Below are 133,343 nucleotides of genomic sequence, written 5' to 3'. Positions count from 1 at the left end.
CACCACCACGCCCAGCTAATTTTTTTGTATTTTCAGTAGAGACAGGGTTTCACAGTGTTAGCCAGGATGGTCTTGATCTCCTGACCTTGTGATCCGCCCGCCTTGGCCTCCCAAAGTGCTGGGATTACAGGCGTGAGCCACCGCGCCCGGCCTCCTCTTTCTTATGAAAATTAATCTAACCCACAGATGAAGTATCCTTTCACCCAAGTCTTGACAATTTTCTCAGCTTCAAGCTTCAGAGGAAATTCCCAGGCGCATCTTAACAGGGCTGCTTTGCATTGAGGGGCTGTGTGGTTTGAGCGTGACAAGCCTGGATAGCTTTCTGCACTATGCTGATTTTGTTCCCTTCAATGGTATGGATTTGGCAGCAATTGTTTCCAGGTGATCTTTGCCCAAAGAACCACTTATTTCCCCCACTGTCACCTCAGTCTGTATGATAGCAGGGCTCTCATGGCCCAGGGATGTGAAAGTGAGACACCTTCAATTGCTAAGCGCTGCTGGAAATGTGCACTACAGGAAGTTGAGGGGGCTGGAGGGGAGGGAGCAGCACCTGCAGGAGCCATGCTTCAGTGGGTCTCAAGAAAAGCAGAAGGCTGGAATCTCAGGGCTGAGGCCCCTTGATAACTAGGACAGATGGGGTAAAAAAAAAAGGGGGGGGGTGTTTATAGAGACATAGGCTACCTCTTCTGGTTTGATGCCAAGCTAGAAAATGCTGAAATGAACACACATTTATGAGATAGGAGTAATGTATTTAAGAACACAGTCTTACATAGAGATAACTGTTTTCCCAAAACATCCAAGGTAAATTTATATATCTTTATGGATGAGGTTGGGTCTTTTCAGGGAAAGTTGGGGAGATGGAAGGGAAATTACTTATGATCAGGCTTCATGATTCATGGATTCCATATCTCTACATTCACCTACTCATTTAAATCTATTTGCAACCCCAGAATCAATATTCACAGCACCTTTGCAGTCATTTGTGACACGCACAAAGCAGTGAAAAATTTGAGGTCACCCAATACATATGCTTAGGTTGCACAAAGTGACACTCTGCTTTCTTGTTTTAGCTCTTATAAACACATTTTCTTTTTTCTTGGCCCATTTAGTCCATGGTTTTTGCATTTTTGTGCTTTTTGGGGGTGATTTTGCTATTTAAAATGGCCCCAAGAACAGTGCTTAAAGTACTTACTGTCTGGTGTCTCTAAGTACAAGAAGGCTGTGATGTGCTTTACAGAGAAAATACATGTGTTAGGGAAGCTACTTTCAGGCATGAGTTATTGTGCTATTGACCATGAGTTCAAGGTTAATGAATCAACAATATATATGAAATAAATATCTTTAAATAGAAATACATATAAAACAAGGTTCTGTATTGAGTGACAAAAATGTTGTAACCAGAGGATCAAAAGAACCTAAGCCTGTATTTCCCTAGGAGCAACTGTTCAGGATTTGAAATTCAGCCTTCATGGTGACTTTACAGAGCATGACTACTGTGAAGAACAAGGAGCAACTGTATTTTGCTTCATGCATCAGATGGAAAGAGAATAGAACCAGAAGTAGTGATATTGATGAAATGGAGAGAGGAGAAAGAAGAGAAAGAAATGACACTATGAAGATTTATTAGTTAAAATGTTACTAGTGATAATAAATTAATCAGAACTTTGGCCTCTGCCTTTGATCCTGGTTCCCGTAATCTCTAAGTGCCAGGCTCAGATAATGTGGCCCTTGCAGGGTTTGGGCAGCTAGTCCTCTAACCATTTCTATAGGTAAACGCGGCCATGAAGGAAGCCAGGCTGAGGCAGGCAGCTTCCGGGAGCATACACTGGGCTCAGCTCCTTCCTTCCTAACCTCTCTTCTAGCCCCACATACCTCTTCAATACCAGAAAGTCTTCTTCTGACTCTGCCAGAGCCCAGCTCCTAGAACCTAGCTCATTCACTCACCAGCCTTTTTTGTCAACAATTCATTCAAATATTTATTTCTTTAAATATCTATTAAGCACTGTTGCTTCTCTTGCCCAACTCCATTGCACATGCTATATCAGTTATCTGTTGCTACATAACAGATCACTCTAAACTTAGTAGTTTAAAACAACAATAATTACTTATTATTGATCATAATTTCTGTGGGCCAAGCATTTGAGATAGCTGGGAAGGCTCAAGCCCTCTGTAGGGTTGCAGTCAGGTGTGTGGGCCAGGGCTACAGTCTCACCTGAAGGCTTGATAGAGGCTGGAGGATCCTCTTCCGAGGTGGCTGCTCGTACGGCGGGTCACTTAGTGCTGGCTATTGGCTAGAGGCCTCAGTTCCTTACCACATGAGCCTCCCCAAAGAGCTACTTGAGCATCTTTCCAACAAGGCATCTGGTTTCCCCAGAGTGAGCAATCCAAAAGCTGAGGAAAAGTGTTAAGTGCTCTCGTGAGCTAGCTTCAGAGACCCAACATTGTCACTCTGCAATCAGCCACTCTGTGTGCAAGGGGTGGGTGTACCAGGAAGTGAGGATCGCTGGGCACCATCTTGGAGGCTGCCTACCGTGTGTACATTTTAACTCTCCAACAGAATTTGAAGGCTGAAGACCCATACTTAAAGTAGCCTCTGTTCTAGGCAATAGGGAACAAAATGGTAAACGTACTTACACTAATGGAGTGTCTATTCTAGTGGCTTTGAGGAACGTAGACCAAAAAAAAAAACAGAACTAAAACTCCAAGGTGGGACAGGTAGCTGGGAGGGTTAGTGTCAGGTAGGCCTGTAGAGCTCAGCCCCTCTTCATCATGCTGGCTGTTCCTCTGTAGGGGATGAAATTTTCCTCTGCCAGAGCAATGGCCTCTGGACAACTTGTTCAGCTGCTTGCCCAGGTGTGATCGTCTGTGCCTAATCTTCCAGTCAGACTGCCCCTAGAAACGTGACTTCTTAATTAGCTCAAAGGATATCTGAAACATTGTACTTACGGTGGCAAGCATGGATCTGTTGCTCTTCATCTATAAAGTTGCTGCCTGATAAGGTAGAACTACACAAATGATAGTTTCCCAACTAAATGCATTTTAAAGGGCAAAGGTTGTATAGTCAGCCTTAGTCCTGGCATAGGGGAAATGGACTACGGAAGTCTAGTTGGAAGAGAAGATTGAAACATGCCAGCAAGTGCAAAAGGATACAGTGTAATTTAAATAAAACACATGGAAGACATGAGGAGACTAGCGGGATATCATGGGCTCATCCATTTCTGCATGTTCCAGGAGGGTGGCTGGCAGGGCTCCTTGAGTGTGGAGCAGAAAGAATCAAAGCCTGTAGAATAAATCTGACTCTGTTCTAGATTTAACTCCTCACGATGTATCACATGCAGGGTGAAGCCTGACTGGCACTAGGGAGGATTTTGAGGTAAGGAAGCATTTTTTTGGTTCAGTCCAACCCCTCATTGACTTTCCACCATCCTCAAGTGGGGGTGGGCATGTCTGTCTCCCGACCTCTTGCACACACATGTGTGCACACACATGCACACACATACACACCCTTCTTATGAAGTGTGGGGCTGCCTGTGCTTTTCTCTTTTCTTCATCTCACCATGACTTATCCTCTTCTCTATTCAGAGTTCCCACTTGAGAGGGTCCAGTTACCCTGGGCACCCCTCCACACTCCCCACTTATGACTTCAATTAGTTACAGTGGCTTTGGTATACTGTCATTCCCTTTCACCAGTGAGGAATTCTGGTGCTATGGTGCCCAGGTCACACAAAGCTGGGCTGAGTCACCGGCCTTCCCTCATTCTCACCTCTGTACCCTTGGGTTCCCTGCTCTCTGGCCCAGGGGAACCACCTCCATGGGGTTCCATTCCTTTCCAGCCCTCCTTGTCCTTTGTTCATTGGCAATGATGTTAACAAATCATATAGGGGAATATTTGTTCATCTAATTTATTGGTAAAAAGGCTGGAACAAACTTGTCCAACCCGTGGCCCACTGGCCACATGTGGTCCAGGATAGCTATGAATGTGGCCCAACTAAAATTTGTAAGCTTTCTTAAAACATTGTGAGATTTCTTTCCCTTGTTTTTTGTAGTTCATCAGCTATCGTTAGTATTAGTATATTTTACATGTGGCCCAAGACAATCCTTCTTTTACCAGTGTGGCCCAGGCAAGCCAAAAGATTGGATACCACTGGGCTAGAGCAATAGAAGGGGCACATTAGATTTGTGTCCACAACAGCTAACACAGTGGTTTCCAGGCAGGGGTAAGTTACCCTTACGGAACACTTGGCAATATCTGGAGATGATGTTTGGCTGTCATGATTGGGGAATGGGGTGGGGAGAGGCCAGGGATGCTGCTTAACAGTCTGTACTGGACAAGACAGTCCCCGACCCTACACACATAACAGAGAAGGATCCAGTCCAAATGTCAGGAGTGCCAAGGTTGAGTAACCCCGAGCAAATATGATGAATGGTGCCAGATGGAAATGGGTGGAACCATCATAAGGAGTGGGAGTAGGATAAAGGCAACTGTCTTAATCTGTAAATCGAGGGTGGGGGATGTGTTTTGACCACATGCTTTTAAGGGAAGCTTTTCATTGTCCAGAAGCCCAGCGGGGATCCTGGATGGCTGGGGCCGCCCACAGCTGCATTTGTGGACAGCTGGACACAGGCTCAGGAGATCTTGGCAGCATCACTGGGGTCAGTGCACTTTTAAGAGGGGCTTGAGTGATGTGAAATTGTTTGGACAAAATGAGCAGGACAGTGAGAGGTCTTGAAATAATGTCAAGGCAGGAAGAATGCATTGCCTTGGAGTGACTGCCAAGAGCGAGCATTTGCAGGTTGTTTGGGGGAAGCAGAACTGGCTGTGTTCTGTTTGTCCTGTGGGCAGGCGGAAGATGGGAAATGGAGGAGGAGAGATGGGGAAGGAGAGATGGGGAATCAGATAAGAAAGTGTTTTCCGGCTGGGCACCGTGGCTCACGCCTGGAATCCCAGCACTTTGGGAGGCCACGGTGGGCAGATCACAAGGTCAGGAGATCGAGACCATCCTGGCTAACACAGTGAAACCCCATCTCTACTAAAAATACAAAAAATTAGCCGGGCGAGGTGGCGGGCACCTGTAGTCCCAGCTACTCGGGAGGCTGAGGCAGGAGAATGGCGTGAACCCAGGAGGCAGAGCTTACAGTGAGCCCAGATCCCGCCACTGCACTCCAGCCTGGGCGACAGAGCGAGACTCCGTCTCAAAAAAAAAAAAAAAAAAAAAACGAAACAAAGAAAGTGTTTTCCAACAGAAGCATCAGGCACACATTGGAGTGAGTTCCCTTCCCTGAAGAGGCCAGGAGCTCATGCAGGAACCAAGCTCCATCTGAGGCAGCCACAGGGCGGGGGCATCTAGAAGATTAGTTTCTGGGGCTCTCTGACTCTGGCCCTGTTAGCCGCCATCTGGACACACAGCAATTGCATGTTTAGCATTTTTGTTACAAAAGCAACATACGGTTGACCCTTGAATATTATAGGTTTGAACTGTGTGGGTTCACTTATATGCGGATTTTTTTTTCAGTAAAAATATTGGAAAATTTTTTGAAGGTTTTTGACAATTTTAAAAAACTTGCAGTTTAACTCCATAGCCCAGAAATATAAAAACTGTTAAGAAAAAGTTAAGTATATATTGAATGCACAAAATATATGTAGTCTATTTTTTCATTTACTACCGTAACATATATACAAATCTATTATTAAAATTAAAATCTATCAAAACTTACACACAAACACTTATAGACCATATATGGTGCCATTCACAGTCAAGGAAAAGGTAAATGAATATAAAGATGCAGTATTAAATCATAACTGCATAAAATTAACTGCAGTACACACTGTACTGCTGTAATCATTTCATAGCCACTTCCTGTTGCTATTGTGATGAGCTTGAGAGTTGCAAGTGCTCGCCTAAATCACTGTATGGTGCTCATCATCTCTGCATGAGCAGTTCATCTCTCCAGTAAATTGCATATTGCAGTAAAAAGTGATCTTTAATAAGTGATCTCTTGCTGTTCTCAAGTATTTTTCATGTCTAGTGCAATACCGTACAACTTGAATAACGCCATGGGTCCCCTATAAAGGGTCACAGTGAGGCTGGAAGTGCTCTCAAGAAATCATGACATTATAAGAAAAAGCTGAATTGCATGATGAGGCTTGCAGGTGGAGGACTGTAGCCACAGTTGCCTGCCATTCCAGATGGATGAGTTGTCTTGTAAACAGATGACAATAAATGTATGGCACTGATAATACAGTACAGTATTGTAAATATATATCCTATTCCTTATGATTTTCTTAATGACATTTTTTTCTCTAGCTTACCTCACTATAAGAATATCGTATATGATACATATAATATGCAAAATATGTGTTAATCAATTATTTATGTTACAAGTAAGCCTTCTGGTCAACAGTAGACTATTAGTTAAGTTTTGGGGGAGTCAAAAGTTATACAGGAATTTTTACTACATGGGGGGGTGGTCAGCATCCCCACATTGTTCAAGGGTCAGTTGTATATTCCTTGTGGAAACCCTAAAAAGCAAAGAGCAGCATGTTTCCACTGAGCAGGATTTTGCCAGCCTCTGGTTACACCCTGAAGCCTGAGCAAGGCAGTGAAATCTCCAGACCTTTGGTGCTCACATTTTAGGGCAAGGGCAGTTTTGTGTTATTGCTACAAAGGTAATAGATGCTTTTGAGAAGTTAACTATGTGTGGGGGTGGCCGAGGTAGGCCGAAGCAGCACCTGAGACTGGATCATCATGATGCAACTCTTTCAGTACAGGCCTGAGAAGGAGGAAGCCAAGCAGGAGGCAGGAGAGGCCTCCACCCGGAGGCAGAAGCACAGTGTGGTGGAGATAGTGAGCAAGGTGAGGCTGCAGGTCTCGGGCCTGCTCAAGGAGAGCCTTGTGGAAGAGGGATGAAGATTTGCGATGTGATGGAGAGGTCCCTTGGGAGCCTCACTCCACCTTCAGGGGTAGGGAATGGTCAGCAAGGAAAGGAAGGACCAGGTGAGACTTCCATTACCTGAGAGATGGTGGTGGCTTTCATAAGGACAGCATCAGGGGCTATAGGGACACACGATGGCTTGGGAATAAATTTTAAAGAAAAGCTACTGAGAGGACCCTGGAGACCAGCTCATCTAACCTGCTTCGAGATTCTCCATCCCTGTGACTGCATCAGATGGAGCTCAGCTCCTGCGCAAGCTCATGGCTTCCCTGCATCAGTGTGAGTGGCCGATGCTTCTGGTAGAAAGCCCGTTCCTTTCTGACTTGGTGAGAGGGGAGACTCCTGAAAGCCGCTAGGGTCTCATCCTCAGCAACTGTGGTGCTCAGTGTCACTTCCTCAATTAGGAGAGACTGAGGAAGGAATAGGTTTGCTGAGGGAGTGACATGAGGAGTCAAAAGCCTCATGTGGAGTATGTGGAGGTCAACTTGTCTGCTACACGTCCAAGGGGGATGTCAGATAAGCAGATATGCAGATCAGGAGCTCAGTGAAGAGAAACAAATACCCGTTAACCAACAAATATTTTTGATGAGTTCTGCACCGGGAGCTGTTCCAGGCATGGTGATATGGCAGTGAACAAGGTCATCCTATTCTCGCCTCCAGAGCTGGCCGTCTGGTGGGAAGAATAAGACAATACTCAAACTCAACAGTGAATCATGATTTAGAGGACTGCTGCCTTATGGAGATATGCTGCGGAGAAAAATTAGGCAGGGAAGGGAGGTATGCGGCCCAGGACATTACAAAAGATTATTTCATGTCAAAAAACACCTTTCTACTACTAAGTGCACATTTAACTTGTGTCACAGAAAAGGTCTTAAAAGAGCAAGGGATTTGCAGTGTTTTCAGCTCACCTGACACCTGAAAACCCTCCTTGCTGAACTGCTACCTGCCCAGGTGTGCATTGACGTGCCAGACCCAGCAGGCTGAGGGGTACAGGTGGAGTTAAGGAGGAGCCAAAGGGCCTGGTTTGTTTCGCAGTTTTGTGCTTTGGAATGAAGTAGTTTCACATGTGGAAAAAAAAATAACTGGGAATGTTGAATTAAGAAAAGCTGGGGAGCAAGTTCTAAACACTATTGAGAAGAAGATGATCCCTGGGAATGCTAAAGAGAATTTGAGTGGTGGGCTGTTCCTGCAGTCAGAGTTAAGCATTGTGAGTTGGCAGAAGCATCAGGCGGGAAGGGCTGAGTCTGTGTGTGCAGGAGGAATGCGTACAAGGGGAAGTCGCAGGCTCTGTCCCTGTCTCAGTTGGTGGGAGTGGCAGAGATGCCACAGCTGTGGACAAGACTACGGCTGGGTGAAAAGTGAGACTCTCTGGATTTGCCATACTGACTGAGAGCTGGTATCTGAAAAGTGGAGCTGAGAACAGCAGCCTGGGCCACTGTGGGCAGTGGCTGGAATGGAGATGGCCAACTCCTGCCAAGGTGGCCTGAGAAAGAGGAGGTTGGAGACCAGGACAAGGCCCCGGGTGGGTGCCGGCGGGTGTCAGTCCTGAGAAGATAGGCACAGGAACACCATGGACACTGTTTATTCCCCCAATTAAATAGCCCAAAAATGTGCCATAAGCTGTCCTTGCAGTGAAGCAGTGATTCTGCCCAAACCATCACCACCAACACGCCCAGGTCAACTCCAGCACAGGAAGTCACATGGCCAGAAAAGGGCCATCAGCCACATCGGTGCTGACACAGTGTAGCACATTCTTCTGCCGCCTGCTTGGGAATGTACCTGCAATGCACCATCAGAGCCACACAGTGTCCCTGGCATGTGCCTGGAGGTTGCTCCGGGTCTGCAGATGCTCCCCGAGACCTGGCCACAGCCTGTCTCACTTCCTTTCCATTCACTTCTATATGGGATTCATGCCAAAGTGCCAGCACCCATGTAATGATTAGTGACAAGCCAATGAATTTTAAAAATAGTAGCTATGTTAAGATTTATATAAGTTAAAAAGTATTTGCTCACATTTTATTTAAAATTTTGTTCTTACAAAATTACTGTCTCAGTTGGAGCTGATGGTGCAGTCTGCTGTTCTGCAACTACATAAAAAGTAACCTGGGCCCTGCAGAGGGGACACAAGCATCAGGGCCAGGTACACAGCAACAGGGGTATTTGAGCTGGGTCTGCAAGGATGACCTAGATGGCCAGGAGGAAGAGCTGTGTGCGTCAGCAGAAAGCACATGTGGTGAGGACAAGAAGGGGAAGCCACAGCATCCCAGTGCTGTCCAGTGTGGTCTGTGGACTGGGCATGTTGGAAGAGGCAGGGAGGGCTGATGTGTGCTTTGAGGGAGGACCAGGCAGCTGGAGAGGGAGGCATCAGGAAGCTGGAGGGCAGAAGGTGAGGGGTGAAGGGCAGCAGTGGAAAGGACAGGGTTAAGCCAGGCAGGGGTCATGGATACAGGCAGTAAGGAGCATGCACCAGGGGCGCTTGGAAAATGAACCTTAGAGAATGCAAGGCCTGCGGAGGACTCCTGGGTTCCTGGCTGGGGCACTGCCTGGGCAGGGAAGGCAGAGAAAATGGAGAGCCTGGTCTCAGATGGTGTCAGAACCTGGCATCCGCATCATCAGGATTGCAGGAACAGCAGCGTCCCAGTCCCTGGGTGTATCAGAGCCCCCAGACCACGTGGAAGTGTGAGACCTGCTGGGCTGCAGGGGAAACAATGGATATGGGGTTGGAGGCCTGAGAAGACCCACTGCAGGAAAAGGGAGGAGCGCGAGAAAGGCAGGCTGGGGGCAGCGACTGACCTTCAACCAAAGCATTGTAGAAAGGGGAAAGCAGTCGAAAGAGAAGTATTTCTTCCAAGAGACTCATCGGCACACTGTGTTTCCAGAGGCGTCTTTCTGTTAACAGCCTTCTTAGACTCCAAAGTAATGTAGATATACTTTAAAAAACAAAAACACCTTGCTAAGACATGAAATTTTAGAAACTTGCTGGGCAAAGAAAAGTCACTGATAGTCAACTGCTGTGAGAGGCAAGCCAGGAAATGATGATGAATACCCTCAAATTATAATAAAACCCATGCCTCATTAGGGGCTCGCCCAGGAGTACTGACTTGAGGACACCATCTGGGGAGAACTCTGTTGCCTGTGTCAGGCTGACGCTCTTACCTGTTGCAGCCCCTCATAGGATAGTGCATGTTGAGAAGAAGCCACTTCACATCATCGTGGTGCGGGGTCTGTGGTGTGGTGTGCTTCACGTGTGAGTTTTGTGTGTGTAGTGTGTACTATGGTGTGTGTGTGGCATGCATGTAGTTTGTGTGTGGTGTGTGCGCAGTGTGTGTGATGTGTATAGTGTGCATGTAGTGGTGTGGTGTGGTTTGTGTGTGTTTTCTGTGTGTAGTGTGTATGTAGTGTTTTGTGTGTTGCATGTAGTGTTTTGTGTGTAGTATGTATGTAGTTTGTATGTGGTGTGTGTGTGGTGTGTGTAGTGTGTTACCTGTGAAATGTGTGTGTAGTGTGTTGTGTGTAGTGTGTGTAGTTTGTGTGTGGCGTGTGTGCAGTGTGTGTGAGATACGTGTAATGTGTTGCGTGTGTAGTATGTATGTGGATTTATTATTATTGGTATGTGTGCAGTGTATTGCTTTATTATTGTGTGAGTGTGTAGTTTGTGTGTGTATTATTGGTGGTGTGTGACATGTGTAGTGTGCATGTAGTTGTGTGGTGTGTTTTGTGTGTGTTTTGTATGTGTAGTGTGTAGTGTAGCATGTGTTGTGTATATTATTATGAGGTGTGTGGGTGTGTATGTAGTTTGTGATATGTGTGTAGTATGTGTGATGTGTGTAGTGTGTGGTGTGCATGTAGTTTGTGTGTGTTGTGTGTGTGGTGTGTATGTAATTTGTGTGTGTTGTGTGTGCAGTGTGTGATGTGTGTAGTGTATGTGATATGTGTATTGTGCATGTAGTGGTGTGTGTTTCATGTATGCTTTGTGTGTGTAGTGTGTATGTAGTGTAGTGTGTGATGTGTGTAGTGTGTTTTGTGTGTGTGGTGTGTGCAGTTTGTGTGTTTGGTGTGTGATGCATATAGTGTGCGTGTAGGGCATGGTGTGTGTGTAGTGCAGGTGTGGTATGTGTTCGTAGTGTGTGTGGCATGCATGTGGTATGCATGTGGTATGGGGTGTGTGTGTGTGTGTGTGTGGACCATGAGGGGCATGCACTTTGTTCCCTGGATGAATGGATGGAGTCATCTAGATAATTTTCCATTCATGACGAGCCCCTTTTGGTTAAAATGTGCCTTGTTGGATACTTTTGGGGCTGGCAATATGTATCCTTCTCATTTACAACTATGATTGAGAGGAAATACTCTCCATATTAAATATGCATTGGCCGCCTTCCTTTTTGCTTCTGAAATGTATTTATTTACTGCAAGCAGTGTCTCTCCTATGTCAGATGTCCTCGTGGCCTGGGAACAGGCACTATCTCTTTAACATGAGCCCTGCAGATGGGAAGTGGAGTTGCCCAGGAAGTGGTCTGGAGAAGTGGGGAGAGGACAGACTATGGGCCCCAGGCCTCGGGAGCTGGGAGGGTGTCACTCTTCATGTCTCAGGCAGTGGCTTGTTGCTGTCATAGCCCTGGGCTGAAGGTGGGAAGGCCTTGTGGTGACCACAAGTCACAGTTCCGTGTGGGCCCTCAACGTGGCCTCACTTCACCTCTGGGGCTCAGCACCAGCGTGTGACTGACTGCTCCAGGCAGAGTCTGGCAGCCCAGGTGGGTGAGGCGGTGGTAGCATCCTCCTTGGACACTGTGATGAGGAGCGGGACTTCTCTAACGTTGTCTGGACTCAGCAGGAGCAGGTGGTTTGTGCTTATGTAGACTCTGCCTCCTGTGTGCGCGCTGGGACCCTTAGGGTCAGCCCAAAAGTCCTGTTTTGCAATAGCCCTTCTGTTTGCTTCTCTTTGTGGCATGTTTATTTTTAGAATTCTTTGTCCTTCCCCACCCCGCCAACAAAAAAATTATTATTTAATTTGGTCACTTCCATCAAATACTCTGATTTTAGCTTAGTTAGAAGGCATGCTGGAAACTGTAATGATGTGAACAGAAAGACAACTGTGTGTTGGGAGGGCCAAAGAAGGAAGTGTCTGTTCAGAGCTGGAAGGGTTTGTCTCCACTTTGAAAGAGTTTGAGTGGTTTTAGCAAATGTTCCCTGCCACGTGGGTTCCTCACCAAAGTTCTCTGTCTCTGTCTTGCCCAGGTGGACACCTGCGTAGGCGTGTGCCCTCCGGCCTCTGAAGCATGGCGAGCAGCGGCATGGCTGACAACGCCAACCACCTGCCCTTCTTTTTCGGCAACATCACCCGGGAGGAGGCAGAAGATTACCTGGTCCAGGGGGGCATGAGCGATGGGCTCTATTTGCTGCGCCAGAGCCGCAACTACCTGGGCGGCTTCGCCCTGTCCGTGGCGCACGGGAGGAAGGCACACCACTACACCATCGAGCGGGAGCTGAACGGCACCTACGCCATCGCTGGCGGCAGGACCCACGCCAGCCCCGCCGACCTCTGCCACTACCACTCGCAGGAGTCTGATGGCCTGGTCTGCCTCCTGAAGAAGCCCTTCAACCGGCCCCAGGGGGTGCAGCCCAAGACTGGGCCCTTTGAGGACTTGAAGGAAAACCTCATCAGGGAATATGTGAAGCAGACGTGGAACCTGCAGGTGCGCCACAGCTGGTCCTGCTCCCTGGACCCAGGGGGCCCTGTGACCCCACACAGACTTCCTGGCTACATGCAACACCTATGCCTATGTACCCTGTGTGCCCAAATAACACAACCACCTCCTGAAGTATCAACTTTGGCCAAAAAGTGCCTCTCTCTAATACGAGTCTTTCCCCTTTCACAACCACAGCTGAGAGGGTGGGCCCCTTTGTGCCAGCAATGTGAGTTTCTCCACCACAGGGAACCACCGTTACCCAGTGCATGGAGGGCCTTTTCAGAGAGGCATTGATAGGTGTTGATTGGTTTCTATTTATCTGACAAGGTCCTACTAGACACACTGATAGGCACTTGATTTTATGGCTTCCTAATATCTCTTGCAGAACTTTCTGTGTCAACACTCATGAAGCTGCATCACCTGTTCTTTGGCTATCTGGTGTCACCTGCTATGCACCGTAATTTATTTAATTAGTACCTATTGATAAACACATTTGCTATTTATGAATAAATGCTGCTAACAACATTGCTTTAGACCTATCGTATACTATGCTCATATGCAATGTCTGCAGGATAAACTTTGAAAGGGTTGGGATTGCCACAGCAAAGGATATGTATGGTTTTTTTTAATTTTATTTTTTATTTTTTGAGACAGAGTCTTGCTCTGTCACCCAGGCTGGAGTGCAGTGGCATGATCTCAGCTCAGTGCAACCTCTGCCTCCCAGGTTCAAGCAATTCTCCTGCCTCAGCCTCTCAAGTAGCTGGGATTACAGGCATGTGCCACCACACCTGGCTAATTTTTGTATTTTTAGTAGAGATGGAGTTTCACCATGCTGGCCAGGCTGGTCTCGAACTCCTGACCTCAAGTGATCCACCCACCTTGGCCTCCCAAAATGCTGGCATTACAAGTGTGAACCACCGTGCCCAGCCATGTTCTTTTTATTTATACACTTGAAAGTACTTAAGTAATGTGTAAAGATCTTTCTGGTTTTATTTACTGCATGAATGAGTGAATAAGGTTTGATCCTGTTTTACCATGCCAGGACTCGAGACAGACTGGAAATGCCTTCTGCATCATTTTCATTTTTCCTCGGTGTGGTTTACTCTGCTCTGCTCTCCACGTGGCAGGGTCAGGCTCTGGAGCAGGCCATCATCAGCCAGAAGCCTCAGCTGGAGAAGCTGATCGCCACCACAGCCCATGAAAAAATGCCTTGGTTCCATGGAAAAATCTCTCGAGAAGAGTCTGAGCAAATTGTCCTGATAGGATCAAAGACAAACGGAAAGTTCCTGTGAGTATTGTGCCTTCCCCCTCACCTCCTGCCACCAGGCCTGTGGGGACAATTGGGAATAATTCAGCTTCCCTGTGACTGGCCTCACATGACCCTGGGAAAAGGCCATACATTGTCGTTTGACAACATGCATGCTGGCCTGTCCTAAAGACATTTCTAACTAAAGCTATCACCCGTGACCCAGTGTTTATTTTGCCCAGTCTAACTCTAAAATGAACACTCTTTTTGGGCACCGAGGGACACAACGTTTAAAGAAAATGTGATTCAGCCCCATATTCTCCTTTTAATGGCAAATTATAGGATGCATAGCAAATTCTGTGGTTATCCAACTGAAATTAAAATACTGCAGTTTTTTTCACTCAAACTACCCCCTTGATCTCAGACTTTACTTCTATTTTTACATGAAACAAGATGCTAACACGAAAGATGTTCAGGAAAGTTTCCTGGGAGTAATGTCCATGAGTGGTGAGTGCGGGTTTGTGGGCTTCAGCCTTAGGCCCACAATCATTAGAGGGTCTGTCTGAATCTTGGGTTCTGTTTGTTATCCTCACTGGTTCAATGTAAATCTAAATTGTAGAAGGTTCTGAGATACAGGCCAACGTGGTCAGTCAGTTGTCCAGAGAAGGTAAAGAACTGTCTTTGGGAGATGTCAACCTTGTTCCTTCGAGGGTGCCTGGTCAAGGTGGCTCAGTGGGGCGGTTGTCTCTGGGGGAAATGATCCCCTGGTCACCTCTCAGTGTCCTTACAGAGGTGCTTACCTTGGAAGCATAACCAGAACCAGCGATGCAGCCTCATGGTTTGGCAATTGGCGAATCCCCAGCGGACTTTGTAAACTTTTCCTGGATTTAGAAGTGTTTTCTCTGCATGTCCATCTAGTCAAAGGAATTTCCTCAGACTTGACTGTCATACCTTGTATTTCAAAAATGATCTTAGCTGAGTGCAGTGGCACGCACCTGTAGTCCCAGCTACTCCTGGCAAGAGGATCACTTGATCCTCACTGTGATCTCACTATGGTTTGAGGCTGGTTTGAGACCAGCCTGGGCAACATAGTGAGACCCTGTCTCAAAAGAAGGAAAAAAGAAAAGAAATTGACCACAATACTATTAAAAAAAAAAAAAGAAGAAGAAGGAAGAGTGGCCCAGGTTGCCACGCGGCGGTGCCTACAGCGATAGTCTTTATTGGGATGCAGCCCCATGCAGCAGCAGAACACTGTGGGGAGGGAAGACATTGGCCCTCACTGGAGGCACCTATGGCTGTTTTTGCTGAGGTTTGGCCTCTTACCATCTTCTCAGCAATAATTTCCAACATGAATGTCATGGAGCCATGCACATAGCATCTTGGCATATGAAGTCAGCCCAAAATAGCATAATCCGCACGATGAGGTTGGCCAGCTTCCTGCTGGTTAAGAAGCCTGCTCATAACCTCTTCAGCCACGAAGCCATTTCTTTATTCAGCGTTGTCTGTTCCTGAAAACAGTAGTTGCACCCTTCATGGCCATGACTTCTGCTCTCTCCTTCCTTTCCAGTGGACGTGTATAAACCCCATGCGGAAGGCTGGGAGGTAAAGCTCTTATTTGCCGAACATACCTTGTTCTCTATCTGCCCTGTGCAGACCGACATCTCATGTGTCCTCACAGCACATGCACCTGACACTGGGGCTTATGGTTTATGCAAGGGAGTCTCAAACTTGCTGTGCTTCCTATTCAGCTGGAGTCAGAGCTAACCAGGCATGGGCCTGTGGGAAAGGAGTCTGGGCTTCTGCATTTTCACCAAGCGCCCCCTCCTTAGCTGTCCTCTTCTCCTGGGTTCCTATTCTACCTTATATTGCAGTTGCCCAGTTATCACCCCATAATCGCCAACCTCCCAGATAATAGCTTCCAAGGCTTTCTCCCTTGTGTTGTCCACAGCTCAGTCCCCCACCTTCTTGTGCTCCCTTCACACCTGCAGGGCTCACCTGTGGACTGGCGGTGCATAGCACCCCATGCCCAGGCCTGGCATCAGGAAGGGTATTAGTGAGAGCGAAGAGTAGAGCTAAACCTGAGCAGCAAGACCCAGCTTCAGAACCCATGTTCCCATGACGGTTGAAGAACCTTAGGCCAAGGGGAACTTTCCCCAGGCTCTGCTGCGCTGGGTCTGTGACTGTCTTGAGGATTCAGTGAAAACGCACACCATGTACACAGCACAGTACGTGTGGTCATCACCGGTGTAGCTTTTCTTCTCTCTTCAATGCTCTTTCTCCATCATGAGGACCAGGAAAGTCTCCTTGTCAGGGTATCTTATGGTGTTTTTAACAGAGAAAATGTGAGGAAACATCCTGGAAGGCTTTACCACCTGGCAATTTCACCTCGTGGCAACCTTTCGTCTCCTACAGGACCTGGCTGGGGTTCTTAGCTATTGCCAAGTGTGTAAACCTTCCTTGTTGCAGTGTAGGGGGTGTGTTATCCTGTGAGTGTTTGAATATGGTTGTGTATGCTTGTGGAGAGCATGGAGAATTTGCCACTGTACTGAATACAGTCCAAATCTACCATGCTTCCAGCATGGGGCACAGTGTGCATCCCTGAATGCAATGTCTCCCAAGTCCAGGTTGCCTAGATGTTGGTCCAGATTCTTTCATCTTTGGAAGTGTTTCTTTGTGTGTTTCTTTCATGGGAAATAGAGCTAAAAGCCTCCAGGGAACTCTTGTGAACCATCACCAGATGCTGTGGCTGCCCTTTCGGTGTGAGTGCGTCAGCTCCTGATCCACTGCGGGAGTCTGTCCTTTACTCCCCTGTGGGGTCAGGCCAACGCTGCAGGAAGTCCCAGACCTGGTTTTGAATCATCCAAATCTGCCCTACTTGCAGACAGTTTTATAAAAGTCCATTATTTGCAACGAATAGCCACAGCACAAGGTCTTTGGAGTGAGAACTAGATTCCAGTCACTGCTGGATGTCCTCACTGAGCCAGCGGCTGTTTTTTTCCCACCGTTCTTCTTGGGCCCTCATTTAAATTCTCCTAAAGAATGTGCCCATGTCTACTTTCCAACCATCATGTCAGCTAATCCATCCATGGACCAACGTTACTGGAGTCTGTAGTTGCTTGAAGCACTAAGTGCCAGGCACCATTCTGGACTTTGGGAAGGGAGAAGTCAATCAGCAAGCCCCTGCCCTCATGGAGCCTGCATTTCAGTGGGAGAAAGGACACTGAACAATGGGAAAGACTGCATTTAAGTAAGGGTGTAGAGCGTACTGGGGTCGGGATGCTGGGGCTTGTTTCTGCTGCGTGGAGAGGATGGGCCTTGCTGTGAGGGAGGCCACTGAGAAGAGGCCTGAAGGCAGCGAGGAAACATCCCTGCCCAGGGAATGGCAAATTCAAATGCCCTGTGGAAGGAGTGTGCCTGGGGACCTGGGCACCCACAGAGGCCAGTGTCACTGGCACAGAGTGAATGGAGAAGGGTGGAGTTGGGGGCCAGGTTGCAGAGCACTCACGGCACTGGGAGGACCCTACTTTGGGCGAGTTGGGGGGCTGTCTTTAGGAAGCAAAGGGCCAGGTTCAGCTGACATTCGGTGGGCTCTGCCTGTCTACACCGGTTTGCTGTAGGGAGGTGTGCGTGTTCATGTATTTGCAAACCAAATGTGTTGATTTCTTCATCGTGATTTCAGGGCCTTCACTTTCTCATGCCTGAGCATCAGTCAGTTTGTCTCCGTTCTGATCTCCTGTCCACCCCACCCACTGTGCTTTGACCTGGGTCCTGTACAGGCCTGTGGGCTGGCCCTTAGGAGGTGTTCAATGAATGCCTGTCGCCTAAATCAATGAATTGTTTGGACCCATTCTCCATCTCCCTGCTCGTTTTTGCTTTCCACTTCCTGACACGTAGTAATACCACTGCAGTTCTGTGTGGGGACAGCCCCACACCTGTCTGTGTTGGGGAAGGAATGGGGATTCTTGCACCTTTCTACCTCCTCTTAAATCATTACTGATGGACAGATGCAGGGACACAGCAATAGATATAGAAATATAAAAACATGACACTGTGCACTCCATGGTTTGTAAGATTTGCTTTCTCTGGGTAGGAGGCCGGGTGGACTGTTAACAACATATCGTTCAGGTTGCCTGGCCCCAAATGCTGGCTCCACCGTATCACCAGCTATGGGACCTTGAGCAACTTACTCAGTGATCTGTCTCCTTCATTTCTTTGTCTGTAAAATAGCTTTATTGTCTGTAAAATAGCTTTAATGTCATCTCTGACTCTCAGAGTCATTCAGGGTTATAGAGTATCATAAACTGAAGGCCCTCTGCATGGTGCTTGGCACTGAATGAAGCAACTTCATCTCCCTCCCGCTACAGTGACCTGGAGTACACTTGGATGCATCAGTAACATACACTGAATGTCAGGTCCTCCATGCAAACTCTTCCCATCCCTGCATCACAGGTGTACCGTGGCCTCTGCAGGTGAGTCATTCTTCTGCAGGTGGGAAAACCAGGCAGGTCTCCCTTATCCTTCCCTTCTGTTCTTCAGTCTGCCGTAGGTATTTGTTTCCACTCTGTGGCTGTGAATATATACAGTGAGAGCCACTGTCTGGCCATAAAAGGATTCACACTAAGCTTTTGCTTTTATGAAGTGACAGACTTAAATAAAGAATAATTATTTCTGCCAGGCACGGTGGCTTACGCCTGTAATCCCAGCACTTTGGGAGGCGGAGGCGGGCGATCACACGGTCAAGATATCGAGACCATCCTGACTAACATGGTGAAACCCCATCTCTACTAACAATACAAGAATTAGCTGGATGTAGTGACGCGTGCCTGTAGTCCCAGCTACTCAGGAGGCTGAGGCAGGAGAATTGCTTGAACCCAGGAGGCGGAGGTTGCAGTGAGCCGAGATCACACCACTGCACTCCAGCCTGGGCAACAGAGCAAGACTCTATCTCAAAAAAAAAATTATTATTATTATTTCACAGAGGGGGTTGGAAGTTTATTTTTGCATTGCAAGTCATAAACTAACAGGATTTTACTAGTTTGGTGGATAATACGGGTAAACAAAATCCCAGCAATTACTCTTCACACTTCCATCGTGAGTACCAATATGCGGTCTCCACCATTCAGATGCCAGCATTTCAGCCTGAGAATCGCTTTATGTGGAAAGCGGCATTAGTAAGAATTGTACTAAAAGGTGAAAAAAACAAAAGAATTCCTGAAACACATGCACCCTCCATGGCCATCGCAAAATGCCTTTGCTCCAACAGACCTTGAAAACACTGAGGGTAAGGCAACCTATTTCGGAGAGCTAGATCAGATTATAAATCCTCGGTAATGCAGTTCAAAATGCAGATGATAGAAGCAGATTACGTCTGGGAGATGCCGTCCAACTCGGCTCCCAGTTTTCTCTCCTCAGGAACTATACGTGAAATCCACTTACAGTGACAGTACACCTGAGCCAGAGGGCATTTACCACTTACGGGGGTGAAATTTCTTGTTTTTCAAAGAAGAACTCAGCTGTGGAGGAGCTTGTCCAAGGCTGGAAGGCAAAACCAGGTCCCTGATGTTGTCTGCGGCTAAACAGAAACAGCAGTCAGCGACCAAATCCATCTCCAGAGACTCCACAACCATGGGCCCTTCCCTATTCCCCGTGCAAGGTGCAGCACCCGGGGATGTCCGTGTGAAATCTCAGAACACACAGAGGTGTCCATCAGCTTTCCCCTCTCCCCTCTCTTGTGTCCTGTCCACACAGCTCACCCACACCTTTCAGGAGTGACTCTGAGAAGGTAGTTACAGGGCCTTTGCACATGTGCTTGAAGAATCACGAATATAGACAGAGGCTGTTCATGGAGGGGTTGGGCAGTACGGGCCAGTGGTTGTCCGTCGCAGTCGCCTGTGGCGTTTCTGGAGGTGATGTTCATCACCTGGCCTTTGCCATAGCGGCCCTGCCCTCGTCTGGGGTCTAGCTGGCTAGAAGCGAGCACTAGAGGGGGAGTCCTCCAGCCCACATTCGGTGGGTGAGGGTCAGAGTGCTGCCTCGTTGGTGACATCAGGGACCAAGTCTAGGGAGAGGGGCTGAGTGGGGAGGGAGATCCCCTGCCCCTAGAGGCCTTGTATGACAGCACAGGTTGCTATTTTGAGAAGCTAGTCACAGCTGTCTGTGAAAAATGAATTTGTTAGAAAAAGGAAACAAAGGTTACTTTCCAAAAATTATATATCCCTTCCCCAAAAGGGAGGATCCAGGATTGAGGGGTCCGAAGCATACACAATTTGAAGACCCTCTTATTTTTGAAAAAATATAAAATTAGGCATACAATAGAGCATATTTTCTAGACTAAGAAAAAAATTCAATAAATTAGAATTTTTTAAAGGCTAGTAAATACTACAAGCGTACAAAATTTAGAAAAGATAATGTCATATTTTACTTAATTGCCTGACACGTCTCTATAACACCTTTTATTTCCTCCATGTCCTTGATTTCACTGTGTTTGACTGCGTCTTAGTTCAACAATAATTTATTAATATATTTGTCTATATATAGAAAAAGAGACTTTTCACTCCTTCCTCTAGGTTCACACTTCATTATTAGTAATAGCATGTACATTTTTAGAATCCTTGTCATATTTGGGAGGGGAGGTTAAAGTAGAACAGAGTGATCTTCCCTGGCTGTGACTAAAATATATTTTACAATCTGTGCAAAACCTACGGCCATGCAGTCACATTGCTGGGCTCCTCTTGGTCTGGAGGAGGCTGTGATCAACTCATCTCTGACCCTCATCCACTTGGTTCACACAATGTGGTTTGTTGCCATTGTGCACAGCCAATTCTCCCACACACGTTACTCTGCTAAAATGTAATGGGATGTGTCCTTCATTTCATCTTATAAATGATCTTAGGATGGAAATGCTCTGAAGAGTCCATGCTGGGCAAAATTTTAAAGATGGAAGTGTCGTTTTCTTTGCGTTTAGTATCCAGGTAAATATTTTATTGTTTTTGGCTAAGAGTCCTTGTAAATCTTACAAAGCCAAGAATAAGTTCAAGGTGACCTTTAAGACACGTAAGTGGCTGCTCTCCAAATAGCTGAGTTAATGTTAAAAATAAAAGGTAGTATTTCAGATCTGTGGACAGAGTCGTCCAACCAGTAGGTCACCAATTCCATTTTAACTACAGTTTCTACCTTCTGACTTTAGAAATGTACTGTGTAAAAAAAAAAAAAAAAAAAAAAGTTAAAAAATAGTCATTCATTCAACAAAATAGACATGTTTTCAACCAGACATGCAGCAGGCATTGTGATAGGACTTGGATACTGTGGGGACTAAGTCAGACCTTATTCCCTGCCCTCACCGGACTTTGACTGCAGGGGGAAGATGATAAATGCAAGCTGACGGGCTGCAGAGTCTGCAGTGCTTGGCAATAGGTCCTCTCCACCACGACACTGTGCCTACCCAGCATGATCTTTATTTTGTTTTCATTTACTTGGTTATTGTCCCCACTCCCACTTGCTCTGGATGCACAAGGGCAGAGATTGGGCTGCTGCCTTCACAAGTGCAACCCAGCACCTAGAACATCGTCTTGGTGGGAAAAATTTCTCTGGGTAAAGGAACATTCTGGCTGCTAACTTGAACGGGGGCCACTACTTGGATAGGAGGACGGACAGCATGGGTCATCGGGCCTGTCTCAGGTGCCCAGGCTGGATGATCATCTTGTGTGTCGCCAACTGTAGGAACTGGGAAGTGGCCGTCAGAGCAAGTGGGCTGACTTGGTTTGGCAGAGCTTGACACCTCACCAGGCAGAGGCAACAAAAGCAGGGCCGCAAGAGATTCAGGGGTAGCATGGGTGTGGAGGCCAGGGCAGGCCTGGATGCCTGCGGGAGAGGGAGGGAAGTGAAGCAGTGGATGCCGAGTGGGCGTTCAGGAGCCCGGACATCTCCAGAGCCCCAGTCAGAGCCCCAGGAGACAGCATCATGTCATGGTCACAGTCACGTGGTGCCCTGAGACCATTCTGGTGCCCTGAGATTCTATGGATGGTGGCAGAGTTTTCCTGGATGGAGGCAGACTGGCCGGGTGGTGGAGGGAGTGGCACGTGGCTGCCCCAGGCCACACCATGGGGTGTTAAGAGAGACCCTGACTGCTCGGCTGCCCTGAGTATGCAGCATGAAACAGGGCAGCTGCTCTGAGGGCTCACAGCAGGAGAGGCACCTGGAGAGCAGGGCTGTGATCAGGCCCAGTAGTTTGCAGATGTCTGGAGAGAAACTGAGTCGGAGAGGAAGCCCAGGAGGTTGTGAGCCTCAGCGATCTGAGAGACACGCATGTTGAAGAGTGAGTGAGGAGGGTGGGAAGCCTACAGGCTTGGTGGGTCCTAAAGTTGCAAGAACATCACTGTCCCCTGCAGCTAAGTGGGCCTGATGTACTCTACTCAGGCCACAGTTGCTGTACATGATCTCTTGGGACCCTAGAAGTGCTCCTCTCCATGATAGCTCTTCAATACATTAGTTAAAACAATCACCAGGAAGCCCTTGTTCCAAGTGTGCAGGACAGGATAAAAAGATAGCGCAGAAAGCCCTCAGAGCACAGACCAACTGCGAGTGCAATTTGCCCTCAGAGGCCTTGGTAGCCACCCGTTCCCGGCCCCCATGCCACCATCGAATCCCTGTGTGGCTTGTTATGTGCTCTGCAGCTGAAATTCGTGTGGCCTCCTGACCTTCTTTCCCCTGTCCCTTTTGAGAAGAAATAAACAGTGTAATCTTTGAGTCATCCCTTTTGTACTAGCCAAGTTCCAGGTGCAGTAAGACACACTCGTTGTCTCCACCTCTCTTCTCCCCTTCCTTTCCCTAACGTCTGCACACATTCCCATCCTCTCACTTCTTCCCCCTCCACGCTGCCATCTCTCTCTCTGTCTCTCTCTCTCTCTCTCTCACACACACACACACACACACACACACTCTTACTTGAGAACCACAGCTGCATATCGTCTCCTGTGGACCTGTGCACAACCTGTGGAGCCCAACTTAAAGTACTGCATCCATTTCCCATGCTTTATCCTAATTTAGGGTTGTTTCCTGGTCATATAGAATACTAAAGTGTATGTCCTTAGGAACTGTCTCAATTTCTCAGAGAAATGGGATATACGTGAATAAATTTTTTATGACTCCCTTATGCTGAGTCCCACTTGCACTGCAAAGGATTAATGACACCTATTTCCAAAGCAAGGCGTCACCTGCCATGCAAGCCACATGCTGGGGTGGGGAGGTGAAGGGTATGGACATTGGTGAGAGGTGTTGTTCTGATGTTCAAGGTGACAAGTATGTTATCTGGTGTCCCCAAGCTGGGTCCCACCCAGGGCCTGCTCCTGGATGAGGGCTGTATGGCTCTGATTTGCACACCCCTGATTCTGATGGACACAACCCTTTTTCTTAGAGAGCCAGAATCACTGCATCTTCTAGTCCTCAACTGCATAAAAAATGGGGTACAAACTTCTCTGGACTATCTATTCTTATTGTTCATTTGTTTATCCTGCAGGGTCACCCATGGAGCCCGTAATCAAATGAGCTAGTGAGTGAATGTGTGTGTGTGTGTGTGTGTGTGTGTGTGTGAAAGAGAGAGAGAGAGAACCATCTGGAGGGCCGGCAAAAGCACAGATTTCTGCCTCCCATCCCCTGAGTTTTTAATTCACAGGTCTGCATAAGGACTCAGCCATTTGCATTCCTACCAAGTTCTCAAATGATGCTGATGCTGCTGGTCTGGGGATATGGTGTGAGCCTGTTTGAGATACCTGTTACCTACCTGGGCTAGGTTAACAACTATGATCATTTGAGATTTTCATAGTTCATTGGAGGGTCTATAACTACATTTGCAGTTGCAATTCCTGCAAAATGCCCAAATACTATATTATTGGACTGGTTCCAATAAATTTAACTTTGAAAATGCCTCTATTTGTAGAAACTTTTACATTTTTTAGAAAATTTCTAGCAGTTCTATTTGTTTGTTTGTTGTTTGTTTTTCAAATATTTCTGGGGTATTTTTAGAGTATTTTGTTGGTTGCTAATTTCCATAGTTCCATTTTTTATTTTGTTAAACATTTCATAGTTTATATTCTATATCTGATTATTCTACTACTGAAAGTTTTGGAGGATGTAAATCTCTATCTTTTCCTCTCTCTTTCCCTCCCTACCCCTTTTCTCGTAACTCACGCTTCCTTATATTTTCAGTGATCTTTCTGAGCTTGTGCCTGGTTAATATTCATCTGTGGGAATCTTGAGTATCCAATGCCGGGAACGCTTTCCTCCAGAGTTGAGGGGGATTTCCTCTTCACAGGCCCTTGCTTTAAGGTGGGAATCCCACATCCAGGTGCTCACTGTGCTGCTGGCCTGAGATTCTGTCCCTGTCCACTGCCATGCTGAGACTAGCATTGGCCCTTTGGCCAAACCCACTTTAATTGCTCTTATTTGCCACTTACTTTTGGCTGTTCAAGTTTCAGCTCACTTTTTGTCCTATACTTCAATTTCAAAAGTGAATTTGCAGCTTAGGAAAAACCTTCTCCTTGTTCATTGATGAATGAGACTGTTTGGCTGTCACGAGCCTCCTTTGCCACAACAAAAATTCCGCTCCAGCAGTGCTCTCATATGCTGCCGTAACTGATCAAAGTATGACATTTTATTTGACACACGTGGTTTTGCAGACCTAGGTCATCATAAAGAGTCATGACCTGTCTGAAGTTAAAAGTTCAAAGAGAGTTGTGATCTGATGTCAATATCACATCATTGATGCTGATTAAAGTCTCCTTTGAGAGAAAAAGGAGAAAAAACAAACAAAGGGCAGGGGAAAATGAGAACACCTAGTGGGCTGGAATGGGCCTGGTTTTTCTATTCTGTCTACAGCAGATACAGGCAGTGTCCCCAGTAGCCCCGGGGAGGCCGCCTTGAGTGTCTCACTACTTCTTGGATCCTTACTTTCCCCTTGGTGCCCGGGCATCACCTCTGTCTATTCTCTGTCCCCCCAGGAGAGTGCAGGAGAGTAGAGGAGTCCGGCCCTTCCAGGCCATGCCCCAGCAGAGTCAACACGCCTCCCTTTGCATAGTGTTCTAATACCTGTGAGGCACAAGGCCTGCTCACCCCAGAGGCCAACTCTGCCCACCCTGGGAAAGCAGCCGTGCCGCAGGTCAAGGACTGTCTCAAAACCAGTTAGGACAGCTTCTCAGCATCATCTCGAGCTCCAGCCCTGGAAATCTCAGGCTTTGCAATAGCAAAACACAAATCTGTTCAAGACAATTACTGGGAAAAAATATTAAAGGCTTCTGTGAACAGCCTGAGGCCAGTTGACCTTGAAGGTGGAAGGCGACAAACCAGACAGGAGCCGGGAGCCCTGCCTGTGTGCACGCCTGCTCTGGGTGTCTGTGGAGCTATAAGCCTGGCTGGGTGTGCTGATGCCACCACCAGGGCAAAGCTCTCAGTAACAGGACACAGCCAAGAGGAGGAGCAAGGCTTCCAAATCAGTTTGTCTCCTATGTTAAATTAAAAATAGCCTGGTCCAGGATCTGCCTGCAGCCAGCAGATACTTCACAGTTGCTGGTGGTTAATGTCACGAGCCTTCTGGTCTTTGCCACCTACAGATGCTGGGCCTGTGGGTTTCCTTTCCCTGCTCTTGTTTCTTGCCACCTGCCACAGGGGGCTACTCAGGCTGCGTGTCCATGGTCAGTCCCTGTACCTTCCAGTTACCTGTTGCCGGGAGCTGGCCGGGACTGCTTGGTGGAGCACAGGAAGAGAGGGGATCGCCTGCAGAACCTGGCCTCTTGAGGAGCCTCAAGGAAGTGGGGCCTTTGCAGAAACTCCTGGTTTAAAAGCAAAGAGCACTCTCTGTTTCCTCTGGGTTGCTCTCTGTTTCCTCCTGGTACCAGCTCTCTTTTTATACTGCTTTTATTGTGAAATATAAAACACAGAAGAGTGCATAACTAAATAGGTACAACTTAATGAATGATTATCAAGCAAACACAACCCAGTCAAGAAATGAAATGCACCCGGCATTGCCGGAGCCCCTCCGCCCTCACGCACTCACACCCGTCTGCCTGGCTGGCCTCCTGGGAGGCACCACCTCCTGAACTCTTGTGTTCATCACGCCCTTGCTTTTTTTGTTGTTATTTTTCATGTGTTTGTTTTTTTAGTTTTACCACCTAGGTGTACCTCACTAAATAAAACAGGTGGCTTTTGTCTGTTTGGGGACTTTGTGTATATGGAAGCATGAAGTGTGTTTTATGTTTGTGAGACTTATCTGTGCTTTGTATAGCTACCATTTGCTCATTTTCTTGCTTTATAATATTGTATTGTGTGAATTCCTACAATTTACTTGCTCTGTAGTCAGTGAACACTTAGGTTATGTGCAGTTTTTGATAAGCACAGATGAAGCTGCTGTAAGTAGCCCTGTAGTGTATGGTGCACACATTTCGTACACCTAGGGGTGGAATTGCTCATTCACGAGGGCTGTGAATGAATAGGTTCAGTTTCAGGAGACCGTCCCAAATTGTTTTCCAAAGTGGGTAAGCCATTTATGTTCCCACAAACAACGTAGGAGGGGCCTTGCTGCTCCCCACTCTCAGTAGCACTTAGAACGATCTTTCTAACTTCCACCAGTCTGAAGAGCGTGGAATGGTACTTTCCTGTGGTCTTCATTCTTATTTGCCCGATGCCTAATGAGGTTGATGGCATCATCTCTCAGGGCAATCTGTGCTTGTCTGTCTCAGTTTTTAACAAGAAAATGTCAATCAAGACATAGGGCAAGATGGAGTACAGCAGATTGGACATGGATTCAGAAACCGGAGTTCAGATCCCATTTGTTACTACTATCTTTTTTTTGTAGATATGGAGTCTCACTCTGTTGCCCAGGCTGGAGTGCCATGGTGCAGTCTTGGCTCACTGCAGCTTTGACCTCCTGGGCTCAAGTAATCCTCCTGCCTTGGCCTCCCAAAGTGCTAGGATTACAGGTGTGTGCCACTGCACCTGGTTCAGATCCCATGTATTATCTCCATGACCTTGAGGTCACAGACGTAAAAGATTAAATGATAGGAAATCCTTTGGAGTGGCATATTGCCACCATTCTTTCAAGGCCAACTTTTATAGGTATATGCATCCACTCTTACTGCTGCGGTATTTGGATAGCTCTTTACACCTTCAAACTATAAGCCACGGATGTGTATCGAATAAACATAAATAGTCTCGCTTTATAAGATACTCTCCCTATAAAACAGACTCAGTTCTCTCTTTATATAAAAAGATGACAGTATGGTTTTTTGTTTGTTGTATTGTGTTGTGTTGTATTTAACCATCACTAACTGCTGGCTGTAATCAGCCATGTGGCTGTGAAAAGGGAGCTCACACCTTGGGTGCTGACGACTTGGTTGGTTTGGGAGGAAGAGGCTGTTCTCACAGTGAGAAGGTTTCAGCACAGCCACCTGCTGAGACCACAGAGAACCTGGATGTGTGTCCTGCACCCTGGCCAGCGGCCCTGAGCTGTGGGGCACTGTGCACAGCCAAGCACCGCTAGAAAAGACACTTATTCTGAAATTCACTCCTCCCATGCCGTCGTTCAGCTTTCAAGCCTTGGGTTAGCTTTTTGAGATGAGTCTCCATGGCAAGGGACAGGAAAGCGTGGCCATGTCCAGTTCTGAAGGCCATCTCAACTCTCCCTGTGGCCATGTATCTGACCTCTTGCAACCAGGAGGAGGCATCAGAAATTTCCCCAGTACCCAGATGTCCCAAGGCAGCTGGGCACCCTTGAACTCTGCCCCAAGTACAGTGCATTTGGGCATGCGGCTTAACAATTTTGGACCTCAGCTTCCTCATTTTAGAAAATGCAGAGGCCAAAGGGGCTTCCTAGGCCTTCATGACTCACCCTCAGAACCTAGGATCTCATGATCCAAAGGGCTGCAGCTGTGGAGAGGGGAGAATGGGACTGTGGGTGTCACTACGAAGCTAAACTGGGGGATTCGCACCCATTTCATGCCTTTCCAGCCTCCACCGGGACCTCAAACTCCCCAAGTCCTACAGGTCTTCCAGGGGTCCTCCAGTCGTGAGCCTCGCGTCGCATGCACTGCACTGGGAGTGTTGCTCCCTGCCTGGCATCAGACTCCCGTGTCTCTGTTCACCAGGACCCAGGGCAGGGGGTGGTACTGAGGGTCGCCCAGCATGACCGTGAAGACAGAGCCTTGGCTGCTCAGCACGGCCAGCACAGCTCTGGTTTCAGCTCTGTCTCTTCACCCCACAGTGGATGTCATTTTCTTCTTCTGGGGGTGTTACCCGACAATATCATCCTTTGAAAGTGTTTGAAGTCCAGCCCTGCCTCCCTTGCCTGCAGTGGGAGTGTGGGAGGGAGTGAGGAAGGCCCAGGGGATGGAAGCTTCCATATCCTTCCATCTCTGGTCCAGAAGATGGCTGGTTAAAATGCCCACCAGACACCCCCGCCCACACCCCAAGCCGGGTAGTGGAGCTGTCCGTCTTGGATCTGACCCAAATGCAGGCCCTGGTGAAGAAAGGTGAGTCCATTGGGCTCCACAGTAATCAGGGCCCATGGAGCGCCCGTGCTCATTGCCCTGAGCAGCATCACTGCTACCAAGCACCAGGCTCTCCTGATCACTGCCCAGAGCTCCTGGGCCCTGCTAGAGCTTAGCCATGGTCCATTCATCACCAACCTGCTAACATTTCCTTGTTGCAAGCTCGCCCACTGGCATCATCCCTGAGTGGTAAACGGGGCCTTCCTGGGTTGGGCAAAGCCCTTGACCTGGAGGCTCCAGACTCTGCCCTCCGGCTGCCTTGCCGGGTGACAGGCCCCAGGGAGCGGCTGCTGACCACTCAGGCCAGGGTGCTTCCTCCCAGGTCCCACCTGGGGACTGGCAGGCCTGGGGATGATGCAGCTCCATCCTGTCTTCTAGGATCCGAGCCAGAGACAACAACGGCTCCTACGCCCTGTGCCTGCTGCACGAAGGGAAGGTGCTGCACTATCGCATTGACAAAGACAAGACAGGGAAGCTCTCCATCCCCGAGGGAAAGAAGTTCGACACGCTCTGGCAGGTACCCGGCCTCTTCTTCCCACCTTGTGGGTAGAGTACAGGGCATGTGGGGCTTCTTGTCCCATGGACTCTGAGACACAAGAGGAACCGAACCACCCACTCCCCACGGTGTGGTCCCCAGGCCAGCAGCAGCCCTGGAGCTCATGAGAAACGCACACCTGGATCCACACCTGGGCCCCTGCCCCACACCTGGGCCCCTGTCCCACCTGCCCATCAGACCCCACTTTCAGCCTCCAGGTGGCTTCTGTGTTTGAAAAGCACTGGTCCAGAGGCTGTCATGTGAGGTGAGCGAAGGTTCCATGGCTTGTTCAGGGCCGCTCAGTCCTCGGTGCCACAAGGTGATGTACGTGCAGGTCTGTGTTCAGAGTTTAACAAGACATCCTCTTTTGGAGAGCTAGAAAATATTTCTTCCTAGGATATTCTAACTACAGCCCAAAACAGCCTTTCAGACAAAGACACACAAAATAGAGGAATGGATGCCCGGGGAAGGAGGCCTGGGAAGAGCTAAGCAGGCCTTTGTTGGTGGTGTGAGAGGCTGAATTAGACAGCAAATGTCAGGTGTTCTCCTCATTGTAAATCGAGTCTCCCTCTGTGGAAACTAAGGCGGTGTAGGAAGCACATCCTAAATTTAGAAAGCATACTCCCCGGGCTCCAGGCTGCTGCTCATACTGATTGCCACAGCCCTGGTCTAAAAAGTGCATATTCCTGACCCAGCTACTAGCAAACCCTGAAACAACTCACAATTTGGAAGTTCCTTAGGCACTAATAAGCACTAAAATAATGCTCAGCGCTGCTTTCCCTGAATCGCAGTGAGCACAGATTGCTTGTCTTAATTTTGCATCACAGCTACACTGGCTGATAATGAAGGAAATAAAAGTAACAGTACTTCACACATCATCTTAGCAGAGCATCCTGTAAACTGTAGTAGGTTCAGAGACACAGAGAAAGCCAACTGACTGCCACTACCCCACCACCCCAGAGCACCAGCTACCTCGAACATGTATGGGTGAGGGGCATAATCAAGGCACATTCGGATGTCCTCACCCAAGCCCAGCTGGGGCCACACATGCAGTCAATATTGAGGAAAGGACTCAACTCAAAATCCTGTCTTTTCAAAAACTGAGACTACAGAGCCTTAGCCCCTTTAAAGCACTTAAAGTTACTACTTCCAAATGTGATTTGGTTTCTAGTGCTGTAATTGGGGAAAAAAAATACTCCTTTTTTGAATGTGAATATGATCATATTAAAAAATGTTAGTCACAACATTTACATTGTCTTTTGATTTTGTGGCTCATTGCCATGTCTCATCATTGACCACAGGCTTCTTTCTTTTAATGCTATTGATTCGAAACAGTATTTAACCTTTCTACCCTCAATGCCCCAAAGCGTATCAGGGAGGTGAGCAGGGAATGTGGCCTTCTGGAATGCAAGGACACCTGGAGTCCTCTATGCCAGCTTAATGCTCCAAGGTCCCAGGCCCCATCACTTATAAACAGCTATTCATTCACCTTCTCCGGAAAGGGCATCTTGTGTGTGTGGCGTTCTCTCACAGTTTCAAAGGCTGAGCGCTCACCATGGTGTTAAGCATCTCTAATTATGGAGAATGTCCTTCCCAAGACTCTTTACTGTTTTTATTGATTCCCCTGGTAGATCATAGCATTCATCTCTAATTATATATTCCTCATTGTATATTTTCTAGGGACTGTGTTTAGGAAACTACCTCAAAAATGCCAGCAATACATTCCAATTTCCCATGCATGATTTCATTGATTTTTCTTGACAGCATTGTAAGGTACTTCTGTACCCTACCCCAACTGCAGGGCCCCAGTGCCATTTCACAGAGAATTGGTGATTGCTATACTACCCTATTTCAATATTCTTTACTGTAGACCAGGGATCTGCAAACCCACAGACCAAATCTGGCTCTCAGCTTGTTTCTGTGTAGTCCTTGAAGAGAATGGTTTTTATGCTTTTAAAGATGTTGTTTTGGATAAATAAATAAGTAAACAAAGGACACAGATATGGTATGAGGCCCACAAAAACCAAAAATACCACTTTCTGTTTACAAAAAAAATTTGCTGCCCCTAGCCCAAGAGGGAGGATGCCTAGCTGTGGGCCCACTTCCCCAGCCACCCTTGTGGAGTGGACTTATGCACATCAAAGCATTTACGCGTCTTGGGGCCACTTTGAAAGCCCAACAGTCAGCAGCTCTCAGTCACTATTTCTCTGTTTCCTGACCTTGTTATTTACCGCACTTTCTTACTTTTTTCTCTTTCAGCTCGTCGAGCATTATTCTTATAAAGCAGATGGTTTGTTAAGAGTTCTTACTGTCCCGTGTCAAAAAATCGGCACACAGGGTGAGTTCCCGAGACACCGGAGTCTCACTGTTTGAGGTATCAGTGACAATCAGCCTCGTTTTCGACTTAGCTGATTGCAGTTTCGGATTGGATGAGGACTTCTTCTTACGGATTGATTAATAACGTTATCAGAGCACTCCAATTTTGTAGATCATGAATCAAAATTTAGCTGGTTGCTTTAACTTTTAAAAAAATTGTAATTATTTGTCTTAATTGCATGCGGGAAAAAGTAAAAGAGGGTCAGAAGTACCTGCAGAAAACGTGCTCACTTCTCAAGCAGCAGCACATCCTGATCTCATTGACCGATCTGCAGGGGGTGGGGGGAAAGGAAGTGGTTTCCACAGATAGAGTAGTAATGGTCCATATTCTCTCAACCAGGAAATGTTAATTTTGGAGGTCGTCCGCAACTTCCAGGTTCCCATCCTGCGGTAAGTGTCACTAGGAATACCACTGAATGAGAAGCTGTTGCATATTTCACAAATGAAAAGCATGTTTTAGCTAACAGGAGTGGTGGTCACTGATATTTTGATTGCCCTTCAAAACATTTTCCTTAATGAGCTGGAATTTCTAGTGAGTGTTAGGCACAATCAGCCTACTGTTAGTGATAAACTAGCCACATTTTCTTTTCTTTCTTTCTTTCTTTTTTTTTTTTTTTTTTTTTTGGAGGCAGAGTCTTACTCTGTCACCCTGACTAGAGTGCAGTGGTGCAATCACGGCTCACTGCAACCTCTGCCTTCTGGGTTCACGCCATTCTCATGCCCTAGCCTCCCGAGTAGCTGGGATTACAGGTGCCTGCCACACCTGGCTACTTTTTGTATTTTTTAGTAGAGACGGGGTTTTGCCATGTTGGTCAGGCTGTTCACAAATTCCTGGCCTCAAGTTATTCTCCTACTTCAGCCTCCCAAAGTGCTGGGATTACACGCATGAGCCACCACACCCTGCCTAGTCACATTTTCTTAACTTCTTGTCTAGGTGAAATTCTCTTCATTTTTGGAGAATATACACAATGCGAATGAAACCCAATATTAAATCAGAAGTAGGCCTCTTGCAATATTTGAGAAATGGGAACATATTTTTTAACTTCATCCTTGAACCGTCTATGTTAACACACGTATAATCCACAGGACCCCAGCTCTCTCCTCCCTCCAGCCTGTTAGGAGGTCAGGTACAGATTTATGCTCTAAGTAGGAATTCTTTTCCTGATCTTTTCTTGGGGACTTCATATGGACTTTTTTTTTCTTTCTTTCTTTTTTTTTTTTTTTGATATGGAGTCTAGCTCTGTCTCCCAGGGTGGAGTGTGGTGGCACAATCTCTGCTCACTGCAAGCTCTGCCTCCCGGGTTCACGCCATTCTCCTGCCTCAGCCTCCCAAGTAGCTGGGACTACAGGCACCCGCCACCATGCCTGGCTAATTTTTTTGTATTTTTAGTAGAGACGGGGTTTCACCATGTTAGCCAAGATGGTCTCGATCTCCTGACCTCGTGATCTGCCCACCTCGGCCTCCCAAAATGCTGGGATTACAGGCGTGAGCCACCATATAGGCGTGAGCCCAGCCTATATGGACTTTTTATGCCCTTTAATGCCATCTGTGAAGTGTGCCCTCTGCACCTCACTTTTTGCCTGGTAACCCTTGAAAAACAAAATCTGCAGAAAGCCAAATACACATCCTGCCTCCAGTAGGGACAATTGGCTGCCCAGGAGCTGAGCCCAGGTTGAAACAGGGGAGGCCATCCAGAGGCAGCACTTATTATCAAATGCAGGGAACATGAATTTGCTAAAATACCAGTGAACTTTGGGATCAAAATGTAATGCCTTTATGGAGGTGTGACTTTATTTTGCCCTTTACAGGGCTCTCCGGCCTGGCAACTCTACCTTAATATTATAGGCTCCATAAGACAGATCCGTATACCCTTCAGATGGATGAGGGCTTAGGGCTGAGAACTCTTAAAATAATGTCAAGCCCTGTGTTTAGCCATCATCACCCAATGGCTACAAGAAGTTAAATATTTTGGAATAACTTTTTAATTGACTGGTAAAATACGTACGGAGAAAAAATGCAGAGGTCCTACATGTACAACTCAATTAATTTCCACAAAAATTTTCCACCATGGAACCAGCACCCACCATGAAGAAGCAACACAACTGAGCACTCAGATCTACTTGTGGTTTCTTTCGGGTGGTTTGTCTTGAGTTTGTGACTTAATAATTCCACATGAAGCATGAGCTAGTAAATGTAACAGCTCTAATTTTGTAGCCTTCAGTGGAACATATTTCCCAAATATATTTCTAGATCCTTCTCCCCAAGTGGCAGGCCCTTCCAGAAGCCTTCCCAATGATCAGGTGTTGCCCGTGGTAGATCTCATTGGCGGGGGCAGGAGGGGGTTAGTGGTGCGATTACAGAAGCAAGTTTAAGTAGCATGTCATGGAAGGGATCCTGTATTTGTCTTCTGAAACATTTACTGTTCCTCTTTGCCGTTGTGGTTTCTAGACTTGGTCAGCGGGTGGAATAATCTCAAGAATCAAATCATACTCCTTCCCAAAGCCTGGCCACAGAAAGGTGCTAAAGCATCCCCTGCTTGCTGTCCAACTAAGTGGTAGGACCAACCCGCACTCAGCTCCCGCCCGCCCAGCCTGCCCTGCGTGTGCACTGCCCCCCACCTCTTGCCACTCTGCTTCCAGGCCTCTTTGCCCTTGCTCACACCTGCCATTCCTGGGCAGCCGCACCCCAGGTACATCATGTGCTTTTTGTGTGGGTCCTCCGTCCGTCAGCTGGAAGTCCATCAGTGTGAGCATGCTTTCTGTGCTCAAGTGTCTTTTTAAAGTCGTTTCAGTTGGCGTCATCTGTCATAGCTAATTATCATGTCGGAAAATCTTTTCCAAGATGGCCCACTTACTTTTTGGTGGCCAGACTCCGGTGTTGCAGTGTTCTGGTAATTGATTATGTAAGTTACGTTGTGATGGAGGGAACGCCCGGGTTTTGTGAGGTGCGCTGCACAGTGAGGTCAGGCAGTGCATGGTGACTTCCTTATGGCTTAAACGTCTAACACAGAACTGCAAATGTGAGATGTAAAGAAGAGGTGTAATCTGAGGACTAGAAAAAACAGTTTTCTTTTTGAGGCAGTAATGTTGACATCTCATTGATTTCCATGTTTTGTTCTATTATTGGATTTTGAGGGAAAATAAAAATAAGTTCTTTTTAATGACTTTTATTTATAATGACTCATTTATTCCTTCCCCCAAAATATGTATATATGATGTGCTTGAATTGCTTTTTTTCCATTCTACTTTTATTATCAGTGGGGTAAAATTGATTCTTTTTATCAGAAATTCTTTTTGTTTTCATATTAATTGGTGTTTTTACCGATATTTTAGCATATAATTGAGCATCCACTCATGAAGTAGATTGCCTAAAGTATTTATTAGAAACAGCAGAAATAAAAGACATAAAACCCGTGAGGTTTTATTTAGTAATAATTTTCCAAGTTTACTCATACTCAAGAAGTTCTCAATCATGTTGACCATAGAACAGAACGATTTAATGCAGTGTTTGAGAGGAAGAAAAGGTGTATTTTACACCTGAATAAAATAACTATGTCTGTTTTTCATGTTTACCCAAGGCAAACCACGCCCACAGATTACCCACAGTGGCTAACGAAATACCTAGAAAATAAGTTTTAGTGCATCTTTAGACTACAGGAGAACATGTCAGAAAAAAATTGAAGAAAATATCAGTTACCACCTAAAAATAAAGAAATATGTGTGTAGATAAGAACTATAACATCATCAAAAGAGAAATGAGAAACTGGGAGTAAGTAGCACTAATGCTGACACATAGATTAATAGCTTTAATATACAAAGAGATTCTACAAATCATTAAGAAAAATATTAACTGTCTACTAGGATAATGGACAGGGAATATCAGTAGTAGTTTATAGTAAAGCAAATATAAATAGTTCTTTTTTGTTTTTTGTTGTTGTTGTTGTTTTGTTTTGTTTTTTGAGACGGCTGTCGCCCAGGCTAGAGTGCAGTGGCGCCATCTCGGCTCACTGCAAGCTCCGCCTCCCAGGTTCATGCCATTCTCCTGCCTCAGTCTCCCGAGTAGCTGGGACTGTAGGCACCCGCCACCATACCTGGCTAATTTTTTGTGTTTTTTAGTAGAGACGGGGTTTCACCGTGTTAGCCAGGATGGTCTCGATCTCCTGACCTCGGGATCCACCTGCCTCAGCCTCCCAAAGTGCTGAGATTACAGGCGTGAGCCACCGCACCCGGCCATAAATAGTTTTTAAACATATGAAATGTTGTTTAACTTCATGAGAAGAGAAATGCAAGTTAAAACTATGGTGCTTAGCTGTGTCCACCTATGAAACGGATCCACATTTTAAAAGCTTGGTAACTCTGTAGTAAAGGCGTGGTAGATTAGCACTCCTACTCTTCCTTGGGGAAGTCTGAAATGATGCAATCTGTAAGAAAGGCTCTGCAATTGTATTTCTAAGTATGTACAGATATTCTTGCATTTATGTGAAATCATGTACATGTGAAGGTGTTTTTTCCAAAACTGTATAATTGACAAAGTCTGATAATAATTTAAATGCTTATCAATGGAAGACAAATGAAATTAGTTACAGTAAAATTGCTACCGTGGGAGACAACTGAGATCTAGAATTGTTTTCAAAATATAATGGTAACTGTAAAAGACAATGTCATGTACACACACACACACACACACACATATATACAGAATGTGTTGATATCATATAGAGTATCCTAGAAAAATACAGAAAATACTGGCAATGCTGGTTGCCTCTGGAGTAAGAGATGGGAATGTTAAGAAATTCCACTTTTCATTGTAAATTCTGTTGTATCTTTTTAAATTTGAGCCTGTTAAAACATTTTAATCAATTTTTTAAAACAAAATTAAATAGTAGAGAGTAATTAATCTTATTACTATTGTGAAAATACCTTTCTGGCAAAAAAAAAAAAAGTTTGGTTTCTATTTAAGTTTATAAGAACATTAAAGTATACATTGAATTTTTTATAGAAGTAAGAAACTGGGAATAAGTATTACTAATGATGACACATATATAGTGCCAAAAATATCAAGAGATAATTTTTAAAAGATCAAGGTTGTGTGGTTTAAGCTATAGACTAAAAATATTTTAATTGCTTATCAGAAATATTTTAGAGCTAATATGTATATTTTCACAAACACACGGGGAACTTTCCATTATGTAATCAGTCATGAGAAAAGAATTGTGAGAATAATGTCAAATGTCCCATCATGTTAGCTAAGAGATAAATAACTTTCTTGAACTTGTTAATTTTCTCAGCATAAATAGTTGTTTTAATAATTCAGGCACAAAAAATATATATATGTCAGAACTTGAATTATCTATAGCATCTAGATAGTTGATGAAAAGTATGTGTTGATTTGAAGATGATTATCAATCAGATAATTGAAATGTTTCATAAAATTACTAACAGGCTGATGCATTTTAAACTTGTCTTTAGAAATTAGTATCATATTTCCAAGCACAGTGGCTCACGCCTGTAATCCCAGCCCTTTGGGAGGCCGAGGCAGGTGGATCACTTGAGGTCAAGACGAGCCTGGCCAATATGGTGAAAACTCGTGGTGGCACACACGTATACTCCCAGCTACTCAGGAGGCTGAAGCAGGAAAATCACTTAAGCCTGGGAGGCGGAGATTGCAGAGATCGTGCCACTGCACTCCAGCCTGGGCAACAGAGCAAGACTCTGAGAAAGAAAAGAGAAGAGAAAAGAAAAGAAAGTAGTAACATGCTTATACAATATAAACAAAATTAACTAAAGAATACAACTAGTAGTCTTTAAATGAATTAAACCCCTCCCAGTATTAGTCCTGGAATTTCTTTCTCTGCTGCTTTAAGCACAGAACCTTATCCTTCTTTTATGGAAAATAGGTGGAAATTGAAGAGCAGCATCCCTAAAGACTTCCAGGGAACTTTTCAGCTTTGCATTTCAAAGGCACATCCCCTAAGAGGATTAAACTGAAATATGTCCCAGAATTTCCAATTAAAACCCATTTTTCATGTTTTATTCCAACACATACATTGGTGATTATAATATTTTAAAACTTACATTTAAGTACAGGGCTCAGTGGGAAGAGAAAAAAGAAAGAAACATCCTCAAGTCATACTCTTTTGCTTGGTAATGCCTTAGTAGACTAGACCCTTGAGAAAATGTGTTTTCATATAATTAGAAAGGAACAGACTTTAGATCTTCGCTGTAAGAGAAGAGTAATTGCAGAGATCAGTGTTATTTTCATGGATATCGGAGCAAGGCTGATGGTAGCCTATTTCCTGGCCAACAGTCCACCCTCGCCTGTGGGGGGTCTACTGAACCAGGGTAATTCCTCCAAAAAAAGGAAACCACACCTAGTTTATTGCAGCCAATATTCTAAAGCCAACTGGCTCTTTTGTCACTATCATTGTGATGACTGATGACTATATTGTCATCTACATTACTGCTATTGCCTAATTTGAAAATGGCCCAAGAATCTGGGAGTAAAAATTAAGATCTAGTAAATGGATGTTAGGACCTGATACTCTGGAATCAGGAAACTCTGCATGGGCCTGTCAGTTCCATAGACCAATAATTTTTTCCTCTTTTGTTCACTTTTGGATCTCCAGCTTTTAAACATAGGCACTCAAAGAATACTTGTGAAGTACATTTTCTATTTGCAGTTAAACCTTACCAATAGGAAATCAGGGATAATAATTTATAACTGGACTTATTATTGCAGAGTGATGTCATTACCTGAATTCATAAAATTTAAGGAAAAATCACCAGTTGTTCTTTCGGAAGGTAGAAAGCTAAGGTGGCTCATGCCATCTAGTGGTGGACTGCGGGTTTGAGCCTGTTCTGAGTATTGGCGAAAATGAAGAGAATGGAATGGTCAGCATTTCATTTACACCTTGTTGCTCACCGTGCAGAACAGATGACACTTACTGATTAGGACAGAATGGATCTCTCAAATACAAACATAAAGAATAAAAGGCTAATAATAATGTAGACTGGAAATACATTTTTTATTAAAATTAAATGTCATTACTTTTTTAAAATAATATTTTTACAACTTATCGTTATGCCACTGTGCTCATTCTTTACAAACTCCTCAGATTTTTCTTTTTTCTTTTTCTTTTTGAAACGGAGTCTCGCTGTGTCTCCCAGGCTGGAGTGCAGTGGTGTGATCTCGGCTCACTGCAAGCTCCACCTCCCGGGTTCATGCCATTCTCCTGCCTCAGCCTCCCAAGTAGCTGGGACTACAGACGCCCGTCACCATGCCTGGCTAATTTTTTGTATTTTTAGTAGAGACAGGGTTTCACCATGTTAGCCAGGATGGTCTCGATCTCCTGACCTTGTGATCCACCCACCTCGGCCTCCCAAAGTGCTGGGATTATAGGCGTGAGCCACTGCACCCGGCCTAAATTTTTCTTTTTAACTGAGCATTTTCTTTTAGAGGTTGTTTTAGTTATTCTACTAAGTGGCATATTCACCAAGTGCTTTGGGAAAGATGAAACGTGGATTTTGCGTCATCTTTATCATAAAATAACTACTGTTCTTTTAACTGACTCAATAGGAAACCTCCCATTTCTTCCACATTCTTCCAACTGTGGCATCATTCTTTGCTCCAGTCCCATTAGTCACCAGAAAGCGATTAGGGGCAGGGAGCCCAGGGATCTGGGTAGGAGAGAGTTGATGTGGGGTTATTGAGAGCCGTGAGAGTTCTTTGTGGCTTGGCTTAAAAGGCTCATCATCACATAGTGGTCTGTGCTGGGCAGCATGGAAATGAAGCCCCAAGCTTCCTTGGCTATAAACATGGAGTTCTAACTTTCAAGGAAGATCTCCCATCTGTTTCCCGATCCATAAGCCAAGATAGACTAGGGCTGAACAACACACTGCTAGTAAGGGTATAAATTATTCATGCCCAGGGGGTTAGATTCTCTGTGTCCATCGCTACTAATTCTTACTCATTCCTGACACCCTAGTATCCCTTTCAGCATATTTTGACAACCCCATCTCTGTTTTAAAATTCTTCCCTACGGGATTCGTATGTCAGGGAATTACATTCTGGTTTAATTGGAACAAGCCATTTGGAAGTCCTCCTGGTCTGGAGAACATTCTGTGAGTGTAGAGAGGCTGCAACCCCAGGATAATGCCCTCAGTGGGAGGGACAGGAGGTCTTACGTCAAGAAGGGGTGATGCTCCCTCTCATCGCCTGTGATGGCTAGTCCGAGGACATCCTTTAATGCCATGTCTGTTCAAGTTTCGTCTTTGGATCTCAGAATGTGCCTACCTGCAAGGAAAATCAAAGGAGTTGAAATGACAGTAAATGTTAACACTTAAAGAGGCTTAAAAAAAAAAGAAAAAACAACAACAACCTATTTTCAGCCTAGAATTGGTTGCAGGAGGGAGAGAACTGGGAAAAAAAGAAGGATGGAAAGCCTAGGGAATCACCCAGTTTCTGTCACCCAGTTTGCACCCTGGGCTGCAGAAAAAGGTGAGACTTGCTTTCATTCAAGGACATTCACAGAGCGAAGCGCGTGGTCACTTGTAAGTTTGTAGAGTTGGTTCCCGAATCCACCCCACATCTGTAATTTCAATGCAGCCACAGTTAGCCATGGAGACACTCACATCTAGTGGCAGGCAGCAGGCACCACGTGCCCATGAGTGGCGGTGGTGCTATTGAATGAAATGGTCTTTCCTACCTGCCTCACTCAGCTTTCCAGAGGCAGGGTAATTGTATTACAAATCAGAAGTGAAACCACAGCACAGTCCTGTAATCATATGTAAATGTTTAAAAGAAATAGACTGTTGTTTGGAATTATTCATTCTTATTTCTCTTCATTAGCATAAAGGCTTGAGAGAGAGCTAATTTTTAAAGCACATTAGTTTATACTTCATTCACATCTTCTAGTTTTTAGAAGTTATTTTCATTCATTCGCCCATCCATTCATTCATATGTTTGTTCAACACATTTTTATTGAGCGTCCTTGTGGATGTGGCACAGTCCCCAGTGCGGTGAATAAATGTCTCCCCCACCTTGCACTTATATTCTATTTTTATTCTGATGTATCATAGTTACTTCTGTTAATCAGTTCAGTAAGAATGCTGAGATAGTCTGTGAGAAAAATGGATCCCGTCGACATCATTGTTACAGATAAGACCCGATGTCCTTTAGCCTCGTCAACGGGCTTGGGCCATGGTGAGCAATGCCTGCCTCTGAAGTACTCAGCAGACCGCGTGAAAGAAGAAAGTCTGGGTGTTTGGAAACAATGGCTGAGTGGTGGTAGTGGTGCATTGTGACCTCATTATTCTGCTTTTGGTTTCTGGCCTTGTAATATTAATAAGGCACATGAGGATTTAGTGTGTACCATAAGATAAGTGACTGTCATGTTAAGCTTTATGTCTCTGTTTCTTTAACTTTCTCCAAAATCTGGCAGTATCTCATTTCTTCGTGGCCAGTGTTAGGGCACTAAAGAGGTCAATCGATACATAGAATTGTGACTCAACTCACACTGAAAAAAAAAAAAAAAAATCTGAATCATGGTTCTCCTGTGAATTAAATTTAGTAGCAAGAATCTTGTTTTAATTTGGAAGAAAGGGTGGGTCAGGAAAACTCAAGACAGAGACTTTCAAAAGGGAAAGTCCTTAGGATAATGAGTAGATTTCCCTCCACCCAGTTGTTTCATGATATAAACTGATGTGGATCAAATAATAGGGAAGGTTGCTGTTAACAGGCTGCATAACTTTGTCTCAGATATGCCTCTATTACCTGCTGTGGGCGTCAGGAAGAATTGCCTTCCTTTAGCTGCACAAAGAGGAGCCCCCGTCTCACAGGGGTACTGATTTCCAGCAGCAGCCATGGCAGCAAGAGCATTGCTGGCCTAGGTGGCAGCGACTGGCCTTCCCTTGGGACCTGTAGTCACTGACCAGTGCCACCCTCTGCCATCCACCCCAATGCTGCTGCATCTCCACTGAAGATAAAGACTTGGGTGGAGACTAGGAAAACATACGTGCTTTGGAGCTGGGAAGTAGATGGGAGCAGCTGATGAGGACAAATTTTCCTCTTTAAATAATGTCCTTGTAATATGAAATTGAAGAGCACGAGTTAAAGGAGGAAAATGCATCCAAGGCGAACATGCACATCGTCAGTGACCTTTGGTAGGTGGGAATAGGATGTGCCAGGGGGTGAGTGGGCAAGCAGCTCTATCCAGGCCAGTGGAGTTGACTCTCACCACACCCTCTGAACACCTCGCAGGATCCCTTGAGTTGTAGCAGCACAAGCTTGCTTTAGCCTTTGCAAGATCCAAATAATTGCCCGAAGAATGAGATCAGCCTTATTTTCCTCCCTGTTCTTTCCTTTGTCTTTTCTGCAAAAGTTAAACTGTGATTATTGGAAAATAAAAATAAGTATGCAGATCAATTTAACAGTTGTATGGATGAAGAAAAATAACCTGTTGTCCTTTATGTACTTTAGCCCTCCCCTGCCCAAGGGAACCGGCCAGAGAGTACTGTGTCATTCAATCCGTATGAGCCAGAAGTTGCACCCTGGGCTGCAGAAAAAGGTGAGACTTGCTTTCATTCAAGGGACATTCACAGAGCGAAGCACGTGGTCACTTGTAAGTTTGTAGAGTTGGTTCACGAATCCACCCCACGTCCGTGATTTCGATACAGCCACAGTTAGCCACGGAGACACTCACATCTGGTGGCAGGTAGCAGGCACCACATGCCCATGAGCGGTGGTGGTGCTATTGAATGAAATGGTCTTTCCCACCTCCCTCACCCAGCGACGTTGGAAACGTCCCTGCCGCTCTTCAGAATTTCTCATCCCTTGCAACACTGATGCTACTCTGAGTTCACACTCCCATGAAAATCATGTTCTTGGAATGATGAATCCTGATGTGGGGTCCAGCTCCGGGTTGTATGTTTCTTGACTGCCTTGCAGGCCCCCAGAGAGAAGCCCTACCCATGGACACAGAGGTGTATGAGAGCCCCTATGCGGACCCTGAGGAGATCAGGCCCAAGGAGGTTTACCTGGACCGAAAGCTGCTGACGCTGGAAGACAAAGAACTGGGCTCTGGTAATTTTGGAACTGTGAAAAAGGGCTACTACCAAATGAAAAAGTAAGTCACAATGCTCCACCGGTCTCACCCTCATGTGAGCTCAGGTTCTAGACACGACTGAGAATAACAAAATGTAACCTGGCATGACTAAACCCTTTTTTTTATTAATGCTATCTTTCTCGTTCATTTCTGGTACTATTATAATGAAAGCCTTTAATGGCGAAAACTGCAATTACTTTTGCACCGACCTAAAAGAACATGCACCTTATGGAAAATTAGGAAATAGAAACAAGCAGAAACATAAGAAAATAAAAGCATCAATCTCTGGTGTGGTGGCTCATGCCTGTAATCTTAGCAATTTGGGAGGCTGGGGTAGGAGGATTGTTTGAGACCCAGAGTTTGAGACCAGCCTGGGAAACATAGCAAGACCCTGTCTCTACAAACACACACACACACACACACACACACACACACACACATTAAAAGATTAGCCAGGCATGGTAGTGCACACCTATAGTTCCAGCTGCTCAAGAGGCCAAGAGGTCAAGGCTGCAGTGAGCCATGATTGCATCACTGCACTACAGCCTCAGTAACAAAGCAAGGCCCTGTCTCAAAAACAAAGAGAAAAGAAAAGAAGAAAAACATCATATTTGTATAATACCATCCCAACACTACTACTGTTAACTAAACACTACTGTTAATTAACCTTATAGTATATATTTTTAGATCTTTAGTTGTACACACACATATTACTTAATTAAAATAAAATCATTCCATTATAACAATACAGTGTTTACATTTATTTTCTTTAATTTTATAGTTATGTCTCGTTTTCCTTACTGTGAAAATTGTTGATTCCAAATATGATTAGTATAATTATTTATTGGCTTTATCCTATGATTTCAAATAACAATACATATTATACAACAGTTAAAATTGCTAAATTTCTAAAATATCTTTGTATTTTTTTTTTTTGGTCTTTAGAAAGTATCCAACATGGAATGTACAAGTAAAAATACTGGTTTCTAAAGTCCTTTGAAACACACCCTCTCTTTGAATTGGTATGATACTAATATGAATGTGGTTGGATTTAGTAGCTTCATGGTATTTCAAATTTAAGGAATTTTTGTAAAAAAAAAATGTATGAGTAGGTAATTTATATGATTCAAGTAGGTTAAAAATATAGACAAAAGTATACACAGACATACATGCTTTTCGGCCAGGTGCCGTGGCTCACACCTGTAATCCCAGCACATTAGGAGTCCAAGGCAGGTGGATCACCTGAGGTCTGGAGTTCGAAACCAGCCTGACCAACATGGTAGAACCTTGTCTCTACTAAAAATACAAAAAATTAGCTGGGTGTGGTGGTGCACACCTGTAGTCCCAACTACTCAGGAAGCTGAGACAGGAGAATCGCTGGAACCTGGAGGAAGAGGTTGCAGTGAGGCAAGATCACACTGTTGTACTCCAGCCTGGGCAACAAGAGTAAAACTCTGTCGAAAGGGAGGAAGGAAGGAAGAGAGGAAGGGAAGGAAGGGAGGAAGGGAAGGAAGGGAAAGAAGGAAGGAAGGAGAGAGAAAGAAAAGAGGGAGGAAGGGAGGGAAGGAGGGAAGGAGGGAAGGAAGGAAGGAAGGAGAAATGCTTGCTTTCCAATCTGTCCCTTCCATTTGTTTTTGTGCATGTGCATCTCTGTGTATATACATATATACATATATACACACACAGATACACATACATGTATATACATATACACACACAAACATACACACACGTATACATTCACAAGTATATACATAAGCACATGTATACACACAATCAAAATTGGTTGTGATACTTATTTTAAAATATATTTGTATATCACAGTCATTTTGTACAATGAACAAAAATGTTTCTGTGTTAATCATAAGCTTTTTCAGTTTGTGAAAGGTTGTGATCTTTATTCTCTGCCTAAATTTGTGAATTAACATAGACATGACGGTGGACATAATTTCAACTAGAGAGTTTGGGGAGAGGAGAGGCTCTCTCGGTCAATTTTGCAAAAGTATGTCTTTACAATACTGAGTCTTTCAATCTATAAACACAGCCCATCCCCGCATTTACTAGGTCTTCTTCAGCCTCTCTCAGGAGAGTTGTTTACCTTTTCAAAGCATTACATTTAAATGTATCCTTTTAAATTCTGCACCTAGAAATTCACTTTCAGCGTTTATGAAAGGCATTTTATATTCACATTCATTACACGTAATCTGAGATGGTGAATCCCAAGATGTTACAGGAATTTGTGCATGTCATCGTTGGTGAGGTTTATTTACAAGTTATTTAAATATTTTACAGTTTAGGGTTTTTGCTTGGTTGGGACATTCTTCAGTACTGTTCTTCACCATTCTTTTTATTTTATTTTATTTTTTAGAAACAGGGTTTCCCTCTGTCATCCAGTCTAGAGTGAAGTGGCAAGAAACTCACTGCAGCCTTGAACTCCTGAGTCCAAGTGATTCTCCCACCTCAGCCTCCTAAGCAGCTGGGACTACAGGCTTGCACTGTCACGTCTAGCTGATTTTTTTTAGAGATGGGGTTTCACTATGTTGCCCAGGCTGATCTTGAACTTCTGGCCTCAAGCAATCCTCCCCCTTCAACCTCCCAAAGTGTTGGGATTATCAGCATGAGCCACCATGCCCAGCCCCCACCATTCTTTTTTAGTAATGGGGCATTACTCTCATTGTCTGTAAAATTAGGGAATATAGGTTGGAAGGCCAGCCATCCATTACAGGCTTCTGAAGACACATTGTCACTCTGAGGCAGGTATTTCCATGGGACTGGTTCCACGCGGGGATTACGCTTCACAGAAGATTATCTAGAAGTCAGGCATTTTGGAAAGTTTCTTGTGTGTTATGATTTCTCTTGCAGAGTTGTGAAAACAGTGGCTGTGAAAATTCTGAAAAACGAGGCCAATGACCCCGCTCTTAAAGATGAGTTATTAGCAGAAGCAAATGTTATGCAGCAGCTGGACAACCCGTACATCGTGCGTATGATCGGGATATGCGAGGCCGAGTCCTGGATGCTGGTTATGGAGATGGCAGAACTTGGTCCCCTCAATAAGTATTTGCAGCAGAACAGGTATTGTCAGGTGCCCCCACAGGTCTGGAAGCTATCCCCTAAGGGACAGGGCCCACCACTGGATGGGCTGAGCAGCCTGATTTCTGTGGGAAGCCTTCCCACCCTCCTGTGCCTTCCCTTATTGGTCCATACTCCGGGACCTTGACAGAGGGACAAAGGGAGACACAGTCTTTGGATTCAGCTCTGTTAGCTCTAGTTGTTCAGAGAAGAACTCATTCGACAGTTTTGTCTTTCTTTTCTTTCTGTACTCATTCAGTCTTGGCCTAGTGATAGACTCAGCCTCAGAATATCTTGACAGGGAATCTCCTTTCTCACTGGGAAGAACACATTCTTTTTAAAGAAACATTTAAAATAAGTGCTTTTCTAAGAGGTGACAGTTATGTTTTATCTGGCTGACCTTGTGTCCTCATGAATAATGACTTCTGAAAATATCAGTCGCTGCTAATTGATTACATCCATCAAGGGAATAATCGTGTTCTCATCTAAAGCTGTTGTTGAGATGAGGAAACTCACTTGGCGTAAGACAGAATGATGGCTACTGAGGAGCTTGCTTTGTTTGCTGTGCTATGTTTGTACTTAGATTGTCTCTTTAGTCTCCATGGAAGGGAGGTGTTCTTACCCTTTATAGGTGAGAAACTGAGACTCAGGGTTAGTTCTGTGACCTGTGCAATACTGGAACAAGGATTTAAGGTGGTGCCTGGCTGTCTGTGAACCAGGCCTCACCACTCTGTTATACTGCTTGTCTTGCAATTCCAAGCATGCCAGGAAACTCAATCCCATTGAACACCAGGAGAATATGGCATTCAGTCCTGAAGAGCTATATGCTAACAAAGTTATTTGTCACCACTTGTGAGTTTTGTTGTTTAAGAAGAGGGAAGGAGTAGATTCACCTACTGCCTGCATGAGGAGCATGGTTGTTTGTTGTGAAATGGGTCACTGTCGGTTATAGCTGATGAGAGCGTTGTGACTTTCAGACATGTCAAGGATAAGAACATCATAGAACTGGTTCATCAGGTTTCCATGGGCATGAAGTATCTGGAGGAGTGCAATTTTGTGCACAGAGATCTGGCCGCAAGAAATGTGTTGCTAGTTACTCAACATTATGCCAAGATCAGTGATTTCGGACTTTCCAAAGCACTGCGTGCTGATGAAAACTACTACAAGGTAAGTACAACTTAGCTAATATTCAGAGCAGCCGGTGGTAAAAAATACAAGATAAATGTATGTTTTCTTTATTTTACTATTGGTATGGTTTTAAAAAGCAATTTTGCTACTTAAAAAATAACTATATAAGAAATGTTCTCATAATCTTTGATTTTACTGTTTAAAAAATAAAAATAATATATCACACCTTGAGATTTACTCAATGTAGTATATTCTAAATTATGTTTCATGGAATGATCAGGAATCGAGGTATTAAGTGATGATTCATTTTGAAAAAAGAAGAATGGGATTCCTTCATTAAGTTAATTTCAAAAGTTTGGATTGGACAGCTTGATTCTTGCAGGATTTCCCCAAAGCCCTTTTCATGCTACTCAACATTACAAATCTCAGTAGAGGGTTTTGCTGCATTGCATCTCTCAAACCAGATTCATCCATGGCATCCTTTTCTGATAGGACATTTCATAACATCTGGTGGAACACTGTTCCACAGCATGGAGCTATTGGAGCTTGGAGCTCCAGTATTGCAGCTTGGAGCTCCAGTATCGCAGCTTGGAGCTATTCCAAAATAACCTTCTAATGAACACCTATCTACACATGTAAAAGTTAGGAAGTGAAGATTTATCAAATAAACTCATCATCTGTGTATGTCCACTACATATGTAGAAATTGTTCTATTGGCTTAACTGGTATCCTGAGGAGTTGAACTGTCAAAAAATAAATGCAGTGCTGGAAAGAAGAGATCTAGACAGTTATGTGACTGAAGCTAAAAGAAACCTATGCCCCTTAGTTTGGTGAGGTAGAGATTATCAAGAATTAAGGGTGGACTTCCAGCAAAACATAAAGTAGAAACTAGTTCTGGGTGCAGGCTTAGACTTCCTAAAAAATAATTTCACAGTGACCAATCCCCTTGCTAATATGACTTGACCCCTCTCTGAACCCTCAAATGAACCAATAACAACCAAAAGAAGAAACGATAAGAAAGCTTCATCTTCATATTAACTCATCCATGGTGTATACCTAGGGTCTGTGTTGACCAACTGGAAAATGTGATGGGATTGGGTCCCACTGAGTCAAAGAGGGTGCCGAGGGCAGGTTGACAACTCTGCTGGTCTCTGGTGAAGTCCATGTGCTCAGAAATAGATGGCAGACCCTGAAAATCTACCTAGTGGATGGCAGATGGGGTCCTGAGTTTCATGCCCTGCAGTGGTCAGAGACTCCACCCTGAGTGACAATACCCGCCCACTCACCTTTCCCTAAGAGGCAGTCCATGGACCAGTAGGTGATGGGGAACGGTGGACCTCAGCCAGCAAAGGGACTGCATGAAGGGTGAGCCACAAGAGCCAAGCTCTGAGGCAGGCAGGCAGACTCCACCATCTTGAGCACAAAGGCCAGGCAAGAGTATAGCAGGGCTCAGGCTGGCCCTCCTCACCCCATTCTTCATACAGTAGCTTCCCAGAAGGAAGCCCCTTCAGAGGTGAGCCACTGTGAGAAGGGCATCAGCATGGGCCTGGACAGAGACAGCAGGGAAACGGAGCAAGGGAGACAGCAGCCTAGGATGAGCAGCACAGGATACGCTGGAGAAAGAAGCCTGTTGTAAAGCTGCATGTACCTCATCATGATCATTAGACAGAAGGAGACAGCCTGTCTGAAACAAGGACACAGACGAGATAGAGAAGATGAAACATGAATGCTGGTCACCTTATCCACTGCTGTATAACAAATCACCTGAAACTTAGTGCCAAAAACACCACCAGGTGTTGGTTTCCTTGCCATCCTGCTGTGTGGGTAGGGCCGGGTGGGCAGGGTTTAGTGTGTCTGCTCACAACAGGGGGTTGTACGGTGGCCCGAGGGACAGGAGGAACGTTTCCACTCTGCTCACTCACACTACTCAGCCATGAGCAGCTGGTTAGACCCGGCCCATGCTGGAGACCTCTGCGGGGCTGTCAGCCAGCTCACCTGCACACAGCCTCTCCTTGGGGCCCTCGGGCTTCCTCACAGCATGGCAGCTGCAGGCTGAGAGCAGTTACCCAAGAGGCAGGAAGTGGGGGCTGCCAGGCCTATGAGGCCGGGCCCAGAAACTGCCTCAGGGTCACTACCACCTGATCCTGTTGGTCAGAGCAGCCAAGGCCGCCAGTTTCAAAGGATGGGATAGATAGAACCGCCCTTGTGAGGAGAAGCATCAAAGAGTCAAAGAACATGGGGCCAATTCTAAAACCACCATAGATATTAAACAGCATACCATTAGAAAGTAAACTAAACTAAAAAGTAAACCAAAGTTGTCTTTGGACAATCAATGAAGAAAAAAAGCCACTATGGAAATAAAAGCCATGTTGGAAGCAGAAAAAACAGACCAAACTACTGAAAAGACAGGGTAGTGGAGGATTTCTTTATGAAAAAAAAAGCAAAGTGACATGGAGAAGAATAAAAAGTGGGCCGGGAGCGGTGGCTCACACCTGTAATCCCAGCACTTTGGGAGGCTGAGGCGGGCGGATTACCTGAGGTCAGGAGATCAAGACCAGCCTGGACAACATGGTGAAAACCCGTCTCTACTAAAAATACAAAAATTAGCTGGGCGTGGTGGTGCACACCTGTAATCCCAGCTATTCGGGAGGCTGAGGCAGGAGAATTCCTTGAGCCCAGGAGGCAGAGGTTGCAGTGAGCTGAGATCGTGCCACTGCACTCTAGCCTGGCCAACAGAGTGAGACTCTGTCTCAAAAAAAAGAATAAAAAGTGAAACAAGATCAAAGAAAAGTTCTAGCTGTGGAAGCAAACGAACTCTGGCACTCAGGGAACCATGTGTGGCAGTGTGGATTTGTGCAGCATCATGACTGAAAACACAAGTGCTGTTTGATCCAGCAGCTCCTTCCGGGAGCAAACACACACATCTGGTAATGTGCGCTCTAGCACGGGCTGCCGTAGCAAAGATCTGGAAACTGCCTGACAGCTGCTCCACAGAGTTTGGTCCATTCAGTCATAGCAGATTCACAGCAAGCTCACAATGCAGCGCTTTTAAAAGTGACTTCATTTGCATGTGCTGACCTAGAAATATGTCTCCTATACATGGTTAGGCAGAAAAATTAAAGTACAGTGCAAAAAGAATATGCCCCTAGTTTGTTGACCAGAGAAAAGTAAATACTACCTATGTATGCATGTATCTAGGTTATTCTGGAGAGAGGCTAACTTTCATTGCATTTAGGATTTGTCAAAGGTTTACTTTTTTCATCCGTTCAGAATTCGGAAGAAACATGAAATAACACACATGGGTGTATTGTTCGTGACTTATAAGATCAACATTTTAAAATAGCACACCAGGTGATGGAAACAGAAGTATAATCAGTCATGTCATTTGGAAGAGAATGCCAGGGCACCTTATGGTCTCCAGACTGATGTACTGAATGTCTCCTTGTGATCCACCGTAGTGCCATGAAATCAGTGTTCGCCGAAATCCTGTCCCTCCCTCCACCGCAATGAGACCTCACACAGGTGACGTCAGCAGAAGATAACAAGACTCCGCTGTGTGCCCCCGAATCCCAGACCCAGCAGAGAGGGTTTGGCTATACAGTTTTGACCTCTGTACTATCACTGGCTTTTTAAAATTAGGATATTAGAAAGCTTAGATCATTTTTTTAATGATGCTAGCAAATAGTGTATGCTAAAATAATTGACCTGGGAGGAGAACTGATTAAGGTGGACAACTAAATGCAACTAGTATATGCTCCTCCGTGGAGCGGGACCAAAATAACAAGTACATATTCACACTTCCGATATGTGATCTAAGAGAGAACACGGATGCAACCGAGGAGCGACAGGAAGCACGGAAAGCATAGCAGAGGGAAATGAGGCAGGCTGCCTGGCCAGGAATGACTGGGGAGCTGGAAGAAGCTTCCAGATGTGGGGAAAGCATAAGTGAGAGATCCCTAGGGCTCCACATTCCAGCCAAGGACTTCTACAGTCCTAGCGACAGGAGAATCCCTCGACTCACGTGGGCCTTAAGACTACCACAGGGAGCTGCCTAGGGATCACACAGAGGCATTGCTCCAGAGAGGGAATTCACACTGAGTCCCCCAGGCTTCCGAGCTCTGAGTCGCTGCGGTTTGGTGCCATACTGAGAACCAAGCCCCCAAAGGACTGCATCTTGCCCTGGGACTATTGCTGATGCTGCCACCACCGGGCCAAGGACAGAGAGGAGAGTGGACACCGCCACACACCCCAGGGACAGATCCCCCTGCTGCTGCAGGCTGCTGTGGGACTGAGACACAAGCAAATCCCACCCCCTGTAGCTGCCTGCCTACACTGCTCCCCCTGAGAATGGCCCCAGCCTCCCCAGGAGCAGGCCCATAGCCAGCGCCATTCTGAGAGCCAAGCTTCCACAGGTCTGTGTCCTTCCCTGGGCCAGGGCTGATGCTGCCACTGCCGGGCCACACAGGGAGAAGAGAGGCCAGGCACTTTCACCTACCACAAAAGCAAATCCCACCACCACTGCTGAGGGCTGCTGTGAGACCAAGGCTCAAGGAGACTGCATATCCCACAGCTACCTGCCTACTCTGCACCTACTGAGAGTGGCCCTACCCTTTCTGGTGGCAGGTCTTCAGGGCCGCCACTCCTGGCAACCTAGAGACCACCCCTCCCTGCGTATCACAGCCAGCACCTGAATGCACTACCAGGGAACCTGAGCGCAAGTCCATTGGCCTAGTCACATGCCCCAATACTTGAGCATGACATCCTGTTGCAGCCACCGCCAACACCAACATGGACCACTGGGGTTCCAGTGAGTTGCCCTACCACCATTACTGCCATCACCCGCATCACACCCACTGCCCAGGAACCCAAGAACCCACCCACATGCCCAGCCACTGCAGCATCCAGACAGTCTACTGAAAGCCCAAGAATCAACCTGCTTGGACCAACTGACACCAGTGCTAGTGTATACCGCCCTAGAGCCCAAGGACAGGCATACTCAGCTCACTGCTGTCACCACTGTGGTCTGAAGACTGGCCCACCTAGCATCCTATTCACAGTACACCTTCACGACAGCCTCCACTAATAACCATACCCTGAGCCACTGAGAAAATCACAGATGTCACTGAGGCAGTTTATGGCCAAAGAAATTATACATAGACTAAATACTGCATTCACCCCAAATCAAACCCAAAGAGCTATAAAGCTATATATATATATATATCTCCAACAACATATATACATCTTCAGGAAAAAGACCTTTTCTACGAAAGCAATTTCAAAAAATTGGAAGAAATGACTGTTATACCATATGGGCAGATATCAGTGTAAAAACACAGGAAGCATGAACAAGCAAGGACATATGATACCTCCAGAGGAACGCATAATTCTCCAGCAAAACAATCCCAATCAAAAAGAAATTCACAAAACCCCAGATGAAGAATTCAAAATATTGATTTTAAAGAAGCTAAATAAGATATAAGAGAATTCTGAAAAACTATAATAGAGAGAATTCAGAAAAGCAGTTCAGGATATGAATGAGAAATTTATCAAGGAAATAGATATTTTTGAAAGAACCAAACAGAAATTCTGGAACTAAAGATTCGTTGAATGCAATAAAAAATATATCCCAAACTTCACTGATAGACTAGGTTAGGCAAAATAAAGAATCTCAGAACTTGAAGACAGGTCTTTTGAAACAATCTATTCAGACAAAAATAAAGAGAAAAGAATAAAAAAGAATGAGCAAACCCTTCATGATATATGGGGCAGTGCAAAGCAACTGAATATTCAAATCATCAATATTCCCAAGGTTGAAGAGAGAATGAACGATTAGAAATCCTATTTAATGAAATATTAGATCAAAAGTTCCCAAATCTAACAACAGACCTAGACATCCAGATACAGGAGGCCCAAAAGTCCCCAACAGATACAATGCAAAATCATCTTCTCCACAGCACGTTACAATCAAACCGCTTAAAATCAAAGCAAAAGTAAATATACTAAAAACAGCAAAAGAAAAGCTTCTCATCATCCATAAAGGAAGCAGCATTAGACTAACAGTGGACTTCTCAGCAGACACCTTACAGTCCAGGAGAGAAGGGGATGACATTTTCAAAGTGCTGAAAAAAAAGTACTGCCACCCAAGGAGACCATGTCCAGCAAAACTATCCTTCATAAATAAAGGAAAAATAAAGCCTTTCCCAGGTAAGCAAACACTGAGGGAATTCATCACCACTAGACTAATCCTAGAAGAAGTACTCAAATGAATCCTAAACGTGGGAGTAAAAGGACAATATTTACCATCATAAAAATGCACAAAAGTATAAAACTCACTGGTAAACCAAACATACAAATAATCCTGTTAAGTAGTGGGCTAAGAACATAGACAGACATTTCTCTAAAGAGGATATACGAATGGCCAACAGGTATATGAAAAAATGCTCAATATCACCAAATAGCAGGAAAGTGCAAATTACAAACACAGTGAGATACCATCTTATCACAGCTAGAATGGCTATATTAAAAAGATTTTTTAAAAAATGCTGGCAAAGATGCAGGAAAAAGGGGAACTCTTACACACTATTTGTGGGAATGTAAATTAGTATAGTCACTATGGAAAATAGTAGAGAGACTCCTCAAAACAAAAACAGGCCAGGCACGGTGGCTCACGCCTGTAATCCCAGCACTTTGAGAGGCCAAGGTGGGTGGATCATGAGGTCAGAAGATTGAGACCATCCTGGCTAACACGGTGAATCCCTGTCTCTACTAAAAATACAAAAAATTAGCCGGGCATGGTGGTGGTCCTGTAGTCCCAGCTACTTGGGATGCTGAGGCAGGAGAATGGCATGAATCTGGGAGGCGGAGCTTGCAGTGAGCCAAGATCACGCCACTGTGCTACAGCCTGGGTGACAGAGCTAGACTCCATCTCCAAAAAAAAAAAAAAAAAAAACTACACATAGAATTACCATATGATCCGGCAATCCTACTATTGGGTATTTATCCCAAGGCAAATAAACTTGTATCAAAGGGATACATACACTCATGTGCTTATCATAGAACTATTCACAATAGCAAAGATGTGGAATCAACGTAAGTGGCCATCAATGGATGAATGGGTAAAGAAAATGTGGTGTGTATATATATGTGTGTGTATGTGTGTGTGTATGTATACACATATATACATATATGCATGTGTATGTATACACATATATACATATATGCGTATGTATGTATATGTATATACATATATGTGTGTATATACATATATACGTGTATATATACATATATACATATGTGTGTATATATACACACATACATACACATATATAAACACACACACACATATATATGTGTATATATATAGCACACACATACATATATATGTGTATATATATAACACACACACAATGGAATACTATTTGGCCTGAAAAAGAATGAAATTATGTCATTTACTGCAACATGGATGGAACTGGAGGTCATTATGTTAGATGGCATAAGCCAAGTACAGAAAGACAGATGCCACACGTTCTTACTCATGTGTGGAAGCTAAAAAAAAAAGAGAGATTTCATGGAGATAAGGAATAGAATGATAGATACCAGAGGCTAGGAAGGGTGTATGGATGGGAGTGGAGATGAAAGAGGTTGGTTAATGGGTACAAACATACAATTAGACAGAACAAATGAACTCCAATATTTGAGAGCAGAGTGGGGTGACTATAGTTAGCAATATTATATTGTATATTTCAAAGTTGCTAGAAGAGAGGGCTTGAAATGCTCCCAACACATAGAAATGGTAAGTACTCAAGGTGCTAGACATCCCAAATACCCTGACTTGATCATTACACATTCCATGCATGTAACAAATACATGTACCCCATAAATATGTAAAATATTTTGTATCAATTAAAAAAATTTTAAAAAGAAATAATTGAAATTGGCTTAAAACTGTGGACATACGCACATTAGTACTTAAATATACTTATGAACAGCCCAGTATTTCTCGGATCATAACCATAAAGCAATATTCAGACTTGACTTGTCTGTTGCCATCTACATTCCCCATGAAGCTGTGTGTGACCAAAAGAAAAGATGAGAGGAGAAGACTAAAAGATGCAAAGATTTTATATTTAATATATTAAATAAATAATATAATATATTAAATAAATAATATATTAAATAAATAATATAAATAAATATATTAAATATATACATTTAAAAATTTTTAAATAATTTTAAAGCTTTTAAGATTTAATAGTATCTTTAAAATTCAGACTAAACATACAGACACACACACACACACACACGTACACACAGTATTTTGTGGCTCAGGATTTTATTCTTTGTTAAAGTTGTGATGAAATACATGTAACATGAAATTTATCAGCTTAATCATTTTTTTAGGTGTACAGTTTAGCAGTGTTAGGTACATTCATATTGTTGTACAACCAATATCCAGAACTCTTTTCATCTTGCAAAACGGAAACTCTGTCCCCATCAAATACCGATTCCCCATTCTCCCTCCCTACTAGACCCTGGCAACCAGCATTGTACTTTGTCTGTATGAGTTTAGCTACTCTTGGTACCTCACCAGAACCATACAGTATTTGTCCTGGCTTATTTTGTTATGGGTGGAGGGTGTCCAGCTTTTTGGCATCTTGTACGAAGAACTGGACAAAACGCACAAACACAACAAGGAAACAATGAAGCCATAAAAGCAGAGATTTATTGAAAACAAAAGTACACTCCACAGGGTGGGAGCGGGCCTGAGCATAGGGTTCTAGAGCTCAGTTACAGAGTTTTCTGGGGTTTAAATACCCTCTAGAGGTGTTCACTGGTTACTTGGGGTACACTCTATGTAAATGAAGAGGCTAAAGTGAAGTTACAGAGTTATTTACTTGGTGTACACCCTATGTAAATGAAGAGGATGAAGTAACGTTACAAAGTCATTTACTGAGTGTACGCCCTGTGTAAATGAAGAGGATATTTCCTGTCATATCTGAAGTGTTTCCATTCGATTTAGTTCTAGGAAGTCCTTAGGTTCCCTGCCTCCAGGCCCTATTCTCCTGTCTCAGTTTCACTCAGCATAATGTCCTCCAGGCTCGTGCATATTGTAGTGAATTCCCTTCCTTTTGAAGGCTGAATACTATTCCATTGTCTATATAGACGGTGTTTTGTGTATCCACTCATCTGCTGAAGGACACTTGAGTTACTTTCATGTTTGACTATTGGGAATAATGCTGCTATGAACATGAGTGTACACAATTTTATGCTTTTCTTTCTTTCTTTTTTTTTTTTTTTGAGATGGAGTCTCTCGTTCTGTCACCCAGGCTGCAGTGCAGTGGTGTGATCTCAGATCACTGTAACCTCCGCCTTCTGGGTTCAAGCAATTCTCCTGCCTCAGCCTCCCAAGTAGCTGGGATTACAGGCACCCACCACCACACCTGGCTAATGTTTGTATTTTTAGTAGAGATGGGGTTTCACCATGTTGGCCAGGCTGGTCTTGAGCTCCCGATCTCAAGTGATCTGCTCTCCTCAGCCTCCCAAAGTGCTGGGATTACAGGCATGAACCATTGCGCCCAGCCCACAATTTTATTCTTAATGGAATTTCTCCCTCTGCTTTGCTTTTAGGCCCAGACCCATGGAAAGTGGCCTGTCAAGTGGTACGCTCCGGAATGCATCAACTACTACAAGTTCTCCAGCAAAAGCGATGTCTGGAGCTTTGGAGTGTTGATGTGGGAAGCATTCTCCTACGGGCAGAAGCCGTATCGAGTGAGCCGCTCCTCTTTCGTTTTCTCACTGTGGGGCCGTTAGAACAGATAAGCACCAGACTGTCTTTACAGGAACTTAAAAACCCTAAAATCTGAGCACCTCTCTGAGTCTCTCGTTATCTTTTACCAGTAAGCAGTTAATGTGCCCTCAGTCTGTTCCAAACTGAGGACGAAATATGTGATGCTCGCTGAAGAGTGTGCTTTTCCCATTGTGTGCCAACGCACGTAAATACACACAAAATACAACCCAGCTCATTATTCGTTAGAGTTCAAATAGAAATAATGACTATTTACAGTATCTTAGTTACATTTTTTAGATCTTTTTTTTTTTTTGAGACGGAGTCTCGCTCTGTCCCCCAGGCTGGAGTGCAGTGGTGCGATCTTGGCTCACCGCAAGCTCCGCCCCCCGGGTTCCCGCCATTCTCCTGCCTCAGTCTCCCGAGTAGCTGGGACTACAGGTGCCCACCTCCACGCCCGGCTAATTTTTTGTATTTTTAGTAGAGACGGGGTTTCACCGTGTTAGCCAGGATGGTCTCGATCTCCTGACCTTGTGATCCGCCCACCTCGGCCTCCCCTAGATCTTTTAATTAAAACATATATACCAAAAAGGGCACAACTCTTAGCATGCAGCACAGAGGTTTTTCCACAAATGAAACATACCCGTGAAATCAGCCCCCAGATGATGAACAGAACCCCAGAGGCCGTTTCCTCTGCACACACAGCCTTCCCCGCGGCTGACCCATCTGACTCCAGCATCACAGATTAAGTGCTCCTGTTTTTATACTTCATATAATTGAAATCATACAATGTGTACTCCTCCATGTCTTGGAGTGGCTGTTTTGTTTTGTTTGGCTAACACTTTTTTTAAAAAAAAAAAAAAGCTTATGCATATCTTGCATGTTGTAGGGAATGAAAGGAAGTGAAGTCACCGCTATGTTAGAGAAAGGAGAGCGGATGGGGTGCCCTGCAGGATGTCCAAGAGAGATGTACGATCTCATGAACCTGTGCTGGACGTACGAGTGAGTACCTAACACTGCCTGCGACGTATTTAAATGCTCTGGAGACAGGTGAAATGGCTGGGCGTCTGAAACAAGCATAAAGTTCACCTTTTCATGAATCAGGAATGTGCCCCCTTTCTAAACAAACAATGGTGGGGGCTGGTCCTGCTTTAAGTTTACACAGGGACTCTAACCCAAGTGTCCAAATTTAAACGTCGATAATGGTGGAGATATGGGGCAAGGGCAGTCAAACTAAAAAGGTGTTTGTAAGAGTTTGGGGCTGGATGCCATTTCTGGCATATAGAGGATGGTAGCAGTACTCAGTAGGGGATGTTATACTTTCCTGACTCCCTGATGACCATGAGCAGTGAGCGGTGACCTCAGACTCTGGTCAGCTCACAAATGGATTGGCTAAGGTTGCACTTCCCTAGAATCTACCTCGTCCTTGAAGTGGTGGCCTCAGTCCACCCTGACTGCCATCATATGTCTCGCTTAGTGGATCCAGGTGCTGTTATGCTTGTAAAGTACACCTGGCATTATTCTCAGGTGATGCTCAGGGCAGCTGAGCAGGGAAGGAAAATGCATTGTCACTGAAAATTAGGAGTACAGCTTTGCCAGGCTCAGCAGCCTGCTTGTGCGTGCGTAGCACGGTGACCCCAAGCTGCCGTCTCCAGCTCCCTGGTACTGAACTGTACACACAGAGCCCATGCAGCTTAGAATCGACGTGGTTTGTGATCAGGAGGACATCACAAATCCTGGCCATGAATTTGATGCTTTGTGGAATCAGGTTTGCCCTCAGATACAGCTGACATTGCCAGACCCTCTGAAAGATGAGGGCTATTTCAAATGCTGCAGATGCCACCTGGGGTTCCGAGACCTCCCCTCCCCACCCTGGGAGTATCACTCTACCACAATTGTGAGTGATGGGGAAATAATCTCATTCTCCATCTAGAAACCACCCAGGGCACAGCCACAAAGGCAGCAGGCAAACTGTGGGTAGTTGCTACCCTGCCCCTGCTGCTGCCATGGCTCAGGAGAGGGGCCTGGCTTGGACCCTGGGGCATCTTCTCCAACCCCAAGTGTTAGTGCTACAGGGAGAGCTAAGTGTCAGCAAGAGGGAAGTGTTATTCATGGATTTAGGAGGATGTTTATTCCTAAGTCTTGGCTTAATTCTCCCAGTGCCCAAACCAGAATTGTCAGAACCATTGGCAGGTAGTCACTGGCAGCACTGGACCCTGGGGAGGGCAGCCCTTGGGCACGTGGCAGCCTGTGACCCTTTGCTGGTAGTGTTCTTTGGTCCTGCCTGCAAGGCTTCCCTTCCTGCAGGAGGGTGAGGAGGGTAGAGTTTAAATCATTGTGATACAAATGCAAAAACTTGGAATTAAAAATGAACTCGCAGTGGGGAGTTTTTGCATTTAACGTTGATGCTGATCTATTTATTTCTGTCGATTCTTCTTTGTGGTATGTGTTTTACAGTGAGGAGTGAAAGGTGGGTGGGGAGAGGGCTAGGTGCTGCAGCCAGGGGCACCACCTCCCACTTGGCTCCCGGGTGGCTGCGGTGAGGCTGCTGAATACCCTTTGGGCCATGGTGCATTCTTGTGACTCAAGGAATCAGGATGGGGGCCGCTGGGCCCACCTCAGTCCTTCATGGACACAAGTAACAGTGGGCACTGTTATTTCCAGAATGGTCCACCGGGGGAGGCCGGGGAGGGAAAACAGTCTACATGATACTCACTGGATATTCACCAGAATTACAGCGAAGTAGAGCAGTCAACAGTCTCCTTAAGAGAGCATTCTTTCTAAACGTGTTTTCCCGCCTGGAGATTTAAGATGGAACCTGAGTGAGGTTCCCAGGCAGGCAGTGTCTTTCCCCTTTTGGTTCCCACCCCAGTCCGCTCTGCAGTGGTGCATTTCTGTGAGTTCTGCAGGCTTGGAGGAGTCAGCTCCCGGGCACAAGCCCCAGTCAAAGGGAAATCATGACGATGCCCCATGCCCCAGATTAGAAATCACAGCTCTTTATCAGACTTTGATTTATTTCCCAGCAAAGCGATATTTCTGAAGGTTACAGTGTTCCTAGTAGTGACCTCAAACAGGGTTGGGGGAGGTGGGGAGATGTTCAGAAACTTTTGAAGCAGCTGTATTTGTCTGCGGTAATACCTGAGTTCGTTACCTCACACCAAGCAAATCGAAGATGCAGACACCCAAGAAGTGAGTTTAAGAGCAGAGGTTTAATAGGCAAGAGAAAAGAGAAAAGCTCTCTCTCCTGCAGACAGATAAGGGCTGCCAAGTGGTTCTTCAGGTTCCTGTGGAAATACACAGGGTTTTATAGACGAGCTTGAGTCTGATTTACATAGGGCCCAAAGATTGGTTGGACCAGGTGGGTTATTACATAACACGGAAAGAAACTGGTTGCCCCACCCTGATCTTTTATTATGCAGATGAGGTCTCTACTTGGCCAGTGCCATGTTGCCTGCTTTTTTTTTTTTTTTTTTTTTTCCTGAGATGGAGTCTCGCTCGCCCAGGCTGGAGTGCAGTGGCGCAATCTCGGCTCCAGGATGGTCTGGATCTCCTGACCTCGTGATGCGCCCACCTCGGCCTCCCAAAGTGCTGGGATTACAGGTGTGAGCCACTGCGCCCAGCCTTTGCCTGCTTTTTTACTGCACACTTGGCAACAAGGAAAGTGGAAGAGGGAACCTCCATGTTGAATATCCCTGGCCTCCGGGTGTCCCTTTTCTATCGACACAGCTTCCAGCATTTACCTATGCGAGCTTTTAGTTGCTTATCTATGCTTGCAGCTTGATTTTTCAGGCTGCTTTTTGTTAGAAAAAGACATGATTTAGGGGCTGCTTTTTATTACAAGGAAACCTTACAGAGGACTCTGTCACCCACTCTATATGCCTACATAATTTCTTTCTAGCTCCGTATCACTTTGTCTGAACGTAAGAAATTCAATGAGGTGCAGTTGAATGAAAAAAAAAAGAAAAACATTCCTTGGAGCGGGGCCACAAGGAGAACTCAGAAGCGCCAAGGGCTGGTCCTGGTAACTGGGGCTATTGCTCGAGGCCCTCCAGAAGGTGCAGGGGTCCCTCACCGCAGGCCTTGTCATCAGTTCCAGGGTGTGGTCCTGGAGGGATTTCAAAGGGACTTCCCAGCCTCAGTGACAGAGCCCTGAGAAGGCAGACAGCATCCCTCACTCACCATTGTAAGAGAGCCAGAGATTACCTCCAACCCCTTTTTAGTCTTAGCGGGCTCTTCAGCTGGACCTAGAAATTGATACCAGGCAGATTAATAAAAGAAAAGCATACCAATTTTATTAGTTTTACATGTTTATGGGGAGACTCGCAAGAGAGTGAAGTCTAAAGAAGTGGCCAAAGCAAGATGCTTTTATACTTTTTAGACAAAGAGCCATACATTTAAGAAGAAATGACAGGACGAATCTGGCTAGGAGTAAATTTTCTAGAGAAGGCACTAGGAGATATGAGGATGGTGTAAAACCAGTGGAAGACAAGGGATACTTTGTTAAACATGTTTACTCAGGCCCGTTGCAGCTCCAGTGCCCAGTCTCTGATGATAAGGGCCACTTTCTCATCCTGCTACAGGGAGGGTCTCCTTCCCAGAGGAATCTTTATGGCTTGCTGCAGACACAAAGAGACGGGTCAGCTCGTCCTTTCCAAAACTACAATTTATCCAATATTTTCAACTCAAAATAATCAATACCCCAATCTGGGATATTCTGGGATGGCCCGTGCTTCACTCTTTCCCCCTCCAGCTTTCCAAAGAGGAAATACATTAGAGTCCTACCCCATGCAGGCCACTCAGGAAGGCAGCTTGAAAGCCGAGAAGGAAACACTGGCCCTTAGAAAGCAGGACTCAGTCAGGAAGCCTTCCACTGCAGTGTTTTCCAGAGCCAAGTCGTGCTTCGGGTGATTGAAGACACCCGTGGGGAAAGCCCTTGCAAATGGAGAGAAGCTGGTGCTCTTGATCCTGAAAAACAGTCTCCTAATAGTCCCAGCCCTCCAGTGGGGGCCTCTGCCGAATGGAGAAAATTCCTGGGCTGTCCAATTTCTCTGAGAGTCAGGGAGGCTCGAGATGCGGCTCCAATTCCTGTTTAAAGATCAGTAAGCCCAAGATACAGCATGAATTCCCAGGACCTTGGTGAGATCTGCCCTGGCTCCCTGCACAGCCTCAGCCAGCTTTCCTCTGAGCGGCACATCCTCTGAGAGCCCGGGGTCATTCACAGGGTAGGTGGCCACTGCCGGAGCTCATGCTGTGCAGGCTGCCGCCCCAGATGCAAGCCTCACAGAAGCCTCAGACCCTGTCCTTATCAGACCTTATAGTTGGGACTGGAGCAGACAGGCAATAAATAATAAGCTAAAAATAAGTGTGTCCTATGATGTGTCTTAGGAAAGGGATGATTCCAGTGAGAAATCAAAGCAAGGAGGGCCCAGGGGCCTGGAGGACATCACGTGTGTGTATGGGGTTTTTTAAGCCCTCTCGTGTCGAAGTAGTTTCTCAGAGTTGCCTGTAGCACAGAAGCATATTGGAGCTTCTAGAATGTGGTGGATTCAATGAAGGGACTACAGGTGGTCCTAGTATATTCTCTGTTTTGTTTGGTTTTGCTTTGTTTTGCTTTGTTTTTTCATTTTTTCCTCAGTTGTAAACAGCCACCCTCTCCAAGGTGATATATAGAAACAGACAGAGAGAGTGGGAGGGAGGTAGATGAAGGGAGAGAAAGAGGGAGGGAGGGAGAGAAGCAGTCTCATTAGCACAAACCCGGGTATGGTTAAAGGGGGTTTATTATGAGTAACAAAAGATGCTGCTTTCAGCCCAACAATCAGGAAATTCCACGGGTTTTAGGAGCTCTGTGCCAGGAACCCAGGATGAAGACCGTTTATCTCTTTATATAAAATCACACACTGGAAACTTTAAAAGAGAACAGAAAATTATGGGGAGGGAAGGGTCACACATCCAATAGGGGCTCCAAATAGGCCACCTTTAGGGATTGCAGCTGACACGTGCAGGCTAAGAAGCAAGGTTGGGTATAGGGATGAGGGGAGAGGAGAAGGGTCACTGGGCATGAGGGGCAGAGCAGAAACTGCACTCTGGCCTGAAAGCAGAGTGGCAGGCCAGGGCAGGGCAGGAAGCTGGGCACACAAGGGCACTGCATCACCCTCCTGCTGCTGAAGCACAGCTGTGTCCCGGCTTCCCGGAGGCAGCATCTCCCATGGATGTACAGGAGAGATTTCCTAGGAGACCTGAGCAGGTGTTTTTCCTGAGGACGAGTCTGTATTCCTGTTTCCCTTTATTTGTTTGGTGCTTGGCTGCTGGGCAGATGAACCCCCAGAGCAAGCTCCAAAGGTGCTTTTTGTACCATTTGGATCCCCACAGTTGGAGCAGAGCCCCCTGTTTTGCAAAGATGCTAAAGTATGTTCTCTTTGACTGTAGAAGTTTAGGAGCGAGATAGAGGCTGTCCCTCTGGGTGGACGCATGCTCCTGTACCAGAGGCTTGGCCACCATATCCCCTCTTGGAACACACTTGGTGGCCAGAGACAAGGCCCCTCTTAGTGACACCGTGGGAGGCCCGTGTCCCCAGACATGACCACAGATGGCTGACCACACTGATCAATTCCAGCAGTTTTATCATTCTGCTCGCTATTGAAAGCTATAAGTGAAACCATGTATTTTGATGCCGTTTGACAAAGCTACCCATTTTGATTTGTAGAAGCCACTCTGCTCTTAAAATGATGAGTGAGTCTTGGTCCTAATGCACGTTCTATGGCCGTTCTCTTGTGTCGACATTGAACCATATGAAATTGCCATTGCCATAGGTCAAAATGGCTGAACGTGGATGGTTTCATACAATTTAACCTCACATTCTATTTCACTTTTTCACTTATTATATTTCAACTTCACCCACTTGTAATATATCCAGAAATCTTGCAAAATAAGAAAAATAACTTCTAAGTGAGGATTGATTATCGGGGTTTTAGTACTTGCTTCCAACTGATCTGTAAAGGATATCTGTGTGAGAGTAAACAGAAGTGTCTGTAAATGTTTGTTTAGAGACTGCGAACTGTTAACGCTTTTGCCGGTAGTTCACTGACATCAGTGCCTCCCTGGCCAGCAGTGGCAGTAAGGACTGGCTATATTAAGGTGGATCATAGACAAGCCCCAGGTCTTTGCTTCTGCCATGACATGTTTTGAGTTTTCATAAGAACCCGTATCAACAGCCCATATTCAGAAAATCCAGAGCCATGGATTAGAGCGTGGAAAGGAAGAATTAAAGCTATGTACGTATTTCTTCTCTTAACAAGATTACGAGTCAGATGTTGACTATATCCGCAGTACATGTGCCGAGTATTTTCAGACACCTGTTTTGCTAAAATCACAGCGAGACAGCCTCTTTGTGTTGCCTGTGGCACAGAAGCGTATTGTGTGCCGCATGTCTGAACCTGGGGCTAAAACACTCCCAGTTCTAATGCAAAAAGTCTCCTACTTTAAGGTGGACGTGAATCACCTGGAGGTCTTGTTAAAATACAGATATGGATTATTTAGGTCTACAGTAGGCATACACTTTCCGACAGCCTTCTGGTCACCCTGGGGCGGGGAGCACAGGGACCACACTGTGAGCTGCAGGCCCTAGAGTCAGCCACCAGGGAGCAGCACCACTGGTACGCAGCCTGCAGAGGCCCAGCTTGTGATCAGCGTTTTTTCACAAGCACATTGACAAACAAGAATGCATCTCTTCCCGTTCCAGTGTGGAGAACAGGCCCGGATTCGCAGCAGTGGAACTGCGGCTGCGCAATTACTACTATGACGTGGTGAACTAACCGCTCCCGTACCTGTCGGTGGCTGTCTTTGATCACAGAAACAGTCACAGGAAAATGTATCCAGAGGAACTGATTGTCAGCCACCTCCCTCTGCCAGTTGGGAGAGCCAGCCTTGGATGGAACACGCCCGTGACGCGTCACCCAAAGCCTATCCCAGGACTCACCCTCCACAAAGCAAAGGCAATGCTGGGGGAGAAGACGAATGGCAGGATCCCAGGGGCTAGATGGATTTGTTTGTTTTCTTGTCTGTGTGATTTTCACACAGGTTATTTTTACAATCTGTTTCCAAATCCCTTTCGTGTCTTTCCCCTTCTCTGGGTCCTGGAGTGCATTTGTTACTGATTGCGCCCAGGGGCATTGCAGAGTGGCCTAGAGCACTCACACCCCAAGCGGCCTTTTCTGAATGCCCAAGGATGCCTTAGCATGTGACTCCTGAAGGGAGGGCAAAGGCAGAGGAATTTGGCTGCTTCTACGGCATGGCTGTGACAGCCAATGAGACTGATCCCTGGTCACTGAAAAGCTTTCATGACAATAAAAATGTTTTGAGGCTTTAAAAAGAAAATCAAGGTTGACCAGTGCAGTTTCTAAGCATGTAGCCAGTTAAGAAAAGAAAAAAAAAAAAAAAAAAGGCCTGGATCCTGCTTTTACTGTCTCTGTTATGAGATGGAAAACTTACATGTTTGTGATAAAAGGGGACCGTTTGAATGAATTGGCTTGGCTTACTTCCCCCCCGAAATCCTCTCTCCTGCAGACTGTCTTGACGACCTGGTGACTGGTAAATAAAGCCCTGCATGGAGGCTGCAGAGCAGGGGCAAGAGGCCCAGCCCCCGGCGTCTCACTGAGGACAGCTTCAGGCTGCCTTCCCCTGAACGTGGTCCACACCTTCCTCTCCTCCACAGAGAGGCTGCTGCCAGAATCCCCTGTTGCTTTCTGTGTCTGTAATGGGGGACAGTACAGGGATCAAAGCCATCTAAAGAGTTTCCAAAGGAAGTGTTAATTCATAACAAGCCAAAGACCCTGAGCCTCACCACAAATAGGCCTTTTGGAGTGTGAGTTTGAGGTGAAGATACAAGACCGGAGAATTATTTTCTGGTCTTAACTAATCCTTGGCTTATGAAAGGAATGGTTGGATGTGCCAGGTTTGGTAAAGTGGTGACCGCATCTGAGAAAGAGGCTGTGAGGCTGAACTCCTGGTGACTTCCTTCCGTCACTTCCACAGGGAGCCTTTAACACAGGCCCCGTGCTCGTAGGAATATGGTAGCACCTATGTAGGAAGTGCGTGCAGTTTTCTGTCTTCTTTCTGTGTGATTTTTGGCCTCTTTCTCAGCACTTCTCCCCTCCCAGGAGCCTCGGGATGCCAAACGTCCAGAATGTGATGGGGCAAGAGGGGGGCAGGGGCCCCACCTCCCTGCAGAGGTCCAGCCGGGTCTCCTTGTCCCTGGACAATCTCCTGAGCCTGTCCGCTTGGTGAAGCAGGCACCTGTGTGCAGAATTCCCACTGTGGCCAGCACGAGGAAGTCTTTTCTAGTGAAAATGTGTCCTGCGGTTAGGAATCATTATCCTTCCCCCTGCAGCCACTAAGAAGGGCAAATAGAGAAAGGCAACTGAATTGAAGGATTGGTCATGTGAAAAGGGCTACATTTGGGAAGCTGGGAAAGGCCTCCGGGCTTCTAGAGCTTCTAGAGCAGCTAGCTTGGGCTGGATTCTCATACCCAGGCTGCCCCTTGGATTGTTCTACCCAAGCTTTTCCCTGGGGTCTGGGCTCACTCCATAAGGTAAGGTGCCTTTCACCTTATGGTCCTTGTTTAGCAGGGAACAAAGGAGCATCATGGACAGACTGCCCTAGAGGCATCACATTGGCTCCTGGGGCCGTGAATATCTTGTCCCCCAGCAGGGCTGAGTGTTTCTGTCACAGAAAACAGTGCGTTCAGTGGTGAAAATCGTTGCATGCATGTTTTCATCTGAGCATGTCCTTCTCCCATACTTCCTATCACCCAGCCCTGCCTGTAGTTGCTGGATAGTGATTGCCCTTGGACATCAGTCCAATGACTGCAAGTTGGCCTGGATTTCCACTTGCAGAAGCAACAGCTGCATTGTCAGGCCTCCCAGCCCTGCAGAGAGCTCCCTCCACTGGTTAGCAGTGTGTCATGTTTTCCATTCATTTCAGAAGAGCTACATTGTGTCACTGGACATTTTTAAAAACTGTGATTTTTAATAAAAACTTACCTTGAGTTTTGTGATGATTTTCATGGAAGTTACTAGGATACGGTAAGTCACACTGTCCAATAGTGTCAAGCAGCATTGTCACAGGGGTAGCTAAGTGTTTTCTAAAACATTAAGTCCCTGCCATGTCCTAAAAAAGTGAATGTGTGGGTCAGGTGCAGTGGCTCACGCCTATAATCCCAACACTTTGGGAGGCCCAAACAGGAGGATCTCTTGAGCCCAGGAGTTTGAGACCAGCCTGGACAACATAGTAAGACTTTGTCTCTGCAGAAATCAAAACATTAGCCAGGTGCGGTGGTATGCACCTGTAGTCCCAGCTACTTGGGAGGCTGGGGCAGGAGGATAGCTTGAGCCTGGGAGGTCAAGGCTGAAATTAGCTCTGATGGCACCACTGCACTCCAGTCCGGGTGACAGAGCAAGATCCTATCTCAAAAAAAAGAAAAAAAAAAAGAAAGAAAAAAAGAAAAAAAAAAGTGGATGTGCACAGGCCACTCAAAGTTGTCTGTGAGATTCCACCACACAGAAGGGGGAGGCCCATCAGGGAGGGGCCCTGTCCTGCCCTGCCTCTATCTCTTATTCATGAGCAGAGCATCTACCCAGCAAGGACCTGACAGCCCATGGCCTGCCTAATAAAAGACAGACTGAGGAGACCCAGAAATCCCCCATCAGGGTGAAGCAAGGTTGTGGGTTTTGAGCTATTCCTTTCTCTATGAAGACAGCCTAAAGGAAACTGGGGTAGACAAAGAAAGCCCCAATCTCTGCCTATTCTAAGGAGGTTACACACATGCACAGACATGCACACACATACATATACCTGCACACATGCATGCACGCATGCACAAAAGGCATGCACACTTGTACATGTGCACGCATGCATATATGTTAATGCATACATGTATATACACACATACATACACATGTGCATGGGCACACACATTTATGTGCACACATGCATCCACACACAAGCACATGCACAAATGTGCACATACACACATTCACGTGTGCACACATGTACATACATGTACACATACTTGTACCCACATGCACACATAAACATACACATATGCAGAAACAGGCACACATGCATGCACATGCACACAAATACACAGAACATGCATGCACCACACAGTACCCATAGACATACAGCAAACATACCACATACACCTTCACTGCACATACACACATTATGCCATACACACACACCACACAAGCACACACACACAAAACGCACACACCACTGCACATACTGAACCTTACTCCAAATAACCACTTAAAAATCCATGTGAGGCAGTGGTCCTGCAGTGGACACACCCTCATGTCTATATCCATCATCACCACCACCCTCTCTGGGGTCAAGCAGTAAGGGTCTCTCCCTCACACTCTTCCATCCTAGCCTCCCCTGGATCCCCTCTGCTCTTGCCAAGCCAAGTTAGGTTTGGAGGAAACAATGAATTTGGCTGGGCCAAGGCTCCCTGGGTCAGCTGGGAGATGGGAAGGACAGAGACTGCCCAATAACCCAGTGGCCTACAGGGGCTGCTCCAAATACAGTGGGATGGTGAAGCACCCTGAAGTCAGAGAACACAGCACACAACAGACCACTGGGCTCCAGCCCTGCCCTTGGGCACGTCCTATAAATTGAACCCCCGAGCACCACAATTTCAGCTGAGGGTGGCTGCACTGACATATGCAAGTGCCAGCACAGTGGCCTTATTCTAAAAATGTCAGCAGATGCCGTGGTCTGTGCTGATCATGCCAACTGCTGAAAGGAATGCTGCGTGCAGCAGACAGCGTGTGCTCTGGGACAGCTCAGGAAATAAGCACTGGCCTTTGGCTTCAACCCCAGGGTGGGGAAAGCTTGTGATGATGTATCACTGCACTGCAGTGTGAGATGGCTTTACCACTAGCCTGAGCTGCAGCAGAGAGGCGGTTTAAGACCCCTGGGCTTGTCCTTCAGAGATGAGGAGGGGACTTTAGAACTGGTCGATAAATATGTTCTCATTTTGGGGAGGAAGGGAGCACTTTGAAAAAGGGAAGTTTTGGTTTTTGAATTATCTTTTAGATATTATATGGTCTTTCATTATCTCTCTCTCAGATACATACACACACACACACACACACACACATACACTCTCTCTCTCTCTCTCTCTCTCTCTCTCTCTGTCTCCGGGACATATAGAATCAATCTTTCCTCCAAAGAAAAAGAAGAAATGATGACAACATTTTGCTATGGAAGGGTGTGGACGGCAAGTCACCCAGGTACCGAGGCAAGAGACTGAAGGCACAAGCTGTTCCAGTATAATGAAGAAAATAATAAGAATAAGAATAGTTGTACTAGAAATAGAATATAGATATGATTATGTATTAATATTATTAATCATTAGTTTGTAGAATTACTCTTTGTTCTGCTATTATAATAATCCCTATTCTAGAATTATAACCTAGGAAAAACCAGGTCATATGGAGTTAGGAGCTGAAGGGACATGATAAGAAGTGACCAGAAGGCAAGAGTGTGAGCCCTCTGTCACACCCGGATCAGGGCAACTAGAGGGCTGCTTGGTCTAGTGGTAATGCCAGTGCCTGGGAAGGCACCCGTCACTTAGCAGAGCGGGAAAGGGAATCATCCCAGTGATGCTGTGCTTCAGCGCTCACACTCCGGGTCCACTTTCACGTTCCGTTCTGTACACCTGGCTCCGTCTTCTAGCTAGCAGTAGCAGAATTAGTGAAAGCATTAAAGTCTTTGATCTTTCTGGTAAGTGCTTAGAAGAAATGATGACGCGTGACGTATGCCGTCCTCTCTCTCTCCGTCTTGGCTGCCATAAAGGGAAAGGCCCCCTGTATGGTGGACACATGACTTGCGTGACCTTATCAATCATTGGAGATGACTCAGACTCCTTGCCCTACCCCCTTGCCTTGTATACAATAAGTAGCAGCGTGGCCAGGCATTTGGGGCCACTACCAGTCTCAGCATCTTGGCAGTAGTGGTCCCCCGGCCCCAGCTGTTTTTTCTTCTGTCTCTTTGTCTTATGTCTTTATTTCTACAATCTCTCGTCTCTGCACACGAAGAGAAAACCCACAGGCCATGTAAGGCTGGACCCTATACCTGGCGCCCAGTGAGGATTTCTCTTTCATTGTGTGATGGCGCGCTTTGAGCATGGAACTCAGTGGAGGACATCAATGACAGATTCCTGAGAATTGTGGCCAATAGGCTTGGTGGTAAGCTTGGGCACTCAGAGTATCCCAGGCCACCATGGGACAGGCCAGTACTAAGTACTCAGCTTATTTAAACTTTATAAAAACTCTCCTTAAAGAAGGAGATGTAAAAGTCTCTGCCGATAAGTTAATTGAATTGTTTGAGGTCGTAGATCTCCTTTGCCCTTGGTTTCCTACTGAGGGAACCTTAGAACTCAAAGAGTGGGATGAGATTGGTCGACAATTCAAAATTGCTCATAAAGCGGGGCGTATTATTCCTCCCACCATTTGGTCAGTCTGGACTTTGGTTTGCTCTGTTCTGGATTCCTTGCAGACTCAGGAGAACAACCTGGAGACTGAGCCCTCTTCCTCAGTTCTCTTTCTCCTGAGGATACTGCACAGATTGAGGCCATCGTTTTACAGACGGACCTCCATTCTGACATTCCTTTGGCCCCGCCGCCTGCACCAGAGCCTGCCGCGCCCCCATTATCGCTTTATGATGAACTTTTACATGATTTAAATGATCTCATTTCCCCAAACCAGCAAAATCCAACCAAAATATATTATCAACAGCCATTGCAACTGGACCCTCCTGTCTTTCCTCAGCCCTGCTGTAGGGCCCCCTACCTTCCATCTGCGTGGCCTGAAAATGAGGCTACACTGCCTGAAAAAGAGGCTCTGAACTACGTTTCTATGCAGCCCGGTAATGAGGCTCTCAACTCTGTCCCTGTTCAGCCCTGCTGCAGTGCCCTCAACCTTCCGTCTGTTCAGCCTGGTAACGAGGCTCTCAACTCTGTCTCGGCTCAGCCCTGCTGCGGGGCTGTCAACTTTCCATCTATTTGAGCTGGCAATGAGGCCTTCAAACCTATCCCTCCACAGCCTGGTTATCCATCTCTCACTTCTGTTTCTCCTTCAGCACATCAGGCTCCCTTGAAGCCTGGACCTCAGGCCCCTGAAAGACCTGCTCAGCAGGTACTCGCGCCTCTACCTGGCTTACAGGTTCTCAATTCTTCCTCTATTCAAAACCCTCATTTCTTTTCTGCTTCTGGTCCGGTCACTCATGCAGTTGCCACCACCACCATTGCCGCTCATAAGCAACAAGTTACATACATCCCTCAAGATGACACTCCTCTTATGAGAGCCATCGCTCAGGTAAGAGAATGCGGGGCTCCTGAGGCCTGGCAATTTCCTGGAATTTTACAACCTCCTATACCTGCCACCCCTGCGGCACAAAATCAGCCACAGCCAGCTGACCCTGCTCAGCAGGCGACTGATCCCGTGGCTTCTCCAGATGTACAGCCTGAGAGTCAGGTCCCTCAGCCTAAGAATCAGGCTCCTCAGGTGAATAATCAGCCCCCACAACTGCCTGCGGCGCCGCCAGCTCCAGGTATACCTACAGTCCAGGCAGCAGTCCAACCAGATCCTATTCACTCAGGCCAGGTTCAGCTATGCCCTGCTGCTTGGGAAAGTTTTTCTTTTAACTTCCTCAAAGATTTCAAAGGATGAGTGAAGCAGTACGGCACCAACTCCCCTTTTGTCCGTTCCATACTAAAGGCCCTAGCAGAAGGTAAACGTCTGGTGCCCTGTGACTGGAAAATTCTAGCAAAGTCAGTCTTATCTAAATCCCAATATTTACAATTCAGGACTTGGTGGGTTGATGCTGTCCAGGAACGCATTCGTCTTAATCAGGGCTCTAATCCTGTTAATGTTACGGCTGACCAGTTACTGGGAATGGGACAACAGGCTGGAATTCGAAACCAAACTATACTAAATGATGAGATTATTGAACAATTACGAAAATGTTGCCTAGATGCTTGGGATAAGATTCAGAATGACGGCAAAATGTGTCCATCTTTTACGGCCGTTACACGAGGACAACATGAACCCTATTCAGAATTTATTGCCCCTCTTCAAGATGTGACAGAGAAAGCAATCCCTGATGGCCATGACCAATGACTTGTTGTAGAACTTACAGCTTATGAACAAACAAATGCAGACTGTCAGGCAGCTATTCACTCCATGAAAGGCAAAATTCCACCAGGAGGTGATGTAGTCTCCTCCTACATTAAAGCTTGTGAAGGCGTGGGGGAACTCTACGTCCAGCAATGGTCATGGCACAAGCCATCGCCACTATTAGAATGCCTGGATGATTCTCTGGCAAACACTTTCAATGCGGCCAATCAGGGCATTGTAGAAAAAATTGTCTTCGGCTTTCAGGCCGCCGTTTTTTTCAACGCCAACAACAAAACCCTATACAGAAACAAACCTTCCCCTCCACTCTGTGCCCACGATGCCGTAAGGGAAATCATTGGGTCACTCAAAATTTCACATTGATGGTAACCCCTTTAAAGCCATTCAACAACTAGGGAAATGGAAGGAGGGGCTGGCCCCAGGCCCCTCCAAACAATGGGACATTCCTCAACTCACAGCCTTTGGCAGCCGGTCAGATGAGCACTTTCCCGGCCCAATCCATTCAACCTGCCCCCCGATTCCCACTTCAGCCATTTGTACCACAGGATCTAACAACTCAGCCCCAAGACAAATCTCAGTACAATGCTTGTCCCCTGCCACCACAGGCTCAGCTGCTGTAGCTCTCTGCTGCGCTCGAGATATTTCTCTCTTACCCGGAGAGCCACCTATTGCTGTTCCCACAGGTATGTTTGGCCCTTTGCCACCTGGCACTGTCGGCTTGCTTCTTGGTCGCTCAAGCCTAAATTTAAAAGGTGTTCAAGTACATGCTGGTGTAATCGACTCTGATTATTCAGGTGAAATTCATATTGTCATTAGCTCTGCGGTACCTTGGTATGCAGCAGCAGGAGACCGCAATCCTCAACTTCTTATACTCCATTACATTCCACTAGGATCTAGTTCTTGTAACAGAACTGGAGGTTTCGGAAGCACAGACTTTCAGGGCAAAACAGCCTAATGGGCCAGCAAGATTTCTGATACTCGTACTGTGTGCTCTGTGCATATTCAAGGAAGGAAGTTTGAGGGAATGATTGACACAGGTGCTGATATCTCCATTAGAGCCTTACATCAATGGCCTAGACACTGGCCCAAAGAATATGCATCCACAGCATTAGTTGGTGTTGGTCAGGCTTCAGAGGTTTATGAAAGTTCCACTGTTTTACACTGTGTGGGCCAAGGGGGACAGACTGGTACTATTCACCCCCTGGTACTATTACACCTATTCCAGTTAATCTTTGGGGAATAGATCTTTTACAACAATGGGGGACACAGATTTCTTTTCCACAAGGTAATTACAGACAACAAAGTAAAGACGTTATGGCAAAAAAAAAAAAAAGGGATTTGTTCAAGGTACAGGTTTGGAAAAATCAGCACAAGGTACTACTCAGCCTATTATACCTACTCATAAATCGGATTCAACAGGACTTGGTTATTCTTTTTTTTGTTTGTTTTCTTTTTCTTTTTCTTTTTTTCTTTTTTCTTTTTTTTTGAGACGGAGTCTCGCTCTGTCACCCAGGCTGGAGTGCAGTGGCCAGATCTCAGCTCACTGCAAGCTCCGCCTCCCGGGTTCACGCCATTCTCCTGCCTCAGCCTCCCGAGTAGCCTGGACTACAGGCGCCCGCCACCGCGCCCGGCTAGTTTTTTGTATTTTTTAGTAGAGACGGGGTTTCACCGTGTTAGCCAGGATGGTCTCAATCTCCTGACATCGTGATCCGCCCGTCTCGACCTCCCAAAGTGCAGGGATTACAGGCTTGAGCCACCGCGCCCGGCCAGAACTTGGTTATTCTTTCTAGAAGCAGTCACTATCAAGCCTCCAGATCCCATCCCCTTAACTTGGAAAACTCAGAAACCAGTTTGGGTAGATCAGTGGCCACTCCCTAAAAATAAGCTGGAGGCCCTCCATATTTTGGTCCTTGTACAATTAAAATTGGGACACATAGAGCAATCTTTTTCCCCTTGGAATTCACCTGTTTTTGTTATCCAAAAGAAATCTGGTAAGTGGAAAATGCTTACTGATCTCAGGGCAGTACATGCTGTCCTTCAACCCATGGCAACCCGGCTTGCCATCCCCTGCTATGATTCCTGAGTATTGGCTACTTACCATCATTGATCTTAAAGACTGTTTCTTTAACATTCCTCTGGCCCCTCGGGACTTTAAAAAATCCACAGGTCCTGTAGGACTGGACTCTACAGAAAGGTACATAATTTCATGTTTCATTAGAGAGTGCTTTTTAAGGCCACTTATTATTTTGTAGCTTTGCAAAATTAAGCGGCAAAAGGAAGAACGCTTTCTCAGAGCCCCACCCACCAAACCCAGCGAGCCTGCACTGCGGTGCCCATCACATCCCCACGGATGGCTGCACACGTCCGGCGTTTGCCTGAACCCCCACCTCACAGCCTGTTGCTGCCACCACCCTGTTATGGGGCATCCCACAGCTAAGAGATGCTCACAGTCCCCACACGGCTCAGCTGGGGATGTTTCCAGGAGCTATTTTTCCTATTAGTTAAGCATTATTTTACCAAAGCCGTGAGTCACAAGACTTTAAACATCTGCAAATCTTTGAGGTCTTTGAATAACTCAGTTTTCCATGACTATCATCAAATTGTGGAACAATGAGTGAAAAATGTATTTTGTTCGTAAACAACTCATCCTCATTCATAAAAATAGAGCCAATGTCTCATACTGTTTGTTCTCCACAGCTCATGTCAAATGACATCATAAATTTCTGTCATCCAAGCCCGCTGAAACACAGCGAGGTGAACATGCCCCTGCTTGTGAGCAGCTGCTTTAGTTCTTTCCTTCCCTGAAACAGGAGTAGAGTGAAGACCTCAGCCTCCAAGGATAGTGAACAGGTTAGGAAATGAAGGGCCCATCACTATCAAGAAAATGGTTTTGCTAGAGTCCTTATCAAGTGGATTGTGCCAGAAAGAAAGTGATCCTCATAGGAGTAGGCAAGTCAGCCTCGCCAGCTGCACAGGACATGACCTTTCCATTTCCTGATGAATCCAGAGGTGTAAGGTCACACCCATAGCAATGGCTCCTCCCGTACCAAAAGCGCCTGGTAAAGCACACTTTCTAGACACAGATGTGTTCTGGGGGATGCCAGAGAGCTCCCTGCAGCCGGCGGTGTCCAGGTGGGCAGACTTACACAGCAGCACGCTGTCCCTCAAGGCATCGATCCGAATTTAGGGACACAAGCTGCCCAGTGCACCTCCATCCATCACCTCTCTTCCCCCCTCTTCTTGCTTCCTTCATTATTCAACCTTGAAAGAAAAAAGAAAACAAGATGCTTGGTCAAGCCAATCCCAACTCCCGAGACCGTCTACCTCACACTACTGTGTACATGGCAGGAAATCTCAACAGAGGCGAGGAAAGACTCCTCGGACAGACCTCAGTGGACCAGGATCTGAGCAGGGTTTGCTCACCTCGGAAATAAGGCAGACCTCCCAAGATGGAGAGAATTTAAGTGGAAGAGATTCATGAAAAGAAAAATATCACCCAGTTAAAGCATGGCCGTGAACAAACAGCCATTTTAACTGGCTTGTTTTTCTACAGTCAACACATTAGACGCTTGTCCATTCAATCTTCTCTTTTAAAATTAATGACATATCCGTTCCTTAATGTCGTGCTATGAATTTTTTTCTCAGCATCTCCCCAGTTCTTTACTCTTGAGCACTAAATAGTACCTTTCTAGAGGATGCTTTTTTTCATTTGCTGCCAGGGCTTCTCTAATGGGCCGGTGGGTTCGTCTCTGTTCGAATCGGTACTTCCTCGCGGTGTCAGGATTTAAAATGCATGGTCTGAAGTCGGCTAGTGGGCCTGTATTTTTGTAACGCCCCTCCTGTGAATCTGGTGTGTGTGGGAGGGGGGGTATGTGTGCATCTGTTTGTGGTATGTGTGTGTCCATTCATGACAAAAGATGTGGTTCTGGGTGGTTCAGGGTGTGGGGTCTGAATTCAGATAATGGACAGACATATGGAGGTGGTGGAAGATCCAGGGATCCAGAGCCTAGGAAACCATGGAATGGACACCAGGACATATAGAAGATCCAGGAGGAAAGACCAGGGACGGAAGGACATCCATGGAAAGATCCAGATGATCCAGGACAGACAGATGGAATCCAGGAACCAGGTGGAATCCAGGTGGAATCCAGGTGGAATCAGGTGTGGTGGAAAATTAGGAATGGATCAAGAGGGAGGGATGACCCAGGAATGGAACAGGTGTGTGTGTGTGTGTGTGTGGTGTGTGTACGTGTACCTGTGTGTTTGTGTGTGGTGTGTGTGTGTCTCTGTTACAGACGCTTTGTCCTTTCATTTTTCAGATCTTATGCTCTCAACATGAAAATGACCTTTATTATTAACCAGCTTGGCTTCACGCCTTTCCTTTGGGTCACGGGTGCAGAACCTGCTTTCCATCTGCTGGCACCGCTTGGTACAGTCTCTTCCCGGATTTTGGACACATGACACCACCACCCCATCTTCAGACCACCTGCAATTGGCTCTATGATAGATGCCACCATTGCTGGTGTGTGTGTGTGTACCTGTGTTTGTGTGTGGTGTGTGTACGTGTACCTGTGTGTGTGTGGTGTGTGTACGTGTACCTGTGTGTTTGTGTGTGGTGTGTGTGTGTGTACCTGTGTGTGTGTGTGTGGTGTGTGTACGTGTACCTGTGTGTGTGTGTGTGGTGTGTGTACGTGTACCTGTGTGTTTGTGTGTGGTGTGTGTGTGTCTCTGTTAAGCAGACGTCTTTGTCCTTTCATTTTTCAGATCTTATGCTCTCAACATGAAAATGACCTTTTATTATTAACCAGCTTGGTCATCGTTTTCCCCCTTTTGGGTCACGGTGTGCAGAACCGGTTTTCCATCTTGCTGGCATCCATGGCAGTTAGCCCTTCCCCGGCGGATTTGGACATGACACCACCACTCCCATCTCAGACCACCTGCAATTGGCTCTATGATAGATGCCACCATTGCCACAGTAAAAATAAAACAATGGAGAGGCCATTACTTAGGTCCCTGAAGCCCAAAACAGGCCAGTACACTTTTACCTAAGCCTTCACGAGAGCCAAGCGCCTCCACTCACGGTGGAAGGTCTGCCTCTCCTGCACAACCCAAAGCAGGACCCCTGCCCCTGCCCCTCTGGGGCATGCAGAGGGTGGGAGGGCACTGAGCAGCACCCACTTCACACCCATGGGTGCTTTCTCATGGAACTTGGGCTTGCCAGGACTGCCTGCTCTCCTTCAGACAGCGTCTGCCCTGCCGCAGCTTGGACTGAGAAAGCAGCCAAGCGGGAAGCAGGCTTTGAGCCTCGAGACAGACTCCATCTCTCTTGTTTCTCAGTGGTCTCCTGCTGCGTGGTCTGAAGGAGGGGCACCAGCCCAATGACTCCCGGCACTCAGCAGTGTCAGCAGCTGCCAGGGCCCAGTGTGGCTCAAAGCCATGCCCTGCCAGGCTCCTGGTACGGCTGGTGGGGCAGGGACCCTTCCCAGGTTTCGGCTGATGTTTCAGGCCACTGGCAGTTCTTGGTGATGTCTTCTTAAAGCCAGAGCAGGTTTCTGTAGGAGAAAAACCACAGTTAGACTATTCATCCACGTCGTTTGACAGTGACATTAGAGTCTGGCTGTCACTGTCTCCCTGTGTCCCCATTCTCAGCCTTTGGAGAGTGAGTACCCAGGTGAGTACCAAGGATCAAAGTATGCTCAATGATGCCCTCCAGCAGCTCATCACTAACATGCAAATGACTTTACAATCAAAACATCAAAACGTGTGAATGCCCAGAGCGTTGCTCACACATGCAAATGCTTTAACTTGCTGTGATAGAATAGATGCATGCTATGTTATTTCTGAACACTGTAATAGAAGTTGCATTTGCATAATATTTTATAGCTCATGAAGCCTTTTCAGGTAAATTTTCTATTTTAAGTCTAAAAACAACCAGTTTTAGAGATAGTTGCTATTATTAACTCCTCATTTTACAAATGAAAAAGCCAGTAAGTAGGCTGACTGCTGATTTAGTAGACAGCACCAAAAAGAAGAAGCAGACTGCCATTTCTTCCTAGAACACGGCTGGTTCTCAGGCCCAAGTGCCCACTGAAAGCAGCTGTAGCCTTAACAGTGCTGGTGCCCAGGCTCTGTTCCCTGAGAGCCTGGAGTAATGGGTCTGGACTGGGACCAGAGACCAGGCACTGAAAATCTTTAAAAGTGTACCAGGGGCTGGGTGCAGTGGCTCACACCTGTAATCTCAGCACTTTGGGATGCCAAGGTGGGCAGATCACTTCAGGTCAGGGGTTTGAGACCAACCTGGCCAACATGGTGAAACCCTGTGTCTACTTAAAATACAAAAAATAGCCAGGCTTGGTGGCACGCATGTGTAATAGCTACTCAGGAGGCTGAGGCGGGAGAATTGCTTGAACCCAGAGGGCAGAGGTTGCAGTGAGCTGAAATCGCACCACTGCACTCCAGCCAGGGCAACAGAGTGAGACTCCATCTCAGGAAAAAAAAAAAAAAAGTGTACCAGGAAGTGAGGCCATCACTGCTACTCCTCCCTGCTATCAGGGCTCGGACCTTAGGGATGTGGAACCATTTGGGACCCTGGTACAGGAAAGTGAGGGTCAGACCCAGACGTGAGTTCCAGCAGGGTGGGGTTCTTCATTCTCGGCTGAGTAGTGTTGGCCTGAAGTTTCCAATGCTAGGTCACCGAATACCCCATAAATTCCAAACTGGTTACATGATCAGGGTCTCTGATTCTTTGGGCTAAAAACTCAGTAGTTTTTCCTGTTAAACCTCATCTCCTTTCTGTGACTTCTAGTCCTATGTTCTGTGGAAGAACGGGAATCTACAGACAATCTGTAGCATAGAGAGGTCCATGTCATGCCCAGAGTGTCAGCTCAGCACATCTAGGAACAGAGCCGGGAGCCTGGCCACATCCTTTCACCTCTGTCTGCAAAGTCACACAAATAGGGGGCTTGGATGCCAGGTGAGGCCTGAGCTGGACATCAGGAAGCTGTGGTCAGGCTAGTGTGACTCTCTGTAAGAAGGCAGATCACTTGAGGTCAGGAGTTTGAGATCAGCCTGGCCAACATGGTGAAACCCTGTCTCTACTAAAAATGCAAAAATTAGCTGGGTATGGTGGCATGGCAGGTGCCTGTAACCCAGCTACTCGGGAGGCTGAGGCAGGAAAATCACTTGAACCCAAGAGGCAACGGTTTCCGTGAGCTGAGATTGCGCTGCTGCACTCCAGCCTGGGCTACGACAGAGTGACACTTCGTCTCAAAAGAGTCTCAGGTGGCCTGTGGAGTCCAGGCCTTGCTTGGAGAAGAACCCAGGAGATCTCAGCCTCAAATACCATTAACATCACCATCTCTATCCCCAGATAGCTTTAGAGATGCCCCAAAATGAGCAAATCCCAAGGAAGTTTCAGCCTAAAGTGATTCCTTTCCCAACATTCCCCTGGAGGTTTGCATCTTTAGTGCTGAGCTGCAACCAGCCCCATTTCAGAGGTGCTATTATCCTGGGATGATACCTCACTCACCAGGAGAACTAAATCTCCTTTATGGCTATACCCAGATCAGGGCAGATTCAGGCTTCAGGAGCCTGATGTGCTCACAATTCTGAGGTCTGATGCTTACTTGATTTTTTTTTAAATTTTACTTTAAGTTCTGGGATACATGTGCAGAATGTGCAGGTTTGTTACATAGGGATACATGTGCCATGGTGGTTTGCTGCACCTATCAACCCATCATCTAGGTTTTAAGCCCTGCATGCATTATGTATTTGTCCTAATGCTCTCCCTCCCCTTGCCCACCACTCACTTGATTTTTTGAGCCCTCTTTAGGAAAGAGAATTTTGAAGACCATAACTGGCTCCAGCCAAGCTGTATCATGGAGTTAAGACTTGGTCCAATAGTTGGGAGATACAACTCCCCACTCTGTCACTGAATATAAGACAGCTACAGGCTTGGGCTCAATACAGGAATGCTGGTAAATTCAATTCTACATGATTCTACATGACTCCTGTTGAAAAAGAAAAGGAAAAGTATGGTGTGTGTGTAACTGAGTATGCTACATGGTATCAAGTCTATGCCTAAGTGGATGGTGGCCTTGGCTACACTGCATGGTTGACAACAATGTAACCCCACATCAAGTGACTGTAAACCACAGCCTACAGAGCTCACACCACATGTTCTCTAACTCAGCTGTCTTTTCCTTGAATGTTAAAACTGACCAAGGCTGGCCAGGCACCACAGCTCACACCTGTAATCCCAGCACTTTGAGAGGCTAAGGCAGGTGAATTGCTTGAACCCAGGAGTTTGAGACCAGCCTGGACAACATGGCAAAACCCCATCTCTACAAAAACTACAAAAATTGGCAGCTTGTGGTGGTGCATACCTGTAGGGTCAGCCACTCAGAAGGCTGAGATGGGAGGATCACTTGAGCCCAGGAGGTTGAGTAGTGAGCCATGATCACACCACTGCACTCCAGCCTGGGTGACAGAGCAAGCCCCTGTCTCAAAAAAAAAAAAAAAAAAAAGTGCCTAAGGCTATTCCAATGCTACAACAAGGAACATGGAAAGGGAAAAGGCAGTCTTAGCAGATTGCAGATAAAATTTCTTACTTTTGGACATTTGGTTTTAAAAAGCGACTTATTGCTGGGTCCTTTTCCAGGATCTTGGTAGGAGCCCATGCAAACTCAGGGTCTTCAAGTGAATTATATTGCATTAGCTTTCTGGTGAATCCACCTATGCCCACGGCGAATATGATGGTGAGAACAGGAGTGTTAGGAGACAGTGAGTGAGAGAGGAAAAGGGAAGGAGGGAGGAAGGGAAGGAGGGAGGGAGATGAGAAGGCAGAGAGAGAAAAAGGGGGTGGGGGAGAGATAGAGGAGGTTGTGACTGGGTGGAGGTGGAAAAGCAGCAGATGCAGAGTGACCAAAACCAGGAAAGGAGTCACATGCTTTCTTGCCAGGGACATGCTCTGAAAAGCCCAGCAACAGTTCCGCCTGGATCCTTAGTCCTTCCTTCTGCAACCCTGGCCTGGGACCCCTGGCGCTCAGCCCCACTGGTTCATCATCAGCCGCATACTCCCAGAAGGCCTCCTATGGGCCCCATACATTTCCCATCCTCTTTTTCCCCAGGCCTTATCACCTGTGGATAGAACCAAGGGGTCAAAATGTGCCCTGCCACTCCCCTCCTACCTGCTGAAGCCGAACCCCCCTTGCTGGGCATCCCTGGGTCTCAGCTGTGGCTCCAACAGGCTTGCTGTTCTTGAGGACAGAGACACTGCTGGGCAGAGACATGCAGGGCCACCTGCCCTGAAGTCTGTATGGAGAACAAGGCCCAGCCTGGCCGCTCTGTGCTCACATCTCATGGGCCTTCCCCAAATGGGTTCTTCAGATTGTGTCTGCTGCACCTCCATAGAGCTGGATGTGGTGATCAGGCTGAGCTTCAATTTTGCATGCCGGTCCCCAGTCTCCAGCATCCCCTCAATCCAGTGACACCCAGCCCTCCCTGTCAGCCTTTCTGCCAGTAGTAGTCAGTGACAGAATGAGGGTCATGTCTGCCCAGGGCCACGTCCCAACCAGCTTCTGCTCCCTGGGTGTCAGGCCTGTCTGTGTGGGTTTGTCCAGACAGACTGGTATAAAGATCAGGGCAGGTACAGCTGGCTAGTTCTGGCTTTGCCCTCTAACCCTGCAAGGCCAGGGCACCCCCAGGTGGGCAGCTCTAATCCCACAGCTGCCCTCACCACACAAGCCCCACGGATGGAGCTGCCTCACTAAGTCCCACTCCACCCATGTCTCCTGGTGCTGTGAGGAGGAGCCAAGGAGATGCTGTCCCCGAAGTGTGACCAGAGCCTGAAGCTGAGGGAAGCCCAGTGTGGCACCAGGTCTCCCACTCCAGGGCCGTCCCACTGGCCACCAGCCTAGGTCACAGGTATTCAGCAACATCTGCAGCACAGACTCTGGGTCTGTCGGGCGTGGGGATGGCTGCTGGCTCACTGCTAGGTCAGGGGAACACCCGCGTGGCCCACGTGTTCCAGCCACTGTGTTCCAGCCCAGTGCCCAGCCTTAAGCACCCTGTTATAATGACCAGCGACTGCTGTGACCCAAAGCAGCCTCCCATCCAGAGCTCCTGGGCCAGGGCATGAGTCTCAATCCTGATGAGTGCTTATTCCTGAAACCCCAAGATAAGACCAGGGACCCTGTGCTCTGGGATTTCACCGTGTAGACCCCCACAGGGCTGGGGTTTACATACAGGAAGACCATCCTCAGGGTAGTACCTCAAGTAAGCAGTAGCGGCAAATACGGCCCACTGCTGCTGCGCTTTCTCAGTCTGGGGGGTTCATTTCCTTGGTTTGGGAATTTAAACTGGCTTGCCAATTTTAAAAGGCAAACATTACCAGGAGGACAGAGGGAAGGAAAAAGAAGGGAAAGAGTAAGAAGTGGGGGGTGGCCATGGGGCCATGTCCCTGGCATGGGGTGGGAAGGCCTGGCCAGAGGGCTGCTCTCCAGGGCAGGAAGGAGGCAGTTTGCAGGGTTCCCCTCCGCACCGGGTCGGTCCACTTGGGGCCAGACAACAGAGAGTTGGACCGCACAGTCCCTCAGTGCTACTCCTTGAGTACCCACTAGATGGCAGCCGACACCTGGGCAAGAGCTGGTCTTGGGCCTCCACCTGCAGGAAAGGGACAGGCTATCTCCTAGGTTATGCCTATTTTTATGAAAGCGGAAGAGGCACCAACTGCATGCACTATTGGGAATCGTGTCTCAACAGGTACAGAAATAATGTCTTAAGCGATTTATATTCAAAATAAGTGATTGGCAGATGACTGCTCTTTTCAGGGAACCCATTTCTAATCTTTGAGGTCATAGTGTTGTCCAGCAGGGGGCATTGGAATGAGTTTCTCTAACTCCCCTTGCTAAAGTCAGCTTGGTGTGGACTTGTTTCTGTTAGTTCGATATTGAAATGCGGTCATCTTGGAGTCTTTGGTTCCCGAAGGTGGGATGTAGCATGCTTTAGCTGGAAGGGAGCCTTCACCCGGGTCTGCCAGCCCCCAGCCTGGAGTCCTTGGGCTGCTGGGAACTGAAGGACTCGTCACACGTTCCCCGGAGGTATTCCAGGTGACAGGCGTGCTCAGGTTCCCCAACTGCAGCTTGCTAGTCCAGGCTTTGATTAAGGGAGATGTGAAAACCAAGTAATGAATTTAGGTACTACTGAATCAATATGGTGTGGAGGGGCCCTACCTTACAGAATGTAGGGTCCAAAGAGGTGAAAAAAGAATCTCAGATCTAATCCAGCCTCTGCTTTCCAGGTGAGGACAGTTACTTTTTCAAAATCTGCAATGGACTGAGAGCAGGGATCCCATCAACACCTGCTCTGAGCTCCACTGCAGTCCCAGCCCAGCTTTCCAGCACCTTCCCAGGCGTGGCGTCACTGGCAGTTTTGAGCAGATCCCACTGCAGGGCTGGCTCACAGCTGTTCTTGATTTCCAGACATGAAGCAAAGCCAAAGGTGAGCCACTTTCTTGACACAGCCAAAAGAAATTTTGGGGAATGTCAAGAGGAGTGACTGGCGGTCCTTCTTGAGTGATAAGAAGCTATGTATTTTTTTTTTTTTTTTGAGACAGGGTCTTGCTCTGTTGCCCAGGCTGAAGTGCAGCAGTGCAATCTAGGCTCACTGCAACCTCTGCCTCCCGGGTTCAAGCAATTATCCTGCTCAGTCTCCTGAGTAGCTAGGATTACAGGTGTGTGCCACCACACTCAGCTAACTTTTTATATTTTTGGTAGACACAAGGTTTCATCATGTTGGCCAGGCTGGTCTCGAACTCCTGACCTCGTGATCCACCTGCCTCAGCCTCCCAAAGTGCTGGGATTACAGAGAAGCTATGTATTTCTATGCATGTATTCTCACCACCTTTCAGCTAACTGACAAGGGGGCCTATGGACAGCACCAAACAGAGGTAAGGGACTTACTCGGGCACATCACTGTGAAGCCAAACACGCTGCTCGATGTGTCAAATAACCAGCTCCCCACAGCTCTTCTGGGAAGTTCCCATCCATGCCCAGGGAGATTTGGCTCCAGGACATAAACTATACACTCTGAATCAGCCTTCCATCGATGGTGTGTTTACCCCATAGCCAGGACTCACTGGTCCAGGAATCAGGCAGTGGAAATGGGAGATACACCACTCACCATCACCCCTAGTGAACCACTGGCAACATTTTTGCTTCCTGTTCCCACAACTTTATGCCCTGCTAGCCTAAAGTCTTAGCTCCAGAAGGAAGAATGCTTCCACCAGGAGACGCAGCAATGATTCCATAATTTCTACAACCTCCACAACTTCCAAATGGAAATGAAGACTGCCACCCAGCCAGCGTGGGCTCTTCGCGCCTCTGAGGCAACAGGCCAAGAAGAGAATGATGGTGCTGGTTGGGGTGATTGATCCTATCAAAGGGAAATTGGACTGCTACTCCACATTGGAAGTAAGGAAGAGTATGTCTAGAACATAGGAAATTCCTTAGGGCATCTCTTGGTACTACTATGCCCTGTGATTAAGCTCAGTGGAAAATTCAGGAATGAAGGTTTGGGTCACTGCACCAGGTAAAAACTCATAATCACCTGAGGGGCTTGCTGAAGGCAAAGAGAATACAGAATGGGTTGGTGGAAAAAGGTGGTTATAGATACTTACCGTGGCCATGTGATCGGTTACAGAAACAGGACTGTAACTGTCATGAGTATTTTCTCCCTACTTTGTTAAGAATACCTTTTTGTGTATATAAAGTAAGCAAATATCTTTTTTTCTTTCCTCTTTTATTTCCTTATCCTGTAATACATAATACATTGATTTTATATGAATATTTAAGTGTTGTCAATCTTACATTATAGTATTTAAACTAAGAGATATCAAGGAGAAGCGTAAGCATCACCGAAGGCCCGTGCCTTCCCTTGTGGGGAAGGGATTAGTGAGTTTTGGGTTGTATGCAAGATCGTTAGGCATATAGCATGCATTGGTATTGTCTTTATTTGAAGATTAGCATGGTTTAAGAAGATGCATTTTGGTGTTGAGTTGATAAGAAGTGGACTTATGATGCTTAATTTTACGTGTCAACTTGCCTGGGCTAAGGAATGCCCGGATATCTGGTAAAACATTGTTTTTGTGTGTGTCTGTTAGGGCATTTTGTGAAGAGATGAGCATTTGCATCAATAGACTAAGAAGATCCACTTTCACCAATGTGGGTGGGCACCATCCAATCTGCTGAGGGCCAAAGCCAAAGGGCAAATTCACTCTCTCTGCTTGAGCTGATATCCCCATCTTCTGCCCTCAGACACTGGTGCTTCTGGTTCTAGAGCCTTTGCATTTTAACTGGGCCTCACACCATCAGCTCGCCCGGTTCTCAGGCCTTTGGACGAGGGCTGAGTTACGCCACCAGCTTTCCTGGGTCTCCAACCTGCAGACGGCAGATCATGGGACCCCTCCGCCTCCATGATCGTATGAGCCAATTCCTATAACAAATCTCACATATCTATATATGTCCTATTGGTTCTGATTCTAGATCAGAGGACGCACATCCTTCTAGATCTGTAGGGCTCCTTATGAATCATGAGATCCCCAGAACAACTGCAAAATTAAACAAATTCAGTGAAACAAAAATTAGCTATTTTGCAGATAATTGGTGATTTTATCTTTAACTTTCAGTTTTGTCATGATGTAGACATCACTGGAGATGCTGGAGCTGGAGTTAGGGTCACGGCTGTCAAAGGAGAGTAGGATAGGCTGGGGAGGGAGACAGAGCAAACCTTCATTGGCTCCATATTACACCTGGTGGCTTTTCAGATGCTACAGGAAGGTGGACTATGTCCATGGATTCCTAGAGCACCTCAATTTGAGGATCTTTTAAAAATGTTTCTTACTGTCTGTGTGAAACTGAACAAGTTGCTCAACCTCTCTGAGCTTTGGTTTCCTCTTCTGCACAAGATATTGATGATGATAATAATAATACTGACCTGCTATAATATTTGCGCATCACTTTGCCTCTATAAGGAATAACTCTTAGCAGCCACCGTTTTTCCATGGTCATTTGCAATGCCCAGGGTGTGAAATCTCGCTGGACAGAAGCCCAATATGGGTTCTTCAGGACATGTGTTCCATAGAACCAAAGCACCCAGATACGTGAGGGTGGGAGTTAGTGGCCAGATGACCTGAGCCTCTTACCTATGGGGAGGCCACAGGCGTGTCACTCTGTGCCCTCCGTACCACCTGAGCCACAGTTACCGCATGTGCGTAGTTCACTGTGGAGGTATGAAACCAGCCATATCACAGCCATCTGTGGCACACACCTATAATCCCAGCTCTCAGGAGGCTGAGGGAGGAGAATCGCTTGAACCCAAGAGGCGGAGTTTGCAGTGAGCCAAGATTGTACCGTTGCACTCCAGCATGGGCAACAAAGCAACAGAGCGAGACTCCATCTCAAAAAACAACAACAAAAGTCAATGTTGATGACCACCACTGTCCTCCCTGCATAGGGTCCCTCTTCACATGTAGCTATTTACCCTTCACGAGTTGTTCTAGAAAGGCATGAGTTCTCTGTACCAAGGAGGGCAGGCACTGCCCTGGGCCAGGAGTGTGAACTCCCACCTGGAACAGCCTCTGAGTGCCCAGCCCATGGTGACCCTGGTTCTGGCAATGCCCTACAGTTACATGGCCCAGCCCAGGGGTCCCTGTGGATGGAGAGCCCTTCGCCACCCCCATCCCCATCCTGGGGAGCTGGGGCTGCATGGGCATCCCCAGTGCCTCAGCCCTGTTCTTATGTGATCTGCACGGACGCCACTCCAGGCTTGCCATTGACCCCAGATGGCTGAGGACCACCTGTTCTCCTCAGCCAGGGCCAGGGCTGAGGTGAGAGAAGGGACACTGGGGCGTCACTTAAGGACACCCACTTGCCTCACCTGGCCTAGGCCTGCCGTGGGGATCCCTCCAGCCATGTGCTTGCTACCCAGGAAGCCACACTGAGGAAAGAGACCAGGGGGCAAACCCAGCCTGGGTGCTCGTCCTTTGTTGCTGGGCTTTCAGCTTCAGCCCTCCGTCGACCTCGCAGGGTGGGCTTCATGTGCTGTGCAGTAGAGTGAGACCCTCCGAGGCCGGAGCCTCCCCCCTGCCCCAAGACCATTCCAGCCTCTGCTGTGTTCTCACATGGGTATTGTCCAGACTGTTCTGCTCAGTGGAAGAGAGAAAGCATTCCATGGTTGATGACTTCTGGAAACCTCTGTGGACTTGCACTCCCTCGGTTGGAAATGAAGCCTCCTCAGGACGCACAGAATTCCCGCCGCACGGACACCTGCCTGTGCTCATTTCTCCCAGCAGGTCCTCCGCGTCTTTGACTCCTCACAAGGCGGCTGTGCGAGGCGCTCTCCCACGCCGGGGCTCGCTGTTGGCCCGGCGTGGGCTCCCACTCAGCCCGTGCTGTTCCAGCGAGTCCTTCCTGGGGCCTGAAACCTTAGCCCATGCCTCTTTCCCCCACACAGTTTTCCCTCTTTCTGTGGCTGACGACCTCTCCCTTGGGCCCAGAACAGCACGTCCCCACCACACTGAGGCTGCCGAGTTGTTGGGAAACGGGTCGCTCTGTTCCTCTCTTGGGCCTCCCACAGTCCTGGAACAGTCTGGGGGCCCCGGGAGGGACCCAGCCAGCCTCTCCTCGCTGGCTGGACTCCGTCCAAGCGTTGTGCTCCATGCGCCCCTCCTGGACAGCCTTGGCTGCCGTGCTCATCAGTGCTTCTACCAGGGCAGTCAGGGAGAAGGACAGCAGGCAGAGCTGCACTCCCTGCATTGGCTCCCGACTCCTAATGCCGGCACAAGTTGGCTTAGCCCAAATGAATTGTTTGGATGATTTTTCCGTATTTGAAGGGCCAAGGAAAAACTTTCCATTTTGTGTCTGTGTGTGCGTCTGTATATACGTCTGCATGTAGTTCTGTGTGTGTGTCTGTGTGTCTAAGTGTCCCCGTATGGGTCTGTGTGTGTATGTACATGTGTATGTCCATGTATATGTGTATCTGCGTGTATCTGTGTGTCTGTGTGTCTCTATGTATGTGTGTGTCTTATGAGTCTGTGTGTCTGCATGTGTCTGTATGAGTGTATCCGTGTGTATCTGGGTATCTGTGTGTCTGTATGTACATGTGGGTCTTATGAGTCTGTGTGTCTGCATGTATCTGTGTGTCTGTGTGCATCTGCATGTGTTGTCTCAGGACACAAACCCACAGCACACAGAGCTGGCCCTGCCCATCCACTGACACAGGAAACCTGAGCCTCGAAAGCAGCCCGGGGCGCGCCTCAGCGCTGGCGCACTTGCCTTTTCCAGCCTCCTGGTTCTTCGGCGGAGCCCAGCCCTGGAGCAGCAGAGCTCAGGGACACTGTGTTCCTCCTGTCCTCACATGCTGCAGCCCACCACCTTGCCAAGCTGTGTCTGGGCACGTTCCTAGAACCTGGCTTGGCTCCAGCACTGGCCCTGCCAGCTCTGTGCAGACAAGCTCCCAGGAGACGCCCCAGGATTTCACAACGAGCCCTGTGTGCCCAGTCCACCCCTGCCCCGCAGCTGCTGTCCGCTCCTCCTTCCTTTGGTTTCCAGACCACATGAAGACACGGGATGAGCCTACTCAGAAGCCCTGAGCCACACAGAAGCCCTGGCCAGCCATGGTCTGGGTGCCCTTTGCTCAAAGAGCTGCAGCACTCTTGACCCAGCTCCACATTGCTGCCCCAGGCACTTCATTTCTTGTAAATTAACCCTTCTTTCTCTCTGGAAACTTCAAAAACTTCTCTTTACCTTTGAAGTTCGAAGATAAATCTTTTTAAAATGCATTCTGCCATGCATTGGTGGGCCCTTTTAAATAGGACTGGCTATCTGGTCTGCAGGAAACAGTGCTAAACTAAAACATGGAACTCCTGTTCAAAAAGCAAGAAAAAGGCATAACAATACTAAAGTATACAGCTTTCTCCTCTCTTCCAGAGTCTCTTTCTTGATGCACTGCGTTTTTCATGTTATTCAATGTCATTCCAAGTAAAGTTAAAATTTTAAAGTATTAGCATGAATTTTATCCTTTGTGCAATGATAGTTTTAAATGCAAATACAGAGGAATCACTGAAGTTATGGTTTGTGTTATGGTTTGTGGCTTGAGCATACATGTGTATTTCATTTTTACCATAACAGTGACAATGCTCCTCAAAAGTAGCTCAACTATTTGTGTTTTACTTCTTGCTACATGCACGTGCACCAGCACCGTCTACCTTCAGCTGACTAATGAGGGAGAAAGCACCGAAGGACAGGAACTCTGGGTTGCTCTGTCCTCATCTTTCCTCATATGTCATCATTTTCAAAGTGCGTGGTTGTCTAATACTGGGAAGTAGCCCAGGTAAGAAGGGATGCGATAGAGTGCCTTCATTGTTCTGTTTCTTAGAAGGCCTTTGCCTTCTTTAGGCGTTTGAAACAAGTTCTGGTTCCAACAGATCGTGTGTGACTTTGTGGGGCTTCCATATGCCCCTCCTTCAGTGGTAGAGCATGCTTACCTTCTGCTCGCCTTCAGTGTCGCTGAACTCCACCGGAATCCACTGGAATTCTGTGTGCATGGGCCTTAGAAACGTGAATGGAGCAGCAAGAAACGGGGACACATATATTACCTGTGTCTCTGCACATGCACACAGTTTGTGGCCCCTTTGGACTTCACTTACAAAACCCAAGTTCAAAGATCAAATGATGAAGCATTTCAAGATGGCAACAGATGAGAATCAGACCATCATAGAGTCCTTCTGAGCTTAGAGCCTTACGTGACCACAGGGGCCACATACCCAGGAAGCTGGCCCTGCTTTTGAACTGGAAAAGTTCTGATCAATTTTCTTTTATCAGTTATTGAATTATTTTCCTCCCTCGAGTCTCTCTGTTCTCTCCTCCTGGAACACCTAGTAAATACATAAAGAAACTTCTAGCTCCCTCTCATATGTCAATTGTCTCTTACCTGGATTTATTTGTCCCCATGAATGACATTCTACAAGAACCCCTTGGTCTTTCAGATCACTAGTTTATTCTTCAATCATGTCTGTTTTGCTAGGTTTCATTAATAATCATCTTTTAAATTTCAAAGTTTTATAGTTCTTTTTCATAAAAGCCTCTTCTTGTTTCATGGATAGTTTACATTCTCTAATCTTCTCAAACGTATTAAATATGATCACCTTTAAAACTTTAAACTGCTGTGTGTAGCTGTTTCCTTGAGCAGGGACAAGTTCCGTTCGTTGAATCTGAATGTCGCTGTTCCGTAACATTCATTTTGCTCACATGTTTGACAGCTCTCATCTATCTGCTTATCTTCCTGTTTGAGAATCCCTGGCCGGTCATGTTTCTCTCTGCTCAGGTAAAATAAGAGCCTCAAATAGATCAGTGGTTTTCAACTCTTTTTAGCATAGATAAATGTAAAATAAAATTTTATTTGTGGAAATACAGCATGTAAATCCACAGTGGAACGGCAATAATTGAGGCCGAGACGCCCTGCAACCCTAGAGGTGCCCACTTGGACCCTTGGTGTTCCCTCTGCAGCCTCGCCATGCAGCGAGCCTTCCCTGTGATTGCTGGGCTGGGCGATCCTGGATCCTCACAGCCTATGTCTCAGTAGTTAGTGAACCAGGTGATCTGCACAGGTATTTCAAGCTCCTGTATTATCCGTGATGAGGACGTCTAGATTTGGACTGCTCTGAAATTCTTTCATAAATATTTGTTTTGTCATGGTTCTAGATACAGAACGGTCCTCGTGGCAGATAGACTCACCGGGACTTACGCACCACCACACTCTTCAATGGGAACAGAGCTCCCATTACCGGCTGCCCAACAAAGTCTTGAAAAAGAAAGCTACAAATGAAAATGAGGATGCAAGTCACCAGGGAAGGCAGAGGAATATTTCTTTTATTTAAGTAGACTTGCTGATTTCAAAAGAACCATTTCCAGAAAAGACTGGGCTAAGCTCCAATCTTGGCCTCTGTATGTAATACAAAAGTAGATGCTATAAATTAGTAAATTCATGGCATTCGATCATAAAAAAGAAGAAGAGATGCATTTTCTGTTAGACCCTGAGGCTGTACTTTCCTAACCGCTGTGCAGAACAAACACCAGGTGGGGAGATGGCTTTGTGGACATGCAATCCAGTTTCTGATCCAGAAATAGGTCACAGCACCAGTGTGAAAATACCTGTTGTTTTTAACTAGGTCTGTGTGTTTCTGTGTGTGTGTGTGTGTGTGTGTGTGTGTGTGTTTTCCTTAAGCGCACTTGAGATTCTGCAAAGAAATGAGGAAGTGGAAGTTTTGAATTGGTTTTTCTTCTTGTCTAGGGAGGATTTTTTTTAAAAAAAGAGTTTCTAAGAGGTAAATTGAATCCCTTCCTCAGGAAAAAGTCAGTTTTTCATGAATCAAGTGTATTAATAATAACTTTTTAATTGCTGGATTATAACTTTTAAAAGTTTGCAAGTTGGGAACCTGTTTCTTGGCTCTGCGACGTTCTCTCCTCTTCCTGGGGTTCTCTCCTCCTAGGACCCTGGGACCAAGGACTGCCCCTCAGGTCTTTGATCTCTCTGATCTCCTTGTCCTTTTGAATACATTCTAGAAGAATCTTTGGATCCTCCTCTTCAAAAGCCCACATGCTCTTGGGGGTTCCCATTGTTCTGGATAATCCGGAGTCTTCATGTTGCAAACGACAACCGCCACACCAACATGTTTTTCTGTTGTCCTCTTGGCAGCTTGAGAACAATGACACCATAAGGAAAGCACTTAGGGATCCCATTACAGTTCAAGGGCCAGGGCCGGTGGCCTCCGCCAAGTGCCAGGTCCTCCTATCCCTGAGTGAAACACTCACATTCCCTGGGAAGGGGCATAGGGACCAGAGCACAGGGCAGCGAGGGAAGTGCTGCGGGCCAAGGGCGGTGGTTTCTGAAGATGGCTCTGCCTTTAGAAGGCCTACTGGAGCTTTATGTCTGCATGCCCCATAGCAGAACTGTCCTTGCTCTTCTTCATGTTTAAAGTTATGGTGAGGTAGGAAGATTGCTTGAGCCAAGGAAGTCAAGGCTGCAGTGAGATATGATCATGCTGCTATACTCCAGCCTGGGCGACAGAACAAGAGCCCATCTCAAAAAAATTTAAGGGCCAGGCACAGTGGCTCATGCCTGTAATCCTAGCACTTTGGGAGGCCGAGGTGGGTGGATCACTTGAGGTAAGGAGTTTGAGACCAGCCTGGCCAACATAGTGAAACTCCATCTCTACTAAAAAAAAGACAACAATTAACCGGGCCTGGTGGCGCATGCCTGTAATCCCAGCTACTCGGGAGGCTGAGGCAGGAGAATCGCTTGAGCCTGGGAGGTGGAGGTTGCAATGAGCCAAGATCAGCCACTGCACTCCAGCTTGGGTGACAGAGCAAGACTCTGTCAAAATAAAAAAAATTAAGGTATATAGACACACGTTTAAGGTATATAAACACACGTACACACACATAAATGCAGCACCTTTCCTAAGCGTACAGTTTGTTGAATTTTCACAAACTGAGCATGTGCACGTATCCAGCCTCCGAACAAGAACAGTGGGTCACCCGCACTACACATAGAGGCACACCACATACCCCTTCCCGGTCACGACTGGGCCCAGCATTATTCTGACTTCTGACAGCACAGCCTAGTTCCACTGGATATTATACCTTGTATAAATGGAATAGTACAATTTGTACTATTCTGTCCAGCTTCTTTGGCTCAATTTACTTTGCAAGATTCTCATACACATTATCTCAGACCATTGTAGATCATCATGTCACCGTCTTGTAGTCATTCCTTGGTGGGAACAGACCAGGACTTGGTTATACATTCCACTGCTGAGGGGCAGTCACATGGTGTCCTGTACTTATTCTTACTAATTCGTGTGAGGCACGAGGCTTCCGAAGGTATTTTCAGGCCAAAGCAGCTGCTATTGTCCAAATAATTTAAGCAACAAATGAGGAAGGGGGGACGGAGAAAAGGAGATGCTGGTCAGAGAGTGCAAAGTTTCAGTTAGACAGGAGGAATTGTTTTAGTGATCTATTGGACAGCATGGTGACTCTGGTTATAATAATGTATTATATATTTCAAAATTGCTTTTAAAAGGTAGATATTAAATGTTCTCATCTAGGAAAAATGACAAGTATGTGAGATGATAGATATACTAATGTGCTTGATTTAATCATTCTACAATGCACACATGTACTAAACCATCAGGATGGGTGTGGTGACTCATGCTTGTAATCCCAGCACTTTGGGAGACCAAGGCAAATGGATAGCTTGAGCCCAGGAGTTGAAGACCAGCCTGGGCAACATGATGCAACCCTGTTTCTGTGAAAAATACGAAAATCAGCTACACATGATGGCATGCACCTATAGTCCCAGCTACTCAGGAGGCTGAGGTGGGAGGATGACCTGAGCCTGGGAAGTAGTGTCTGCAGTGAGCCATGATCGTGCCAGTGCACTCCAGCCTAGGCAACAGAGTGAGAATCCTTCTCAAAAAAAAAAAAAAAAAAAAAAAAAAAAAAAATTACACGTACAGTATCATGTGTCAATAATAAAAAAGTGTAAAAGTAAGTCAGAACAAAAGCCACACCAAACTTTCAACAACTAAAAAGAAAGAAATGAAACAAATCTAGCCTCAGAAAATGTGCTGTTTGATCAGTTTACCCAGATAGCACAGGAGCAGAGGAAAAGGTTGTTTCTAGATTCCTTGGGTACTGTCCAGCTTCTCTTCCTTTCAGGGCAGGCAGTGTGGACAGAGACCTTAGAATACAGAGAGCTGGTGATGCTTGGGAAGTTACTCGCCAAGCCCCAGCCTTGATTTGCTGAAAGATCTCATCAGAAGAGGAAAGAGTGGGTAGGCATGATTGGGATGGTGGAGGCAAGCAAATGCCTTCTTTCACTGGAAGCAATTTCAGAAACACCTGGATGCTGGGCTCCACAGGCGTTTCTCCCATCTAGAAGACTGCGAAAAACACATTAGACTAACTTGTCCCACTACCAGGAAGATGCAACTAGGTTCCCCTTCTTCTCCTCCAAAACAGTCCCCTTGGATTCAAGGTGGTAGCAGTCGGCCCTAGAGACTGACGCCAGAAACCTCAGAAAGACGTCAAACCATTCAAGGAAGTTCAGGAATGTGCTGCACAGAAACTTCTGACAGGAAATCCAATTTCCCCATCTAGATTGAGCCCTAAAAGACAGTAAATCACGGAGGTCTTGGAGGTTGGAGAATTCAAAAGTCTGGATGTTTGTATTCTTTGGTTGGTGCTAATATAACCCTGACATTACTGCTTCTGTTGAATGCCTATTAACTACGTGGTATTAGCTGGTATTTGCAAGCTCCAGGGAATGCTTCCCTCAAGACAGCAGCATTTTGTAAATTAATTCAATAAACACAAAAGTAAATGCATCTGTTTAATGGAGGAGGCAATTAATGTTTCCAGATTCCCCTGGCCTCCAACTGGAAGTCTGGTTGAATTTTGAGATGTGATTCAGTCCCTCCCTCAATGGGCAATGACTGGAAGTCTCAGGTTCTGGAGGCATTGGCTCACAGGGGTCAGGCCCTGTGGTCCTCGCTGCCAGGTCCCATCTGTGTTCAGGGAGACGCTATCTCCCAGGAATACTCCATTCTCATGCAGGAGGCTGGGTCTCCTCTTGAGGGATATTAGGTGGTACCAGCTCACTCCTGGTCCAACAGCGACATCAATGACAACTAAAGCTGTGGATCCCTCTGAGTCGGGAGCTTGTCGGGCAGCCTCACCCCTGAGGCTGGGCTTCATCCAGGGCAGCAGGTCCAGGCCTCGCAGGAATAAGACAAAGATGCTCAGTTTCACTATGTCATTCAGGAAGTGCTAACCAGTGTGATAAAACAGGATCATAGCGTAAGAAACATAGGTTTTGGAAAAGAGAAGGCTTACTATTATTCATTGTGGGCGATATACTTAAAGCCGAAAGAAAACCCTGAAAAGCAATTAGAAACACTAAGAGATAATAATAATAAAAGGCAGCTCTTACAAAATTAATATAAAATAAATACCTTTTTGATAGACAAATAACAACTCTTTGGAAAATATAATGGAAGGAAAATGTCACTCAGAATAACACTAAAAAACCAAAGTCCTAGGAATAAATTTAAGAAATATGAACACGTGATGAGAAGGAAATGTTAAGTCCCCAGTGTGAACATAAAAGAAGATTATTTCAATATATAAAAATCTCTATCTTTCTCTTGAATAAAGGGCATAATATTATGCAGTTGTCCATTCTTCCTATGTACTCTATATCCTAAACACTAATAGAATCTATTAATATGTTCCTGTAATGGAGCTGGAGAAAGTCTAAACAAGAAAAGAGATGACAGGGCACTTACCAAATAGATATGAGTATTTGTTATAAAGCAGGAATTGACCAAGCCAGCTCCTGGGCTGTTTCTGTATGTGCCATGAACAAAGAATGTTTTTTGCAATTTTAAAGCTTTTTTTTTTTTTTCTGAGACGGAGTCTCGCTCTATCACCCAGGCTGGAGTGCAGTGGTGTGATCTCTGCTCACTGCAAGCTCAGCCTCGCAGGTTCATGCCATTCTCCTGCCTCAGCCTCCCAAGTAGCTGGGACTACAGGCTCCCGCCACCATGCCCGGCTAATTTTTTGTATTTTTAGTAGAGACGGGGTTTCACCGTGTTAGCCAGGATGGTCTCGATCTCCCGACCTCGTGATCTGCCCGCCTCGGCCTCCCAAAGTGCTGGGATTACAGATGTGAGTCACCATGCCTGGCCCTAAAGCATTGTTTTTAAAAACCTGTGTGTGACCCTATGAAGCCCATAAAGTCTGATAGATTCACCATCTGGTCTTTTCCAGCAAGAGTTTGCCAATGTCTGTTCTAGAGCATCATTAGTTTTAATAGTCTGATAATGGAACAGAATTAGACCACACATCAAAGAAATAATATGCAGTACAGAAATAAACAGAAACCAACTAAGAGTATAGACTAAGCTGCCATTTAAAAATCACCAGTCTGGTCAACATGGTGAAACCTCATCTCTACTGAAAATACAAAAATTAGCCAGAAGTGGTGGTGCGTGCCTATAATCCCAGCGATTCGGGAGGCTGAGGCAGGAGAATTGCTTGAACCCAGGAGACGGATGCTGCAGTGAGCTGAGATCGTGACACTGCACTGCAGCCTGCGTGACAGAGCAAGACTCTGTCTCAAAAAAGAAAACAAAAAACAAAAATCAAATCGCTTAGAAAAGATGGCTTATCAGTATCTCATCTTGGCTCACCTAGATAGTCATTTGGCAGAAAAAACAAAACTGGTGCCCCGTTCTACTACTAACTTTGGAGAAATGGAGCCTTTTCTTAGTTCCACACAAAATCCAAAAACATTAAAAGAAAGCATTAATAACTCTGACTACGTAAAAACCAGTACCTTTTGAGAAAGAAAAATGCCTTAAGCAAATGTAAAAGTCAACTAACCAACTGGTATTTGAACTGAAAGGTATATAGAAGAAATAACACCAATAATTTTCTTTAATATAAATAAGTTCCTGTGAATAAATAAAAAGGAACAACTCCATAAAAATGATCTAAAAGTACCAACCAGCTGTTTATGAGGAAACAAAAATGGACAAGAAACATGTTCAACTCAAACACAAAGAAATGTAGATAAAATTATTGTATGTAGTTTTTCTTTTATCAAAATGACAGAAAAATTTTGGTAATGCCAGTCCATGCCATGAAAGGCATTCTGAAGAAACAGTGTTCAGGTTGGGATCTGAAAGGCGTGTGGAAGTTATTCGGGTAGAGGGCAGAAGCATCCCATCCCAGACCGAGAGAACACTGTGTCCAAAGTCCTGTGCTGTGGTGGCGTGTAGCCTTCTTGTTCAAAGAACTGAAGGGCCATGTGCCCATACTGGATGAGACAAGCTGGACATATGGCAAAAACCTGGCACAGAGGCAGGAATGTTGTCTTTGTGCTAACAGCCATAAGAAGTACTTGAAAGGAGCCAACAACATACCCAGAGGCGTCTTTGACCCAGTCTCTCTTTCAATATATAAAAATCTCTTTTTCTTGAATAAAAGGCATAATAGTATAAAGTTGTCCATATGTACTCTATATCCTAAGCACTAATAGAATCTTTTAATACGTCCCTGTAATGGAGCTGGAGAAAGTCTAAACAAGAAAAGAGATGAGAAGGGACTTACCAAATAGATATGAGTATTTGTTATAAAGCAGGAGTTGGCTTTATCACAGGGAGTTACAGTGTGAGGAGGAGGTCCAGGGGGGTTTACATGCATAACCTTCTCCAAGAGCAGGATTGATTTAGAAAGCGCTGACTTCCTATCTGCTGTGTAGATCAAAGGTATCGATCCACTTAAAGGGCTAATTTAACACACAGCACATGAGAAATGCTCAATACATCCTTGCTATTCTGATGGCTTTCCATCGTCTGTCCTGCTAAGCGAAGAAGTCCAAGATGTACTAAAAGTTCCCGAAGTGCTAAAGAAGTGCTAAAAGTTACAGAATAGTAAGCTTTCTAAAGTCCTACTTGTGTAAAGATAAAGTAAAACAAAATAATATGCTTGTGTATAATTGTATATGCAAAAATATTTCCTTCTTGGGAAGCAGGGGGTGAATAAAGGTTATGTTAAACTTTTACACTTAAAACCTGAAAATAACATGTTTATTGTAGTAAGCTTGGAGAACACAGAAAATCACTTGTTATTTAAAGTAGATAGGCTGAATGTCGAACTTGGTTAGGACTTAAGTAAATCCCTTTAATGAAAGGAAATATGGTTCCAAGTAATTAAATCCATGGGCTGCCTTTGTGCTGTAGTTAGAAAATAATCTAATACAGAGGAGAGAAAAGAGAAAGAGAGGCTGAATTTCAGGGACGGGACAGCAAATCTGATTCCACCTAACACTCACCTTCCAGGAGTTTTTTTTAAAGCCAATGAAGAAATTCCTATCATCCCAACATCCCAACACTAGCACTTCCAATTTATTGTGACCTGTTGCGCATAGAGACTTAACTAAATCATGAGATACGCAGCTCTTTTGAAGAGTCTTCCAGATGGATGCATCATTTATGCCCTCAAGATTGAGTTCCATTGCGCAAAGAGCTACTCTACGCAGCCTAGTGGACGTGCCAGATGACTGCACCCATGGTGCTTCCAGCAAGAAGTTAGACGATGGGGCGCGGAGGAAGGATGCTGGGCTTCCTCTGGCTCTCAGATCACCCACCTTTATTATAATTAGGAAATCGGAAAACCAGCCACAACCAAATGCTTCAGGAATACCTCACCTTAGGAGCTAGGGATCAAAAAGAGGCCCAGAACTATGAGTGGCTGCAACTTGCTCACGAGTAAAACGACTGCTCCAAGCCCTGCTCTTCACACTCACAGAGCCACTGCCCAGAAATCAGGAGCTCTTGCTAAAACTGCTGCAGAAAACCAGGACCTCTCCACTGTGCTTCACGATGGAAACGGCAGACACGGCAACGCGCAGCCCCCACTCCCTTCTGTCCTGTAAATGGCAAGCACGTGCACCTAGTCAAAATGAAATAAAATCAGGCCCAGAATCTAGCTGCAAGGGAGTTTGGAGAATGTCATTTTTCGTATTACAACTTCTGCACACAGGCTGGAGAGTAGAAAGCGTGCAGAGCTCTGGTCCGCCAGGATCCAATGCAACTCAGAGTGCAGATGCGTTGATTTCCAAACCAGAATTGCTGTTGATTGACTTTGGGGTAGACCATAAGCATTCCGGATCTCATGGGACTGCACTTGTCTCTCTTCTTTGCCTGCAAGATCTCCTCCAGCTCCTGTACTGGGCAGTAGTCACCCCTGCAGTAGGTGAAGGATGCTGAGGTCAAGGAAGAATCTTCAGCCTCGGAAACATCTTTGATTGTGAAGTCACAGAAGCTGCCTGCGTGGGAGACTGCTTGTGCACTCCTGTGCCGATCAGGGGCTGGAACCCAATTCTTGCCCCACGGCAGGTGTGTGAGGAGGCAGACCTACAGATCAACGTGTGCTTGCTTGATATGATTCGTTTCATTTAACTGGCCAGACAGCTGAGGCTTAAGTGGTGTTATAAAAATACCAAGGCTAAAATAAATCAATATAACAGAGTTTGAGAACAAATGATCAATATAAAGATAATTAAAAGTAAATACATAATATGAAATAATTTGGGGGAAATAATTCAGGAACAGAATGAAGAAGGAAGCCCTCAGGGTCCTCCTCGAAATACTGTAAGTGAGTCAGACAACAGGACCAGTAATGGCAGAGGCAGAAGAACGGCAGGAGAGGCAGGAAAGGGCGGTTACCCCGCAGCAGGACGCTGTTCTGTGAGAACCCCCCAGCGGGTGTCCCATTCCAGCTGTGGTTCCCCTACAGGCGGTCAACCTCCCTGAGCCTCTGCAGAGGGCAGGGATAGTAGATGTGCCCTTTGAGACCCACGCCGAGCCACTGAAATGACAGTATTGGTACTCTGGATACAATGGGAAGTTCATTAGGACTGACATTAATGGTAGTCGTTGCCATATTTTCAGTTGCTTTCAGCAGTATTTGGGCCCCAGAATACTGATGTTTGCTCAACACATGAGCCTGCAGCAGTAACTGCAAGCAAACACCGGCTATCAGTATTAAGCATATGGTGCCGAGAACAATATGTTACAGAATACTGCAGACCCACTTAAATCATTCTTTTATCTAAGAATGTGGGGTGTTCAGTGGGTGAGTGAGAGTTCAGGGATTTTGCTCTATGGCTGATGAAAGGAACGTGACGTGTGATATTTAGCATCGGCGTCAGGAATGGCTCTCCTATTGGCACACTGACATCACCAGTGCCTATTCATCATCTATCCTGGGCACCTCACTCAGGTCCTCGTGAGGCCCTGTCCTCTCAGCAAGCATTACCTCTCTACTCAGACCAAGGCCTTGTGAGGGATGGAGGATCACTAAGATGCACGTCCTATCCTGAAGACATTGTCGGTCTCCCGGGGAAGATGGACTTCAAGAGAACAAAGATGAACACTGGATCCCAACTGGATTCAGAGGTCTACAGAGGTGGCTGCATTTTGTCCAGAATTTGGAAGATAAAACTGGCCAGAAAATGCAGGGAGGGAGGTTCTAACCCAAAGGAGCTGTATCAGTCAGATGTTCAGTATGGTGCTGCTGTAACCAACAGTTCGCTTGGAACTGACACATGTCATATGTGTCCCCAGCTTATCAGACACAGGGGCCAGGAACAAAAGCCTCCCACAAGCCCAGAAGGACACACTTAATGCACAACACTGATTGCTACAGGGACCAAGATGGGGACCTACAGGTGCATTTGGGGAAGAGGGCACTGGCCAGAAAGCCAAATCTACGCAAGGTGTAGGTTTGGGGAGAAGGGATGTGTCATAACAGAGTTCCCAGGAACAGCCCCTGACTTGTGCATAGGCAGTAGACTGGGAGTGCCCCCAGGGTCAATCCCCATAGGGCATAAGGAGGCAGGACTGGACAGCAGGAGAATTTGAGGTGTGGAGGCCCAAGGAAAGGCTCAGCTGGGGGTACTTCATGCTTGTCCTAATGCACCAAGCTAGACCTTCGTGCACCTCCTAAACCAGCCATTGGATGGGGGCAGCTCAAGGATGGAGTAGACCCTGGCTGAGAGCAGACCCCTGGGGAGGGTTCAGCTACAGACTCCAGCATCATTGCTCCATCAGGAGGGGGATGTGGGTGCCAGCCATAAAGGAGTGTCCTGTGGAGCACTATGGTCTCCAGCACAGAGGAAAGCCAGAGGCCTGGAGATGCCAGGCTAGAGATTCTCAAGCAGTCATTCTTGTATTGCTAGAATCACGGAGGCAGAATATTTCAGAAAGGTCAATGGGTAATGCCTTTCCTATGGGCTTGACTGGGATGTACGCTTTCCATAAAGTATATATTGTGAGGGTTGAACAACACACAAAGGACCTTGGCAAGAGAAGGTCCTTCTTCTGCACCTTGGCAAGAGAAAACGTAACAGTATGTGTAATATACCATCTGCTTTTCAAGTGTAGGACAACTGTATGCAAAAACAAAACCCAAAAAGAGCCTGAATTTCTGCCCCAGTTATAGCGTGATGTAGCCGACAGACCTCGCATATTTGACACCCTGAGCAGATCACTGCCAACACTCCTCTCTTCTATAAGACAAAATTATTGTTAGTAACAATCACGACATGAAACAAATATGCATGAGCTGAAATCTGAACTTACCCAATAAAAATGGTGCACCTCACAGTTCTAACCCTATGTCACTGTCTGGAATTTTAAACACAAACGCAGATTCCAAGTCACGCTGAAGGAACGCCAACGTGTTTCTTCATCTTTACCTTCACTGTGCGGTCGCTGCGTAGGTCATAGCTGCTGCCTCCATGCAGGAACAGGAATGTGTCGCTCCATAGGGCTGAGGACCCCAGCGGTGCCTGAAGCGAGCTCGAATGATCCAGGGCCCTGATAAACGTCTCTCACGACGCACCTGTGGAAGCTCAGTCCATGTGTGTCAGACGTGACCGTATTGCTGGGAGTTCTCTGAACTGACACGGTGTTTATTAAACAATCAGTACTGACTACGTGCTCACTTGAAGCTCATGTACCGATCGCTGAAGCTTGGGTAACAGCAGCAATTGTTCAGAATTCTCACCAGAAAAGATTTTGGGGGAAAAGAGTATGTCATGATTGACATTGTGAGAAATTCCTAGTGTGCAGTGACAATAAAGAGCAGGCTCATTGGTGCTTGGTTTTATTATTGTTTTAAAATCCCCCACAGATGATGAACCCCCTTCTAGCCTGCACCAGGGCAGCCCCTTGCTCACCCTGTCCTTGGTGCTCTGCTAGGATGGCACGTCTCACTGCCCTTGTGTTATTTTCTTGCCCCCAAGTTCCACTGAATTCTGGTATAACATCTCCAAAATCGAGCAGCATGACTCAAGAATGAAAGCGGGAATAATTCAGAACATAACCGTTGTAAGCCAAAAACTCCCTTCTTAGTGTCTAAAGGGATGTGAGAGAGAAAGTGAGGATGTCTGTGTGTGTGTGCAAATGCCAATGTGTGTTAGACGTCAGTGGGAACCAAAGACTATGGGGACGGAACCAGGAGAAAGAGGTTTCGCTGGAAACTTGAATTCAGTAAGCAATGTATTTGGCTTCCCTAAGCCTTGCTTTCCTCTTCTACTAAACGCTAGGGAAGGATTGTGAGAATTAAGAGATAATCTTCATGAAGGCCTTCAGTACTTTAGCTGCCTGAGAAGCAAGCACTCAATAAAAGTTAGCTCTGCAATAACAAGGCTATAAACATCTCTGTGTACCTCTCCTGGGAACAAAACCACGGAACGACATCATGGACACTAACTGGGGAGCCCCCCATGCTGACTGTGAGTCGGGCATTGTTCCACCTCGAAGGCTTTTCCACTGAGCATGACCGAGATGTGCTGTTGTCATGGTGCCACGACATTAACCACATCCCACACAAGCCATGGGGCAGTGACTCATAGCGACAGGTGGCAGGTGGTTTACACAAGGAGAGTGAGGTCTCTCAGATCTTGGAGAATTAAGCATTAGACAGGTACAAGCACAGTTTAAGTATCAAATCCATCCAGGAATCAGGTCCTTACATTTCTTTGGAATTTTCTACAACCATGTTGTGAAACTAACCATGTTACGATATAAGGCATTTCCAGAATGCAGTGATGGCAATAATTGCTAACACTGATTGGACACAGACTACATGCCTTCTCCAGAGCCCCAGACCTAGCTTTCATCTTGGTTTAGGTGTCCCCCAAAGAAGATGCTGCAACAAGGACTCAAGAGCAGGTGGTTTACTTGGGCGGTGATCTGGGAAGCCCAAGCAGGGAGAGGAAATGCAAGACAGGGATGGAAAGGATGCCACAAAGGGTACACTCAGGAACAGGTCACTGCTGGGGCAACTGGGCTCAGTCCCCGGGAGACCTTCCAAGTCGTGACCTGGACTCTGCCCCAAATCATCCTACCATACGATGGGATTCTGGGGTTATCTACTCCCTCATCACTCCTTGGCTGAGGATGCCTTTGGTGCATTACACAGCTGGTACTTCTGGGTCACCTGCACACGTGCACAAGCTCCCGAGACACCCAGGAAAACCCTCAGGCAATGATGCAGAGTAGGGTTTGGATACTAGCCCGGGGGACTAGGAGTCAAGGCCGGGTTTGCAGGGAATCAGTAGAGGGTTTTGATTGTCCTCAGGTTCCTCCCACTTGGATCGGACCCTGCTGCAAAGTGGATGGGAAAGACTAAGACACCACCCACCCCCAGGGGAAGTGAGGAAGCTCAAAGACCTCGGCATTTGTGTTGCTCTGTGGTTCTTGGCACGTGGTCCTGATGCCGAGAACCACAGAGCAACACAGACTGAGCCGCCTGTGCCGTCCTCTGATAAATAACTTCCCTCCACATGCTAGACTGGACATTCAGCCCCTACTGGGGATGGCTTGGACAGAACTGTCTAGCTCACAATGTTCTCTCTTCTAGAGTCAGGGTCATCCATGGGAAGGATGGAAGAATCTCGGGCAAGTGACTGGGACACTTCTATGAGCGGGGCCATCGCTTAGCAGGGTCTCTAAGGGGAGCCTAGGGAAGTAGTGATGGGAAGGGCTGCGCAGGGCGCTCTGCGGTCTCACTGCAGTGGGCAAGGCAGGCCTGGGCCAATTCTGGAAAAGGGAAGCCTGTGACACTGGTGGGTAAGTGGTCAGTAGTGTCACAGTGGGGAGTGGGGCCCCATGTCACTGATGCCACTGGTGGGGAAGGTGGACCTGGTGTCACTGGAGGGGAAGGTGAGCCTGCTGTCACCGGTGGGGAAGCTGAGCCTGGTGTCTCCAGTGGGGAAGGTAAGCCTAGAGTCACCAGTGGGGAGGTTGAACCTGGAGTGAGGTGAACCAGGTGTCCCAGGTGAGGAAGGTAAACCTGGATGGGGAAGGTGGACCTGGTGTCTCCAGTGGGGGAGGTGGACCTGGTGTCTCCAGTGGGGGAGGTGGACCTGGATGGGGAAGGTGAGCCTTGAGTCACTGGTGGGGAAGGTGAACCTGGTGTGACCGGTCGGGACGATGAGCCTGGTGTCTCTGGTGGGGAAGATGAACCTGGTGCCTCTGGTGCGCAGTGTGAACCTGGAGTCACCAATGGGGGAGGTGAACCTGGAGTCACTGGGTTTTCTCCTCACTTTGGTGATAACAGAGCACCTTGTTTTACAGCTTTACAACATTCTAGTCAGATTACACAGAAAGGGCACTAACCATTTCTCTTCCTAACTCACCCTTCAATTCCAGAAAACAGTGGACAAGTTTGAATTCCGTTGTCTCTCGGCTACCCACATTTGCGTGAAGAAAAGAAACTGCATATTACTGGACCCTCAATATTCAAACCCGTGTTGTTAAAGGGTCGGCTGTAATTCCATGAGTGATATTAGCTGCATCTGGAGATAAACACATGGGCACCCTCGAGTTCAGAGGGGGAGGAGATTTTCCCAAAATCTTACTTTTAAGCAAAGGTGGAGCAGAGCAGACCTCTGAGGGAAAGTCCTGGGTGGGGTTTGCTCCATGTTCCTTCCACTGTCAGAGTGCGGAGCCCCCACAATCTCCCAAACCTGGAGAGAGTAAACTGAAGCTTACTGTCCACCAAGACTGAAGGATGTTCCACCTTGTAAATAATTGACAGTCCGATGACTCTGTAGTTGTCATGGCAGGTGCTGAAGGGCCAGTGCTAAACTCTGCTCAGTGCCCAGCATCTACTAGAACTCCCTCATGCTGTCCTCCTTTCCTAACAATTGTTACAAAGCATTCAGCTATAAAGTCAGTGCCTGAGGAAGACAGAGTCACTTGCTTTCCCTTGTTTAAGACCCTCTTGCCCCTGGCTCCTTCTGCTGGGTTGTTGCCTGGTTCTTTGGCATGAATTACCCCAGTATTACTCAGGGTAGTGGGCCCTTATCACAGCATCTGAGAACTCGCTGGAAATGCACATTTCAGAACCCTTCGCTAGAGCTTCTGAAGCAGCAACAATAGGGGTGGCCCAGGAGTCTGTGCTTTAACACGGTTCCCGATTATTCGTATGAATGCTGAGGTTGGACACACATAGACTTTAGCGCAGGTATGGCCTGCCCACTCAGGGATCCCTTTCTCTGGGATCTTGCCAGAATTCATCTCTTCCTAACCCCAGGACAAGCCAATTTACAGGACCTATCAGAAACCAAATCATATGGAGGCAATAGCCTTACTACGTGTTCAAATAATAGATTCTAAAAGTTTTTCTGCATGGTTGAAATATAGTGCTGGGATGGATTAAGCAGAGTGCTATGGGCTGAACTGTGTCCCCCCAAAAGTTCATACATTGAAGTCCTGACTCCCAGAACCTTAAAATGTGACTGTATTTGGAGACAGGGCCTTTAAAGAGTAGGCTACATTAAAATGAAGTCTGTAGGATGGCCTGGTGCCCTTATAAGAAGAGGAGATTAGGACACACACACAGAGGAAAGGCAATATAAAGAGACATAGAGACAAGACACCATCTGTAAGCCAAGGAGAGAGTCCTCAGGAGAACCAGCCCTGCCAACATCTTAATCTCAGACTTCGAGCCTCAAGGAACTGTAGGAAACCATTCCTGTTGTTTGAGCCCCCGGCGTGTGGTACTTTGTTATGGCAGCAGAGCCGACCACAACACAGTAATTCAATTAACTTCAAGTATTCTACTGAGAGGTAGCTTTTGAGTTAAATAATAGTTAAAGAAAAGAGGGAGCGCGATACTGACCTTTTCATAAGATGAAGACACCTGCCTGTTGTAACCAGACTCTGTAGACCCCAAGCTTGCAGCACAGAACCACTTATTACCCAACTCACGAGCGATGTGAATCACTCCACGGCAGCCTTCACATCACTGCACCCATGTCTGACAATGAGTTCAACTGTATAATTAAGTAAATTAGGATGGCCAAGGCCACTGGATCAGATAGCTTATCTTTAGATCCATGAGTATACTTGGCAGGAACATCAAGGCTTCATGCAGATGGTTTCAGAATGTTTCATCTGAATTCTTATCGGCAGCCGTATCGAGCACAACCAATTCACTGTGAAACCAAAAGTGCCAATTAGATCTTGTTTGTCCCCTGTTGCAGTTTTATAAGGCTGTCGAAATGAGAGTAGCCAGGGCCCAAGGGTAGGGTGGCAGGCAGCGTGCGGCTGACTTCTATTTAAGCTTAGTTGGCCACCCAGGAGTTGCATTTCATTGAAATGGACCCATTCTGGCATTGTAGACTGGGGGGAAATAATGTTATTCCCCATCTCACCCACACAAGCCAAACCAACGTGTCTAAAAACATCCTCCCATGTGAACGAGATACTAATGACATTGCTCTAAAGAAACTTACCTAATGCCCACCCGAGACAAGATTTTGAGTCATCGTTTACCCTGACCTACAAACTAATTTGTAGAACAGGTTAAGACCAACAGCATCGGTGGCTCCCAGTTTATCTACAGCGTAAAGCTGATTGCAAATAATTTAAACCAAATTATATAACTGACATCTAATCTGTACACATATCTGAAAGTTGGCAAAAATCAGAGCTAGCCTGTATTGAACCTGCAGCCACGCACGTGCCCAGCGTGCCTATGTGTAGATCTGAGTGATGTTCTCTCTACTGCCTATCATTCCAGGGGTGTCAGGCAAAGCCAAGAAAAGAATCCATCCATTCAATCTCCACATAGACAAGGTGCAAAGGTTACTAAACGGTCTATAGTAATCAAAGTACTCATTTCAAAGACTTGTGCTCAAGTGTGTGCTGCACAGCAAACATGAGTTGGCTAAGAGGAGGGAAGTGAAGAACACTTATCAGGCACCAGCTTGTGTCAGCAATCGGCCCAAATCTCACATCACACCACAAGGCAGGAGTCAGAGCCCATTTCACAGACGATGACCCTGAGAGGCTAAATGCCTCTCCCAAGTGGGAAGAGCTAGCACTGGACACAGGTGGTCTGACTCAAATCCAGCCCTGCGGGTGACCCGGGGAAAAATCACACCATAGACAAGTCACTTGAGTGCCTTTCCAGCCAGTGGTGACAATGTTATTTGCCTTTTAGGCAAATCAGAGTATGCTGTGGTCACTTTGCCTCTTGGTATTTGCTCCTGCACTAAATTGAGGCTGGCCTACTGTGACAAATCGCATGTAGCAGGATGATGGTGTGTGACCTCCAAGGCTGGGTCATAAAAGGCCTTGCAGCCCCCACCTTGGTCTCTTGGATCACTTACTCTGAGGAGGCTAGCCACCATGTCATAAGGACATTCAAGTAGCTCTGTGGAGAGGTTCACAAGGAGAGAAGCCAAGGCCCTCATGCAGCAGCCAGCATCAATGTGCCAGCCACGTGAGCAAGTCACATTGGAAGTGGATCCTTAGCCCCAGAGGAGTCTTCAGATGAGCCACAACCCCAACTGACATCCAACTGCAATTGCATGATTCTGAGACAGAAGCACCCAACCAAGCTGATCACAAATTCCTAACCCATAGAAACTGTTTAGGGGTAACTTTTTGCATGGCAGTAGATCATCAATGCCCATATAAATCTCTTCACCCTATTTCCATGTATTAAGGGCAATGATGTTAGTAGGATGTGGCACCATCTCTGGCAGTAAAAATAAGTAAGTAAGTAACACTACCTGCTGCACCAGTCAATGACAGAGTACCAGGACCCCAAGGAGCTCAGCAGCTCCCAACTTTTGGTGTTACCATCCTCAAGGTGTTAAAGAGCCCATGGTTAGGACCCACAAAAGCCCTGTGTATTCTGATAGCCTTATGTATACATCATGAAAAGAGGTACCATCCTCAATTCCTCTCTTCCTCTTATATCCCAAAATACACCTCAACAGAACCTGCTGCAGCCACCTTCAAACCTATTCCAAATTGACCTGCTTTCTCCATCTTAAAACCACACCTATATCTCTCCCACGGACAACCACAGCAGCCTCCTAAAGGGCACCCAGGCTTCCTCTCTGGCTCCTCACAGCAGCCAGAAGGGCCTATCATAAATTCCATCCTAGCACTCCTCCCTCAGGTGCTCCTGTGGGCTCCTGTTACCTGGAGAATAAAATCCACCGCTTTCCCTGGCCTTCAGAGTGCACCCCAGCTGGGCCTGCCACCGGGCCTTTGCCCTGCCAGTCCTTCTTTCTGGAACATTCTTCCCATGGATTTTATTTGGCTTCTTTCCTTCATTTCTTCTCACCTCATGGTCATCTGACCACCTGACCTAAAGAAGCTACCCCATGACTCCTTTGCCTCTCCCTGCATTGATGGTCTCAGTAGGCTCAGGCTGCCACAACAAAACCCTGGAGGCTGGAAGTCCAAGACCAAGGTTCTGGCAGGGCTGGTTCTGGTGAGGGCTCTCTTGCTGGCTTGCAGATGGCCACCTTCTTACTGTGTACTCACATAGGGTAAAGGGAGAAACGGGGCGAGTGCTGGTGTCTCTTCCTCTTTCCATAAGGGCACCAGTCCTGTGGGATCAGGTCCCATCCTTACAACCTAATTGCACCATTGTCACCTTCTCACAAGTCCTATCTCCAAATGTAGTAACACCGGGGGTTACAGCTTCGACATATGAGTGAGGGGGGGCAGCAAACATTCTGCCCATAACACTTGTCTTCTGCATCACCTTTTACGTCACTATTTTTCCCTGTTTTAGTCATTTATGGATTTGCTTCTCTACCCCGCCTACCTTAACATCCCCAGTGTCAAAAACTGTTCCTGGCATGCTGTAGGTGGCCAGTAAACATGGGGTGGGTGCACGAGTGATGAGTGTGTGAAGCTGGAGAGAATCACACATGGCTGAGATATCAGGAAGACAGAAGCGAGTTCCTGCATGTATTGAGGTGGCGGGGTGAAGGGGCTGTTTATATTGATTTGCATCCTCCGCTTGGTCTCAATACTGATAGAAACTTATGCAATCGGTGGGCAGCTTATATTTGTGTACTACTTAGGATTCACAAAGCTTCTAACGCACATGGCCTCGTTTGCTCCTTGCAACATTCTGAGATACAGCCAGAGTCAGCACCCCTGTAACAGCTATTGTTGCAAAGACCATCCCCAAATTTGCTAGCTTCAGACAACTACTTATTTAGCTCATGATTCAGTTGATCAGCAATTTTGACTGAAAGCAGCCGGGCTGTTACTGCGGTTTGGGCTGGGCTCCCTCATGTCGCACCTGTCTGGGAAGCTGGGGGTCAGCGAGAGGGTGTGCTTTGGTGACGTGGCTCACTGTCAGCTGGAACGCCTCTGCTCTCCTCCACACACCGTCTCCTCTCCCAGCAGACCAGCCCAGACTTGTTCGCAGGCAGAGACCAAGGAGTGAGAGCCGGCAAAGGGCACCAGGTTCAGGAGGCCTGTCTCAGAACTACACATCCTGTTAGACAAAGTGAGCCACAAAGCATCTCATCTCGAGGGGTGGGAAGTTAGACTCTGCCTCTTATCAGGAAGAGCTGAAGAGTCACACTGGAAAGGACACAGGGAAGGGATGGGAAGTGGGGACATTTTTGCAATCAATCCATCATATTCATATTTTACAAAAAGAGAGACTCAGAGAAAATGTAATGACTTGCCCAAGGTCACAGTGCTCGAAGACCTGAACATGAGTTGCCTGCCCCCAACCTCACTGCTCAGTTCTCAGTGAGCAGTTCTGAGGGTGCGGCAAGCTCTCTCTAATGTTAGTTACTGGCTTTCTTTACCAACCTGCTGATGCTAAGAACTTTCCCCTATACCACTTCATCCAAGGTTTATGGCAATGATTTTTCACCCCCACGCAAATGCTGTACACTGTACACTGCACTGACCACATCCCGACAACAGAAGCTGTCTTTTCTTTCTCTAAAAACGCTCAGCTTAGATGTAAGTATCGATGCCAAATGAGGAGTGCCATGCTTTGGGCTTAAACACAACTCTCCTCATGAAGGTTCAGGCAGGATTTTGCTCTGCTTTGGTGACATTTGATTGGCACCCTGAGCATACCTTCGAACTGTGTAGGTGGCGACTGTGAAAAGTGCAGGGCTGGTGGATATAAAGAGAGTGCGTGACAAGCCCGAAAGTCCACGCTGTCCTCAGAGTGCAAACAAAAACAGAAAGAATAATTAGAGACTGACTCACCCACTGCACAGCTCCATTAGAAATTTCCGATGCAGTTACTCAGGCAGCAAATCAGACTCAAAAGACCAGATGCTAGAAGGATAGATTTTTTAACATTCTCTCCACAAAAAATATATATATAGAAAAGTTGGTGAGATGATGGATATGTTAATCAGCTTGATTTGACCTTTCTACAATGTATACATGGATCAAAACATTACATTGTGCCACATAAATATGCACAATTATTATTTGTGAATTTAAAATGTATTAATTAATTTTTAAAAACCCAAATGCCTTACCTGGTAGGAAAGATTTGAGGCTGCCTTTTCCTGTTTTTAGCCAATTAGAAAGAGATTAAATTATAATGCATTACATTTACTAAAAATGGCAATTAAAAACCATCATTAACAAGTGTTTAAATCAAATACTGCATTAAGATGAAAGAACAATTAGTGCACAATTCTATCAAGTTCTTTCTCTCATAGAAAACAGGATTGCTGAGTAATTTAGATCGGGGTTGGCAAACCATATCTTCGGGCCAAATCCAACCTGCTGCCTATTTTTGTAAATAAAGTTTTATGCAAACACAGCCTTACTCATTCATTCATGATTTGTCTGTGTCCACCTTCATTCTACACCAACAGAATTGGGTAGTTGGAACGCAGGCCCTATGGCCTTCAAAGCCTAAATTATTCACTCTCTGGCCCTGTACAAAGTTTACTGGGAACTGGAATACCAAGTTCTGCAGAAGGTCCTGGGATGTGGAGGATGGGGAGAGGGGTGGCCAGTCCATCAGTCTGCATAGTGCATGAGGCAAGTGTGACATGCTATCCTCCAGGTGCCTGGAGCAGTGTATGCTCCCAGGGACAGTTTGCGGAATTGAACAGCATAGAATCAAGATCCGGCTGATCCCCAGGTTGGAGAACATGGAGAATGTGCCTCCTCTCAATCCAGTTAGCTAGAATCGCAGAGAACCAGTTCAACCCAGGCCCCGAAGTTCTGCCCCTACGCCCAAATTAAAGCAATGCTGCAGTTTGATGCTCCTGTTTTTGCTAGGGCACCTCTGAACCAGAATTACTCCCTGAGTCACAAACTGCCCCAGATGAGACTTTCTTATGCTCAGGGAGGACCTGAACTGCTAGAAGGTGAAAGAACCAGGCAAGTCGACCCTTTGGAAACTCAGCTTGCCCCCAAGGCTACACCCAAAATGACCGCAACCTAAGTTCAGGCACTAACGGTTTCCTGGTTCCAGACATGCCCATGCTGTTGGGGTTGGGGTTGCTGCTGTCCCTGATGTATGATTGTGTCTGAAAAGGCCAGAGAGGGACCAGGGGCCCCTCTCAGGCTTGATTTATACAAGGGCTCACATCAGTGTGGATGATCTTGGTGAAACAGGAGAATAGGGAATTAGGGCAACCAAGTGTTAAGGCATAAGCAAAGGAAAGGCGGGTGCAGTTGGTTCTGGGCAGGATTGGGCAGTATGTGGGCCATATCTTCGCTCCTGTATTAAGACAGAAGTTTCCACTTCAGCCTCTGATTGACCGTGGGCAGGGTCTCCACTTCAGCCTCTGACTGGTCAAAGGCCAATCCTTCATGGGGTGCAGCCAATTGGAGGCCTCTAAAGGGCACCTAGGGGTGTTGCCAGATTTTTTTGGCTTAATAAAAACTCTAATTGGGGGGTATGCTTGAGCTGCTTGCTGGAGCCTGCTCCCACTTTGTGAACTGTACTTTCACTTCACTACATCTGTGCTTTTGTTACTTCTTTCTTTTGTTGTTTTGTCTTTCATTGCTTTGTTCTTTTGTTGCTTTGCTTGTGCATTTTGTTGAACTCGTTGTTCAACACACCAAGAACCTGGACAATTCACAGTCAAGGCCTTCCATCCAGTAACACTGGGGCTGTCACTATGGCTAGCCCAGCTTAAGGGCCACCCCATGCTTTTGTTCAACATGAGCTAATCCCATCACCTCCCAAGCCTCTGGGTCTGCAAGCTGGGAGTAGAACTGGACTGCCTGCACCAAAGTGTTAGCAGCTCAGGGCTAGAACCCTTTAGACTGTGTCCACATAGCTGCCCAGGTGATGAAAACAGAGCTGGGAAGTGACGCTAAGAATACTTTTCCTAGGAGTGAAGCAACTCTGTAGTCAGGTCTCTCTACCTCTTGTTTGGTGGCCATCAGGCTCTTTTCCCTTCTGTTGCCTTCCTTCCATCCCTCCACCCAACCTCCCTTTCTCTCTATGCACTCAGAGCCCTCACTTCTGGCCTGGACTATATTAACAAGCCTTTGTGTGTCCAGGAGCCTCTCATTCCTCTCCTTGCCTATCCATGTATTCTTCAAACATAAGGACCATCCCGCCACTACCTAAAGAAGCTCATAGCAGCTCTTTGGGAGACATTGGTGGGCACATCCCAGTCTCAAAGGATGAATAATAGGAGTTGGAGTCAAGCATGGGGTCTCGTCCCTTTGCCAGTGATTGATTTAGGTGTGACAGGAAAGACCATTGTAATCCAGGAGACATGAGGGGACATCTTCAGAAAGGACCACTGAGGAAGGTTGTCTTTCCCATTGAGAAGAGGACAGGGGAAGGGACGTCGCTGGCCACTTCACTGTCCACCACTGTGGCTGGACACGGTGCCTGGACAGTGGCAGGTGGCGTGTAGACAGCCAGCCCACCACAGACCAAAACCAACAAGAGACAGAGAGACCTGGATTCTTGATGATATTGGCAGGCTGATGAATTAATAGACTCTGAAATCACACCGACTCCAGAAATTGCCATATGTGGGAAAAAGTACTTTTTTGTTCATTTAAGCTATTTTAAATTAATCTGCATGTTATTTGTTTAAACAAGCTTGGAAATACCTGCCACCAATGAAACACCCTTCCCGGACTCAGGGGCCTTCTTTCCGCTAGGCACAGCTGTTCTGCCTCTTAAAGGTTCCCCCTCAGTCTTAAACATCCTGGATTCCCTCCCACATTGATGCTAACCTAGGCTCAATTTTGAAGTCTTTCCATTGGCCTGTATTGTCTCACAATTTCTCCTATCATGTCCAAAGATGTTGAAAATGTTATTTAAAACTGAATCACGGCCGGGTGCAGTGGCTCACGCCTGTAATCCCAGCACTTTGGGAGGCCGAGGCAGGCGGATCATGAGGTCAGGAGATGGAGACCATCCTGGCTAACACGGTGAAACCCCATCTCTACTAAAAATACAAAAAGTCAGCCGGGCGAGGTGGCAGGCGCCTATAGTCCCAGCTACTCAGGAGGCTGAGGCAGGAGAACGGCGTGAACCCGGGAGGTGGAGCTTGCAGTGAGTCGAGATCAGGCCACTGCACTCCAGCCTGGGTGACAGAGTGAGACTCTGTCTCAAAAAACTGAAAAAAATTAAAAATTAAAAAAATAAACTGAATCACTATTGCTGGAGGCCAGGAGTTCAAGACCAGCCTGGAAAACAGAGCAAGATTCTCTCTCTACAAAAAAAATAAAAAATTATCCAGGCATGGTGGGATGCACCTGTAGTTCCAGCTACTCAGGAGGCTGAAATGGGAGGATTCCAGGAGTTCCAGGCTGTAGTGAACTATGATTACACCACTGCATTCCAGCCTGGGTGACAGAGACCTTGTCTCTAAAAAAAAAAAAAAAATATTAAAAATTAAAAATAAAAACTGACTCACCATACTTCTGCTTCTGGTAATGACGAATTAGGTCATTTGAAACAAAATTCTTGCTGAGAATACTATGAAAGCAGAATAAAATATCAAATCGTCAGTCTAAGGGCATCAGAAAACTAAAAATAGAGAATAAAGTAGAGCCAGGATTGTGTGAAGATGGAGATCCCAACAGGTGAGCTCAGCATTGGGGCTGCTTTTCCCTGGGGGCATTTTACAGTTTGAAGAGGGCATTTGAGCAGCAGGGCAACAGGTTCAACAGGCTCAGAGAACAGTCTCCAAAGTCAAGGAGCGAACAGAGTATGAAGCCAAGGAGAAGTGTGGTAAGAGGGATGCTTTATTTATGTCCAAGGCAGATGGCCATGCAGTCATGAAAGAAAAGTCTTCCCAATAAGTGGTAGTGGCTCTGCTTCAGATCCATATTGGAAATAAGAGAAAATTGCTACCTTATACCACACACACACACACACACACACACACACATTTGTAGGTCTAAATGTGAAAGTCAGAACACATCTTTTGAATAAAAATGTAAAAGAATATTTTCTTGAACATTGGCTAGAGAAAAACTAATTAAACAAGCAGTTTGTATAAGTGGCAATGTCTTTGCTCTCTATTGTTATGCAAACAATGGCCCTAAAATTTAATGAATTGAAACAATGACAACTGATTATTCCCCATGACTCAGCAATCTGGGCTGAGCTCAGCTGGGCTGGGTAATAGTGCCTGATGTGGTTGGAACATCCAGGGTGGCTTCTTCACTTGGCTGGGAGCTGCCCAGACATCCTTTCTCTCTATGTGGCCATTTTCCCAGATAGGTAACTGAATTTCCTTACATGAGGCTCAGCACTGTAAGAGAGGGTGTCCCAGGAATATAAGCCCAAACTGCATGCTCTTATCAAGCCTGGGTCATGCTTTCTGACATCCATTGGCCAAATCAAGTCAAAAGCCAAGGTCACTGGGAGGGACAACACAAGGCGGTGAATGTCAGGGCTCATCAGGGCCATGAAAGTTAGCCCATCACAGATACATGGGAATAATCAAATGCATATATTCAGGAATGCATATAGCAATAAGAAAACTTCGAAAATATTTCTATATTTCTGTAAAGTTTTCCCTTCTTTGTCAATTTGGCCAACAGCTTACTAGCAATCAAACCTTCACCAGTTTTAGCACATCTTCTCCATTTGTAGCATGACTGCTTAGAAAGTTTTCCCCAAGATTAGGCATTTTTATGAACACTGTGATACTCATAAACCTCAGAGGTGGGAGATCCAAAATAAGTCTCAGGTCCCAGGGACCTAACATTAAAGGATACAGCTCCTCCAAAAACGTGCAATGGGCTAAGAATTGAGGTGCCATGGGCTTGCCCAGGGTCTGGGCACTCCAGCCGCCTTCCCTGAAGGCTGGCTCTGACCTCAACACCTTTTCTGAACTTCTCAGAGCAACCTCCTTGCCATGTCTTCCCCTCAGCCTGCCCCACTACTAGAAATCACTGTCTTGGTATTTTGGTATTTTGAGATGAAAACCACAGAAGACAGTAAGAACAGCTGGGACATTCATCTGAACAAACAGGACATGAGAAAGCCCAGAAATAAGACATCATCCTTAGACAAGGGTGCCATGCAGTCTGGGGAGGAAAGTGTCTGGATCATTCAAAATCTGGATTGCAAATCTTCCATCACCCAGCAGCTACTTCCTTTGTAACCCTCTGGAGCACCCTTCCTTCTCCACCTTCCCTCATTCTAAATTCAGTGCCTGTAGATGGGGTGACTGGCCAGGGTCCCAGGCTGCTTGCTATTGCTGCTTCCAAACAGCTACAAGCTGCTGAGTTATTCCTCTTGTTGGTTGTTCGTGGAGCCACCATGACATGTCCACCATGGTCTCTGATCCCTGCCTGCCTGGTTGAGCTGTTATGCTGCATCATTTCCCTGAGTTGGTCTCCATTCAGGGAAAATCATGGCATCTTATTTAGCCTGTGCTTCAGGACTGATGTTGGCAGAACTGTTTAAACAACAAATAAATGTGCTTTAAAAGTCCTTTCATTTTGTCAAAACAAGGGAACTAACTAACCATTTATGAGAGCTTACTATATGTCCGATGCTTTATTTATTCCCTGACTTAGTTCTCACAAAAACACTTGCAAAACATATCATTATACCCATTTTCACAGTCCTGCAAACTGAAGTGCAGAAAGGCCCAGTCAATGGTATGCAAAGTCTCCACAGTCCTGATATCACTATAAGAACACACTTGACAATGTGTTTCTGACGAGTGTTGTGATCTGCCTAAAATACTTGAGGTTTTTTTTTTTTTTGAAAGAAAGAAACCACTGTTGACCTGAAATCTAAGGAAGAAAGTGTTCTGTTTTGTTTTTAAATACTGGGAGCTGGTTTTAGGTAAGAAAGGCCATGTGATATTTGATAAGGATTACTAGCCCTTAGAAAGAGACACAATTGGTGTCAATAAATAAGGTCAATAAGGATAACAAAAATAAGTGTTGACGCCTATTAGGGAAAAAATAGTATCGTGACCATGGTTAGGATGAAGCTTTCTGCTGTGTTTACTTAAGGGATTTTCTTCAATTATCTGTGAGGCAAGAAGGCAGAAAACATTGAGTGAAAACACGAAGCCACTGTTAGTCAAGAATTCTACTGTCTCTTAACAAGCAGAAACAAAATTCCCTGGGGAAGCCCTTCCCCACATTAATTAGAAAAGTCAGGGAGAAGAAATTGAGACTAGAATAATAAGATAAGCATGAAGGCATAGGTGGCCCCAGTGTCCTTACAAGCACTCCAGAAAATTGTACCCTATGGAACTGTGCAGAGCTAGGTTTGCAAATCAAGCACATGAAATGCTTCTAGATATAAGTCAGATTATATGTATTCTTATATTTATGCACTTGCTAAGCATTTATTGAGCACCTATTATGTGCCAGGTTCTATGTACTTTGAACACAATGACGCTATCCTCTAAGAATTTAAAACAAATTTATAAGTGCTGCAATCCTAATTATTTAAAATGTTGACATATATTGAATGTCTATTTAATTATATTTCAGGTTATAATTATAACCATTCTTATACTTCTATTTTCATTATAAATGGGAGTTTCATAGAAAAGTGCTATTTGGCCTTATTCACCTCAGTTCATCACTTCTTGATTAAATTTATCCATTGGGTTTATGTAGCCTTGGCAAGTACAATAATTCTCCTAGTGGGAAATTCTTCAAGTGAAGAAGGAGGAAACGCTATCTAGGAGGAAGCACTCAGTCTCTGTGATGTATTTGCAAATCCATTCCTATAACAAATAGTGGCTGTAAGAAAGACATCAATGAAAACATCTAATCTGTCTTCAGGTTGTTTGTGAAGGACTAGGATAGATACAGGGATCTAATAAGGTAGCGGGGATCAACTGTACACTAAAACAAGTTGTTCCAAATGTAGTCTAAACTTCTCAATATCTGGTTTTAACATGATAGCACATAATCATCGTTTTCTTCCTTTCCTAAATTTCTTGGCTATTTCTCCTAATGAGATTTCTTTCCGAGAAATCACCCAATGGAAAAAGGAATATAGAGAACAGAAATGAAAACTGCATCTCTGATGAGCCTAAAGATGGTCAAACCTGTAAACTCTGACATAAGATGGAGAACGGCCAAGAGCAAGGTCAAAAGGGGTGTCAGAAGACATGGGGAGGGAAGGCATCAGGAACCTGGGGGAGGGCCTCTCAGGGGAAGTGGTGCATCTGAGGTTCCAGCCCACCCATCCCTATGCAACTGGGCAGGAACCAGAATGTGAGTTGGGCTTTACTACATAACACAGTTTGCTCAGGTACTTAAAAAACTGGAGTGATTTTAGCATCAGAAAAACAAGCCATATTTGAAAACTGCCAAAACAAACACACAAACAAGCAAACAATCACTGTAATCTGGACATTCTTAACCCATCTCTTAACCAACTCCTAACTCAAAAAGAAAACTAAAACCAAATAGCAGAATATAGACTATGACCATAATAAAAGCTGGACAAACTGGAACTTATGGGCTACCCTTAAAGAAGTGCTCAGAAGAAATTTTAGGGCCTTGAATAATGTGCTATATTCATGCATTTGATCAATGAACAAATACATTACATATCTACTCTATGTCAGGCATTATTCTAGTGGTACATAAAACAGATTGAAACGCCTGTCTCTGTGGAGTGTGCAGCCTAGTGAGGGAAATCAATACATACTGTATTTATGTAGTAGGTCATGCAATGATAGTGTTAGAGGAGAAAATAAATTAGGAAAGGAAGTAAAATGTGTAGGAGTGGGTTTGAATAAGGTGGTTAAAAAGGTCTAATTGAGAAGGGTACATCTGAGTAAAGATGTAAATGGGTGAACTGTGTCTCTCTAGGGGAGAAAAGGCTCCCTGCCAAGGAAACAAAACACGGAAAGGCCCAGAGATAGAAGTAAGATGGTCTGAGGCTCCAGAACGACTTGCTTCTAAAAGAACACTCTATGTTCCTCTCCCTTCCACATACCTTGAGAGTGCCTCTAACTGGTGGCATCTAAACCAGAGCCTTCTGGCACAAATTTGGGGAAATGTAGCTCCTAGGCATCCATGTCCTGGAATACAGGGGAAAACATAGAAAATACACACCCAGCATGGGCTGTAGCTGGAGATGGCTGTGAAGTCAAAAATTTGCTGTTGCTGTTGTTGTTTTTATTTTAAATGATAAACATTACGGTGCACTGTTATGCTGATGTTAATGTCTCACTGCTGTTGGAAATTTTTATTATGCAGGAGAGGGGAGAATTTTCTAGAGCAAAATGCTAGAAAGCATAGGATCTAGCGAACAAGAGGAAAGGTTTTTCTAGATAAGAATGAACAGGGTACATGTTGATTTCTGTGGCGGTGGAAGTTTGCTGTGATTACTCCTTTTGTTTCTTCCCCCCAGTGAAATAGGAAGCAAGGTGATTGAGAGAGAAGAGAGGAAGTTTTGGAGGTGTGAAGACAGGAGTCATGAAATGATCATGTGGGACATGAGATTAATTTGGCCAGGAAACGTGATGTGATGGCAGGAAACAGCGAGGGCCCATCTGATACTATGAAATTAAAGTGAGGCCAGTAGCATACTGGAGGGTATTTTTCCTGCCACCAGCAGGTGCATGAATGCAGTATAGAGAGGTGGAAAGTTCCCTGGTGAACTTCAGAGCATCCAGCAACACTAGCTGTGACAGCACAAGCATTGGCCAGCCAGGACGGACTGTGGCTGTACTACCAAGAACCAGTCAAAATGCCAGTCCTGGGAAAATGGGGTCCATCAAGCTCAGGGCTCTTTCCAGAGAGAGGCATGCAACAAAATGAGAGAGTTGTGTGAGTTAACGATGCATGTAAAGGTGTGATCACGATGGGTTATTCAGCTAAGGCATGAAGGAGGCAGTGAATGGGAGAGTCCACTGAGGCTGAAGAATCATAACAGCAGACACACAGGTGCAAGTGAGCTGGGAAGATGAGAGCGGGGCACTAGGAGAGCACGGTGCTGGAAATGGCAACTGTGGCAGGATTGTTGGACAATTCCTAGTAACGACATGAGTAATCATGATGGTGGTATTGCCCTGGCAGAGAGTGCTGAGGTAGAGTGGAGGATAGGAGAATTGAAAGGAAGGAGGCCCAGAACTGGTGGGGAGGGAGGCAGTATAATCTGAAAACTCTCCTCTATGGCATTGAAATCAGCAAACATTAAGAGATTAGTGGTGTTATAAAGAATGACAGTGGGCCAGGAGATGCATCTTTACAGATTGGTGACAGTATTCTGAAGGGGAAGGGGAGAGGAGCCTACAGAAATAAGAGGTGTCATGTAGTGTGATTTCAAGAGATTCTAATCTGCTGGGAGGCATACAGAAAACATCCCATAAGCAAAAGTGCAGAACACAACCTTGGATCTTATCGCCATACTGACCAGGTCTCCACAGAATCACTTTGATAAGTGAATGTCCTTAATTCTCAGCAGGTATACACTAATTTCTGCTATGTTAAGCCTGGGATTCATGGGACATTAAAATGGAACTGTCTTGGTGAAGTCTGTCTTCATTCCAAATGGACACAGTAATGGCAGATCCAGCTGCCCCATCAGGGTGGGGATTGCCTACAGGTCAAGCCTGTAGAATATCACTCTTGGTACAGCTCCCCTTACAGAGTAATGAATTATACTCAAAGGTCAATTCTACAGTTCCAGAGGTTTTTTCTTACTCTTGACCATGGGCTTTTTTTTGTTTGTTTTGCTTTGTTTTTTTTCACCAAAGGCACATACTGGGGGAGATTATGAACAATGAAATCTGAAATGTCTCATTTTTGACATTTCATAGACTCTGATTAATCAACAGAATTGACCACAGTGTCCTTTTTGGTACTAGAATGTGCCATTCATTCACTCAAAATATATTTATCAGTTAATTTATTTGTTCATTCAAAATATGCTTACAGAGTCCCTACTCTGCTAGCCATACTTTCGGGGGCTAGAGTTATAGAAGTAAACGAGATGATATATCTGGTTTTCTGGGGCTTCTGTTACAGTGGGGAAGAAATGACAACAGATAATCAGTCATGTAGCTTCAGCGAATAATCATGGAGATGAAGAAAGTAAAGCAGGTAGGAAGACAGGAGCAACGGTGGTGCTCTTTCTGATGACTGGTTGCAGAAGGCCTCCCCCTGCAAAGAGCTTGGGGAATAGAACTCCAGACAGGGGCATGAGGATTCTGGACCTGTCACCACATGGCCAGTGTGGGCAGAACTGAGCACAGGACAGACAAGTGGGCAGCGATGAGATCTGACCACATGGGACAAATCATAGAGGATCCACCTCACAACAAGGAATTCAGAGTTTCATTGTGATATGAGAAACCATTGGTGGGTCTGGAGCATAGATCATATATTTGGAAGCTCACTCTGCCTGCTGCACAGAGAAACACCAAAGGGGACCAAGAGGAGACTTGAGGAGACAGGTCATAGGCTGGGTAGCTGAGACCTGAGTGTGGCCCAGATCAACAAGAGGTAGCTGTATTCTGGAACTGTTTCCAAGGCAGAGGAGAATCAGGAGCCATTTCTATTTTGGGGGCAAGCAACTTTGCGAAGGATGATGCCATTCCCGGACTGGGAGGGCAGGGTGCAGACCACGAATGCTGAATCTGGTTGGGACTTGCATGGTTTCTGATGCTTTCCAGTTATCCGAGTGGAGCTGAGGGTGGCCAGAGGATATGAGTTTGAGGCCTGCACTCAGAAGCCATTAGCTGCAGAGGGAACAGAAGCCATGGTCCTGGATGAGCTTTCCCAGGAGTAAGTGCTTATACAGTGCAAGAGACCAGTGAGTTCTGGAGCCTGGGACACAGACACCAGCCCAAGAAGCAGCAGTGAAGAGGTCTGGGCCTGCCCTTTGCAGTGAGAACAAAATGCCCAGAGCCAGGTTTTTGTCAGGTTAGTGGAAAAGTAATTGCAATTTTGGACCATGAATTTTAAAGCATTATAACTAGGCTCAAACAAATCTTTATTACTCAGAACAGGACCCATAATAATCAACACATTTTTGCTAATGAGAAATAAGTTTGTTCATTCCTGTAGCATACAAATCTGTGCTTTGGGATTCAAAGAACTCTTGGAAAGCATTTTCTGCATCCTGCCGGTTGTGGAAGCATTTTCCCTGCAAAAAAGTTGTTAAGATGCTTGAAGAAGTGGTAGTTCAGTTGGTAAGAGGTCAGGTAAATATGGCAGATGAAGCAAAACTTTGTAGGCCAATTTGTTCAACTTTTGAAGGGTTGATTGTGCAATGTGTGGTCAGGCATTGTCATGGAGAATTGGGCTCTTTCTGTTGACCAATGCCAGCTGCAGATGTTACAGTTTTTGGTGCATCTCATCAACTTGCTGAGCAGACTTCCCAGATTTAATGGCTTTACCAGGATTCAGAAAGCTGGAGTGGATCAGACTGGCAGCCTACCACCAAACCGTGACCATGACCTTTTTTGGGTACAAGTTTGGCTTTGGGAAGTGCTTTGGAACTTCTTCTTGGTCCAACCACAGAGCTGGTCATTGCTGGTCATTGTGTAAAATCCATTTTTCATTGCATGTCACAATCCAATCAAAAAATGGTTCATTGTTGCATAGAATAAGAGGAGACAACACTTTAAAACAATGATTTTTTTTTAAATTTTCGCTTATCGAGCTTTGTCGCTTCCAATTTGCTGCTAATGCTGAACAACGGTAGGATGGTTGACGTTGAGTTCTTCGGCAACTTCTCATGTAGCTGTAGGAGGATCAGCTTTGATGGTTGCTCTCAATTGGCCATAGTCAACGTCCACTGACTGGCCACTATGCTCCTCATCTTCAAGACTCTCATCTCCTTTGCAAAACTTTTTGAACCACCACTGCACTGTACATTCATTAGTAGCTCCTGAGCCAAATGTGTTGCTGATGTTGTGAGTTGTCTCTGCTGCTTTATGACCCATTTTGAACTCAAATAAGAAAATCACTCGAATTTGCTTTTTGTCTAACATCATTTCCATAGTCTAAAATAAACACAACATAAACAGCAAAGAATAAGTCATTAGCAAAAAAAAAAAAAAGCGAGAAATGCACGTTAAAATGATGTATAATGTAACCACATTTATTTAACAATGTAATCCAGTATCAAATGGCAAACTACTACAACGCAAAAACCACAATTACTTTTGCACCAAACTAATATCTCTAATGTTCGATTCTGCAGGGTTCCTGGTCCTCCTTACAATTACTCCAAGCCAACTTGTCCGCAACTAACTTCCATTAACCTTTATATCATTTCCCACAAGGGTTTGCCAAGGTGGAGGTAAAAGTTTTTGTTTTTTAATTTAAGCAAAGTAAAACAGGGATTTGAAGAATGGCAAATTATAATCTTTTCGAGTTTGGAACTCCAAAAGGCAAAATCTAAGATGTTTTGAGAGATGAAGTAGGAAGTTCTGGGACCTAACAAACTTTAGGCTAAAACGTGGGTATTGGGTAAAATTGTTTCTCGGCAGGCTAGCCAGTATATTTTTACTAGCATTTTGCTGACTACACACCAAGGAAGCCCTGTTCTCCTTTTTGCACAGTTGATATTGACAAAACGCTCTGTGCTAAGCTAGCTGCCTTACCTCTCCCACTTTACAGACAAGGGAACAGGCACAGAGAGCTCACGAAGCTTGTGCCCGTTGACCTGGCTAAATGGAGGGGTGGAGGGGTGGCGAGTTGGTTGTGTGCAGAGCCCCCACCCCCACTCAGCTGACCAGGTGTTTGTGCCTCCTGAAGGAATGGGGATGTGGCCTGAGCGCTCATTCCACACTAAAACACTACATGTACACGATGCCCACCCAGCAGGACCACAAGTCATTCCAACTCACAACAATTTAGAAGATACAGAAAATACATTCAACCCTGACACATGTCTGGGAGGTAGGGTGGGGCTCACCTGGGCCACAAATACAGTGAAATTCTCAGCTCAAGAAAGAAAGCGGGTGGTGTCCCAGAACCTTGACCTGGTTGGCATTTTTGCCTTCTAAACAGAACAGTGAGTAGGAATTCTTGAGAGGACTGAGGCACCTAGAGGAGGTTTGTGTTTGCTGTCAGCACAGTCATTGCTCAAACCTACAGAGGCCTCCTATCCTCCCGGGAGGCATTGAGCTAATGCCCTGGGGCCCAGTTCTTACTGTCCACATGGACACCCTGCCAGCCCCACCAGGCAGGAACTGTGCCACCCCCAGCACCTGTGAGCAGCCTCAGGGTGACCTGAGAGTGGCCACGCCAAGCAGGTGTCCTGCTAGACCAGGGAGGAGGCAGCCCCCACACCAGCCTGGGGGAAGCCAAGGGCTGGCGGTGACAGAGGCAAGTCAGGGAGTCATGGGCCGGGAATGTATTAAACAGCACAAAGGACCTAGAAGACCTTCAATCAGCAGTGAAACTCCCAATCACTGCATGACAGCTCAGTGTGTGGAAGGCCCATTTCCCCAGCAGCAGGGACAGCCTTTGCATCAGGAACATCAGTGGGCCTCAAGTGCAACATCTCTGGTCAATTTCACAGTCTGGGTCTCTTGAAAGTACTTAGTCCCAGTTCTGCTCAGCAATGAAGGCACTGCTAGGAACTGGGAAGGAACCCAAGGTCAGTATGACCGTATTCTTCCACAAGAATAACTTTCACTGGAACACTTTCTAAACAAATACCCTAGATATAGCCAAAGAAATACAACGCTATGGCTTTTTTCTAGTGAAACTTGCTGAAACCGATATTTTCTTCATATTAAAGTAGAGTTTCCCAAAATGTTTGAGATGTTACATTGACAAATATTAAACCCTAAGAACTGTATATCTATTTTAGAGCATATGATAAAAAATAGAACTGGTAGAGCAAATCTATGCCTTCAGTGGTGATATAAAATTTTCTTCATAAGATTGTAGAGGAATAATCTATTTCAGGTAAAATGTTAGACTGGGATAAAGTTGGTATGCTGGCATGGCAAATGTTGGACTCTGTAGCTGCCATAAAGTCCAAAAGCAGAATCCTTCTACGTCAGCGCCAGAGCACCCCTTTTAAAAGAGAGACACCTGGGCTGGGTGCGGTGGCTCACGCCTGTAATCCTAGCACTTTGGGAAGCCGAGGCGGGTGGATCACAAGGTCAGGTGATCGAGACCAGCCTGGCCAATATGGTGAAACCCCATCTCTACTAAATATACGAAAACTTAGCCAGGCATGGTGGTGTGTGCCTGTGGTCCCAGCTACTCAGGAGGCTGAGGCAGAATAATTGCTTGAACTCGGCAGGCGAAAGTTGCAGTGAACCGAGATCACACCACTGCACTCCAGACTGGGTGACAGAGTGGGACTCTGTCTCAAAAAAAAAAAAAAAAAAAAAAAGAGAGACATCTGATTCTATGTATAGTTTATTAAATTGGAACAAATTACAGTTAATCAATACAGTGTTAATATATTAAGTCTTCATTCAGAGGCTGGAGAAAAACTCATGGCTAAAGACTAATTGGAAACATGTTAAATACTCATAATGTCTTTCTTTCTTTCTTTCTCTCTCTCTCTCTTTCTCTCTCTTTCTCTTTGGACAGGATGTCTCTCTGTCACCCAGGCAGGAGTGCGCTGGTGCTATCACAGCTCGCTGCAGCCTCCACCTTCTGGTCTCAAGTGATCCTCCTGCCTCAACCTCCCAAGTAGTGGGGACTACAGGTGTGCAGCACCACACCCAGCTAATTTTTTCCTATTTTTTGTAGAGATGGGGTCTCACCATATTGCCCGGGCTGGTCTCAAACCCCTAGGCTCAAATGATCCTCCCGCCTCAGCCTTCCTAAGTGCTGGTATTACAGGCATGAGGCACCATGCCTGGCCTCCCATAATGTCTTTAAACCCACTGGGGTCAGGCTTTTCTCCCTACTCCATCGCTGAGAAATGAGACTGTGGGTCAATCCACTCTTACCATTGCAGAAACAATGGGTACCTCTGGGGCCCAAGGAGGGTCCCAGGAGGTAACTCCAGGTCTGTTGAGTCCACACCCTGCTGTGAGGAGGAGCAAGACCATGAGTCAGGTCAGCCAGCAACCCACACAGGGGCTCAGAGCTTTCTAGAATGTGACAGAGCAAAGCCCCACATAAACAGAGGGTCAGGTGATGTGCAGAAATTTGAAATGTTTTCTGAGCACAAAATATCTCCAATTTGTCCACATTCCATAAAACTCAAAAATGTGAAAACAGTGATTGGATGTTTAGAGGTGCAAACAGCTGAACCCAGGTATACTGGATAAAAAGATCTAACAGTGCCCAACATACCTGAGGGAATGATGGCTGAAACCCTGTTCCTGGATCAGATCCCATTGGCACCTGTGGTAGACAGGATTCTAAGGTGGACCCTGAGGCCCCACCCCTGGTGTGCTTGCCTGTGAAATTTCCCCTAAGCACAGGTCCCCTAGGGACAGGACAGCACACCACTCCTGTGACCGTGGTGGGCAACAGGGAGAGGGTCCTGGCTGGGTTTGATCAGATTATGTGACCATGGTGGGCAGCAGGGAGAGGGTCCTGGCTGGGTTTGATCCGATTATGTGAGGTCTTTAAATGCACAGAGTTTTCCCCAGCTGACTGCAAAGGAGAAAGCCAGACAGAGGCACTCCTGCTGGGCTGGGTAAAGGAGCAAGAATCATGTTGTACATTGCCCATGGGGTGGTTCTAGGAGCAGAGAGTGACCCCTGGGCCACAGCTATCAAGGAAGCAGAGATCTGCCACCTCACAGTTTCCGCCTGTGAAACACTAAGCGAAGGACCCATGTGACCTGGATTCTCGGTGGAGTTGTAAAATGATGCATTTGTATTGTTTTATGCCACTGAGCTTGTGGCATTTTGCAACCACAGTAACCATGTCCTTTCCTCAGATGTCCTTTCTTCCATGTTCACCCCTGAAATGGGGCCCATGTGTGTGCCTGAGTTCCACTGAGAACGCACAAGAGGAGAGGTGGCAGACATTACCCTGAGGAAGTTTTAAGGAAAGGGACTCCACTCTTTGCCTTTAAGGCATGTCTACAAGCATGAGAAGATCTGTTGGTCATTTTCATGGACCCACCAAATTGACTTTGAAAAACACCTCTGTGCCTTGCCCGTCTACAAGTAGGGCGATGATGACTTTCTCTGTCTGGATCCTGCTGAGTTACATAGTTTTTCTAAGAGCCAGATTTTGAAACAAGAGCACATTTGGCCCTGGAGTGTTTCTGCCGACAGCATGACCATGCGGCCCCAAGCACCCGCTTTGCAGGTTCTGGGCACGATGGTCCCAGCAGGAGAGCTGGCAACTGCCCCACGTAGACAGCTGGCTGGAAGCCAGATTGTCTGGGTTGTCATTGCTAACACAGCATAATACAAAGTAGGGCGTGTGTTTGTTTCAAGGGGCTGCTTTCTCTCCTTTCACACGGACCCCGTGAACGTGAGCACTTTCTCAGGACGCACCCTTCCTTGGCCTTGGGTATCTGGGGGGGCATCTCCCAGGCTGCACACTCCCAGAGGGCTTGAGCTTGCACACTGTTCTTCCTTTCCATCTTTGCTGCTATGTCATGGGCTTCTTAAACTATTGTCCCTTGTCCATCATCCTACAGATCTGGGGATTTACCTTGGATGAAATTGTTATTTAGATTTTTCTCTACAACCTCTGTCACAGGCCACTCATGACTGATTCAAGTGTGAAAAAGCCAGGGAAAAAACAGATTTCGTACTTCAGTCTATCCATGCACATCACACAATGGGGTGCTGCCTCTCTGGAACCCCATTTCAGAAAGCAAATCCCCTATCTGTCCCTGACTCTCAGTGATGCTGCTGCCTCTCATGCTCCTCACAGTCCCAGAATAGACTCACTACCGCTTTCCCCAGTTGGTGCTTAATTACTACAGAATCGCCGGGGGAGGGTAGAAAAGGTGACCGGAAGGAGGTGAAGAGGAGCCTGGGGTCCCAGCAGCCACGCTTTTCCCACATGGAGCTCCCAGCATGCCTTCTGCATACACAACCTTATCCAGACCCATCGCACAACAACCAGCCTGCATTCTCCACCTGCGTCAGCTGTTGTCTCTGTCAATTCAGGCTGCTATGACAAAATGCCATAACCTGGGTGCGTGGCTTATAAACAACAGAAGTTTCTTTCTCACCGTTTTGGAGGCTGAAGGTTCAAGATCAAAATGCCAGCAGAATGGTACTACCTAGGTTTTCCTCTAGGATTTTTATGGTATTAGGTCTAACATTTAAGTCTCTAATCCATCTTGAATTAATTTTCGTATAAGGAGTAAGGAAAGGATCCAGTTTCAGCTTTCTACTTATGGCTAGCCAATTTTCCCAGCACCATTTATTAAATAGGGAATCCTTTCCCCATTTCTTGTTTTTCTCAGGTTTGTCAAAGATCAGATGGCTGTAGATGTGTGGTATTATTTCTGAGGACTCTGTTCTGTTCCATTGGTCTATATCTCTGTTTTGGTACCAGTACCATGCTGTTTTGGTTACTGTAGCCTTGTAGTATAGTTTGAAGTCAGGTAGCGTGATGCCTCCAGCTTTGTTCTTTTGACTTAGGATTGTCTTGGAGATGCGGGCTCTTTTTTGGTTCCATATGAACTTTAAAGCAGTTTTTTCCAATTCTGTGAAGAAACTCATTGGTAGCTTGATGGGGATGGCATTGAATCTATAAATTACCTTGGGCAGTATGGCCATTTTCACGATATTGATTCTTCCTATCCATGAGCATGGTATGTTCTTCCATTTGTTTACATAGGCATGGGCAAAGACTTCATGTCTAAAACACCAAAAGCAACGGCAGCAAAAGCTAAAATTGACAAATGGGATCTAATTAAACTAAAGAGCTTCTGCACAGCAAAAGAAACTACCATCAGAGTGAACAGGCAACCTACAGAATGGGAGAAAATTTTTGCAATCTACTCATCTGACAAAGGGCTAATATCCAGAACCTACAAAGAACTCCAACAAATTTACAAGAAAAAAACAAACAACCCCATCAAAAAGTGGGCAAAGGATATGAACAGACATTTCTCAAAAGAGGACATTCATACAGCCAACAGACATATGAAAAAATGCTCATCATCACTGGCCATCAGAGAAATGCAAATCAAAACCACAATGAGATACCATCTCACACCAGTTAGAATGGCGATCATTAAAAAGTCAGGAAACAACAGGTGCTGGAGAGGATGTGGAGAAATAGGAACACTTTTACACTGTTGGTGGGATTGTAAACTAGTTCAACCATTATGGAAAACAGTATGGCGATTCCTCAAGGATCTAGAACTAGATGTACCATATGACCCAGCCATCCCATTACTGGGGATATACCCAAAGGATTATAAATTATGCTGCTATAAAGACACATGCACACGTATGTTTATTGCAGCACTATTCACAATAGCAAAGACTTGGAATCAACCCAAATGTCCATCAGTGACAGATTGGATTAAGAAAATGTGGCACATATACACCATGGAATACTATGCAGCCATAAAAAAGGATGAGTTTGCGTCCTTTGTAGGGACATGGATGCAGCTGGAAACCATCATTCTTAGCAAACTATCACAAGAACAGAAAACCAAACACCGCATGTTCTCACTCATAGGTGGGAACTGAACAACGAGATCACTTGGACTCAGGAAGGGGAACATCACACACCGGGGCCTATCATGGGGAGGGGGGAGGGGGGAGGGATTGCATTGGGAGTTATACCTGATGTAAATGACGAGTTGATGGGTGCAGCAGACTAACATGACACAAGTATACATATGTAACAAACCTGCATGTTATGCACATGTACCCTACAACTTAAAGTATAATAATAATAAATAAATAAATAAATAAATAAATAAATAAATAAAACAAAATGCCAGCAGATCCAGTGTCTGGGAAGGGCCTACTTCCTGGTTCATAGACAGACATCTTCTTGTTGTGTCCCCACAGAGCAGAAAAGGTGAGTGGTCTCTCTTGGGCCTCTTGTATAAGGGCACAAATCCCATTCATGAGGGTTCTACCCTGGTGACCTAATCACCTTCCAAATGTCCCACCTTCTCATTCCCTCACCTTAGGGGTTAGGATTTCAAGCTGTGAGTTTTGGGTCGACACAAACATTTAGACCACAGCAGCTATCATTTCTTTCTCAGAGCAGCTGCCCCAAGCAGCCTTGAGAGCAGGGCCCAGCTGCTGATGCTGGAGGGTGCTCTCCATCTTTCCCTCTGACCCCCAGATGCCTTGTCTCCCCATCATTGGTTAGTGTCCCTGGGTATTAACCATTTGCTTTTTTCTATCCTCAGAGGGGCTGGTACTCGCATCTCAGAGAGACACAGGCCCTCTGTTCTAGAATGTCATAGCCATGTGGTGAAACCTTCTTTTCCTGGGTGATATGGTTTGGCTGTGTCCCCACTCAAATCTCATCTTGAATTGTAGCTCCCATAACCCCCACTTGACACGAGAGGGACCTGGTGGGTGTAATTGAATCACGGGGGTGGTTTTTCCCATGCCGTTCTCATGGTAGTGAATGCGTCTCCTGCGATCTGATGGCTTTATTAAGGGCGGTTCCCCTGCACACGCTCTCTTGCCTGTCACTATATAAGACAGGCCTTTTTCCTCCTTTGCCTTCTGCCATGATTGTGAGGCCTCCTCAGCCGTGTGGAACTGTGGATCCATTAAACCTCTTTTTCTTTATGAATTAGCCAGTCTCATTATTAGCAGTGTGAAGACAAACCAATACACTGGGCTTGCCCCTTCCCGATAGTGCCTCTGTAGGGAAAACTGGGGTATCTGCATTTCTTTAAGGTTCTTTCAAAGAGGCCACTGAGGGTGTTTCTCCAATCTCACTTAGGAAACCACTGTACTCATTTCAGTTGATCACAGCTATCCAGGTTTACATATCTCTATAACACATTTCTTCATCTATTTTCATACGAGTCACCAGAATGAGCACAGAAGAGGACGGACCACAGAAGTACGGATGGCAATAGAGAGGGAACTGACTTGCCCTGGAGAAAGACACCAATTTCCCAATTCAAGCTGGTCCAAGTAGCCGAATAGCAAATAAAGGAGATAGTAAAAAAAAAAAAAAAAAAAAATCTGTAACTAGGAGCAGTTGCAGACAGAAGTTTGATGTCTTATCATTTCTCTCAGCTACATTCACACTCAGAGACAACTGCTTTGTCCAACGTAGTCAATGCAGAAAAAAAAAAAAGCAATCAAGGTTTTCCATATTGGCTACAAAGGCTACAGTCTGTAGACTCTGGTTAGCACATTCATGACCACAGTTCCATTTCATTTCTTTTGTCAGTTAAAAACTGGTATTTGGTTAAATGAAATCTCCATATTTTACTTAAACCCTGCTCGTCTAATTTTCACAAGTATCTAAAAATGTATATTGCTGTTTCTTGGCAGAGCCCAATTCCATATTTATTTATCTTAAAAGTAACAATTCTCCAGATACAAAATGTTTTATTCTTTAAAAAACAACCCAGATAACATTGACTAGGTGCTTAGGAGTGGGGTGGGTTTTCTACTGAGGGCTTCAAAATCATGACTCATAATAATCCTAGGATAGGCAAAAGTGTCATTACCACATTACAGATAAGGAAACTGAGGCTCAGGAAGGGGAAGTGGTGTCCTTAAGGCTCTCACGTCAGGACTGCATGCTTTAGAGAAGAACCACAGCACAAGAGTGGCAACACATCGCTGCTGTCAGCTTACCGCCGAGCTCCCAGGCTGAGGCCGTCACCAGGAGCTACCTCCTTCACACGCCACTGACCCTGATGGTGTGTAAACAGCTGGCCACTTTCACACCCTCATGCACACACTCAGCAAAGATAGCTCTTCAAACTTAAGCTCTCCCTTCCTGTTTTGTGCGCATGCTTCTAATTACACAGTTGTCTCCCTAGTGAGTTAGCTCTGCAGGAATGGATGAAAAGATTGGTGTTCGGACCCTCCACAAAAGACCAGACATAAGACGCAGCTGGAAGCACTGGGCGGAGAGGAGCCCAGCACAAGCCATCATCTCCCAGGGGACGGAACGACCCCCTCAGCTCCCTTTCCCAGACACATCCAGTCTCCCGTCCCCACAGCCCCCCACCCCCCAACCGCCTTCTGTAGGCTGCGTGGAGGGTGAGTCCATCGGGGGAAGGGAAGAAGCGACAGGTTTAGAAAATGCTGGCGGAGTCTGGATTGACAGGGAGAGGGTCCTGAGCCTGACTTTCTTGAGCTGGGTGTGACCTTGGTCTAAGGGAGAGCAACAAAATCCAGCCCGCCCCCTTTCTGCTCACACTCCCCGAGGAGACCTCCTGGCAGGGCCGTGGTGCCTGGGAGATGAGAACCCCACCTGCTGCATTCTCAGCACCAGCAGGCCTGGGACTTTCCTAGAAGGCTACTTTCCTTTTCACCCAGCCTGCTCTTGATGCTGCAGTGCTCAGGTCATGGGAACCACGGATTGCCTGGGAGACCCCCGACTGTGCCGGCCCCTTTCCCCCCATGCAAGATCCTAGGTAGAAATGCAGATGGGGAAGTGATGCCTCCGTTCTTGTTGTGAAAATGTTTTCACACACTGAAAAGTTGGAAGACAACAAACACTGCGACATGTCACCTGGATCCAGCACTTCGTGTCATGTTGTGATTTCTCTGCCTCCGCCCGCTTTCTCTCGTGGAACCGGCTGGAAGCTAGTTACAGACATCAAAACAACTCACCCCTGCATTCCTCAGCAGGCGCCTCCTAAGAATAAAGATGTAACTACTGTATGAGGGCTCTCCAGAGAAACAGACCAATAGGATTCATGTGTGTGTCTATATTTAGAGAGAGAGAGATTTCCTTTTAAGGAATGAGTTCCTGTGATTGTGGGGCCTGCCAGGGGGCCTAGTAGGTTCCAGCAGGCTGGAAATGTGAGTGAGTTGATTTTGTCATCTTAAACTTGATCTCTGCAGGGAAAGCCGGCAGACTGAAAACTCAGGCAGGATTTCTGTGTTACATCCTTAAGGCAGAATTCCTTCTCCTTTGGGAAACCTCAGTCTTGGCTCGCAAGGTCTTCAACTGTTTGGATAAGGCTCACCCTCATTAGGGAAGGTCATCTTTACTCACAGTCTCTGCTTTAAATGTTAATCACATCTAGAAAACACCTTCACTGCAACACGTAGGCTGGTGCTGATCAAACAGCTGAGCACCATAGCCTAGCCAAGGTGACACATACATTAACCATCACAATCACATTACCATTAAGAGTGGTTTTATTTTAATAATAGCCTGAAGCTTATGGTTCAATATATCCTTAGAAACAGAGGCAGAGAATGTCATCCTTTGTGTAAAAAAGGGAAAATAAAGAAAATGGTATTGTATTTGCTTGCATTTGCATATGGAAAATCAGGAAGGAGTCACACAGAGTCCATGGAAGTGGAAACCTGGCAGAGGAGGGCACCAGACAGGCAGCTCCAAGGGAAGGAAGCCACTCACTCAGAGCTTGCTTTGACTTACGAGCCACATGAGTGGTTCCTGTTGAATAAAAAGCAAAATATCAAAAGGGGTTGAATTCTAAGTGAATTCCTAGTTAAAACAACAGAACACATCTTGTTGTGAACTGCTGCCTCAGGAACCCAGCACACCCTATTTCTACTTTCTCCATGGGAAGATTTGCCCATCTAATGATTCAAATCTATCCTAAGGAAAACAAAGCAGAACCAAAATTAAAAAGTAGACAAAATATTTGGAGTTGAGATTTTCACCAATCCTTAGGGAGTGAGGGCAGCATCCAGGAATCACCAAGCAGCTACACTCACCCTTTGGGCTCTGGAGGGTCCCGAGGCCCAGCCAGGCCTGTGAGAGGAGCTGCAGCAGCAGTCGCAGCCTGGGGGATCTGCATCCATTTTCACGCCCTGGTCTCTGGCCTGTGACGAGACTGTGTTTGTTTTTAGAACTGGGATCATGAGCACAGAACGCGTGTGCCACTGGACTCCACGGCGCTGAGTGTCTGCATTCATCCAAAGGGGCCCTTTTGATTTGACTGTTTGATGACTTTTCTCTCATCCACCAAACATCTACATGTGGGCTGATCTTTCCATACCAATATTATAATAAGGAACTTTCCAGATGACTAATAACTCAAGGCATGTTTTTCAAGATGTGCTTTACATTTCACTCTGTAAGTGTGCACCGCGGGAAGGATATTCAGTTCTGTTCCAGTTATTACTGCGGAATAACGGGCACAAACTTAGTGGTACAAAATAGCCCATATGCTCACAGATTCTGTGGGGCAGACAGTGTTGGCAGTGGTTATGGGGGATGTGACCTCTTCTCCATGATGCTTGGGCTCAGCTGGGAAGACTCCAATGCCTGGGGCTGGAATCATCTAGAAGCTGCTCTCCTGCGTGAGGCTGGGCTCCTTG

General features: G+C 46.1%; 1 protein-coding gene across 6 annotated transcripts; it reads left to right on the top strand.

Annotated features, from left to right (window-relative positions):
• The first annotated feature begins 12,135 nt into the window (after nucleotides 1-12,135).
• Nucleotides 12,136-90,497, top strand: SYK (spleen associated tyrosine kinase). Of its 6 annotated transcripts, none has more exons than XM_031654051.1 (13): nucleotides 12,137-12,626; nucleotides 13,748-13,908; nucleotides 28,779-28,917; nucleotides 31,195-31,273; nucleotides 31,652-31,701; nucleotides 33,761-33,829; nucleotides 41,789-41,876; nucleotides 42,257-42,434; nucleotides 45,276-45,485; nucleotides 46,460-46,649; nucleotides 56,238-56,378; nucleotides 57,284-57,396; nucleotides 90,347-90,485. In XM_031654051.1, the coding sequence occupies exons 1-13, from the start codon at nucleotides 12,210-12,212 to the stop codon at nucleotides 90,468-90,470; spliced, it is 1,959 nt and encodes a 652-aa protein (XP_031509911.1). In that variant the 5' UTR covers nucleotides 12,137-12,209; the 3' UTR covers nucleotides 90,471-90,485. The 6 variants fall into 6 exon arrangements, with proteins under 6 accessions (XP_031509913.1, XP_031509911.1, XP_031509914.1 ...); XM_031654054.1 differs by lacking the exon at nucleotides 90,347-90,485 and adding an exon at nucleotides 70,684-70,781 and having other exon boundaries at nucleotides 12,138-12,626; XM_031654052.1 differs by lacking the exon at nucleotides 90,347-90,485 and adding an exon at nucleotides 64,133-66,436 and having other exon boundaries at nucleotides 12,160-12,626.
• The last annotated feature ends 42,846 nt before the right edge of the window (nucleotides 90,498-133,343 follow it).

The sequence above is a fragment of the Papio anubis genome, chromosome 13, assembly GCF_008728515.1.
Source record: "Papio anubis isolate 15944 chromosome 13, Panubis1.0, whole genome shotgun sequence".
Lineage (NCBI taxonomy): Eukaryota > Metazoa > Chordata > Mammalia > Primates > Cercopithecidae > Papio > Papio anubis.
Note: the sequence above shows the minus strand (reverse complement) of the source record. Positions and strands in the feature narration are given on the sequence as shown.

Bases quoted from the DNA above. Each gene is read 5' to 3' on its own strand.
- SYK (XM_031654051.1), top strand. From the start codon at position 12,210: ATGGCGAGCAGCGGCATGGCTGACAACGCCAACCACCTGCCCTTCTTT. The intron at 12,627-13,747 runs GTGCGCCACAGC...TCCACGTGGCAG, and splicing joins AGCAGACGTGGAACCTGCAG to GGTCAGGCTCTGGAGCAGGC. The intron at 28,918-31,194 runs GTACCCGGCCTC...TTTCTCTTTCAG, and splicing joins AGTTCGACACGCTCTGGCAG to CTCGTCGAGCATTATTCTTA.